At 49.1% G+C, this 144,179-nt stretch overlaps 1 protein-coding gene across 1 annotated transcript; it reads left to right on the top strand.

Annotated features, from left to right (window-relative positions):
• Positions 1-52,064: 52,064 nt before the first annotated feature.
• LOC119462024 (uncharacterized) lies at positions 52,065-53,338 on the top strand. Its single transcript, XM_037723383.2, has one exon. The coding sequence runs from the start codon at positions 52,369-52,371 to the stop codon at positions 53,224-53,226; it is 858 nt and encodes a 285-aa protein (XP_037579311.1). The 5' UTR covers positions 52,065-52,368; the 3' UTR covers positions 53,227-53,338.
• The last annotated feature ends 90,841 nt before the right edge of the window (positions 53,339-144,179 follow it).

Below are 144,179 nucleotides of genomic sequence, written 5' to 3'. Positions count from 1 at the left end.
ATAAGCAAAATGCGTTTAGAGTGTTGGTGAAAAAAAATCAAGGAATATATTGATACAACCGGATCAATTACAAGCATATGTAGCGGTACAACGTACCTAGAGAAGTTTTGAGGAAGAGAAAAAAAAAAGATTAGAGAGTAATAGAAAAAATGCTAGAACTAAAAGCATGTATAGCACACCTGGTTACCTCAAGCAGGCTAGGTGACCGCCCCGTTTTAAAGCGGATGCCAATAAATCATCATCACGAATATGTGTGTGCTCGAGGCAAATACAACGAGAAAGCGTTTCAACCTAAATGTGTGAGGCTATTTCAAATTGATCGCGCCCAATAAGAGGTTATCATCGCAGTGTCTGGCTTGGTCTTCTCGCTGTGATTGGTTCGCCGTGCTCATTGTAACTCTCGGTCCACATAAACGGGGCACTTGCCACAACTCCGCGGTCTCTTCTTTTCCCGTCATGCTTCGAGCGCGGCCTTTCCGTCTGCCGGCATCGATTTCAACTTTGGCCCCGTGGCATCGCGAGGTCGTTTGTGCTTGCACGGGTACATGCGATTCGTACACAACGGGCTCCCCCTAATGACGCATCCCGATTGAAATGGTCGCTCTTTGAAATGGTGGCCCCCTTCGCGCTCTTGATGTCTCTCCGCCGCATTATGCGGCTGCTCTTAAACGCACATGCACTTGCAAAGTGTGTCTTGCATCGCCTTTCGCTGGCCTGAAATCTCCACAATTAGTGCTGCTATCAAGTGCCTATAGCAGCATGCCCATTCGAGCAGTCTTATAGCCGACGAAAGCTGCCAAGAAGCCCACCTACGCAGTTATAAAGCCTGCATTCTTTTATGACTCGGCGTTCTTATAGCATGATCGTAACAATTTCTATTCTGCGAAGCCATATTTATTGCTCTTATCGTACGCCCTTTGGAAAAAACTTTAGCAAACTCAACTCTAGTTGACATCTAAGCAGGCTTGGCTTGGCAGAGAATAGTTTTACGAATCATATAAGAGCGAACGGCTACTGCTCTTGCGACGCATTTTCCTTCGGCGTACAAACTAGTTGACGAAATCCGAGTTTCGACGGCAACCCGTCTGGCCGGGAAAGTACATATTTAAAAAACGCGGATTGATGCAGCGACCAAGAAAGAACTGAAATTTAATGACGTTTTGACTCCCCCTCACGTCACGCGTGCAGCTGGAATCCCTGCACATTCAGAACATGACGTACACGCTTAACAGAAATGACGGCCGAAATTGCATACTCGCTGCTTGCGTCACGTACTGAAGCGTACTTAAATGCTCTGTGTCTCTGGCATTAGTTTCTACGGTGAACAGAGCTCACGTAGGGGAAGTTTACATTTCAGCTCTTCCTGGGTCGGTGCATCAATCCGCCTTTTTTCCGGAAGTATCTATTTAGTTCGGGCAAGACTCATGCGCAAGGACAATCCAACTACAGTTTCTTTCTTTTTGCTAGTTATTTGTTATTGACTCCTTCACAACAGAGGCTTCATACCAGATACACGACAAAAATTGGTATCACTCGGAGAAGAATACAGTCCTCACCTTAAAAACTAGTAAACTAACGCAGTATATAACAATGCAGCTTTCTAGAATGAACTCAAGTGATGTTGTTTTTCCCGCAACCTCTGCAATGTTTCTTCTTGCAGGCAAAAAAAAAAAAGAATACTCCTGACTTGCACGGCCAGCAGTATCGCAGCCTAAATTCCAGTGAACTTGTTGATTTCGAGCGTTCCAATAATGATTAAATTTAGGTACCTGTAGTGAAATTACACGCTTTTAAACATTGTCCATGCAAATGAGCGATTGTAAGAGGTGTGACGAGGTTTATTGCACCGGTCAAGCGGCAGCCAGAAACACGGCGGCAGCAACGATAGACAGGTGATGGCGACGGTACTTTCCAGTGCCATTCCTTGCAATGGCCCCCCGGCTGAAAAAGGAACAATCCTGGTGACCTACGGCGACGACGAAACTATGGGTTCATAATAAATTAATAAGGCAATTTGACGTCCTCGGCCACGGTTGGAGGCCTCAGTGGCTCGACGATGCAGTTGACGGGCGAAGTTTGGGCAATGAGATGATAAGGACCATCAAATTTCAGAAGTAATTTGGATGAGAGGCTCGTAGGTGGGGCCCAGAACCATAAAAGTGATTCAGGCGGGAACGGGTCGGCCATCGTCACGTCGAAGCTTTTGGCGGGATTGGTCTGCAGTAGTGAGCGAGCGGGCATTCCTCGGCATGCTTAGCGGCGTTGGAAACAGGAGTGCACTCTGAAGCAGCTGGGCTGGTATTTTGCAGCGATGCCTTTCCGGTGCTAATGCCTTTTCGCGCTTATCGCGCTTTGTAAGTGGTCAGACCTAAAGTCCCTATATAAGAAAAGTACCGCCATCTACTCTTTCCTCCGCCGCCTCCTCTCCTAAAGCGCTTGCTTTTTTCTTTACTTTTTGCTTGCGAAAGCCAAGTCGACGGTGGCGCACCTAGAAAGTCCACGTTGAAGCTTTCATGCCGAGCGCGCGCCGCCGCCGCCGCCGGCGACTGCGGCTGCGCAGAGGACTTTCAACATGGCTCTGAGGCGGAAAAAAAGAAAATATAAAGAAGTGAAAAGCGCGCGCTATCATCGTCCAATCGGAGATACAGGAGAGAGAGAAGCGGCGTTTATCAAAGGATGGCGGTACTTTTCTTATATAGGGACTTTAGTCAGACAGGCTCGCGTATCGACTAAGAATAAGTCATAAGGCATCGCTAGAATATAGAATAAGTCATAGAATAAGTCATAAGGCATCGCTACAAAATACCGGCCCTGGAGGATATTGTCACGTAGTAGTGACGGTGAAGAAAACAGTCGCAATACTGTGAATGCCGAAATGAAGCTGTGCCCACAAAAGTAAGTTGCACTCAAAGCACAATGATAGCGGCGAACACAGTCGCCGATCGTCGAAATCTGATCAGCGGCGAAACGCGTCGGCTTTTATACATAAGTCATCGAAGGTCCCAAAGTAATCCCTGGAGCCCGCGTGTCTTCCAGAAAGTACTAGACAATTCGCGTCGCTCATACAATCAGATTACTTAAGTGTCGGTGACAACAGACAACGGATAAAAGCATTGATAACGTTCCAGAAACTTCCGATACATACAGGCGCGTCCTGCGCCGAGCGATAACGTTTAACAGTTGTTAGCCGGCGAAAAGCGGTCACCGGTGAAAGTTAAACAAGTACACGTGTCAATATGGAAAAACTGTGTCGATGGTACCGGAAGGTTCACAGCCGAACAGAAGGGAAAACAGAGTCCTGTTGTGGCTTGTTTGAGGGCCGTGTAGGCGTATGTTACGAACGGCAGAACAAGGTCCCACTCGGAATGATTCGAGGCGGCATACATGGACAACATGTCACCGAGAGTGCGGTTGAACCGTACCACTGGCATCGGCGCGGACCTCTGTAGGTGCGGGCGGGTCAAAGTGGGCCAAGACAGTTGGATTGGTGTGAATCGTGATAAGGCGTGAAAACGTGGCAACATGAGGGGAATCCCACGTAAAAAGCACGTCTTTCTTCAGATGTTCAGTAAGCGGTCGAGCGATCGCTGCGAAATCTTTCACGAACCGTCTGAAATGAGAACAGAGCCCCACAAAAGTCCGGACGTCTTTAACAGACTGAGGTACAGGAAAAGCCGTTACTGCTCGAACCTTGTCCGGGTCGGGTTGTACGCCGGAAGCATCGACGCGATGGCCTAGCATTGTAATCTGTCGGCGCCCGAAGTGGCACTTCAATGAGTTTAATTGGAGCCCAGCCTTGCGGAATACGTCAAGAAACGCCACGTGCCATCTTTCATTATGACGAGCACGACCGGCGACGCCCAAGGACTCAACGAGGGCTCAACAATGCCTTTGGCGAGCATCTTGTTTACTTCCTGCTGAATAACTTGCCGCTCTGCCGTGAACACGCGATACGGTCGGCGGTGAATGGGACGAGCATCACCAGTGTTTATCTGATGCTTAACAAGCGACGTCTGACCCAGTGGCCGATTGTCAGTGACAAATATGTCGCGGTAGGAAAGCGAAAGGCGATACAGGGCGGCTGCTTGAGCAAGTGTGAGCTCAGGAGCAACCATGGGACGTAATGCGCCGTCGAGGTTCATGACATCCAGTGGGTAATCTGGAGGATCTGGAGACAGGTCGGCTGCAAAAGCAGTGACGTGGTCGTCTGTCACTGACCGGAGCGTGGCCACCGCTATGCCTTCAGGTAACGCTTGCTTCGTCAAGCCAAAGTTTATAACGGGGAGGCACATCTGTTTAGCGGCAAGGGTTACGACGGAGTGTGGCACAGAGATGTCGCGCTCCAGGAGGACATCAAGAATAGGTGCTACGACATAGTCGCCATCAGGCACGGTTGCCGTTGAGGCCTGTTCAACGAAGGTTAAGGCTTTTGGAGGTCAGCTAACAAATGCTGTAGTGCAGAGGGTGTTCGGTTGTTCGGGGCGAATGTCTGAAAGAAGAGGAAGCTCGAGGCACAGCGTACCGGCGGAACAGTCGATAAGGGCAGAATGCGTCGTCAGAAAGTCGAGCCTTCACTGCTGGCGGCACGTGAAGAGTGAGGCGGCGTTCTCGCCAGGCAGCTGGGCGCAAACTCGGGCCCGTAGCCCGACAGCTCGACCGCTGCTTACAGACGCTGGAGCTTGCCGGTCTCAAGTAGCAGTCTGCGACCGAGTGGAGTGGCGATGCCCAGGAAGGCAGACGGCTTGGCGACACGGGCAGACGGCGGCGGCGTTCTGGCCGGGCAGCTAGTGAAGGAACTCGGGCCCGTAGCCCGACAGCTCTCGTTCTGCCCACGGGCGCAGACGCTCGCCGGCCTCGGGCAGCAGTTCCCGAACGGATGGAGTAGCGAGGCGCAGGAATGGGTTGGCAGGAGGCCCCGGCCGGGTGAAGGCCTGGTGGCTCGGGTCCGGAACCCGACGGCCGTCTTCAACCCCCGATCCGGTGGCCGACCTTCTCCTGGGGCTCCTTCTGGAACTCTCCCTCCGTCTACCAGCGTGCCTCGTTTTTGGGGCGAAGCTCCTTAGGGTGTGGGTCGTTCCCTCCTCTGTAGTAGTAGTAATAGTAGTAGTATGTAGCCACCTCTAGTTTATGAATTGCTCAATAGATGGCGTTGTGTGTCCGTAGCCACCTGTAGTTTTATGAAGTGTTCACTAGATGGCGTTCCGCTTCCACTTCCGGTTCCACTTCCGGTTCCGGTTCCACTTTGCGCGCGTTCGGTGCGAACGCGGGCAAAACGCCGACGGCGTCGACAACAGTTCTGCGCGTTGCTGGTGCTGCTGCATGTCCAAGTTTATACAGCTGATAAAACTACCTTGAGTCGACCCCATGGCTGCTTCACATACTACTCAGGGTTCCCCTACGGGAAGATGGTGTAATTTTCTCTCTCGTTCCCGACGCGCGCTCTCTTTATCTCTCGTCCGTAGCTGTGGTTTACCCGAATGATCCACAGGTGCTTCGCCCACTCATCATCATTCACTTCGTGGATATGCTGTGTTTTTTTTTCCCTCTGGTTCGTGTGTTACTTTTGGATTGGTTATCTTCGGGCTCCGTGGGCATCGGTCATTGGCCCCTGTGACTGCCGTGGTCCTTTCCAATTGGATGGCGCTTGGTTTGTTTGTTTTTCTTGTGCCGCGGCGCCTCGTGCTTGACGCTCTTTGTCGTCGTCGTCTTGCGCTCACCATGTCCACGTTAACACGCGCACAATTCCCTAAACTTTGTCTTGGCGCACTACCACACACCACAGGCCCAAGCTGCCCGAGTTAAGTCAGAGTGCAGTGCCGTCGACGTTGCGGTACAGACGACGAATCACTTCGCTAGCGCAAAACAAGCTGCACGCAACTGCGAAAACGAAGCAATCGACGCTCTCGATTTGGGAGGGGCAAGGTGCACGGGTGAATGGCCGCGCCGGCACTCCTGCCTTTCGGTTATGTGCACGAAATACTAAAAAAAGTTGCAGTTTCGCCCAAAAGGTGAAGTACGAATTGCGATAGCGAACTACTAGACAGCTATACGAAGTAAGGATAGTAGATTTATCGGCCGTATAAACTTGTAAACATAGGCTTAGTGACCAAAGTAACAAGCATGCTGTCGCGCGCGCACAAGCAAACATGAAGACATCTCATTCGATGACCGCGGAAGCTCGCTGACGAAATGCCGGAGCGAGGAAGCGCGGTCGCAGCAGCGAGCGAATTGACCTCCGTGCTGCCTCTCGCATCAACGCGAACTAAGCCGTGCAAGCACAGCGCATGGCGGACTCTGTCGCCGTCGCAGATGGCTTTCAAAAAAATTGGAGGACGCTTAAGCTTGACCTTTAAGAGTGGAATGCCATAGCGTTATCGGGCCCCGTTCGGATCGCATTCTTGTTTCAGTAGGCTTCACCGCAACACAGAACGCGGGAAAGCCAGCTTACAAAGACCAAGCTTACACCGATCCCCTTAAAGTCGGCTTCACTTTTCAACAGAATTGCATTGCTGGTAAGACGTTTTTCCAGGGGCAATATAAGTCATCTTATATTAAAATGTGAAGGCTATAGCACCTTTTTATTATTTTATTAATTGTTTGCTATTGCCCCGACGCGCGCGCGTGTCCAAAACGCATTAGGCAGGCGAAGTCCCAATTGGACCTGCCGATAATGCGAGCGCCATCTGGATTTCATTTTCGCAAGTAAATTACCCGAGCGCGTCGTGTTGATATGGTATAAATGCTGGAAAATGGGTTTGTGTTTGAGTTTCCTAGTAACAGAATTATGTTTTCTCGTACATTCAAATTACAATCCGACGCCACCATGTCTGTAGGTTGTGGTTAAGTCGTACTTTACCAATTTTCTGACGGATTTCACTGTGAGAAATTCAATTTTTGTCCACCCAGACCCTGCACTACGTGGAGTGCCTGTGCGGTCGGGGTGGTTCGGGATGATTTTCTCCATCCCTAACACCTTGCGCCACGCGGAGGGCCTGCGCGGTCGGGGTGGTTGGGGATTATTTTTACCGCCACTGACGCCGACATCCACGCCGACACCGCCGCCGGATTTTCCGTGACACGGGGCCCTTAACGCTATCGCGTTAATAGAGCGGCTCACACGGCTGCGCCTTACGCAACAGCCGCAGGAGTAGAAAGCCCCCCTCCCTCCCTTCTCCCCGGAGCCTTGCACGCGATGGAAGACTGCGTGCTTCCTCCCACTTTCCCCCCTTGCGCATGCGAGATTGAACCGCCATCGTCGGCTCACCCTCGCAAACTTTCACTACATACAGCATACGGGCGTGGCGATGATGCTATCGCCCTTGGACTTTCTACGGAACCTCACGGCGACGGTGACGGCAGAAATGCGCCTGGAGTGTCCATATATTTGCTATATCGCAATAAATGTAAAGGCAGGACGGAGCTTAGCATTGAACGGTTGTGCGGCGGCAGCTTCCTGCGTTTTAATGACTACGTACTACCACCGCGGGGAAGAGGCGCCTGCTGTCATCCGAAAAATGCGTTGCCGACACCACCTGTCTCGCTGAGAGCCGAGTGTCCGGCGTAACGAGGCTTCGTCCTATCGCAAGCCGGGCAGGTCTCCTCCACCTTCGATGTCGACGCATTTCGTGCGTTGCTCTCGGACCCTCGGGAAATACACAGAGTCTTCCGTAGACGAAGTTCCCGGATATTTACATAGCCTTCTGCTGTTCATGCAAAACCGCCGTTCATGACACGTAACTACAGCGGTTTTGACTGCAGCACTGTTAACGGCGAGAGCGGTGGACCTACAATCAGTGTTGCCAAACATAGGGCTTTTAGCTACATATAGGGTTTGTTCATTATTTTCACTGATGGGTAAGGTGCAAGAGGCACGGGATAATTTTTTCTCCTGCTGTAGGGTTCTTCAACGTTTTATTTTTATTCAGTTTATTCTATTGGCAACGTGCCTACTCTGAGCTCAACTCTTCCTAGGATAACACGGCAAAATATTTTTAAAAAACACCAGCCAGAACGCTGCTTTTGCGACACCACGCACCCGAGCACATAAGGGTTGAACACTCCCGCGCTTAACCGTGCGTGGCTTAGCCGTGTCCGAGGAAAAGGCGATCCTGGGGTTTGAGCCGATGCCGGGTGTTTGGACCTTTACGGTCCCTCGGCGGAGTCAGCACGCCCCTTTGTCCTCCACTTCACGTAGACGGCACCTCCGGACTGACCCACCCAGGGGAAATCGGTAGTTGCCTTTTCCTGTCTGTCTCTCCCTCCAACCTTCGTCTTTCTCTCTCACTTTAAATCTCTCCTGTCTTCTCTTGACTTCGTTTTACTTCCAATCTTCCAGGCAGCAAGGGTTAACATGGTGTAGTTTATCCAACCTTGGGTCTATTATATTAGGATATAGTAGCTATGTAAAGTTGGCGTCTTCATTGCCATCGGGTTTCGTAACGTCCCCTTGTTGGGCACGGTGGTGGGCGGCTGGCATAGTTATCGAAATTATAGTTACCTCCCGACTTTCTGATCGCCCTCAGAAACGAGGGCGCACAGAAGATGTCCCCCCCCCCCCCCCCCATTCCATGTTATCCATTCTGTGCCTCATAATCAGAACTGGGTTTGGCACGTAAAATCCCAGAAAGAACATGTTATCCATTCTGATAAACCGGAAAAGACAGTGAGAATGATTTCACCTTTCCTCGTTTCGAAAAGTCTGAGCGAAGATCCTGGAGCAGGCTACATAGCGTCTAAAATGGCTAGTGGTGACCTCCTTTTGTAATTCCGCGATGCGAAACAGCATGAAAATCTTCGTAACTTAGTGTCCTTCGGGGAAATCCCAGTGACAATATCCCCGCACCGAACTGTGAACACCTGCCGTGGTGTTGTCTCCGACGATGATCTGATGGAACTGACAGAAGCTGGACTGTTGGAAGGCTGGAGCGAGCAAAACATGATCACTATTAAACGAGTCATGCTAAGAGGGCACGGTAAGGAAATCAAAACCAAGCATCTAGTACTTGCTTTTGGCTCAAGCATCCTGCCCGAGACAATCAAGGCAGGCTATGTAAAGCTACGGGTCAGACCCTATGTTCCAAATCCTGTTCGTTGCTTCAAATACCCGCGTTTCGGCCACAATTCCCAGAACTGCCGAGGCCGACAGACATGTGCTAAATGTAGTTCCGGTAACCATGCCTCTGAAACGTGCGAAAACGCTCCACACTGCGTGAACTGTGACGGCGAGCATGCCGCATACTCGCGGTCATGCCCGTCTTGGAAGAAGGAAAAAATCACAGCATATCCACGGGGTGAATGATGATGAGTGGGGCGAAGCTCCGGGGGATCATTCGGGTAAACCACAGCTACGGACGAGAGATAAAGAGAGCGCGCGTCGGGAACGAACGCCCTTGTGCAATGCAGCGCCCCTAGCTACAGACGAGAAAGATAGCGCGCGTCGGGAACGAACGCCCTTGTAAAACCCCTGGATCTTTACGCCCTGTGCACCGCAGCGCCCCTAGCTACGGACAAGAAAGAAAGAGAGCGCGCGTCGGGAACGAGAGAAAGAGAACGCGCGTCGGGAACGAACGCCTTTGTGCACCGCAGCGCACCTAGCTACGGACGAGAGAAAAACGCCGGAAGCGTTCTCCGGAAGCCGGAAGCTGGCTTCCGGAACCGGAAGCGGAAACGGAAGCAGAACCGGAAGTGGAAACGGAAGCGGAAGTATATACATATACATATATATGTATATATGCGTATACATCATACATAGCGGTCTCCATGCCAACCAGAGCTACGGACTTCTAGTGAACACTTCGTAAAACTACATGCGGCGTCCCTTTCACGTACGGACACACAACGCCATCTATTGAGCAATTCATAAACTAGAGGTGGCTACATACTACTACTACTACTACTACTACTACTACTACTACTACTACTACTACTACTACTACTACTACTACTACAGAGGAGGGAACGACCCACACCCTAAGGAGCTTCGCCCCTAAAAGAAGTCAGAGTTGCCGAAGTGGCGCGTCAGGGGGCAGCGCCACAACAGCGTCCGGCGGCTGTCCGGCACAGTGAGCCGGTGGTGACGCCACCCGTCCCCTCGGCGACTGCGGCTAGCGCTGCTACCCCCCCCCCCCCCCCCCAGATGAAGGGGCCATCACCCTCCGGGCTGGTGGCCTCAAGGGTCTCGTCTCTGGAGACGTGACCTTCACGTCAAACTGCGCTCGCAAGAGCGCATGTCCAGCGCCTCGCAAGAGCTGATGGACATCACCAGCCAGACGGCGCTGCCAGCGCCTAAGGAGCGGCGAGAATCTCGCGATAGCTCCAAAAAGGAAAAAGCCCGCATCACAGGGCCCGACAAGACTCTGTAAGTTAAGTTAGTCTTTTTACACGAGACACACAGCACAAAGATCGTCTGTAACATGGAGACACAGATACAACAGTGGAACGTCAGAGGACTACTTCGCAACCTCAACGAAATCACGGAACTCATACATAAATTTATACCGAAGATGCTGTGTGTCCAAGAAACACACTTAAAGCCTACACAGTCGAACTTTCTCAAGCAATATGACATTTTCTGAAAAGATTGTGACAACGCTTCTGCCTCGTCCGGAGGTGTAGCCATAGCTGTAAATAAGTCTGTTGCTTGCCAACAGTTTGCCCTTCAGACGCCCCTCGAGGCTGTATCTGTGCGAGCAATTTTAGTTAACGAGCTTATAATGATTTGCTTCATTTACATACCGCCCAACTATCACCTCAGTAAAGCGGAATTTTACACCCCCATCGACCAGCTCCCAGAACCATACATGATCACTGGTGATTTTAAGGCTCATCACACTCTTTGGGGAGACTCGCGATACGACGCGAGAGGTCGACTCATTGAAAACTTCCTTGTCAACTCCGGTGCGTGCTTCTTCAATAAGAAGGAACCAGCATATTACAATATTCATCATAGTTCATATTCATCAATGGACCTGTCGATTGGTTCTACCTCGCTGTTCCCTGATTTAGAATGGCGTGTAATTAAAATCCATTCGGAAGTGATCACTTCCCAGTAACCTTAAACTTAGTAACCCAACATGACTCCCCTCCACATGTCCCTCGCTGGAAACTGGTTTCAGCTGACTGGGAATACTTTAGGGAATCCACCTACATATCAGGAGATTCTATAAATAATTTTAGTATAGATCATGCCATATCATATTTTACTGCTTTAAATCATTGACGCCGCTGAGAAGTTAATTCCTCAAACAAGTGACACTTCTTTCAAAAGAAGCATCCCCTGGTAGAATGACAATTGCAGACAGGCACGAATAAGACAAAATAAAGCTTGCGGCAAACTACGTGAATGTCCTACGGCTGAAAATCTAACAGAATTTAAACACGTCAAGTCCCAGGGAAGAAGGACGCGACGACAGGCTAAGAGGGCAAGCTGTGAGAGGTTTCTCTCAGGCATAAATTCGTGTACTCAAGGTATGGAATGGGCTAAGAAGGCCAAAGGGAAAAGAAATCCATCCAGACCAAGCTGACGCTCTTGGCGACCACTTCGAGCGCGTACCTAGTTCTAATCATTATTCCGAGGCATTCCTAAAGCACAAACAAATAGCAGAACGCAAGGCCAACGACCGCAAATGCAGACAGAACGAATCCTGTAACCTGCCTTTTAACATTGCCGAGTTGAAAGCCTCCTTAACTGCATGTCAGAACTCTGCACCTGGACCTGACAGGATCATGTACGCCATGATTAAACACATCCACACTGATACTCAAATAACGCTATTCACACTTTTCAATGCTATATGGGCTGCCAGGTACCTTCCTACCAGTGGCGTAGCCAGAAATTTTGTTCGGGGGGGGGGGGGGGGGGGGGGCTCAGCTTGCAGCGCGGCCTCCTCCTTATAGAATTTGTCGAGGGATCAAATGCATGAATAATAACTGCATTGCCAATTTCATTGTATATTAGATGCTGCAAACGAATTATTGAACGCTATGCACTGTCCATTAAAATATGTATGTTTTCATAACAGAATATATCCGTATGTCCCAAAAATTGTGGCAGAAATAACTGATATCAATGCTTCCGTTTTTTTTTGTCTAATTAATAAGTAAAGAAAACATCACATGAACTTTAGAACTATTGACTCTTTTCGCGGAGCAGTTTGTTTTAGAGAAACGAGATGGCGCTCACGGCGGCGCGCCATACCTCTCCTCAGCGACCGCGCACGATTACGAAACCATTACCGATTCTACCTTGCTTCTGTGCGATCAGCTGTCAGAAATGCAACTGAGTTTTCGCTAACACACTGTGCTCCAATCATGCTAGATTGAATCATGTGGATTGAAGACGTGTGCAGTAGGTGGCTGCAAAAATAGTGACTGACATGTTAAGGAATAGAATGAATCTGTGTGGCCAAGTTCGCGGACCGCTGCTGAAACTGTCCGAACGTGTTACCGGCACTTCGTGATGTGCGGCTTTCCTCGAGGATACAGAAATTTGCTCATCCGCCAGCCTTATATCGCTAACCTTCAAAGAAAAGGCTTCATCCCCAGAACGTAGGCAACAGTGAGTACCACTCGTTAAACAATGACAAAGGGAGTAGCGCCGCTTCCTGCCATAGTAAGTTTCGCGCACGTTATCTATACGCATCTGTCCAAATGGCAGGAAAACTTACGACCACTCTATCGCCGACGTATCAAGAATAAGTGAATGGACGCACACTTGAATATATGCGCACTGTATACACACAATAAATGACGGACTACACCCATGGCGCACCAATGGTCGAAGCTGAATGTTTCGTGACGGTCCACAAGAGTAAGCAAGTTACTAGCTGTAATATATATTTGCTACAAGGTATTACAATGTACAAAACAGCTACGTTTCAAGCCTTGTGCGCAGCAAGAACAAATCTATCGGATTCGGAACTGAGCACACCCGCGAGCGATTAGGCAGAAAATAATCAGATAGTGGCCACACCGAGGAACTTCACTGAGTCAGAAACTGACAAGCCACTGCTTCAAAATATTTGCCGAATAAAGAACAAAGAGCAAAACACACTAATCCTGACTGAATTCGTAATCGCAAAGCTTGGAATGCATATTTAGCCCCGCTTTTAGAAGAAGCACCATATAAACTGCCTGCGCCGTTTGGACATAGCTCAATCAGCTCCGAAAGCGCTTTTGCATGTTCTCTGAAGCTGTGATCAAAGCTTCGTGTCGTCCACCTAGTCACCGTCTACGATATCTCCGAAAACAGAGGTTTTCTAAGCCGCACCGGCGTCATACACTTCCATTGTAAACAAGGAGGCAACGAGGCAGTTGAGGCAAGCAATGAACGCGTCACCACGTGATCAAATATGGCAGCGCCCACGGGATTGCCGCGAAAAGGGTCAATATCAGTTCGAAACCAGCAAAGCAGTGCATGAAGCTTATATGAAAAACGTAAAGGCCATGAAATGAATAAGTTGAGGACAAATATTTTGATGAATCTTTGTCACTCAAGAACCTTGTTTACATTTTTCTACATATGCAACGGCCAGGAAGAAACCTCAATGACGCTATCCCTCGTTGCAATCGATTGCGCAGGAGCAGCTGTAATTCGTCGTGTATTGTAATTACACCGAGATAATCCTCGCAGCAGTGAGCACAAATAAAAAGTGGGAGTTCTGCAAAGCCTATATTAGAAATACGAAGATAGAATGGAATATACAAATGCGAAGATACAACTCGCTAAAGGGCAAAAAAAAAAGAGTCGCTAGAAACAAAGCTCACTGCTTGTATACACAAAACCTCGCAATAAGATATTTAAAAATACGTATGAGTCTCCAATAAATCTACGTATTTAAGCAAACATCAGTGTATATAATGCGTCAAATACGACAAATAAACATGTTGCTCAGTACCGATAATAAACTTTGCGCACAGAAAGACAGATGATCCTGGCAAGAACATAACTATGATCGCAGAAATCGTGATATGTACTTGGGCCATGAAGCGGTCGCGACAGTGCCATGTGGGTAGAATAATACAGGAATAATGAATAAATCAGTACGAAAATGTGTAATTTAACTGCCTGCACAACGCCAACAATTATTCTCCACCCAAAATTAAAGGAGGGTATTCCTTCGTTTCAAAAAAGAAATAAAAGCAGGTAGCTGAAAAGGAAAGAAAAGGACAAACGAAGGCCACAGATGATGCGGTAAGTTGAACTACCCAATATCCGAGTGTTTTTGGCGAACGCCGCGTGGGCCGGGCTTTCAATGAGCAAGGTCGGTTAAAATTGTTTATTGGTATCCTCGTAATTTTTGTATTCGCGTGATAATTGTGATCATGATGCTAACTGCTAAAATAAACGGCGAAAATTTCTGCGGTTTTAAAAGCTAATGAGCGGTCATACGTTTTCATAATTAATAACTTATGGACCTCAAGGAACAGTGCTTTTTACTTGCATTGCTGCAAGTAAAATTTGTATTTTGCTGCTTCGCTATCTAAACGACAAACTTCTCTCGGCGAGAAAGTTGAGCGAAGTGGTCAATGACTTCGGACACGTTGATACCGACGTCTCTGTGGGTGTATAGAAGTGCCATGCGTTCCACAGACATTGTAGAGCGCAAGTAGTTTTCTAGTAAACTCTTGTTAAAAAAAATATTCTCTCTGCGCTGGCAGTGGTAACTGGAAGGGTGACTAGAAGCTGCAGCAGTATTTACACATTTACATAGAACCTGCTGTCGCAGTGAAAGGTGGGCATCTATTCCGGTGCTAAAACCTAAAACACTCCCTTGATGTCGTTGGCATACTTGTTTAGGTACCTTGCAGAAACAGTAGGCTGTTCGATTCCAGCGATGTCCGTCGTTTCGTCAGGAAGTATGGAGAAGCAGCCTGCTTTTGAATCTAGGCTTTCTTTGATAATGTCATCACAAATTTCTATAATTTGGTTTTGTGCGTCTGGGCTTAAATACGAGGCAGTACTGGGGCAACTTTCCAAATGGTTCTTCAGATATGTATCTCCACAATCAGCTCGCATGCGAAGAAGCATTCTGAAAATGCCTGTATTTTCAGCAGGGGCATTGCTTAAATCCATAGGGCCCCTTACCCTGTAGCCACGGAGAGCCAGACCTTGTCGCCCGCAAGAAGAAAAAATCCTCATTAATAGGCCGTTCACTTTCTTCTGTTTTCTCATATTTTACTTTGCCTGCCCTGGTCCAGCTGATCAATCACATTGGGCACGCTTCCTGAAAATGTTTGGAGAAAATTATTAGCTGCTAGCTGACAGTCACGGTGATATTTAGTATTTTCGTGTGTGTGGGAGATTGCGAGCACGCGCTTCCATTTCTGGAACGGCTTGGACACGAGCGTTCCAGTGCGCGCATGTTGGCCCAAGTTTATAAGAACATTAACCCCATAAAGTTCTAGAAATGAGGTGGCTACAACATCTTTATTGAAAATCATGGTGGGGTCTCAGGGTGGCCCCTGTTGGGGGCGACTCCCTCGGCCCAAGTGACGATTTTCAGTTGTTCCCTGAATCGGCGGCAGTCCTAAGTAAGATCTCCCAGGTAAGTTTGGAGGGGGCTGGCAAGAGCGTATTTGAAAATCTTTTAAAGCATGCCTTTGGAAATGTCAGCGCACCTTTCGCGTCAGAAGTTTATGAGAACTTTATACCCATGAAGTTTCGTAATTGAAATCCATGCGCTCCGTATATTCCGCGGCCGCTGCGAGATGCCGCAACGCGCCCGCTCGCTATCGAAAAGCCGTTGAAAGTTTGTGCTCGGATGGGGCTCCTCGCGTTACGTGACTCCAGGTGCAAGGGCGTTGTCATGAAATCCAGCCCGAGTTTGCAATGTTCGTGCTGAAATGTTTTTTTCGAGCATGAAGAGGACATTGTAGACAAAATCCAGAATGATTGCCGGCGTCGGTGGTAGTTTTGGTCGGCGGTGCATGCCAGCACGAAAAAATTTCGGGGGGAGGGGCTGAAGCCCCATCAGCCCCCCCCCCCGGCTACGCGCCTGCTTCCTACTGCATGGAAAGCATTCCCTTTGTCGTTCCGATTCTGAAACAAAGTAAAGACCCCACATTAGTAACAAGTTACCGCCCAATAGTCCTCACAAGTTGTATTTGCAAACTTTTTGAAAAAAAATGATAAACCGTCGCCTTTTACACTTCTTTGAGACAAAGAAAATTCTTGATCCATATTAGTTCGGCTTCAGAGAAGGACGGTCTACAACCGATCATCTCGTGCGCATTGAAGCAAACGTTCGTGATGCCTTCATACATTAACAATATTTCTTATCCGTGTTTCTCGATATGGAAAAGGCGTACGATACAACTTGGCGTTACGGAATCTTGTGAGACTTGTCGGGAATGGGCCTCCGTGGAAATATGCTAAACATAATAGAAAGCTATTTGTCTAATCGTACCTTCCGCGGGAAAATCGGCAATGCATTGTTGCGTCAATTTATACAGGAAACTGGTGGAGGTGTGCTAAGCTGCTTATAGCAAAAATGAACACACTTCGTGCTTCATTACCACCAGACATTTCTTATTCCGCATACGTAATAGGTTTAAAATCCTGCAACCTTACAGTGTGTGAGAGACAAATACAACATGGCTTGAACAAAGTGTCCTAGTGGGCAGACGAAAACAGATTCAAAGTGAACCCCCACAAAAGTTTTTGTGCGCTTTTCACAAGGAAGAAAGGGCTCATTGCAGATCCCAGTATCGAAATGAATGGGCAACAAATACCTGTAAAGAAAGAGCACAAGTTTATACGCATCATACTTGACTCTAAACTTACTTTCATTCCACATATAAAATATCTCAAGGTGAAATGCCTAAAAACAATGAACTTAATGAAAAAAATTTTATCTCACACATTCTGGGCAGCGACAGGAAGTGTATAATGAATGAATCTTCACAATAACCTTATGCGGTAACGATTGGACTATGGTGCTGTGGTATATCACTCTGGCTGCCCGGATAGCACTAGATACTGTCCACCATCTAGGTGGACAAAGATGCTAGATACTGTCCACCATCTAGGTATCCGCCTGGCCACTGGCGCATTCAGAACAAGCCCTGTCGAAAGTTTATACGTAGAATCAAATGAGTGGTCACTCCATCTGCAGAGAACATACATCAGCTTCACCTATTTTATCAAAGTGCATTCTAATCAGGAACATCCTTGTTCTATAACTGTTAATGATTTAACGTGCGCAACGATTTTTCGTAATGGACCCTCTTTGAGGCGGTCTTTCTCACTGCGTGTGACAGAACTTCGCAAAGAGATGGAGGTCCCACTTATCGAACATCGTCTAATGCTTCCAGCTAAGCTGTCACCGCCTTGGGAGTGGCAGGTGATAGAACGTGAGGTATCCTTTGCAGAGGTAACAAAGCACGCTCCCGAGCTCAAAATCGCAATGCAGTTCCGCGAACTTCAATCGAAGTACACGTGCTCGGATTTCTACACCGATGCGTCAAAGTCACATGCTGGCGTATCTTACGCGGCTATTGGCCCCTCTTTTTCTAAATCTAACGTATTGAACCCCCTAACAATTATCTTCACTGCAGAAGCCTATGCAGTACTGTCTACGATGAGACATATAAAGAAATTAAAACTAGAGAAAGCAATAATATTCACAGACTCGTTAAGTCTTGCAGAAACGTTAACGTCTTTACAAAAGCATAGAAATCCTGTTTTTACTGAGCTTTACTCACTCTTGTGCAACATTTATTTATCTCATAAACATGTATTAATATGCTGGGTTCCTGGCCATAGAGGAATCGAGGGTAATGTTCTTGCCGACGAAATCGCCAAAATCAATAGCATCGCAAGGTATTAATCTTTCCGCTGGTGGCCCTGCTACAGATCTGAAGCTTTTCCTACGAAACAAACTGCGAAGCCAGTACCAACGCTTGCGGGATGCTGAAACGAACCATAAGCTTCACGTGATTAAGCCAAAATTAGGTTTCTGGCCCTCCACTACGAAAACACGAAAAACAGGTGCCCTCTTGTGTCGATTCAGAATAGGACACACATACAGCGACACGCCGATTAACAGGTGCCGTGTCATATAGTTTATGAGGTCACGTGCAAGTTGCCCCAGTTGATGAACGACGCTTCTGAGCGAGTTTGTGACAAGTCGTGTTTTGTGTGAAAGTAGTGCTTTTCTTTTGAGGCACGTTTGGTAAGTTGCATTCATTATTATTCATTTCACTGAAGATACGTTGGAACAACTTTGAGTTTTAGGAACGTTTTGTTAGGCAGAGGGAAGTGTTGGTCTCTTCTGATCGTGGTAGAGGCAGATAAATTTTCGTGTTAATTTGATGTTGGCTTTCAGGAAAACGTGACAGCTGAACGCTCGAGAAAGGATAGGGTCAGTGGTTTTTCTTCGCAGAGATATGTAGACAGTTCGCTTGAGTTTCCGTTAAACTAAGACTTTCTTTTCGGATTTCGCAAGTTTCAAAAAAAAATAACGTTGTATCAGGTTAGATACTGGTTGTTCTGCGCTCTACTTCAGTTGATTTTAGAAATCGCCGGATGGTTGTTCCCGCCCGCATGTAGAGAGTACCGCGCCTTAGAAATGGACTGCGCGGAACGCTTTTAGTAATGGTATACTGGACAGATTTCTTTTCTCTTCGACGTATTATGCAAGGGTATGTCTAAGGCTTTGTGTGTCTCGCACGTGTATTTAAAAGACGGCAGCATTTGAGTTGCAATTAGTGCGTGGAAGTACTTATACATAAGCACGAATCTTCTTGTAGTCTTGAACGCGTAATTTGCGCAAGTATTTTTGTTCTTGTTTCTTTACTGCGTGAGTCGTACGTAAGAGTTTTGACGGCAAAGTGAGAGCGAGTCTGATAGTACATCCGTGAAGTGAACGAGGCTCTCAGTGGCACTATTCCGTGCGTTAATAACGGATAGAGAGTACGAACAGACAGTTCATGGCGTTTGTGCTGCATATGACATTTCAATGACCATTTATGTAGAGTCATCCTGCAGTTAAGCTAGAGGATAATGGTGTGGTATACCTAGACGTGTAATGTTCTGTTCCTGTTTTTTAGTATAGTAAGCTGAAGGTCGGAAGTCCGAATCCTCCTCCAGTCCACTACATTTTTAGACAGAGAGTGGGGCCTGATACCGGCGAAAATTAAATTGCCGAGAGTTAGTCGGGCTATACTAGTCAATGTGCAAACAAATTAGGCAGGCCCACTAAGCTTCAACAAAGTCACTCCCTCACCAGAACAGGAATTGGCCTCCCTGCTGCAGTATTCGGCCGCTACCTCCCGAATGACTCCTAAAATTTACCCATGGCCCTCATCCCCCAGCGGCTGTGGAGCACCTGACCAAGGCGGCGGTCAGACCTGCTACGTGGCAGAGGGTGAAAAGAATATCTGGGTCCGGGCAGGCCGCCAATGGCAACTGAACCTGGCAAAGTTCAACACGCGCACCCTATCGAGTGAGGCTAGCTTAGCAGGGCTATTTGAACAATTACCAGGTATTGCCAGGGATATTATTACCTTAGTGAGGTGAGGCTTATACAGTGCTGACTAACGGCCACGTCTTCTGCTACAGAGGTCTTCCAGATAAGAGAGAATTCGGAGTAGGATTTCTAGTCCATAAGGACATAATGGGCAACATTGATGAATTCCACAGCATTAATGAGAGGGTAGCAGTCGTCGTAATAAAGCTGAATAGGAAGTATAGAATGAAGGTTGTACAAGCCTAAGCCCAAACCTCCAGTCACTATGATGAAGAAATAGAACAGTTTTATGAAGATGTTGAATTAGTAATAAGAAAGGTGCAAACTCAGTATACTGTAGTCATGGATGACTTCAATGCAAAAGTGGGGGAAAAGCAGGCTGGCGAACAAGCAATTGGCAACTACGGCATCGATTCTAGGAACACTAGAGGAGAGATGTTGGTAGAATTCTCGGAAAGGAATAGGCTCCGAATAATGAATACCTTCTTCAGGAAGCGCAGCAACAGCAAGTGGACCTGAAAAAGCCCTAATGGATAGACAAGGAATGAAATAGATTTCATACTCTCTGCCGATCCCAGCATAGCGCAGTATGTAGAAGTGTTAGGTAGGGTAAATTGCAGTGACCATAGGTTAGCGAGATCTAGGATTTCTCTCAATTTGAAGAGAGAAAGAATAAAGTTAGTTATGACGAAACAGGCCAACCTAGACGCAGTAAGGGTAAAAGCAGACCAATTCAGGATGGTGATCAGAAACAAATATGTAGCTTTAGAACAGGAAGATAAAGAGAACATAGAGGTAATGAATGAAAAAGTAACTAGGTTGATCTCAGAAGGAGCAATCGAAGTGGGAGGTAAGGCGCCAAGGCAACCAGTAATTAAGCTCTCGCAAGGAACAAAGGACCTAATAAAGAAACGGCAAAACATGAAAGTGTCAAACTCGAGAGGTCAGATAGAATTCGCTGAACTGTCGAAACTGATCAACCAAGAAGAAAGTAAGGTATATCGGAAATTATAACGTGGAAAAGATTGAGGAAGCAGTAAAATATGGACGCAGCATGAAATCAGTGAGAAGAAAACTGGGCATAGGACAAGGCAAAATGTATGCACTGAAAGATAAGCCGGGTAATATCATCAGCAATGTCGATGACGTAGTAAAAGCAGTGGAAGAATTCTATACTGACCTGTACAGTGACCAGAGCAGCCAAGCTACTTTCATTCGAAGTAGTGATGAACAGGATACAGAGGCCCCTTCTATAACTAGCGATGAAGTTAGAAGGGCTTTGAAAGACATGACCAGGGGAAAAGTTGCTGGTGAAGATGTATTAACAGTCTATTCAATAAAGGATGAAGGAGATATCATACTTGAAAAGCTTGCGGCCCTTTATACGCAATGCCTCACGATTTCAAGTGTGCCAGAAAGCTGGAAGAACGCCAACATTATACTAATCCATAAGAAGGGAGACGTTAAAGAATTGAGGAATTATAGACCCATTAGCTTTCTCTCAGTATGGTATAAAATATTCACCAAGGTAATTTCAAATAGAATCAGGGCAACACTTGACTTCAGCCAACCAAGAGAGCAGGCTGGCTTCAGGAAGGGATATTCTACGATGGATCATATCCATGTTATCAATCAGGTAATAGATAAATCTGCGGAGTACAACCAATCTCTCTATATGGCTTTCATAGATTATGAAAAAGCGTTTGCTTCAGTAGAGATACCAGCAGTCATAGAGCCATTACGTAACCAAGAAGTACAGGATGCATACATGAATATATTGGCAAATATCTACAAGGATTTCACAGCAACCTTGGTTCTCCACATGAAAAGTAGAAAGTTCTCTATCAAGAAAGGGGTCAGGCAAGGAGACACAATCTGCCCAATGCTATTCACCGCATGCTTAGAAGAAGTATTCAAGCTCTTGGCCTGGGAAGGCTTAGGAGTGAGGATCAACGGCGAAAACTCAGCAGCCTTCGGTTTACAGATGACATTGTCATATTCAGCAACAATGGCGACGAACTACAACACATGATTCAGGACCTTAGCCGAGAAAGTGTAAGAGTGGGGTTGAAGATTATTATGCAGAAGACAAAGATAATGTTCCATAGCCTGGAAAGGGAGCAAGAATTCAGGATAGCCAGTCAGCGTCTAGAGTCGGTAAAGGAGTATGTTTATCTAGGTCAATTACTCACAGGGGACCCTAATCATGAGAAAAAAATTTATAGAAGAATAAAATTGGGCTGCAGTGCATACGGCAGGCATTACCAAATCCTGACTGGGAGATTACCACTGTCGTTGAAAAGAAAATTGTACAATAATTGCATTCTACTGGTGCTAACATATAGGGCAGAAACTTGGAGGGTAACAAAGAAGCTCGAGAACAAGTTAAGGACCGCACAAACAGCGATGGAACGAAAAATGTTATGCTTTACGTTAAGACATCAAGAGAGCGGTGTGGATCAGAGAACAAACGGGGATAGCCGATATTCTAGTTGACATTAAGCGGAAAAAGTGGAGCTGGGCAGCCCATGTAATGCGTAGGATGGATAACCGGTGGACCATTAAAGTTACAGAATGGATACCAAGAGAAGGGAAGTGCACTCGAGGACGGTAGAAAACTAGGTGGAGTGGTGAAGTTAGGCAATTCGCAGGCGCAATCGGCTGGCGCAAGACAGGGGTAATTGGAGATCGCAGGCCTTCGTCTTGCAGTGGACATAAATACAGGTGATAATGATGGTACTCACAATTTCCTTTTGACTGGTAACGAGCCTCCAACCTGTGGTAGATTTGGTGAGAGGCTGACCGTCCTCCACGACTTCCTGGAGTGTCGGGAAGCCGAAAGACAGAGGAAGGAATCTCGCGTACCGCGACTATTGTGTCCGTCTTCATCCTGCTAAGCTTCTAGGCAAAGAACCACTTTTTAACACCAAAGCAGTCGTCACTTTCTTGAACGATGTTGTCCTACATGTTATAAACCCAACAAATTCGTTGCGTATCCTCTCTCCAGAGGATGCTGCTGTGATAGTAGTTCAGTACAGCACATGCCTCCAGGCCCCTGTGGTTCAAGGGCTCAGTTTAGGCAGTAGTGCTTCTTGCCAATTATTGCATCTGACCAATTTTGTATATCGTATCATTCTTTGGCAATGCATTCTTCGTGTTCATAGTACACCTCAGTAGTCGTTGCCATAATCGTATTACATGTAGATTTTACGCCCTTTACAGCGACTATTTTAGGCCCCCGTACAGCCACGTCATATCCACCACTCATAATTCATCACTCCAATTCCAACACATTAGCATTTGCCTGGCTCTCTTTAGCCATAATTGGGCCTGGCGCCGCAAAACACTACATTCATCATCATCAGAACGCTGTTTTCACGGTGTTTCGAGGTTTTACTTATTTAATGGCAACAACCTGCTAACTATAGACCTTTTCACAAACCGACGGTTGAGTAGCCCCGGATGGATGAGGCTTTAAATCGAGCGGTGGCACACGCCACCCAGCCATGACTATTAACATATTTTGTACTTTTTGGTGGATGAAATTTCAGGCCTGCCTTGATTTTAGCCACCAATCAGATAACCTCCGTTTGGTTATTTCTACCCGCTTAAAGTCTATTTTGCCTTCACTGTCCCTAAACCCCAATGCTTTGAAAAAATCAGTCCCGTTGCTTTGCACTGTAGGGTTGCCATTGCCCGACACGGGCGACGTCGAGCGTCAGAACATGTTCTGCCGCCATTTTGGACTAGCCTTGCGAGAGCAGGCCGGCCGCACTTCGGTTTTGTGATCTTCGCCGCGCATTATTTCGATTGTTTTCTTCCGCTTCGCTTGTCTTGTGCCGCTTGACTTGTTACATGTTGCACGTGCTCGCTTGAGCGCTCAGTGTAGTGTGCCATGGCAACAGTAAGCCCAGCCAGTGGATGTGGTGTTTCGCCGTCGGTAGCGGCGGCAGCCGCGTCTGCTTCGTCGGGACCTGGCGTGCTAATCAGCGGTATATTTAATTGTTATTGCTGGGAACATGTGACCGTATCGTCGATTGAATCTGATCACCATTACGTTTCGCCGTTGAGGGTTGTCTCATTTAGCGAAAGCAGGCGCGTTCGTAGCTATCGGAGCAATGCTTAGACCCAGGCGCCGGCGGCCCGACGACGCGTGTCAGTGGTTGGTAGAGATGCGGGGTAGAGATCCTCCATACGCTTCCAACGCAACTGAACAGCTCAATCATGCAAAATTTGTTGGATCTGGTGCAAGGCAGGGTGCTTGTAACCAAATGTCAAAGCATAAGGGTGGCGATCGAGCAGCGCGGTACCTGCAGCGAACCGACGCGCGACAGTGATCACAGATGCCAGCGCAACTGATACAGCCCAAGTGCTAGATTTTTATTTTTAGTATTTGGTATTTATTTATTTATACTTACTGTCAATCCCAATAGGGATTATAACAGGACTTGTTATAAAGATATATTTCTTTACATATTTTTTTACGTTTGTTTACCTGGAATGGCTTTTCTTTCGAATGTCTGAATTTGGAACAAGCTTCGCTCACGGTGAACCTTAACGTAGATCGTGCACGAAGTTTCCATTGAAGATATCGCGTACGGTAAGAATTGTTCGTGTGCGCTATCTCTGAAGCGAAATGAGCCAATAATATTCCTACACGCGTGTGGTATTTGATTGTTTGAACGAGGCGCGCGGGCGCCATCATTCGAGAAAAGAAGAGGAAGAACGAGCTGGGCTCGCGCTGTGAACCTAACCGGTCAGCGCTGCAACCACTGTTGTAAATACAACCTGTAAATAGTTGCCCGTCTTACTGACTCGTTCTTCGCGTAACATCGTGGTGGAGGTGGAACGTTCCCCGTCCTCGCCACGGAGCTCCGAAGCGGCTGCACCGTCGTCTTCTCAGCCATGGCTTCCGATGGAAACACCCCGTCGCCACCTACACCTGCGGCGCCTACCACAACGTACGTTACGGTTCCTAGTCTCCGTGATCCTGGGACATTCTCCGCCCAAAATGGCGTTGACGTCGACGACTGGCTCAGCATGTATGAGCGTGTTAGCCGAAGCCACCACTGGGACCCTACCATCATGCTTGCCAATGTGATATATTATCTGGACGGGAAACCGCTTGTCTGGTTTCGCACCCATGAGGTTGAGCTATCCAGCTGGGACACTTTCAAATAGAGGCTTCGTGACCTCTTTGGCAACCCGTCAGGTCGCCAACAGGCTGTGCGAAAGGAGCTTGCTACCCGTGTCCAGTCGTCGACAGAATCGTATGTCGCCTACATACAGGAAGTGCTCGCGCTTTGCCGGAAAGTTGACGAGCACATGACCGAGGTTGACAAGGTGGGCCATATCCTAAAAGGCATCGCGGACGACGCCTTCAATTTGCTCGTCTATAACGACGTCTCTACTGTCGACGCCATCGTCAAAGAATGCCGCCGCTTCGATGTAGCCAAAAGCCGCCGCGTCGTCCCACAGTTTTCCCGGCTCCCAAACACCCCTGCCACGTCCTCTTGCTTCGCTCTTCCTGCCATACGACCTTTTCAAGAGAACGTCACTCGTATCGTTCGCCGTGAGATTGAAGCGGCGAGTCCGGCCCCCCTTCATCCACGACCCCTCGACGGTACCTTTGACCCAGCGGCCCCTACTATTTCCGTCAAACAAGCAGTTGTGCGGCAGGAAATTGCAAACCTTGGCATCCCTACCGCCTGCTCTGTCTCCCGACCTGATTCGGCATCCATTCCCATGGCCACATCCTTCAACGACCAGTATTTCGCTCCCCGACCACGCAATCCTGCTGAATGGCGTACCCCCGACGACAAACCGATCTGCTTCCGCTGCCACCGAGTTGGTCACGTATCCCGCCACTGCCGCAGCACCTGGAGGCCGCCGTACTGGAGCTCATTCCCTGCTCCTCGCCCATACGCCGACGCTCGCCGTTACTCACCTCGCCGTCCGTACTCTACTTCTGATGCCCCTGACAGCCGCTCCTCCGGGCGATCGCCGTCGCCTCAACGCCGTCGCTCCCCGTCAACCCAACCTCGCCGCTTTTCCTCGCCAAACCGCCGGACGGAAAACTAGGCCATGCAGCTCTTGGAGGTAGTGCTGCATCCCGTCCGTCCTGTACAAATCCTCCGCTGACGCTCCTCACGAACGCGAACCTAATTGACGTAGACGTGGATGGTGTTCCATTCAAGGCATTGGTTGATACTGGAGCCCAAGTGTCCATAATGAGCGCTAATCTTTGTCGTCGCCTCAAAAAAGTTCTTACGCCTGCCATCACTCGGGCCGTACGCGTCGCCAATGGCGCCACTGTTGCCGTCAGTGGTATGTGCACTGCGCGCGTAGGAATTGCTGGCCGCCACGTTCCAGTCCTGTTCACCGTGCTGACCAGTTGCCCTCACGACGTCATCTTCGGGCTCGACTTTCTGACGACGCATTCTGCCCTCATCGACTGTTCCACCGGTACGCTGTGCCTCGAGCTTCCGCTTGTTTCCGACGTTCGCTCCGAACAACCGAACACCCTCTGCACTACAGCGTTTCTTCGGTTACCTCCAAAAGCCCTAACCTTCATCGAATTGGCCTCAACGGCAACCGTGCCTGATGGCGACTATGTCGTTGCACCTATTCGTGACGTCCTCCTGGCGCGCGACGTCTCTGTGCCACACTCCGTCGTTACCCTTGCCGCTAATCGGATGTGTCTCCCCGTCATCAATTTTGGCTTGACGAAGCAAGTGTTACCTGAAGGCATAGCGGTGGCCATGCTCCGGTCAGTGACAGACGACCACATCACTGCTTTTGCAGCCGACGCGTCTCCAGATCCTCCTGATTACCCACAGGATGCCTTGAACCTCGACGGCCCATTACGTCCCATGGTCGCTCCGGACCTCGCCCCTGACCAAGCAGCCGCCCTATATCGCCTTTTGTTGTCCTACTGCGACATATTTGACACTGAAAATCGCCCACTTGGTCAGACGTCCCTTGTTCAGCATCGGATAAACACTGGTGATGCCGTTCCCATTCATCGCCGACCGTATCGTGTGTCCACGGCAGAGCGGCAAGTTATGCAGCAGGAAGTAAACAAGATGCTCGCCAAAGGCATTGTTGAGCCCTCGTCGAGTCCTTGGGCGTCGCCGGTCGTGCTCGTCAAAAAGAAAGATGGCACGTGGCGTTTCTGCGTTGATTACCGCCACCTAAACCGAATCACTAAGAAGGACGTTTACCCTTTACCACGAATTGACGACGCTCTTGATTGTCTTCACGGTGCCAAATACTTTTCGTCCATTGACCTTCGATCTGGTTATTGGCAGATTTCCGTCGATGAGCAAGATCAAGAAAAGACTGCTTTCGTCACTCCAGGTGGCCTCTACAAATTTAAGGTTATGCCGTTCGGTTTATGCAATGCCCCCGCCACGTTCGAACGCATGATGGACTCTCTGCTTCAAGGTTTCAAATGGTCAACTTGCCTTTGTTACCTCGACGACGTCCTTGTGTTTTCTCCTATATTTGAGACGCACCTTGAGCGCGTTGCAGCCATCCTTGACGTCTTCCGCAAGGCTGGGCTCCAATTAAACTCATCGAACTGCCACTTCGGTCGCCGACAGATTACAGTGCTCGGCCATCTCGTCGATGCTTCCGGAGTACAACCCGACCCGGAGAAGGTTCGAGCAGTAACGGCTTTCCCTGTACCTCAGTCTGTCAAAGACGTCCGGAGTTTTGTGGGGCTCTGTTCTTACTTCAGACGGTTCGTGAAAGATTTCGCAGCAATCGCTCAACCACTCACAGAACTTATGAAGAAAGACGTGCCTTGTACGTGGGGTTCCCCTCAGGCTGCCGCAGTTTCACGCCTTATCACGATTCTGACTAATCCACCGATCTTGGCCCACTTTGACCCGTCCGCACCAACAGAGGTCCGAACCGATGCCAGTGGTTATGGGATCGGCGCCGTCTTAGCGCAACGCCAACACGGGCACGACCGCGTTATAGCCTACGCTAGCCGACTCCTGACAACTGCAGAGCGCAACTATTCGATTACCGAGCGCGAATGTCTTGCTCTCGTCTGGGCTGTTTCAAAGTTCCGCCCATATTTATATGGCAAGCCCTTCTCAGTAATCACAGACCATCATGCGCTGTGTTGGCTTTCGTCGCTCAAGGATCCTACTGGCCGGCTTGGTCGTTGGGCTCTCCGACTACAAGAATATCCCTACAAAGTGACGTACAAGTCGGGACGCCAACACCAGGACGCAGATTGCCTCTCTCGCTACCCAGTCCAAGACCCGACCTCTACGTCTGAGCATGACACCGACGCCTGCGTTCTCTCTGTTTTTCCACTGGTCCATGTCGCCGACCAGCAGCGCCGTGAGCCGTCCTTGCGTGTCATCATTGACCGCCTGGAATCTCCACTTGCCGACAGTTCCCTTCGCTTATTCACACTTCAAGATGGCGTACTCTACCGCCACAACGTTCACCCCGACGGCCCAGCATTACTCCTTGTGATCCCTAAACACCTTCGCTCGGCTGTTCTCCACGAACTTCACGACCTCCCCACTGCCGGTCACCTCGGTGTGTCACGTACCTACGACCGGATCCGCCGACGCTTCTTTTGGCCTGGGCTTGCTCGCTCCGTTCGAAGATACGTAGCTGCGTGTGATAAAAGCCAGCGACGCAAGACACCATCGACGCTACCTGCGGGGTACCTACAACCAATCGACATTCCCGCGGAGCCATTCTTTCGGGTTGGTTTAGATTTACTTGGTCCCTTTCCTCTTTCTACCTCTGGGAACAGGTGGATCGCTGTGGCCACAGATTACGCCACGCGCTACGCCATCACCCGAGCGCTCCCTACAAGCTGCGCCACAGATGTTGCCGATTTTCTTTTACGCGACGTGATTTTATTACATGGAGCTCCGCGACAACTTCTCACAGACCGTGGCCGGACATTCCTGTCAAAAGTTATCGCGGACATTCTGCAGTCCTGTGCCACGAGGCACAAGCTATCCACGTCATACCATCCGCAAACTAATGGCCTAACGGAGCGTCTTAATCGCACTCTCACAGACATGCTCGCGAAGTATGTCTCTTCAGACCACACAGACTGGGACCTCACTCTGCCGTTTGTCACCTTTGCCTATGATTCCTCGCGCCACGACACAGCCGGCTATTCCCCATTTTTCCTCCTGTTCGGCCGAGAACCAGCACTGCCCCTCGACACAACTCTCCCTGTTCACGCGGCACCCACCAGTGAATATGCACTTGATGCCGTCGCCCGCGCTGCTCACGCAAGGGAAATTGCCCGTGACCGCCTTCTGAACTCCCAAGAGAGTCAAAGGCGTTTGTACGACCAGCGACACCGAGACGTGCACTTCCCGCCTGGTTCTTTGGTGCTTCTATGGTCTCCGTCGCCTCAGGTCGGTCTGTCAGAAAAACTGCTGTCGCGTTACACAGGCCCCTACCGAGTGCTTCGTGCCGTGACTCCCGTCACATACGAGATCACCCCTGACGCCCCATCTGCTTCCCAGTTCAGCGATATCGTGCACGTTACACGACTGAAGCAGTATCACCCTCCCAGTTATGACATTTAGACGCTCCGGGACTTCGCTTCTGCCGCCGGGGGATTATGCTAGACGCGTGTGGTATTTGATTGTTTGAACGAGGCGCGCGGGCGCCATCACTCGAGAAAAGAAGAGGAAGAACGAGCTGGGCTCGCGCTGTGAACCTAACCGGTCAGCGCTGCAACCGCTGTTGTAAATACAACCTGTAAATAGTTGCCCGTCTTACTGACTCGTTCTTCGCGTAACAATATTGCAGCGTTAGGGCCATCTCTGCTCTTTCTATTGTTTCCCTTACACCGTCTCACTGTGATATGTTCATAATAAAGTAATGTCGAGTCTTAACAATTGTCGAATAAATACATATACATATGAGTGTAAACCACTACTGACCGTGAGTGAAAAGCGCTTAGTGTTCAGCGAAGCGGTCACTGCAAGCACGTAAGTATTTCACTTGACCGACTGTGCGAATAATTAATTTTTTTCGTTACTGTTATTCTTGCAAGCATGATGCTATTGTCCGCGTACCCATGCGAATACCGTTTTTTACGTTCTTGCTTGCGTGGGCTCATTTAGCGCATTACGGTTCCCGAACTCTAGCACTGGCGCTAGGCCGCGCTGATCAGGTTGACACGTTAGTTTTGGCATTCTCTTGCTGCCCAAGCACATAGACAACGCTCAAAGATGGGTGAGCTCGATACAGCACCACACTCTTGAAGTTAATTACCTTTATGGGCAGGGCCGCGCAGGTTGCGTGTGAACGCAGAGACAAGGTATTGGTGGGCACAGGGTCTGCATACATCGTCCATAGGACAGGATTTTTCCAGATTGTTGCGAAGTGTATTTACCGACTAGTTCTCTCGCAGAGTGCTTCAATTTGTCTTATATCGGTGTCACACGGCCACTTTTGATAGCGATAGAGACCGATCTCGGAATGTTCGACCGCGATTGGCTCCCTTCCGCAGATTGAGCAAAGAAGCCAATCGCGACCAAGAAATTCGACCCATATCGGGCTCGATCGCGATCAAAAGTGCGCCGTGTGACCCCCGTATTAGGCACTGAAATGAAGTCGTGTTTGAAAGAATAACAAATGTAGCCTCTGCCACTACATACGAGAAAATATTGCATAGAAGAGCTGACAATTCTCGCAACCTATTGGGAAATGTGCCGAAAAGAGTTTACCAAAATGCGTTATTTTACTGATGTGTGCATTGGTTCATATTAGATTGAAATGCCAAGTCCTCAGGTTATGCAGGAAACCGGCGAAGCGTGCCCATCGGCAGTGGTCTCGCGGAGTGTTGTGTTGTGGACACACTTGTCCCCAAAATCTTTATTTTCCGCTGGTTCTTTGTACACCCATAAACTGCACAGTGCTGGCCTGTAGCCTTTTGATGAGTATATATGCCATTATTCACGAGCGTAAGTCATTCGTGACAAAAATAAACGGAAACATCGAAGGAAAGCTACCACTCCGCAATGCAATTAAGCGCAAGGCAAGCTCACAGTCAAGACCGAACAGGCAACACTGACACATACTCTCCACGCCAGACCGTCGGAAGCGCCCTCGTGAAAACGTCTATACAGCGTGTTCAAAATTAAGCTTTATGGTTTTCTTAAAATTAGGCACTGGGAGGCACGCGAAGACCACCTGTGCAAATAAGTTATGTGGCCAGTGGGGCACAAAGTGAGATGATAACGCTATCAGCAGCCCAGTTAACTAAAATTGAATAATTAACTTTTGTTGACTGCAGTAAGTGGCTAAGTTTGTATTGAAAAGTTAGAGGTAGTCGTGTTTCTACACAGTATGAGTTGGAAGAATTCTCCTAGCGAGGTCTGTGCTCCGAGATATCCGACTCCAAATTTTAATTGTCGTTCGCATGATTACGCATGCAAGAGAGTTAGGATCGGCGCAAAGATCCTCCTCATGTGACGCGGCTGTTGCGTGCGGCGTTTTGTCTGACAACGGGGCGGAGGCATTGGCAAAGATGAAGATTGTCCTCCTTTCCCTATCGGCTGACGAAACAAAAAATCGAAGAACCCGTAACCGCTGTCGTAACACGCGGCCGCGTAGCCTGTAAGGATGGCGGCAGCTGCCATGCCGAGATAATGGCGCGAGCGGAGAAGCCTGAGGGCAGTGAGCGTGCGTAATGGCGACTAGACGAGCGGGCATGGTCCTTGCCTGGGCTACGCAAATAAAATGACTGCTGATTTCCAAGTACTGTAAGTTTTATTGAAATCAAGAGCAACAACTGCACCATCAACAGCAGAAACAGTTTTAGCTATGCTAACAAACATTTCATAGTGCCGCTTTAAGTTTGGTGTGGTGATGCACAAATCTCATGAAAACACTTGACCCATCAAGATGTCAATGCCCTAAAAATGTTCAAAATGCCTCCCTTCCACAGCAACGCAGTTGTGTGTCTCGGGGGTGTGCGGGTGTCATAAGAGATGGGGTCCACGTGGAAGACGCATGTCGACACAGCTGATCTTTAATTATAACCCAAAACCTCAAACTTGAAACAAAACTCGATCACACTAAAACATAGTGAATAAATACTAACACTTGTACAACCTAAAAACTACTTAATAAGCACTAAACATGTTCCTATTTCTGCCTACGTCAGTCTGTGGCGTTTGATCTGCGACGCTACAAAAGAGGTTCTTCTTACTGCGCTCGTCGTCGCACGTATTTCCCAAGTCCGTCGGATCCAAGAAGTCTGGTCGATTCTACAGTCGTCGCTGCCTTGTCGTCGGCCCGTCCATGCGCTTGTCTTAGATGCCGGTGTCTCGAACTTCGTCGGTGACGTGGCGCGGCATTGCCTAGGCCCACCTGGATAGGCCTAACGTCGGGATGCGTCGCAACTTGCCGATGGACTATCGAACGTGCCGGTCTGCCGCAGAAGAGGGATCCTCCCTGGGGTGCCCGGTCCCGCCGTGAGAGGCTGCAGCCAGTCCCAGGAGCCTCGCTCGAACTTCGCCGAGGTCGACGGCCACACCTTGGACGGCCAACGTCACGGACTCGGCCGTACCCCCAAGTCTCCCGTCGCCAGGGCGTAGCTGACGATGCGACCTTCCTGGCCCAGAGCCACGTCGATAATCCCCGGTCAGCGCCGTTCTTCCCTTGATTACAGCTCGGGTCACGCGCCTCGAGGGCTCGTGCCGTTCGGATTGCGCCGTGCTTCTCGTGCTCTTATTCCTTTTCGCGCCGCAGGCGGCCTCTTACATACGATAAACGCAAAGCATAAACCACTCTTGCGTCGAGTCGATAACTCTGCGCAGTACTTCTGGCTGGATGCTCGCACAGGCAGGTATTATCTTGTGCTTCCGTTGTAGGTATCCTTTGTAGGTCAGCCTTCCGCACCGTGTCAACGACACCAAGAAACGGCAAGAGAGAGAGAGAGAGAGAATAAACAGCTTTAATATGTAAATGCAGCTTTGGAACGGCCGCCTCATTCCAGAATGCCTTGAGCTCGGGCCGCGTCCTGGGCCCTCGCAATCAGCCGTTGCTGATCTTCGAGGTCGGAGCTGGCCAAGGCTCTCTCCCAAAGCTCGTTGGTGTGGTAAGGGTTCGGAGGATCGAGTGGTGCCTCTCTGCAGCCCTCTACTATGTGCCTGAGGGACCCGGGCTCGGCGCAGAAGCGGTTTCTGGTTGGGTGGGGGAATGTGTTAACCTGTAGAGTTCGGAGGAATCGCTCCTGCTCTCTAGGTAGTGACTTGTGTGGGGGTGCATATGTTCTGCGGGTTAGCTTGTAGTGTTGTGTGATGTCTTGGTATGAGATAAGAAACGGCAAATCTTGCTCCAAATCTGATGATGTCAGTGGAATCGGAGCACGTGACAGGCAGTCACCGTCGCTGTGCTTTCGTCCAGATCGGTAGACGACAGTTATGTCATACTCCTGTAGGCGGAGACTCCAACGAGCGAGGCGGCCTGATGGATCCCTGAGATTGGCAAGCCAACAAAGTGAATGGTGGTCGCTGACCACTCGAAATGGCCGGCCATGCAGGTAGGGTCGAAACTTACTGATGGCCTAAACTACTGCTAAACACTCCTTTTCAGTGGTCGAGTAGTTAGCCTCTGCTTTTGTGAGACAACGGCTCGCGTAAGCGATTACACGTTCCGTACCGTCTTGCCACTGAACAAGAACGGCTCCGAGACCAATGCTGCTGGCGTCCGTGTGGATTTCAGTTTCAGCATTATCGTCAAAATGCGCGAGCACCGGAGCTTTTTGCAGTCGTTTGCATAATTCTTTGAAAGCCTGTTCTTGTTCTTCCGTCCACAGAAAGGGCACATCGTGGCGTATTAATCTTGTCAAAGGCTCAGCGATTTTGGAGAAACTTTCAACGAAACGACGGTTGTAGGCGCAAATTCCTAAAAACCTCCGAACAGCCTTCTTATCTGTAGGACGAGGAAACTCAGCAACGGCAGCCAACTTCTCAGGGTCTGGCCGAACGCCCTGGGGGCTGACCATGTGTCCCAGAAACTTGAGTTCCTGAAAACCAAAGTAGGCATTTTTCAGGCTTGATGGTGAGGTTTGCCTTGCGGATAGCATCAAGAACGCTCTTAAGCTGAGCCAGGTGTTCATCGAACGTGCTTGAAAACACAACGACGTCGTTCAGGTAGACGAGGCACGTCTGCCACTTCAGTTCAGCGAGTACAGTGTCCATCATTCGCTGGAACGTGGTGGAAGCGGAGCACAGGCCAAATGGGAGGACCTTAAATTCGTATAGCCCGTCAGGTGTCACGAATGCAGTTTTCTCGCGGTCGCGCTCGTCGACTTCGATCTGCCAGTACCCTTACTTAAGATCTAACGAGATAAAGAACTGGGCATGACGTAGACGGTTCAAGGCGTCGTCAATCCGTGGCAGAGGGTAAATATCGCGCTTGGTGACTTTGTTAAGCCGTCTGTAGTCGACACAGAAACGTAGTGTATTGTCCTTCTTTTTTACCAGAACGACGGGGGACGCCCACGGGCTTGTCGAAGGCTGAATCACGTCATCGTCCAGCATTTCCTTAACCTGGCGTTTAATCGCCTTTCTTTCTATTGGCGACACGCGATATGGATGCTGACAAACTGGGCGCGCCGATTCCTCTCTGAAAATACGGTGTTTCGAAACGGAGGTGCACTGAACTTTAGATTCTGTAGAGAAGCAGCTAGAGAATTCGCTCACGAGGCCTAATAGTCGTTGCTTCTGTTGTTCCGACAAACCGCCATTGATGTGAATGCGGCTGCAAAGCGTGGTAGCATCTGTCACGTCCGGTGAAGTCACCTCTAAAGTGCCGACGTCGGAGAAGTCCACAATTTGGTTGAGGAAGGCGACAGCCGTGCCTTGAGGGATGTGCTGAAACTCGTTGCTGAAGTTCGTCAGAAGAACTAGTGACCGTTTGCTCTGCAACTGAACAAGGCCTCGAGCTATGCAGATATACCGTTCGAGCAGCAGCGGAATATTTGCCTCGGCAATGCACGGGTCGCACGTTACAAGGGTTAATACGCTGCTCCTCGGCGGTAACGTGACGTTGTCGTCGACGATGCGCAAGGTGTTGTCATGACTGTCGTACATGTTGCTTGCTATGGCATGCGCCGTCGAAACCGTTACCCGTGACTCTTGCAAATTATTGATGGCTCCATTAGCCTGCAGGAAGTCCATCCCAAGGATCAACTCTCGCGAACAACTCGGCAGGATAATGAAATCTCCGACGTACGTAAAGCCGCGAATATTCACTCGTGCTGTACACCTGCCCACGGGCTTTAAGAGGTGTCCTCCGGCAGTACGGAGCTGCGACCCAGTCCACTGCGTGTACACTTTTTTCAGTTTAGCGGCAAGTTCTCGGCTCATAACAGAGGTGTCCGCGCCAGTGTCTACTAAAGCTGTGACTTCTTCGTCGTCTATGCTGACTGGTATATCCGATGTTACGACGTGCCTTGGATCACCTGAGTGCGTTTGAACGTCGGTCCTGTTGTCGTCGCTGTCGTCGCTTGCGTCGTAATGGAGGATATTCGGTACATTCGGCGTCAGTGGCCTCACCTCCGGAGGTCGCTGAAATCAGTTTTCCCGGTTTGCAGGGCTGGGCGAACGGCGCCTAGGGGCGTCTCGACGGACGGCAGGACTTGGCGACCGGTATCGTGACGGAGCCGGTGACGACGAGCGAGGCTCGTGCCTTGGCTGTTCGAAGAAATTGGGACGACTCGCCAGGAAGCTCTCGATTTCCACCGGATGCTCACCAGGTCGTGGACGCGGCGCATTCGGAGAGAACCCACGGAGACCCACGCGTCGGTAGGGATACGTCCTGTAGATATGGCCGGCTTCGCCGCAATGAAAACAGAGCGGACTGTGGTCAGGAGCGCGCCAGATATCACTCTTTCTTGGCCTGGACTCGTTGATAAAGGGCGTATTACGACGGCTGAACCCGACTTCTGTCTGTTCCGTGGTGCGCACGACGTTTGAGGTATTATACAGCGACGGACGTCGTGCGGCTTCCTCATAAGTCATCCTAACTTGCTCCTGCGGCTTTGGTGCCCCAAAGCATTCAGGAACTTGGATGGCTTGCCTGATTTCGTCTCGCACCATCTCCGCCACAGAAAGTCGCGCGACCGAGGGCTCGACCGCCTGCATTTTTTTTTTTTGTTCTCCTCTTATGACCGCTCTTATTAATTCTCTCAGGTCGCTGACATCGCTTCCCAGTGTCACGTTAGGGACGCCACTCGAAATTGCAGTCACGTTTCGATTGTACTGCCTGGCGCGCTGTTGTAGTGCCCTTTTCCATTGCAGTGGCTTCAGCGAGAAAGGCCGCAAGTGTAGTCGGTGGGTTGTGGATAAGGCCGGCAAAGATTTCCTGCTTTACGCCTCGCATTAGGTGTCGAACTTTTTTGTCTTCGGGCATTGAAGCGTCTGCACGTCTGAAGAGCCGAGCCATATCTTCAATATACGTCGTGACGTCATTAGGGGCTTGAATTCTTGCCTGCATCGCCAACTCCGCTCTCTCCTTTCTGTCGGCGCTGGTGTAGGCGGCAACTAACTGCAGACGAAATTCGTCCCACGATCTCAGTGTCGTCTCGTGGTTTTCGAACCACGTCATTGCGGAATCCCCGAGAGCGAAGTACACATTACGCAGCTTGCGCTCTTGGGACCAATCGTTGAATGCGGCTACCCTTTCGAAGTGGTCAAGCCAGCCTTCGACGTCTTCAAGAGCACCTCCGTGGAACACATTGGGTGTTTGCGGCTGATGCAAAAGGACCTGCATCGGCGCGGCAAGCGCAGCAGTAGACGGTTGGTGCATCGTCCTGATAGGATCAGGTAGCAGATCGTGCTGTGGCTGGAGCCCCTGAAGACGACGGCTGGTACGGACGTGTACCGGGGTGAGCTCTGTCGGACTACGCACTTGCGCTGCGTCTCGGGCGATCGTATCATTTACCCAGCACCTCCACCAGATAGCAATCGAGACCTTGGCAAAACGGTGTTCTCTCAATATAGGCTGACACTCGGAGAGTGCGCGTTTCCGAACACACTTCTCGTGGCAGCGGCTGGCGGCCGCAGGTCTATCTCGCGTCAATGTTGTTACGCGAACGAAGGATTAAGCACTGGAGACTATTTACAAAGGATATTTACAAAAGGAAACTGCAGTGCTGGCCAGTTCAACCGACAGCTCGAGAGCAAGAAATAGTTCGTCTTCGTCGGGGCGCCCGCGCGCATCGTCCACAAGAAACACACAATATGCATGTGTCAATATGATTGACATCCCTGGGCTCTGTTGCATAAACTCTATCTTTAACGTAGCCCCAAAGAAAAAAGTATATCGGAGAAAGGTCAGGGGATCTCGGCGGCCAAAACATCGCTCCTGTACGCCCGATCCACTGTCGTGGAAAACTTGTGTCCAACCAGCTCATCGCCGTGGTGGAGAAATGTGGTGGTTCTCCATCGTGCTGGAACCACACTTGGCGCAGGTCATTCAGGGAAATTGGAGACAAAGTCGTCGACGACAACACCTAATATTTCTTCCGCGTACATCTTTCCGTTCAAGTTGTCCTCAAAAAAAGTAAGGTCCAATGATCCTGTCCCCGAGTATGCCACACCACACATTCACAATCCAGCGAACTTGATGCTTGTGCTGCCGCAGCCAGTAAGTATATTCTTATGACCAATAAAGCGCGTTGTCAATATTCACAGTGCCATTGTGGCAAAACCGAGCTTCATCTGTCCAAATTATTCAGTGTAAGAAGTCCTTTTCTTCATCAATTTTGATCAGACCCCAATTGCAGAAGTCAACCCAAGGTCCTCGTGAAGGTAAGTAACATGTTAGGGATGGAAGTTATGCTCTGACCGCACTGATCGGCAATCTGTCGGATGCTGAGTTCTGGCATCGACGGTACGCACGCGACAACGTCGATTTCAAAGCCTTCATCGACGATTGTGTTCCTGGTCTGTCTCGGACGATAGACTGACACTGTTGCCTGACCTGTTGACTGACCTTGTTGACATGTTTATGAAGGTAGGCCTAGTTGGAAGGGGATGGCGTGGGTGGTGAGCCGCATACAGTCGCATTGCCAATGAAGTGTTGCAATTCATATCAGCCATTCGAAGTACCACGTCTATGTTTTCTTCGGTAGAATACCTCGTCCCGCCCGAAGTATATTAGCACGAAGGGACTCGACGTGGATATTCTTGGTTATCCTTCCGTATGGGACCGCCGCTATTCCAGAAGCACTCTAGTAGATGACAGTGAAGCTAACGCCTTCACAAGATGATGTCCCGGTGCGATCTCAAGTAATAAAAAAATTATCTCCTGTTATCGCGTTTAACATGATCATGCGTAGGGCGTACGGCACACCGCGTTGTCATATCTTGATTTCGCCAGCCGAGAGGGGAAGGGGAACAATTATCATCTTTGCCTATGCCTCCGCCCTGTTGTCAGACTAAACGCCGCGCGCAACAAGGGAGGATTGCGCCGATCCTCACTCTCTTGGATGCGTAATCATGCGAACGACAATTAAAATTTCGAGCCGAATATCTTGGAGCACAGACATGCTAGAAGAATTCTTCCAAATGAAACTGTGCAGGAACACGACTGCCTCTAACTTTTGAAGGTAAACATACACACTTACTGCAGTCAATAAAAAAGTTCATTATTAAATTTAGTTAATTCGGCTGCCGACAGCGATAATCTCACTTTGTGTCCCCCTGGCCACATAACTTATTTGCACAGGTGGTCTTCGCGTGCCTCCCAGTGCCTAATTTTAAGAAAACAATAAAGCTTAATTTTGAACATGTGCCTCTCCTCTCACTAAATTGACACAATAACTGTATTGTAGGTGTGGTTATTTCCATCGCCTTTTTTATTTTTATTTATTTATTTATTTGCTTTCTAGGAGCCCGTTCTACTTAATCACGGCATTTGCTGGGGGATTCTAACTTCCATAACATAACCTAACCAGAGTAACCAGTACTGTCACGAATACCCTTGTCCTAATAATAATTAACCAGCCCAGTTAGCTTCTACTATAGCTTATTTACGTGGTAAAACGAATCTCTCTCTTCTTGCCCTTTACATTAATATTCCATCCGCTAAACAAAACAAAAACATAAAAACTATTCACGAAAAGAAAGCTAACTCTTAAACTATTATTAATAACTTATTAATAAGAATATTAATAACAAGATAAGTTATTAATAATAAATTATGTACTACCAAAAGGAATTCAACGATCGCTCCGTTCGTCCACATTAGGTTTTTATCCAGTTGCCAAATAAAAAACGGCTTTACCGATCAGCTAGGATCGCGCCATCTGGGCGGCTCACAAATCTGCGCATGGCGCTACTCAAGCAGTCTTGTGGGCCGGGACGACAAACGACAGATCTGGTGGGAACGGGGGGAAGAAGAAACACATCGTGCTTTGGTTGTGTGCACGCTTGTCGTGGAATGTTACATTGGCGCAGTCTATGACAGGATATAGAAGTCTCTATTATGTGGATAACGCTGAGTATAGCCGGAGACGCGCACCATCAGTCGTATTTTTCAACGTGTCAAGTGGATGAAGACGTCAAGTATGATTTACCCGAAAGCATCACGACTCCCAAGCTTCGCGAGTTCGTCGCCCAAAAGGCTGGAAAGACGCTGCAGGAAACTGATGTGCAAGCATCAGTGAAGATAAGAATGAAGCACTCCGAACACTTCATGACAGCAAGTAACTTCACCGAGCAAGGCCGACTCTTCCATGGACTGCTAGGAATGCTTCGCCTGCAGCAGCCGAGCGACAGCAGCAACTCATGGAAAATGTTATAACTGTTATTCAAGCCCAACAACGACAAATCAAGCAGATGGTAAAGCCCGACTTCTTTGATGGAGAGAGCTCAAGCCCAGAGACTTAGATCCAGTTCTACGAACAAGCGTGTGAGGAAAACTCCTGGGACGAAGCCTACGATCGCATCAGGAACATTCGTCACTTTCTCAGCGGACTTGCCAAGAAGTGGTATGACATCTATTACGCTGCACATATGACGAATACATGGAAGCAGTGGAGAACGAGCTTTTTGGCAGCTTTTGACGAAAACCCGGTTGAAAGGTGGGACCGAGCCATTTTTTATAAATATCGCTCAGGAAAGCCCCTAAAATATTTTTACGAGAAAACGTGGCTTCTCCACATGGCAAGTGCAGAACTACCGAAGTCCGCAGTAGTGACACTGATTGTTCCCCAAGGAAAGGAAATGGTTATGCGCAAACTAAACACCGACAGAGTAACGAGCGCAAACTTTCAACTTTTCCTTTTCCTTTGCGATTTCCTTTGCAAGTATGAACCAACTCGCCCAACAGAAAGTTTCACTTACCCAAGGAACTTCAGAGGCAGGTGCAAGTAAAGTCGTCTAAAACTATCGAGGAATGTTTCAGAAACATATGCACCGACTTTACACCACAAAATGTGCGTCGGACAGATCAGACTTTCGAAATGGCTCCATGGAGGTCTCGCGAGCTCGAAAATCCTCATGACCGAAGTCGAGTCGTCAACTTAATGTCTACTAACAGCAATGACGCAGAACCAGTAGCCTCTCATTCAAAGGAAGCGTAACCAAAAAAAACTAATAAAAGAGAGTGTCCAGTTCCACCTGACAAAAATCGAGACTGTTTTTCTAACCGCCCTTAGCCTTGTCTGTATTAAACTCAATATCAATGGAGATGTTGATGCGTTGGTTGTTAGTGGTGCATCTGCATCTGTAATAAATGAGGCTCTTTTTGACGAAATAATTAGAGGAAGACCGGTGCAGGTACAGAGCTTTGATGGGACGAGACAAATATATGGTGTATGGGCGAAAGCAAATTTCTCTTATCAAGGCCGGAGGGCTAATATCGACGCCCTTGTCGTGAAGGAATTCGACTATAAATTCTTACTTTCGAGACCAGATATGAAGACACTGAAGTTAAACCTTTATTGGAATGATGAAGTAACTGTGGTCCAATAGACGTGCGCGTCCTTGAACGTCGCGGACCGCCTTGTTAAGTGTGAAACAGACGTTCGTGAAAAATTCCCTGAACTTGTCTGCCTAGGCAACTATCCACCGGCTACAACAAAATTTACTGTTCCCTTTAAGCTGAGACATGTTATGCCGGTCAGAAAAAAGCCTTACAGTATATGTCACGTGAAAAGAAACTTTCGTTGAAAAATGAGATCCAAAATACGTTAGATGCTGGAATAATACGACCATCGGTGTCGACGTTCGCCTCGCCTATAGCTCTGGCTCCGAAAGAAGACGGATCTCTGCGAGTGTGTACTGATTACCGGATCTTGAATAGCCAAACGGACATTTTTCCTTTTCCAATGCCAAGGATCGACGAGATAATTGAATAAACCGGAGGATTCAAAATATTTTTCCATAGAGACCTTTGCAAAGGATTTTGGCAGATTCCTCTCGAAGAGGAATATAAAATGTATACAGCCTTTGTCACTCCATTTGATGTGTACGAATATAATTGCTTGTCTTTTGGATGGAAAAACAGTGCAGCATGGTTCCAAGAGATGGTGTGATGATGTGGATAGTGGCGTGCGGTGGCGAGAAGACCTGCTTCGAATGATGATTGTGTTGTGGCTACAAGAAGAGGATTCGTGATGATGGTAATGGAAGATGACGACACGTGCCACGAACGAAGAAGCGAAGAGAGCACGTAGAGCGTGAGAGCGAGCGGCAGCTTCGAACGCAAGCTCGAAAAACGGCGGCTCCAGGCTCGGGTACCGGCGACCGGGTGTCCAGCTACCGTGCGGACCTGGTCGGAGATCCAGCTCGTGGCTGGGCTTTCCTGCGCGCCAGCGGCCTGCTGTGATAGCGGCCTGGTGCAGTGCTTCCTGCTTGGACCCGGACGCCTGAGCTACCAAACTGCTGAGCGAGCCCGAGGACTGGCGACCGGGCGTCCTGCTACCGTGCGGACCTGGTCGTGGATCCCGCTCGTGGCTCTACTCTCCTGTGTACCAGCGGCCTGCTGTGATAGCGGCCTGGTGCAGTGCTTCCTGTTGGCCACAGGGGCGCCTGAGCTACCTGTCCGCCGACCGAGCCCGACGTTATAGCGGCCGAGGCGTTACTGGCCAGCTACAGCAGTGGCGTGGTGTTCTACCGGCATGTTGTTTTCTTCCTGCTGCCACGTCGCGACAAGGTGCGGCGCGACAGCAGCGACGTAGCCACAACGACGCTCCACCGTCACAACCACCGTCACGGGCACCGCAGCGACGAGGCACACGGGCGAGTGGTGACGCATGAGTGCTAGGCACATGTTTTATATGGAAGGACAACTTCCGAACTATAGCCCACATACATGTGTATGTAAATAGTCTGTATCGTGCTAGCGTGTCAAAGTCTGTGTTTCGTGTAGCAAGCTCCCGTCTGCCGTGTCATTATTAAAGGATCCTGGGCCCAACTGGAAACACCGGCAAGTTTGTCGTTGTTTTCCCCCATCACAGATGGTGAATAATGTTTTCAAGCTATTTCTCGGATTATTCTGTAATTTGTATGTAGACGACATAGTCTACTCCAAGGATGAAACATCACACGCCGAACACTTGGCATCTGCTTTGATGGCATTAAGTGACGCCAAACTTAAAGTGAATTTTAAGAAAAGTGGATTTGTTAAACACAAAATAACATTTCTCGGTCGCATTTTGGACGGATTCACAAAGAGCACGAAAGAGGAGTCGACAGAGGAAGAAGCCAGACACGCAGTCAGAGCTTTTCGTGGCCTCGCGGGAGATTTTAGAAAAAGTATTTTGCAGCACGAGCTAAACCGTTGAACAACCTGCTCCGTAAAAACACAGATTCCACTTATACTGAAGAAGACGTACAGAGATTTGGTATGAGCCATATCATCAGACCCGGTCCTCACAATACCGGACTTCACTGTTGCATTTGAACTTACAACGGATGCATCGAACTACGGAGCAGGTGGTGCACTGTGCCAACGAGCGAAAGAGGAAGACAAGTGGTTGGATCTTTCATAAAATCGGAACAAAACTACAGCACAACTGAAAAGGAGGCATTGACTGTTGTGATAGCGAATAGGTATTTTTGATCGTACCTAGAAGGCACGAAATTCAAAATGTTCACTGACCATCAGGCGCTTACTCATTTGCGGAATGATACTCAACCGAAAGGGCGGGTTGCTCGCTAGATCAGTGAAATTCAGCAGTTTCATTTTGACCTGGCACACAGGAGCGGACAAGATTTGTCAGATGCTGATGCACTTTCTCGACTTCCCATTGTTAGTTACTGTGGGAACGAGGAAAGCGTGAGCCCACTGTGGCAGGCACACAACAGCTGATGTATTTAGACGGAAAGTTTCACGTACCGGATACACTGAAAGCAAAAGTCACGACAGTCCAGAGTCAGGAGGGCATGACGGCTTCTGGCGAACATACTACAACATGAGGAGAATATTTACATGGCCCGTTATAAAGAAATATATTAGCGATTACATTATCTCTTGTCAACAATGTCAACTCAACAAAGCAAGATATAGGCAGAAGACAAACAGCATTATTTTTCCACCTCATTCAAATGTGCCATTTGAAACCGTACATGTAGATTTCGCTGAAGCTAAAAAAAAAGCGAAGGAGTGAAGAAAACGCAATCCTTTTTAGCGTGCATTGATGAATGTGCAAGGATGCTAGCTGCCAAGGCAGGAAAAGAAAATGCTGATGCTGTCATATTTCTCTTGAATAGAGATATGTTTAAAGGATTGAAATGTGTCGTATCCGACAATGGCCCTGCATTCAAGAGTCAGGCATTTGCAAGGTGGGCAAAAGACAGAAACATTACCCTGAAGTTCACAGCACCATACCATCCATCAGCTAATGGACTAGCAGAGCGAGTTATCCGAGATATAAAGCAATATATAATTATGTACCCAGAATTCCCAGGAGGATGGAAGTGTTGCCTACAAGCAGCTTTATCGCACCACAATAGATCTCATACGAGCACTCTGGGATGCGGTATTCAATACGCCGCCATTGAGGAGCCTGCCTGTTTGCCTGAGGACAATATACTTGGCATAACAGAGAAGCTTAACTTTAATGAAACGAAGAAAAGTTGACAACAGCAAAGGAAGCAGAGGCAAGCGATGAACAGAGCATTTGACAAGCGTCATAACACAAAATTATCCCGCAATTGCATTAGGCGATATGGTTCTGGTGTAGAAAGGATATGGCGGTCCTAACACAAAACTTGTGGAGCCGTTTAAAGTGGTAAAATTCGCTACAAAAGAAAGAGTACTGAAGACCATTGGCACGGAAAACGGTGCGATGGACCATTGCCAACGTCATCCCTTATTCGCAGCGGACGGGTGAAACAAAGCCCGGGAGAGTGAGCCGAGATGACAAAGGACAGATCTGGTGGGAACGGGGGGAAGAAGAATAAACAGATCGTGCTTTGGATCTGTGCACGCTTGTCGCGGAATGTCACAAGTAGAGCAACACTGAAAATAACTAAATTCAGCTTTCATTCTTATACACTGTCAAAGAAGCTGAAAAATAAAGTACGCAAATTTTCACATGTTTTTGCCCCGTGCCAGAAAACTACCAGTTCTGGTAAACTTTTTTGATAGCGCCGTTCCTGTCAACACGTGTGCCGAAGTTTTGAATAACACCTTTCAAAATAAATTTTAAGTAGAAAGGCTATTTTATCAATTACACAGAGGTATGAGTGCGTGCTAACAAAACATTTTCAAATGTCTTTAGAAACATCTACCATTCATACGCAAGAAAAAGGGGTTCCTCTTTTAAAATCAGTACTATACACTCCCCGATTACTCATTAAGGACACTTGTTGCAAGATATTAGAAGACCTGATCTTCATTAACTTCCTCGAATCGAACTCATTCTCCACAATGGCTTGAGCGAGTTCCGAGGCACAGCGCGGAACTCGCGGGGGCGCACTTCTACACTGCCAACAACCGCGCTCGTCTCACCCGCACCGTCTCTTATCTCCCCACGGCTCCGACTAGAGTGTACTAGAATATGGTCGAGTGGGACGAGCGGCTGGGGCGGCGCATGCTTTGCAGTGAGGCGCCCGACGTGGAAAAATACTGTGGCGGCGCTGCGATCGAACTGGATTGGGCCGCATCAAGGTCGCGCCGTTGGAAACTGCTGGCGATACTGCTCGGCAGGGTCAATCGCACTACTTCGCGCGCTGGTATTTGCGTTCAGACCTCTCGAATGGTGTTCATAATCGAATATGACACGTATATATGTCTTAAGAACAAATGCCTTTCTTTCTCTTCATTTTATTTTTTAATGCCGCTCGGTGATTGCCCGTACATTGCGGCCGCAGTGTCGGCTTTCATTCTACTATGTTAGTGTACGGTTCCCTTTGGAGAACAAATATTTTTCTCGTTCTTCAAGCAGCATGTATCTCTCGTGTGTATTGTTCCGCATATAGTTTTTTCATCAGTAGGTCTTGCGGAACGCAAACGGAGAAACATATATAACATTCCTGCTTGCCGCTTCAAACAAGTAAAGCATATCTGCCCCATCCGGCACCTTGTACTCAGATTTCGTTCTTCTTTTGGGGTTTTTTACGTGCCAAAACCAGTTCTGATTATAAGGCACGCCGTAGTGCAGGGCTCCGGATTAATTTTGACCACCTGGGGTTCATTAACGTCCACTACAACGCAAGCACACGGGCTTCTTGCATTTCGCCTCCACCGAAATGCGGCCGCCGCGGCCGGGATTCGATTCCGCGACCTCGTCCTCAGCAGCGCAACGCCTTAGCTAACTGAGCCCCCGCGGTGGGTACTCAGATTTACGGGAAGCATCGTTATTGAAAAAAAAAAAACTGCAGCGCAACATTGTATTCAAGTTTCCGCCTTACTCGCGTAACAGAAAGCGGAGTAATGGGTACGGGGTCATTTATCGCGGTCGGTGTCATTCTGGTGTCATTCTGGAAATTCATTTCAAGTGGATGCGTTTTGCAACCTCACCGGCTACAATTCGTAAATTGCAATATGTGTCGTAAAGTAATTAACTAAGAAGTTCATTAATCAATTTTGTTAATAAGTTGAATAGGTGTTTCGATTCTCGTGCTACTAATGTCCGCCTCTTCGAATAACCCAGCTCATCAATGAGAATTGTGCTAACTGCCACAGGAGATTTTAAACCTTAATTTCGAACACCCGGTATAGTGGATATACGGCGTTGCGTTGCTAAACTGGAGCTCGCGGGTTCAGTCCGTTGCGGAATTCGATGGGAACAAATGGAAAACACTCGTGTACTTCTATTTAGGTGCACGTTAAAAAGCCTCAGGTGGGGAAATCTAAACCGGGTGCCTCATACTCATATCGTGGTTTTGCCACGTAAAACCCACAAATTTGTTTGAACTAAAAAAAAAAAGACAGGTGGCTGCGTTCTTCGTGTTTTTGCTAGGAGTGTAAACAAAATAAATTATTCTCGAGTCTGATTTCCGAGAAAAAACATGTTACGCTTATCCTATATTTCATGCATAAATGTAATGCCATTCCCAAATGTCTGTCCGCTCAACTAAGCAGCTTGTATATTATAAACGGCTGCTTTCAGTTATTCGACGCACTATCATAACGACAATAATGAAGCAATTAGAGAAACGGCATACCTCACATACACGTACAGATATGTGTAGATAGATCTGCTGCGTTCGTTCAAGAAGATAAGTGTGGTACCACATGGGGCACCCAGTTTTAATGGGTTGCAAAGATGGTGAGACTGACAAAAAAAAAATTTTTCCTTCCCTTAATCAAGTTAGCAGATTTACTGGCTGCCCCAAAACGGGGCATTTATATTGAATGACAGCTTATTACACTTATTATCAGGGCTTATTAGCAGCTTATTAGCCGGACTATTAACACCCCTGCGTTAATTTTCTCAGGAACTGCGCCTCTGCGCAACAGCCACAACTCTCCGGCAGCACAATCATTCGGAATAACAGTCCGAACTTGCATCGGTCACTCACCTTTGAGACTTCAATGGTGCTGTTATGCATTACATTCGTACGGAAACGACTGTTCGGCGTCGTACAGCATATCAATAACTCTCTCTCACACACAGATTATATATATATATATATATATATATATATATATATATATATAGTTTTAATTGCCTGCTATGAATATTATTTCTGCGAATGAGAGTTTTATGTGCAGTATTCACTAATACGTGTGTTTCGTATGCAAACGTGCACGGTCGGGAGTTCTCACTGTACCATTTGTACCATTCTCAATGTACCCTTTGATTTAATTACGTAGAAATACATCGGTCATTCTTCGCGCCACGCAGCTAATAAACCTGGTTTATTTCACTTTAATATTGTTTTCTTCGATCATTGTTCCTAATCAATATCCACCGACAAGAAGCGCGCGTAAAATGACACGCTATCAATAATAAAATTTTCGTACGTAGCTTCATGTTGCAGAGATGCCAGTTGCTTTTAGAAGACAGTGTTAAAAACAATGGTTCACTTGACTGAAACTACCTTTGGTACCCGCCGTCAAGAATCATGAGCGCACCAAAGGAACTAAAACATAAAAACAAATGTACTACACAGACGTTCTGCGAGAAAAACTGGGCGCCGCCAGCGTCCGCGTAGCGAACGCGCGCTCGCTAGCAGACGACGCGCTTGACAACGACAACAAAACTGAAGACGACGCGTTGTATAATCCATGCCTCAAATATATATGTTTGGCAAGATAGTGTAAACATAAATTTGCAGTTGAAATAAAGCACTATTTTAAGAGCGTACTATGCGCAATCGGCCTCGGCGCCCGCAGCGAAAGTGCGTTGAATATGCCGCGGAGCGCGTCTCCGCCCCAATCCAGTTCGCTCGCAGCGCCCTCGCAAAATTTTTCCACACGCGGCGCCTCAGCGGGAGAGCGCCGTTCGGCCCACTCGACCATTATCTAGTACACTCTAGCTCTGGCCTTTATGCGCCGTACATTCGCCGCTCAGTTTCCGTTGAAGCGATAGACCGCACGTACCTTCGCCGCTGCGGCGTATATATGCGCTTGCTGCCAGCGTTTTGACAGTCGTTGTCTGCAGTCATTCAGTGTGGTCTATTCATGTTTGTTTGTGCGCGCTCACACCATGCTTGTTCATTCAGTTAGTAATAGTCGGGCCACATTTTCCAACGCACGCTACACATGCAATGCTGCCCGGATCGGCAGTGCAGCGCTACAGGTGTGTCCCTTCGCACGCGTTGCCCACGGGAAGCGCTTCTCATCAACACCACCGTTTCACACGCGCCTTCTCGTGGTCATCGAGTCTCTCTTCATGTCGGTCTACTTACGCCGCAGCACACCTGCTTACTTAATCAGCTCATGATTACTACAATTTATATTGCTACCAGAGCCGCTCACCTTACATCGTATGACATTGCTGTGTTGCTATCGCATTCATTGCTTCGCCCTTAGGGCGAAACTGTGACATTTTTTTAGGCAGGAGGAGGATAGTGAGCAAGTTCTGTATGTCTGATGGTAAGGAACATGTGTGATCTTCCTCGGAGGTCGGGCTTAGTCCTAGTTTGTCCAGGATGTGCCGTCCTGTGGTGGTCCGTCCTGTGGAGCCGATTTGGGCTGTGCGGTGTATGTACCCCCATGCGAAGGAAGCGCTCATTTGGCGTGTGCCTTGGGAGGTTAAGCGCTGTCTTATACGCTTGGCGTATAAGGGCATCGACTTTTTCCTTTTCCACCCTGGTGAGATGTAAATATGGGAGCGAGTATACAACTCTGCACATGACAAAGGCCTGCACTAACCTTCTCAGGTCATGCTCTCGCATCCCATTGTGTCTATTGGCTATTCGCCTGACCATGTGCATAGTGTGCTGTACTGTGGTGGTGAGGTTGGGTACGGTCGCCGTGTGTTTGCCGTTATTCTGCATGACCATGCCAAGCACTCGTAGCTTTGTGACCTCTGGAATGGAGCACGTCCCCACGTGGATACGGAGCTGGGTGACTCCTGGCAGGGTGGAGAACAAGAAGTTCCGACTTGGTGGGGGAGCACGCGAGGCCTATTGCCGCAGCCCGCTCCGCCACCACATCGGCCCCTACTTGTAAGGTAGCCTCCATGTCGCCTGTGCTGCCTGTGGTGGTCCACAAGGTAATATCGTCTGCGTACAGGATGTGCGAGAGTTTGGGAATGTTCGCCAGCTGTCTGGCCATGGCAATGAGAGTGAGATTGAAGAGGAGTGGCGAGAGCACTGATCCTTGCGGTGTGCCTCTGCTACCCAGCTGGAGCTTATTTGTTGTCAGTTCTCCCACAGTCAGGACCGCAGTCCTGGCCCGTAGGAAAGCTGTGACATAGGCGTGAATTCTCCCCCCTACGTGTACATCGGATAAGGCCTTCAGCACTGCGGTATGTTCCACATTATCAAAGGCCTCGGGGAGGTCGAGTGCTAGTATGGCTTTTGTGCGTTTCGCTTGCCGGGGGTGCAGGACTTTACAGAGAGCTGAACCATGACGTCTTGCGTGGATAGATGGCCGCGGAAGCCAGTCCTTGTGTGAGAGAAGAGATTATGCATTTGCATATGGTGGTGGAGTCTTTCTAGTATGCCATGTTCGAAGAGCTTACCGAGACATGAGGTTAGTGAAATCAGCCGTAGTTTTTTTATATCTAGCAGCTTGCCTGGCTCGGGAGTAAATGTGATCTTTGCATGAGTCCACTGTGGTGGGAGAGTTCCTGCGGCCCAGTGCGAGTTAAAGAGTTGGGTGATCGCCTGTATCGATCTGTCAAGGTTTCGAAGAGCTTTGTTGGTGATCTTATCCTCCCCTGGGGCCTTATGTAAGGCTCTCCGGACTTCCCAGACAGTGATGTCTGCATCCAGTTCCGGGTTGTCCTGGCCGGCATAAGGAGGTAAGGGGACCCTTGTGCTGTCCGCCAGATTTTGGGTTTGCAGAGAGACCAGCTGTGCTTGGTCTTCCGCTTTGTTGCTTTGAAGCAACTGCGAAATACTCTTGCGCTGTTGGATCTTGTTGGTTTCGGGGTTTAGCAGGCATCGCAGGAATGCCCACGTGTCCTTTAGGCCCAAATTGGCACTCATGCGTTCGCACAGCTGCCCCCACTGCTGGCATGTTAGGTGTGTCGCGTGCTCTTCTATTTCCTCTATTTCCTTGACACGGATAGCGATTCTGGTTTTGAGTTTGCGATTATGCTTATTGGCTAGCCAGCGTTTCTGTAAACTGTTGTGCGCCTTCCACATGTGTAACAGCCTACTGTCTGCGAGTTCTGAGTCTAATGTGGTTGGTACCTGGGATGTGACCTTTGTGGCGCCTCCCAGAAGCTGCTGCACCCACGTTACCAGATTATCGATGGTTTCAGGTGCGGCTGCTCTAATCTTGCGAAACCTGTCCCAGTCAGTAATGGCGACTTGGCGGCGTTGTGTCTTAGAGAGCGTGCGAGTAGGGATACGGGGGCTGATAATAAAGTGGTCAATGCCCAATGAGTTTAGCGTGTTGAGCCATATTGCATTGGGCATGTGCTTAGTGAGAGTAAGGTCCGGGTTTGTGTTATGTTGGACACTGTTGCCTATACTTGTGGGAAAATTGAGATCGTTGAGGAGCGAGAGCCCCTCATTTTGGATGAATGTCCATAGAGTGGTACCTTTCCTGCAGTTCTTTTTGTATCCCCAGCTAGTATGATTTGCGTTGAAGTCGCCTACTATTACTAATGGTTTCCTTCCGCAGATGTCTGAAGTTTTACGTATCGCCGTTAGTAGCGGGGTCGCAGGGCCCTTGGGGGGGGGCGGGGGGAGGCTGTAGATGTTCAGCACAGAAAGACTGGTGTCGTGTCTGTTTCGGGGAAGGAGTTCTACGAGCACTCCATCAATGACCGGAATTCGGTGTACCAACGTGGCTACCCTGATGGAGGTCGCGTGGGCTGTCTCGAAAGGTGTGTAATTAGGGACCTTCGCGGGCCCTTGTGTTTCCTGAAGTGCTATGATTGTGGGTGTTTGATTTGTGGGCAGGGACTGTAGGTAGAGTTGCAGGTTAGCCCTGTAACTCCGGCAGTTCCACTGCCATACCACTGCCCCGTTTAGGTGTGCTGCCATGACGATGACTGTGGAAGGATTCGGCTACAGAGGCCGAGGCTGTAGAATTTGAAGGTAGCAGCCCATTGCGCTAGTTTGTATTTGAGACAGGGTTGCTTCCTGGGTGACCTGCCGTTGCTCGAGCGCCGTCAGTCTATTAGCTGTGTTTGCCATCTGAGCAGCATTGTCTTTCTGCATGACCATGAGGCTTTGATGCATGCTTTGTATAGCGTTTGCCAAGTCCGTCATAGAAATGGATTCGTTTTGCGAATTTGGTGCACTGCCGTCAGTCTGCGCACGGCGCCTCTGGGGGGGATTCCTGGTGGGGGACGTTGCGCTGGGATTGTGGTGGATGGTTAGATGCCTGCGGCGCAGTGGGGCGGTGTCTGACAAAGGGAGCGTTAGCGGGGGCTGGTGGAGCAGTAATTGAATTTGTTCACGTAGTTGGGCGATTTCGGCACTTTGTTTTTCAAGCTGAGCCCTGAGCTCCTTATTCTCCCACTCGAGAGACGGAGACCGCGGCCTCCAGCTCACCTGTTTCGTGGACTGAGTCTCGTCCCCAGGTAGAGGAGGGTAGGAGGTGGAGCGGCTCGGGGTCCGGCCGTGCTCTGTGGTGGATCCGGACCTGGTCCTTTACTGCGTCCTGGAGCGGGAGGCCCTGGCCGTCTTCTGCTGGAGGGCACCCTCGTGCGACTGCGGGAGCTGCGTCGGTGGGTGGAGTCGGAGTTTTCTCGGTCACCAGGGCCACTTTGCCGGTGGCTGCCGGAGCGGTCAAACCGCACTTCTTGGACCCCGTGAAGTGCGCCTCTCCACAGAGGATGTACCTAGCCGTACAGGTGGTTGGCTTCGCGGGCAGCGGTTGCTCTTGGTGTGCGGCCACACGCCCACTCTGTGCCCTGCCCTCCAGCAGTTGTGGCATGCCTCCCCTTGAAAGGGTGGCAGGCATATAGAGTCCCATAGAAGTTCAGCCGCTTCGGGAGCGCTTGCACGTTGATGAAGGTGATTAGGATAGACTTGGTTTTGCCCAAAGGTCTTGCGTCAGTGATTGTGTACTGGGAGCTCTTACTCATGGCTTGCAAGTCTTGGATGATCTCTTCTTCGGTTTGATTGCAGAGCGCATTGTAAATGATGCCACGTACCACGTCGTCAGGGGCGGCCACGTAAGCGAGGAGTGGATATTTCACGGTGCCTACTTGCAAAGAGTCCACAGCCACATACCTCTTCACTCGGACCTCAGCAGGAGTGCTGACCGTGAACGAGTTATTGAATAGGTTCAGGCGCAGTTTGTCCTGCTGCCGGGCAGTTTTACGTATAGTCAATGCGGGCGGCCGCGCACACGAGTGGGAGAAGCACTCCGCCGTTGCACTGTCGTACGCACAGTCCGCCGCTGGGTCGGAATGTGATTTTGAGGTCCATTTTGGGTAGCTTGGGTAGAGGAGCGTGCCTTTTTGACTTGCCGGAAGCCAGTGGAGCCGTCGCGCCGGGGTGGTTCAACTAAACCTTTCGCTTTTGGAATGCAGATCGTCACCTTCGCTACTGTGCATTTCCTGCTGACTGCGATAACCGCTGCTGCTCCGTCAGCTTCGTCGAGGCGCGTGGTCGACTGCCAAGGAAACGAGCCAGGGAACATCCAGGTTTTCCGTGCCAGCGATGCGTCATATCCGGACATCCTACAGAAAAAGTGGCGGCCGTTGGTCCTCAGTCAGGGGTGGCAATCCCCATCGTCATCAACGGCAACGCAGCCACCAGATATAAACTGGACGCGGCCATCGACACAGCTTTGTGGGCTCGGCGACTGCGCATCTGCACAGCTCGCTAAACCTTTCGCTTTTGCAATGCAGGTTAGTCAACCATACGCTCTCTTTTCTAAAAAGTCTAGCAATTATTTCCTGGTGCAGTTGCCGAGCCCGCACTGCTGTGTCGCCATTGCTGTCGAATGTGCCCATATTATCCATGCCTTGCTCATTTTGGCCGGTGATGTTGAAACGAACCCCGGTCCTGACATTCCTGAAAGCCTACTAACCGAATTGCGAAAACTAACCGCTGGTCAGAACCAGCTGATCACTGAAATTCAGGGTCTTAAGTCGCAACTTACTTCTACCGACAAAGCAATTACTGATCTAAGCAAACGAATGAACGACCTTGAGGGTCACTACCAGACGCTTTTGCCCATTCGAAACGAAGTAGATGCAATGCGCACCACGACTGAGCAGGCTATTTTTCGCATTTCAGAGCTCGAAGCACGCATCGACGATGCCGAAAATCGTTCACGGCGGGATAACTTAATTTTTTACGGCATTCCTGAGCCTTCTGGCTCGGAAACCACTGCCGACTGCGAAAGATTGATTGTGGATCTGTGCCGCGATAAGTTGCAACTGATGATTGATCCAAAAGAAATAGAACGTGCACATCCCATCGGTCGTCACTCCCCCAATCACTCTCGCCTCCTCATAGCAAAATTTACATTCCATAAAACCAAAGTAAACATCCTTTCGAATGGCCGAAGGCTTAAGGGCACTGACTACAGTATTAGTGAGGACTTTTCTCGATCAGTTCGAAATTCCCGAAAACATCTCCTTGCGTTCGCAAAAGGTAAAGTCGTTCCGTTTTCTCTGCGCTTTAAGACCTTGTTCATTGGTTCAAGAAGATATACTTTTGATGCCGCCTCGAGTAGTGTTAAAGAGGTGGCATAGCAGCTACATCACCCCAAACAGAAAAATAACATAACACCGACTTGCTGCAGAGATAGCGCTTCGCTTTCTATAATATACACCAACGTGCGCAGTTTCCTCCCAAAGCGTGAATTGGTGTCTAACATAGTCTTATCAACCGGTAATGACATACGATTACTAACTGAGACATGGCTGAGCAGCGCCCTTACTGATAGCGAAGTTCTAGCCGACCTGCCCGGTTTCTGCCTCTATCGGAACGACCGCGCAGGAACCCGTGGTGGTGGTGTACTAGTCGCTGTTCGCTAATTAACGTTACGTCAGATCTTGAGATATTATGGGTGATAATCCATGCCTTTCCAAAAAAAGTGCTAATTGGTATCTGTTACAGACCGCCCAGTGCTACTTCTGATTTCTGTCATCAACTGAACAACGTCATAAGCGAACTGGTAACCGCCCGCCCAAACGCGCAAATCCTGCTCTTCGGTGATTTTAACTTCCCGCAGATAGACTGGCGTACCATACAATCATTCTCGGTATTCGGACACACAGAGGCCAAAAGTTTTGTCGATTTCTGCCTTAACTTTAATCTTTCTCAGCTAGTAACCGAACCAACCCGGATTTCGCAGCAAACTGCTAACGTCCTCGATCGCATACTAACCGACCACCCTGACAGCCTTTCATCCATTTGTTACTCGCCAGAGATCAGTGATCACAAAGTCATCCATGCCACGTTCTCGTTAAATTTGTTAACACGGGATACCTTTAAGAAAACAATATGTCTATACGACAAAGGAAATTACGAAGCAATAACTGAAGCTATGAATACCTTCTTTCCTGTACTTGAATCAACTTTTCACGATCATTCCGTTAACAGCAATTGGACGCGCTTCAAAAACAAACTAAGTGAACTTACAAAGAAATTTATTCCTAAAGTCACCTTTCGTTCTTCTCAGCAAAAACCATGGTTCACAAAAGCCCTAAACCGCATAGAAAAAAAAAAAGCGTCTGTATCGCGCCGCCAAACAGAGTGGGCGCCCATGCGCATGGGATAAATATGATGAAGCCGAACAGAGCTACGTTGACGCACTGCGTCACGCCAAACACTCCTTTTATCACAATGATCTACCAAACCTATTAATCAATAATCCGAGGCAATTTTGGAGAGTCATAAACAATAGCGAAACGCGCACTATTAAGATAACTAACGAATCTAACGAAGTTATTAATGATTCCGATTGCGCCGACGTGTTCAATACCGCCTTTGCTTCTGTGTTCACTAACGAATCTAATGCGCCTCCCGTTTCGTCATCGCTTAGTATAATCTCGTCAATGCCACTCATTGCCTTCAATGTAGACGGTATTTGTGCGGTCATCGATAAAATCAAGTGTTCATCATCTTCCGGCATGGACGAAATTAACTCAAAAATTTTAAAAAACACTGAGCTTATTTCTGCAGCCTATTTGTCTTTGATATTTGTCCAGTCTCTTTCTTCAGGTTTCATTCCAGATGACTGGAAAATCGGGAAGGTCGTTCCAGTCCACAAATCAGGTAACAGAAACTCGCCTCTTAACTACCGCCCCATCTCCCTAACAAGCGTCCCTTGCAAAATCATGGAACATGTCATCTATACTCTCTTATCATGAATTTTCTTGACTTGAATCACTTTTTTCATCCCGCCCAGCACGGATTCCGCAAAGGTTTCTCCTGCGAAACACAGCTGGCCATCTTCCTGCATGATGTTCACACTAACCTTGACAGTAACATACAGACTGACATAATCTTCCTGGATTTCTCTAAGGCCTTCGATAAAGTCCCTCATCAACGTCTAATATTGAAACTAACAAGACTTAATTTGCATCCTGATGTTTTGAATTGGATTATTGAATTTCTTAGTAACCGCTCCCAATCTGTCATTATAAATAATCATCTATCTAACCCTGTGCCAGTAACATCAGGCGCCCCTCAAGGATCGGTTCTTGGCCCTCTATTATTTCTAATATATATTAATGACTTACCTTCACATGTGTCCTGTAATATCCGAATGTTCGCCGATGATTGTGTCATTTATCGCACTGTACGTAACACCTACAATCAAACAGCCCTGCAGAAAGACCTCTCCACTATACTAACATGGTGTGGTGATTGGTTAATGTCACTTAATGTAAACAAGTGTAAAGTTATGTCTTCCACTCGTAGCCGTAATCCCCTAGTATTTCCTTACCAAATCGGAAGCATGCCTCTCGAATTAGTAGAGTCCTATAACTACCTAGGTATCACCGTATGCAATGATCTGTCCTGGCATAAACATATTTCTAACATCATATCATCTGCTAATAAAACACTAGGTTTTTTAAAGCGTAATCTCCGTCAGGCCCCTAAAAACGTAAAACTGCTTGCCTACAAATCCCTTGTTCGACCAAAACTAGAATATGCATCTGCCATCTGGAGCCCGCACCAAGCATATCTTATCAACTCACTTGAATCTGTTCAGAACCGCGCTACTAGGTTCATTCACTCACAATATTCATATGACGTCAGTATTTCTGCACTTAAAACACAATCCGGATTAACACGACTATCTAATCGCCGACGCATCGCTAGTCTTGAGCTCTATCACAAGTTCTGTTTCAGTGTCCTTCATCATGTGCCATACATCATTCCTGTGGCACGCATCTCTCATCGCACCAGTCATCCGCAGCAAGTCGCACGCCCGCGTGCCCGAACCACTCATTTTTCCGCCTCGTTCATTCCTCGAACAGCTAAAGACTGGAACGGCCTTCCTGCTGGCATTGTTAACATCGCTTGCCCGTCTTTGTTCAAACAGCGTGTGATTGATCACTTTGCATATATTTAATGATGTGTACAAAATGTGGAACCTATGTTATACCCACCCCTTATGTAATACCCCCTCCGGGGGTCTTTAAGGACAATAAACTGAACTGAACTGGAAGCACTGCCGGTAGAACCAGCCGGCGGCGCCGGGAGCGGTGTCGACGCCGCGTGTAGGCAGCTTTCCGGGCTTGAAAGGCCCTCTCCCACCTTGGGTCACTTTCGGACTCTTCTGGTGTGATATTTTCTCCTTCGACACAGTAGGCCATCTCCAAGGACGACTCCATGGTGCTGAACGGGGTCGGAACGGACGCCGGTAGGCCAAGACCTAACCGGCTTGTCTCTGCGTGGTGCTCGTTGCGTTAGGCGTAAAGAAGGCCAAGCGCGTCGGCCGCCGCGTCAGTTGCAAAAGCTCTTCTCGGGCACATAATCCAGTTGGAAAGTTCAGAAAAAGGTGAAGACGGGTGCCGGGCACCTTCACTGACCTTTGGGGACCGGTTTCAGACAATTTAAGGTGAAATATCCGCCTTTTCGGTGAAAAATTAACGGAGCCGATCTGCTCTGCTCCACCACTCGGAATCCAGGATGTTGTCTAGGGTATTTCGATGCCCACCTCGCCCACCGCTCGCCTTACACTGGGAAGTCGCGTTTGCTCTCCGCAGTGCGTTCGCTCCCCGTGAAAGCGCGCGTCCCTCGCCCTCGCGCGCTTTCACTCGCACATACAGCATACGGCCAATGAGAGTTTTTTTTTTTTTTTTTCTTGCCGGACGCGACCATCGAAGAGTGAGCCCTTAACAGCTTTGATGTAATAGTGGAGAACATGCATGTTGAAAGCAATGTACTTGAAGAAAACCCCATCTTCCTCTTTTGCATTTTCTGGTCTGCAATCTCACATTTAAGCATCTGCCCACGTAACGCTGCCCGCAGGAAGGAGGTATGCTGTACACAACGCCTTTTGAGCATCTATTGACGAATTTCTTTCTGCGCGTAGTGCTACACTAGTTCAATTTTTTGCTCACATGGTTATTTCTAACGCATAACTGAGATAACTTATGGGGCGCGGAAAACAACGACTGAAACTCCCGCCCTTGCTTCCATGACGTGGGTGCGTGCCTCCTTTATGAGCCCTCTGCAGCCACGCTTCTCTCTCGTGTGTCTTTCTTCTTATTAATGAGCGAAACAATTAACCTAATGTAGTAGGTGCCTCGCCGGAAACAGCGCAGGGGTTGCCTTTTCTAACGATAAACGTTTTTCTCTCTCTCCTTCTGGACACACAGTCACACCCAGCGGCACGCAAGCGAAGTCCCACTACTTTTGCGTGGTCTCCGAGATTGTACCAGTGGCACGTCGTTAATTTTTCGTTCTAATAAGGCTGAGAATTAATCCCTCACTGGCCGTGGGCATCGTGCGCAGCGTGAAGGCGCCGAGCTGCTGCTGTGCTTGTGGAATCCGCCAAGTACCTGGTAAATTTTAAGAAGCTTTTTTTTTATTTTAATGGAATAGTGATGTAACAGACAGACAGACAGACAGACAGACAGACAGACAGACAGACAGACAGACAGACAGGACAGACAGACAGGACAGACAGGAAGACAGACAGACAGACAGACAGACAGACAGACAGACAGACAGACAGACAGACAGACAGACAGACAGACAGACAGACAGACAGACAGACAGACAGACAGACAGACGACGGACGACGACCGACGGACGGAAGACAGACAGACAGACGACAGACAGACAGACAGACAGACAGACAGACAGACAGACAGACAGACAGACAGACAGACAGACAGACAGACAGACAGACAGGACGGACAGGACAGACAGACAGACGACAGACGACAGACAGACGACAGACAGACAGACAGACAGACAGACAGACAGACAGACGACAGACGACAGACAGACAGACAGACAGACAGACAGACAGACAGACAGGACAGACAGGACGGACGGACGGACGGAGGACGGACGGGACGGACGGACGGACGGACGGACGGACGGACGGACGGACGGACGGACGGACGGACGGACGGACGGACGGACGGACGGACGGACGGACGGACGGACGGACGGACGGACGGACGGACGGACGGACGGACGGACGGACGGACGGACGGACGGACGGACGGACGGACGGACGGACGGACGGACGGACGGACGGACGGACGGACGGACGGACGGACGGACGGACGGACGGACGGACGGACGGACGGACGGACGGACGGACGGACGGACGGACGGACGGACGGACGGACGGACGGACGGACGGACGGACGGACGGACGGACGGACGGACGGACGGACGGACGGACGGACGGACGGACGGACGGACGGACGGACGGACGGACGGACGGACGGACGGACGGACGGACGGACGGACGGACGGACGGACGGACGGACGGACGGACGGACGGACGGACGGACGGACGGAGGACGGACGGACGGACGGACGGACGGACGGACGGACGACGGACGGACGGACGGACGGACGGACGGACGGACGGACGGACGGACGGACGGACGGACGGACGGACGGATAGATAGATAGATAGATAGATACCACCCGAGAAGTCCCCGCGTGGCATCCGCGAACGCTGCCAATTGTTCTCTCGTTTATCGCACTGGCACACACTCAGTAACCCAAATTGGCGAGATGTTCATTGAAAAGCTGCATATACCTACTGTATTCATGGTGTAGCTCAATAAAGCGTCGGTGTGAAAGGCGCTCATTGAAAATTGGCCCATGCCCACGGCATTTGTGCCGCAGCCTGCTAATGCATCGAGTGGCTGTCCTTAAGGAACTCTTGTGACGTTCCGCTCCGATTCCGCTCAGCATCGGAGAAATTAAAGGAATGTATTTCGTCATTGTGGAGCAGCACAATTGCAGTGGCATTTACCCAAATCGGCATCAGAGAGGTTCATTGGAGACCCGCACAGAACGAGTGGCACATGCCCAATACTCGGCGTCAAAGAGCAACGGCACCTACCCGCATCTACAGTGGTCGGCTTGAAAGACGTTCGTTCACGTATGTCCACATTGCCGCATCATCAGAGGCTAGAGTACTGCACGGGCCGATTTTTTCAGCCTGGCCCGGGCCCGTTTTTACGTTGGGCTGCCCGCCCGAGCCCGATCAAAACCTTTATGGCGAGACCCGGGCCCGGCCCGGGCCCGGAAATCTACGTTACCCGCCCGGCCCGGCCAGCCACCCCTTTACCTTAGGCCCGAGCCCGGCCCGAACCTGGCCCGAGACCGAAAAATACATGTTTTTCAGAGTTGAGACGCCCAAGAATAACTCGCTGCACGTTACATGTACACCACCAGAAAGCCCGAGCCCGGCCCGGGCCCGGGTCAAAAAGCACACGCCATGCCCGAGCCCGGCCCGAGCCCGTCAAAAAAACTGCTCTACCGGGCCCGGGCTTTCGGGTAAGCCCGAGCCCGTGCAGTGCTCTACTATAGGCTACCTACTGACTACCCAGTGACTCGGGTAGGCGGGAAACATACACATGGATACATAGGCCCCGGGAAGTACCCTAAGAATTAAGAAAGCTACTTCCCGACGCACCTTTACGTTTTCTTCAAGGACAAAAATTCGCCTCCATTGCACTCTGTGAAAGTGGATGTACAGCGAAGCTGGTGCGGACGACGTGACACAAGCGGCGTACGTCACGCGCGCGTGTGCGGAAGTGCAGCATACATCCGCAGTCTTCCAGGCGATCCACCAAGGCCTTGTCGAACTAAATTAATCTTTAATAGCAAATTGCGTCAGAAAATACGTAAAGTACGACACAGGCTGCAAACATGATCGCTTCGGATTGTTATTCGAATATACGAGAATGTTCTGTTGCGCGGGAAGTCAAACACAAACCATTTTTCCAGATGTCGTTCTTTGGGTGATCACGTGACGAAAAACCCCGACCAACTAGAGGATAACAGCTCCACTGTATTATGAGAGTCCTAGGGCCAGTGTAACGTAAGATCAAGCACAGTACTCTAGCTGTCTGCAATGACGTGGTCGATGCCTTGCAATCTGACTTGTAATGGCGGCGAGATGACTTGTAATGCGTGTATACAAGGTTCAACAACGCAACCGAGTCTCGCCGCATAAATGCGTGACAGTTTAGACATAGTGCGACACTCCCTTTTTAAGCATGTGGCAACCGTCTGCGAGAGCAAAAACAAGCGGCACCTCGCAGGTTTTCATGCGAGACCCTCTTGGCTGCGACTTCGAGTTGACGCCGCTGAGACGAATGAAATGAAAGCGTGGACGGGACGCTGGCCGAGTTATTTATAGTCTTTTCCTGGAGAGAGAGGCGCTGACAGATGCGGGCACAGGTGACACGGCCGCCGGGTGTTCGCGCCATTGTGCTCACACGCCTCTTCTGTGTGACTCGCATTTGCTCGCCGTCGACAGTGCGGCCGCAATCAAAGCAGATTCTTGCCTTTTAGCTTAAGAAATCACACCAAATTGAGTTCACGTCGTCATATTGCACACTGTAACGCGCGTTTTTGTCACGCATAAACATTGCTGGAGCAAACGTTCTCTCCACTATCGTTGCACCTTGTTTGTGCTTGAGCAAAATAGTACACACAAATCATCAACTGCAGCATTCCCATTAGTCCTACTCCTTCCAGTGAACGGGCGCATTATTAGATCAGTGTGCTTTCTTTTTTGCGTTTGGGCAGTGCCACTAGATAAGCGGGAAATGTTGTATTTTCTATACTTGAAGGTATGTTTGATATGCATGTTTGAAGAAGATATGAGTATCTCTACCACAGCTCACAACTAGTACTACCATTTCGTACGACCATTGATACCACAGCTAGAATGTTCAAAATAAACAGGAGACAACTTCATTCGTCAGATTGGGGAGCTAGTTCATGGGCTCCTCAGGAAGGCCAGATGGCCGTCAGGCGATGTATGACGGCGACCACTTCGGCTGGCTCCACAGCTCAGAGTTGCACGTCCGGGCTGAAGCTAAGCAGCACTTCCTCCCACGGTGAAGGTGAGGGAGAGGCCAGGAGATCAGGTGGAGGGGGATCCTCTTCGCAGTCCTAGAAGATGTGCCTAGCTCACCGCACAGGTAACAGTACAGACTTAGTCTGTCCGGGTAAATGTAACAGTATATGTAGGGGTTTGTGTCTAACCTGTGCCAGGTCACCTCCTGACACTTGTTTAGTTTACTGTGTGGTGAGGACCTAGTGTGTCGTGTGAGATGGTAGTACTGGGTTATGCCGTGATATGAGTGCAGGACTTCGTTTGAGGTCTCCGGGTATGGGAGGCCCACCGCTCGGCTGACGAATCTTCGAGCAGGTTGGTGGCCCGCTTCGTTCCCTGGATTCCCCGCGTGAGCCTGGACCCATATCAACTTTACTGGGCGTGGTTCTTCACTGTTTTGTAGTGACTGTAGGAGCTTTAGTGTAATGTGTCCCACTATTCCTCGCGCAAAGTTATGGCGGCTTTAGAGTCACTCATACCTATGCAGGTGTCAGTTGAGGCCACGGCCAACGCAATGGCGCCTTCTTCTGCTTTGGTGGGTGTGGTAGCGCTTAGCGAGCTCGAGGTAGTCTGTGCCTTGAGTCCTGGACCTCGAACGGCGCAAACGGCGTAGGTGTGGGGTCGATCAGAGTACTGGGTTGCGTCGACGTAGGGCACGGCGGAGTTGGTCCCGTACGTCTTGTGTAGTGCCTGGGCCCTCGCTCTTCTTCTGCCGTCGTGGTGGCCAGCGAGTGTGTTTTTGGGCAGGGGTTTGATGACGAACATGCGCCTGATGTGTGGTGGGATGGTGGCGGGGTCGCTGTCCATCAGGGACGCTCTGAGGCCGATTCGAGCGAAGATCCAGTGGCCCTTCTTGCTACCTTGTAGACGGTGAACCTGTGATGTGCGATGTGCTTCAATGAGTTCTTCGATGGTTTTGCGAACTCCCAGTTGAAGAAGTTTCTCGGTGGAAGTGTGTCTTGGTAAGCCGAGGGCTACCTTGTATGCGTGTCGTATAATTCAGTCGAGGCGAGCTCGTTCTGTCTTCTGTAAGTGTAGATATGGTAGTGCATAGGTGAGAAGTCTGACGACAAAGGCCTGGACGAGTTGGAGCAGATCCTTCTCCTTCAGGCTTTCAGTGATTTTTCATGTTTATTTTATGCAGCAGACCACGAGACTGCTGCACAAAATAAAAATGAAAAATCACTGGCAGATCTAAGGCACATATGATAAATTCTACGTGAAGTGGTAAGTGCTTTTTGCGAATCACTGGTTGTCTTCGCCAATAACTTTTGCATCATCAGGATTGACTGAAATTTTCTTTTTTGGAGAATTCTAGCGCAAAGATATTTTTTGCGAATATATGCGCTATGCTCTGCTCCAACATTGTCGTATCTTTCTCCGTCGTTGTCTTCTGGCTATGAAGAAATGCCTACTTAGTGTTTATATATATATATATATATAATAGGAGTCAGTGATAATGTTTTTGACTTCAATAATGACCACCAGGAGCGAGCACGCACACCTATCTTCTAGATCTTGAGAGCAACCGAATCAAAATGATATTGAAAGTGCTGTAAATATTCCGGCTCGTGTTCTAACAGACACATTGAGATTAATTGATGTGTTAATAATTAGACTGTGGCTAAGAGTACTGTTGTATATTGGTATGGGTCGTGTGACGCCATCAGAGATGGCGCTATGATCTGTAGCCGGTGATATCGTGTATATAAGTGCACTGTGCAATAAAGATACACAGTCGTCGGTAGCCCACGGCGGCGTCCGAGATTGTTGCTATCGGGCTAGCGACACCACGTTGGCGGCGAGGATGGCCACCGGGATATCGCCACCACCACCGAGACTCCGGGCATGCTAGCGATACCTTGGCACCACTGGTGTTCCAAAACTTCCTGCTCGCGTCCTGCGCCGACCAGTTGCCAGCAACCCGCCGTCGCGCTCTTGCTTCACTACCTGGGACCCGAGGGTCAACGGATTTCCGATGCCCTGCCGGAACCGCCTCCCCGAGAGCGGCCGCTGAGTTCAGGAACCGCCGACACCACGCTGACAGAAAGGGCGAATGACGGGACACAGTCTACCGCGGACGCTACGCTCGCAAGCCTGTACGACGTTGCGGTTGACACAATGGCCACGGCCGCTGGATAAAAAAAGGTTTGAGTAAAAAAAATGGGACCTCCTTTTTGAGATTAGATGATGTGCAAGCACTGGATCTTGGAATCTCAGGGGCAGAGCTACGTTGCCTGCAACGAGCCCGGACCCACAAGGCGCTATCGTGAAGCAGCCCAAAAGTTCGGCATGCCTGCATTGCTGTGGGCGAGGTTTTCTCACCTGTTTACGCTAGGCCTGGGGCTTGTCACAGGTTTTCAACACAGGGTGAAGATGAAACAGTCAGTCTGCCCAGTCGCCCAGAAGTTAAGACGCCTTCCACTCTCGGTACGCCAACCAGTGAGCAACCAACTACAGGCCCTACTCTCCGCCTACATCATAGAAAGGATTGATGCTTCTGAATTGGTTTCTCCCATCGTTGCAGTCCTGAAGAAAGATGGCAGCATACGTCTTTGTGTCGACCTGAGGGAGCCAAACAAAGCCATTGTGGTCGACAACTTCCCGCAGCCTCACACTGAAGAGCTGCTTCATGCCTTAAATGGAGCCCACCACTTCTCAAAACTAGACCTCGCCTCCACATACCACCAAGTTCTGCTGCCCCCAGACAGCAGGCACCTCACAGCGTTTGTAATGCACGAGGGTCTTTTTAGGTTTAAAGGGTTATGTTTTGGACTGGCGTCTACCCCAGCAGCTTTTCAGCAGCTCATGACAAGAATCCTACAAGGCTGCCAATGTGTTCTTTGGTACATAGACGGCATAATCGTCTTCGGGAAGACAGAAAAAGAACATCGGGTGAACCTGGAAGAAGTTCTGCATCGCATAGTGAAAGCAGGAGTGAAGCTGAATGAGAAGTGTGTTTTCAATGAAGCAGAATTGTCTTTCCTCGGACATCGTGTCAGCGCTGAAGGCATATCGCCCTTTCGAGCTAAAGTCAATGCAATCGTCCACCTCGCCAGACCAACAGAAACAAGCGCACTCCGTTCATTCTTGGGCCTCGTCGAGTACTATGCAAAGTTCATCCTGAGGCTGGCTCAGGAAGTGGAGCCCATGCATCGACTGTTGCGCAAAGACGTACCTTCTAAGCGGGACACGGACGCACAAGCAAGTTTTGATAGAGTGAAGGCACTTTTGGCCTCGCACAAAGTGTTGCACATGTTTGACCCAGCTCTCCCGGTTATTGTCGCAAGTGATGCTTCTGCATACGTGCTCGGTGGAGTCTTACAAGTAGACGGTCAGAAAACTCTCACCATTGCATTTGCTTCGCGGACTCTAACCGATAACCGATGCCGGAAGAAGTACTCCGCCAGCGAGCGTGAAGCATTGGCCTGCGTATGAGCGTGCGAGAAGTGGCATGTCTACTTGTGGGGATGACCATGCGTTCTTCAAACTGATAACCAGGCATTAGTAGCAGTGCTCTCTAACAAGGGCACAGGGCGACGCCCTTTTCACATTGCAAGGTGAGTGAACGACTTATCCGCTACGGCTACAACTACACAGTAGTATACCGGAAGGGGTCAGATAACAAGGTTGCAGATCCACTGTCACGCCTCCCAGTTGCTGCCAGGCCGGAATGTACTCCGCCATCTGAAGACAACTCATCTAAACTAAAATTGCGTTCCTAGCCGAGCCGCTGTGCCTCACTAGGGCTCAGTTCGAACAGTCCGCCCGTGACGATGTCCCTGTGCACGGAGAAAGTCGAAGAATACGTTACGTTGTCCTGGCCCCCACACAAGCCCGCCCCGAGCCAGCTGCAGCCTTACTTTATGCTACGCAACGAGTTGTCAGTGGTCGACAACTTACTTCTGCGTGGAGAGCGACTTGTGGTTCCACAGTCCCTTACACAGCGCACGAAGCTCGTCCTGGAATCGTCAGGACGAAAGCGCGACTTCGCGAACGCTTTTGGTGGCCCGGCATGGATCGGCAAACAGAAGTCGCAATCCAAAACTGCAGCGGCTGTCAGATGGCAGACAAGAGTGTGAAGAAGGCTCCAGCTCCACGACAACCAGTTCCACATCCCGGGTGCCCTTGACAAAAAGTCGCCATAGACATCGTTGGCCCTATAGAGAGAGCTCCGCAGGATTGCAAGTTCACCATTACATCGGTTGATTATTTCTCTAAGTGGTCCGAAGTACAATTTTGCGATGGCGTGTCAACAAGAACAGTCAATAACTCCTTGCTCTCCATCTTTGCCCCAGAGGGATACCCTGGCGAGATCGTCAGTGACAATGGGCCCCAATTTTCCTCACGGAAGTTTGTACAGTCTTTAGATCAGCGTGCCATCCGGTTGACACACTTTTCAGTGTATGACCCGCAAGCCAACGGACTTGTTGAAAGATTTCACCGTGTTTTCAAGGACTTCGTACAAGTTGCTTTGTTAGAACATCGTCCCCTTCGACAAGCAGCACTGGAGTATTTGGGTGTCTATCGGTGCACACCTCATGCAACCACGGGAGTCGCACCAGCCTTGCTCCTACATGGATGATTACCCCGAAAATGGCTGCGCATCACAGGGCACTCATCCTCATCATTTTTCACGGACCCGGCTAAAGAAGTTAGCCAGCTTCGCAAGAGGGTCGCGCAAAAGCAAGTGTACAGCAAGATGTACACTGATCCCCGTGCAGTAGACAAGAAGCCAAACATTGTAGTAGAGGACACAGTTCGTGTAAAAAAACAGCAGTCCTCTTTAAGGGAGTCCTTTCGTTCAGTTTTCCTCGGAAGGCGGTAGACCAACGGGGGCCAGCTTCTTTCTACCTCGACGATGGAAGAACATGGAACTCATCCAAGCTAAGCAAGGTTCCTGCACAAGCCGTCCCCAGCCTCAACCAGTATAGGCGGACAGTTTTCATTTTGCCAGGGAGGGGGGGGGGGGGGGGGGCGACCAGCTTTCCGAAACCTCCCCGTGTATATATATATATATATATATATATATATATATATATATATATATATATTGTCGCAAGACGCGAAGAACAGCACACAGGACTACGGTGCAACAACAAACACAAGCTCTATATTCAAGGCCCCAGAATAATTGGCTGCGCCAACTTTATCCTCTTCGGAGAGAGCCATGCTTGCGCTCGTGTCCCTCACTTCGTTGTCTTCTTTAGTCGTGACAGCCTCCCTTCCAAGAAAGCATCGTCCCGATGCTTTATCATGACAACGCCAGGATCTGACACGCGTATGCTGCAGCGAGTTCATTCGGACAAATAAGGCTTCATCCGGACGACGTGCACAATCTCCGATGTATGCCGTCGACGCCTTGAGGAATGTGGCCTATCGGAGACGACTTCGTACTTCACGTCAGAGAGACGTCGGATGACTTTATACGGACCGAAGTACCGCCTCAATAGTTTCTCTGAAAGGCCACGACGGCGAACAGGAGTCCAGATCCAAACTCTCTCTCCAGGCTCGTAGGAGACTTTTCGGTGGCGAAGGTTATAGTAGAGCACTGCACGGGCCGATTTTTTCAGCCCGCGCCCGACCCGCGCCCGTTTTTACGTTGGGCTGCCCGCCCGAGCCCGACCAAAAGTTTTATGGCGAGACCCGGGCCCGGCCCGGGCCTGGAAATAATCTACGTTACCCCCCGGCCCGCCACCCCTGCCCGAGCCCGGCCCGAGACCGAAAAAAACAATACATGTTTTTCAGAGTCGAGACGCGCGAGGATAACTCGATGCACGTTACATGCACACCACCAGAAAGTTCGAGCTCGGCCCGGGCCCGGGTCACAAAGCACATGCCGTGCCCGAGCCCGGTACGAGGCCGTGAAAAAACTGTCCTACCGGTCCGGCCCGGGCTTTCGGGTAAGCCCGAGCCCGTGCAGTGCTCTAGGTTATAGCGCCCTGCATCGTACTCCTGCTGCCGACGAATACGTATGCGTGCAAGTTGTCGGGCTTCTTCAGTGCGCTGAGTAATGTAGTCAGCATCAGTTTCGACGCTATCGCATCCATGTTCATGCGGCAATATTGCGTCGAGCATGATTGTGTCATCGCGACCGTGGAGAAGGCGGAACGGTCTCATCCTCGTTGTCTCTTGCTGAGACGTATTGTATGCAAAGGTGACATACGGCAATAGCTCGTCCCAGTTTTTATGCTCCACATCAACATACATGCAAAGCATATCCGCAAGTGTCTTATTGAGGCGCTCCGTGAGTCCATTCGTTTGCGGATGGTACGCCGTTGCCTGCCGATGAGATGGTCCACTAAGTGTTAAAGCTGTGCCCAATAGCGCGGCTGTGAATGCAGTTTCTCGGTCAGTTATTATTACAGTGGGGGCGCCATGTCTCAGCACAACATTATCTCCCTCTTCTCCCTCTACACATTCTCTATGAACATTCTCTATGAAAAATCGAGCTGCTTCACTGGCCGTTCCCTGCGGTAGAGCTTTAGTTTCAGCGTAGCGCGTGAGATAGTCCGTAGCTACGATAATCCATCGGTGTCCCGTAGCAGAAGTTCGAAATGGGCCTAGCAGATCCATTCCGACTTGTGCAAATGAAGTTCTGGGTACTTCGATAGGATGGAGGAAGCCTGCAGGTTTGACGGCTGGCACTTTCCGCTGCTGGCAATCAAGGCATGTCCGGACGTACTATTCAACGGTCGCCGTCAATCTTGGCCAGTAATACCTTTGTTTCACTCTACAGAGCGTTCGTGTGAAGCCCAAATGGCCGGATGTTGCTTGATCATGGCATGCCTACAGTATTTCATTCCTGAGAGATGGTGGGACGATGAGCAAGTAAGGGCTTCTGTTCGGAGAAAAGTTCACTTTATAGAGGACGTCCTTGCGTAAGCAAAATGATGGAAGTCCTCTTCCAAAACGTTTTAGGCAGAGTAGAAGTGCGACCCTCCATGAAGTTAATAGTGGGCTCCAATTCTGGGTCTGCGCGTTGCTGCTGTGCGAGCGCAGTCGTGTTGACAACTGCAACAAACGCTGTAGCGTCGTCATCTTCTGCACTTGCAGGTTCGAATTGGGGGCGGGAAAGGCAGTCGGCGTCCGTATGCCGCTTTCCCCACTTGTACACAATAGCCATGTCGAATTCTAGAAGTTTAAGGCTCCAGCGCGCCAATCGTCCTGATGGGTCTTTTAAGTTCGTCAGCCATCAGAGTGAGTGGTGGTCACTGACAACATCAAACGAGCGGCCGTACAAATAAGGGCGAAATTTATAAACATGCCGTATAGTATATGCATATATGATCGTTAGGAAATGCATAAGGCAACCAGGAAAAATGTTCATTAGAGCACCAAACAAGTGATATTCTTTGTGTTCCCGGGTAAGCTGTTCTTTTATACAGTCTATGGGCGTGTATTAAAAATAAAGTGAAAGATAAACGACAATTATATGACAAGATGAAGTAATTAACATAACAGAAGGGCAAGGAGAATTTCTAATAAATGAGACGGAAATGTACACATCATTTCATAAGTATGCCATATTACACAAGTCGTATATAATCGGTAGGAAATCCATAAAGCAACCAGGATAAATATGCATTGGTGCACCAAACATGCCAAAAAATGCCTCTTATTCGTGAGGCATGCATGTCAGCCTACCTATGCTTTCATTTATTCCCTTTGAAAGTGATGCGGTACAAAGGGTATGCGAGGGATGACAGCTGTCTGGAGAGTGTTTCTTTTGTTTTTTGTTTGAGATTGCTTCAACTTTTCTATGCCTTTGTAACTTCTTTTGTAACCCCTTTTATGGTACGCTTTAATAATCACAAATCACATGTAAAATCTGTACCGCAGCTCCCCCTCTCAAAACATGTGAACCCACTAGGCCATCCTTTCTAAATATTTAAGGCCACGTTTTAGAAATCAGGATTCCCCACTTACTACGACAGAGAAGCTTGTGAATCTGGCCGGCTTGCTCGCTGGGCCCTTAAGCTACAGGAGTACGACATCCGCGTTCTTTACCGTTCTGGCCGCAAACACACGGACGCTGACGCCCTTTCTCGCTCACCGGTCGCAGCTGACAACGCTTGCCTATCCGCCCTTGAGCCCGCACTTGCATCACAAGCACTGCACAACATGCCGTCGGAGCAGCGCAAGGATCCCTGGATCAGTGCTCTCATCTCCATCCTTTCTGATCCATCCACCTCTTCACCATCTCGCGCTCTTCGCCGCGAGGCTACCCACTTCTGCATTCGCGATGGCCTTCTTTATCGTCGTAATTACCTTTCTGACGGACGCAAGTGGCTTCTTGTGATACCCCGACATCTCCGTGACCTTATCTGCGACGCTTTCCACGCCGACCCACAGTGCACTTGTGTATTAGAAATGATTCACAAGCTTCTCTGTCGTAGTAAGTAGGGAATCCTGATTTCTAAAACGTGGCCTTAAATATTTAGAAAGGATGGCCTAGTAGGTTCACATGTTTTGAGAGGGGGAGCTGCGGTACAGATTTTACATGTGATTTGTGATTATTAAAGCGTACCATAAAAGGGGTTACAAAAGAAGTTACAAAGGCATAGAAAAGTTGAAGCAATCTCAAACAAAAAACAAAAGAAACACTCTCCAGACAGCTGTCATCCCTCGCATACCCTTTGTACCGCATACCTTTGAAATGGGCAGCGTCGTTCCTCCCTTGTGGACACGTCCTGAATGTGCACCTGTTCACGTGTGGGTTACTCACACATTACCTACCAATAAATTTGTTCTACGTCATTGTATGTACGCGCAGGTTTGGAGGCACATTATAGCGCCACTGTATATGCGTCCGAAGTTTTTAGTCACGGTGATGTCTCGCTCTCCCTCCTATTAGGGGCGAAGCACCTTAGGGCCGAGCCTTGTCCCTCCCTCGTCGTCCGTAGCTCTGGTTTGCATGGAGACCGCTAGGGGCGCTGCGGTGCACAAGCGCTATGCGAGTGAAGCCGACGGGAGCGGACGTGTCGAGTTGAGGTGCCATTTCAGCGCAGCAGGAGCAGCGTGCCAAAGAGATAAGTTTTGTTATTTTATATTTCACTTTTTGGTTTCTTTTTTAGGAGGGTTAGCTTAGCCAAGCAATCTTTATAAATTATTTTAATGCTTTTTCACTTTCTTGGTCTTCTCGCTTAGATAAAATTAGGTACAGAATAATTTTTTTTGCCACATCTACGCCTTGTTAGTACGAGATGATGGTTGGTACTAGGGAGAACCGACGCGTGCGTTGTTCTGAGTGCGAGCGTTCCTACGCGCTGGAAGAAACGCGGTTTAAGTCAGCACGCAAAGCGAATGGTGCAGATTTTATCTGTAGGATGTGTGTGCTAGGGTCGCGGCTAGACCGCCTAGAGCAAGACAAGGATAAGTTAGCTAAGCGGGTTGGAAAGCTAGAAAAGGAACTTAAAATCGAGCAGAAGCAGAGGAAGGAGGCAGAAGAAAAGCTAGCTAACGCAGAAATCCAGCTGAGCGCCACCATTCTGCAAAGCAATGATGAACGCATCGGGGCGAGCACTGCGAACGGAGCTGGCTCCGATGCGAGTGCAGAGACAGCCGAACCCGCCACGCCGGGAAGCAGTGGCGGAAACGTCAGTGATAGTCACGAAGGGGATACCACTGACGCGGCCGGCGAAGAAAACAAGGGCAAGGATAAGAAAGGAGAGGAGGGCATTGTGACTTCGGGGGCAGCTTTCGGCGGTGAGGGGAAAGGAAAGCGTCGAGTTGTCTTTGTTGGGGATTCCAACATGCGTAAAGTAGAACCGGCGATAACAGAGAGGGTAGGTGCAGGCGAACGAGTCCAGGTTAGCGCGCTTCCGGGAAAGCCGATTAGAGAGGTAATAGCGAAGGCCAAGGAACGCATGTGGGACACAATGGAGGAGAGACACCTAGTGGTGATAATGGGCGGAGTGATTGACGCACTGCACGGACGAGGAGCAGGGATCACAAAGCAAATAGCCAAAGGGGTCACCGACCTGCGGAATGTTTCAAAGGAAGTACAAATCGCGGTGTGCACGGTGCCAGAGGTTGAAAGGCAGGGTTATGAAATTGAAAGGGCCGTTCTTGCAGTAAACAGGGACATTTGGACTCTAGCTAAAGCAATGAATTTTACGGTCATTGACATCAACCGAGAAGTGCGCCGAGCAGGCCGCGAAGACGCTTTTGTGCGTGACGGGATACATTTTAGTGAAAGTGTAGCAACACCGGTCGGACGTCGATTCGCGGCACGATCTGTCGCTTTTTTAGGCGGGCCCCACGCAATCAGGAAGCAGGATTAAGTATTGAACATAGCGAAACAGCAGTAAAGGGCAGAATTAGGCGACCAGGAGTCAGGAAAAGACGCAGAAAGGATAAGAATAGAGAAGGCAAAATTTGCTACATTAACATGCAGGGTGGTCGCAAGCAGGAAAAATGGCTGGAAATTCAAACGCAATTGAATGATGAAGCGATTAGCGTGTACGCCTTGACAGAAACGCATCTACGAGATTTGGAGCAGCCGCCTGTTATTGACAACTTTGTATGGGAAGGGTGCAACAGAATTACCGGGTCAAGGAAAGGCGGAGGCGTAGGCGTACTAATTAGGCGAGGTCTGAAGTGGCGAAGGGTAAACGAGACATGTAAAGAGCATTTATGGATTAGTGGGACATGGCAAGGTAAAAAGACGTGGCTGGGAGTAGCTTACCTATGGACAGGTAGTGATAGCAGAGAAAAAAATAAGGAATTGATTGATTGCATTAGAAGCGATATTAATGAGTTCAGTAAATCGGGCCAGGTGATATTAGTGGGAGATATGAACGCGCACATGGACGATTTAGACGGATATACTGATTACAACGGCTCTCTAGTGCTGGATCTGTGTGATGAACAGAACCTTATAGTAGTTAACAGGGAGAATAAGTGTCATGGACAGGTAACGTGGCAATGCGGAAACAGGCAGTCATGTATCGACTACGCCTTAGTCTCAGAAATGGTCTACGAACAACTAGACCAAATGATAATAGACGAAAATGGAAAAAATAGCCTGGGAAGCGATCATAGACGTTTGGCATTAAAGTTTGGGCGAGATACCAGCGCAGAACATGAACCAATAGCCTCAGAGTTTTTAAAAATGAATGACGAGCAAATAACAGAGATCGCAAACAACATAGAGAAGAAAATTGAGGCTTTTCCTACAGCAGTCTGGGAATATAAGGAACTGGTGGAGGTTATGCAGCATGAAATAAGGCGGACACGGCAAAACAATTGTTGGATTGGAAAGAGGAAACCACGTAAGGGGTGGAACAAGGAAATTAAACAAGCTATAGAAGAGCGTAAAGAGGCATCTAGGGTTCATCGAGAAGCCAAAAAGTTGGGATTACAAGAAGAAGAGGTGCTCCTTAGATGGAACACATACCGAGAAAAGAAAAGGGTTGCGAGTGAGCTCGTGCAAGAGAAAATTAAATGCGTAAGTGAACGTTGGGTGCATAACATTCACAAAAGAGACAAAGGCGCCCCAAAAAGATTCTGGAACCATATAAAAGCACTCGGAGCTCCAACTATAAACTCGCAAACGGCTTTAAGGGATGAAGACGGTAACATCTATGAAGGCGATGATGCGCTGCGGTACATCACAGACGTTATCAGGCATAACTTCGGCACGAGAAAAAGCGTAGTTCAGACAACAGATCCAGCAACAACAGAGAGGCCTGAGAGATCAAAATTTAGCATAGAAAGATTTTATTGGAAAAAGGCAGCAGAAAATGTCCCTAACAACACGGCAGCTGGATCCGATGAAATCCCAATACAGCTAATCAAAAACCTCGGTCCAAAAAGCAAGGAACTGCTGACTAATGCCATAGAGCAAGTGATTAGAACAAAGAATATTCCCGATGGATGGCGTGAAAGCAAGATGAATCTCATCTACAAAGGCAAAGGAGATAAGGATAACACGAGCTCGTACAGGCCAGTTACAGTAACGTCGGTGGTATATAGAATGGCAATGCAAGCCATAAAATTAGAACTGTCGAAGTGGGTGGAGGAAAACGATGTATTGGGGGAACTACAGAATGGGTTCAGGCCAGGCAGACGCTTAGAAGACAATATGTTTGTACTAACTCAGTGCATAGAGATTTCAGTAGCTCAGAAAAGACCTTTATGGATAGCATTTCTAGATATTAAAGGAGCTTATGACAACGTAGACAGGGAATTGTTGTGGGATATTCTTCAATACGAAGGCATAGATGACGATTTCGTGGAGCTGCTAAAGGAGATATATCGAGACAACCAAGTACGAGTGGTATGGGAAGGCCGAAAAGGAAATGAAATGGTGGGAATTCACCAAGGATTGAAGCAAGGATGCCCTCTGTCACCATTGTTGTTCACGCTTTACGTCAAGGGTATAGAAAGACGACTGGAAAACAGCGAATTAGGTTTCGATTTATCCTACATGCGTAATGGACAAATGGTGCAACAGAAGGTCCCTGGACTGATGTACGCAGACGATATTGTGCTACTAGCGGTCAATAAAAAAGATTTACAGATACTTGCGAATATCTGTGGAAACGCAGCGACAAATCTAGGGCTTAAGTTTAGCACAGAGAAATCAGGGATTATGATCTTTAATGAACACACGAGTAACTTCGTGGTGTCAATTCAACAGCAAGTAATACCCATATTGAAGCAATATAAGTACCTCGGCGTACACATAAACGAAGGAAAGAATTACTCAAGCAACCACCAAGATAATCTGAAAATAAAGGGGAAGCGGAATGCAGCAATAATGAAACACAGAGCACTATGGGGCCACAATAAGTATGAGGTGGTGCGTGGAATCTGGAAAGGAGTAATGGTGCCAGCGCTAACATTTGCAAATGCCATTATATGCTTAAAATCGGATATATTGGCGGGTTTGGAAGTTAACCAAAGATCAGTAGGCCGGTTGGCTTTGGCAGCACACGGTAATACGACAAATGAGGCAGTGCAGGGTGACATGGGTTGGGCCTCTTTTGAAGTCAGAGAAGCACAGAGCAAAATTAGTTTTGAAGAAAGGCTCAGGAACATGGATGAAAATAAATGGCCGGCTAAAGTGCACAAGTATCTCTACATGAAAAGCGTGGACACAGAATGGAGGAAGAGGTCAAGGAAGTTGGCAACCAAGTACAGGATAATCGAAACTGTAAATAGACAACCAGGGGTCATCAGAAAGAAAGTCAGAGAAATAGAGACCGTGAATTGGATGCAAAGAATGGAAACAAAAAGGACAATGGAGATTTACAAGAATGAGAAGAAAGAAATTAGAAGGGAAAATTTGTACGATAACACAAAGGGCAGTGCCTTGCTATTTGAGGCTCGAGCCGGTTGCCTAAGGACGAAAACATATCGGAACAAATATTCGGAACTAGATGAGACATGTGTATGCTGCAGTAAAGATCCAGAGACCACTCAGCACATCCTAATGGAATGCGACGGGATCCACCCAGCGAGAACCGTAGGTAACGTGCAACTCCCAGAAGCGCTTGGGTTTAAAGTGGAAGGAAACATAAACAGATCAGCCGTAGAGATCAGCAAGAGACGATTAGAGTACTGGTGGAAAAAAAGCAGGGAAAACATGGATACGACCTGATCTCTTAAAATCATAGGCAGTGGTACAAGGCAAATTTTTGAAAAATAAAAATAATGAGAGGTATACAAAAATGATGGATAAAGAACATGTATAATATATCTGATTAAATCAACAGGCTAGGTGACTATTTGTCGCCGCCCCGTTTCAAAGGGGATGCCAATAAATCATCATCATCATCAGCAGCTATATAAGCGCTTTATATACTGTACACATGTACAGTATATATATATATATATATATATATATATATATATATATATATATATATATATATATATATTGTGAGACAAGGTTTAGGCAGTCAGACTCTCATTTATTCTCCCGAGCGAGAGCCCCGCTACCAGGCCCCAAAACGGTGATGATGAGAATGTACAGATGAGAATATGAAGCGTATGAATGATGCTCACACTAATTTCCCCGCGCGCGCAAGCGGCCAGCCAGGCCGCGACTTAGCCAGGAGGGAGGCGCCGAACGAATCGTTTGAGACGCGAAACGTGAACGATCTCTGAACCACGATAACGATGGTCGGAAGAAACCTCGATGGGAGTAACGCGATAGTTCACTGGGGATGTTTGTTCATTAATAATGTAGGGGCCAAGAAAGCGCGATTCAAACTTCTCACACAAACCGGGTGTACGAATGGGCGTCCAAAAGAGCACTTCATCTCCAGGACGAAAGGAGACGTCGTGACGAGAGATGTCGTAACGTTGCTTGCGGTCGAGTTGACTGACTTCTGTGTTGAAGCGAGCACGGTCACGACATTCGTCAAGTCGCGAGACGAACTGTTCTGGTATACTGGCCGAGGTGTTAGTTGGGGCAGTTAAGAAAGCGGCGTCGATGGTGAATGTCGGCGAACGGCCGTAAACGAGGTAGAAGGGTGAGTACCCTGTAGTTCGCTGGATGGCAGTGTTGTGAGCAAACGTCACAAAAGGTAAAAGTTTGTCCCAGTTGTCGTGGCTTGGCCCGATATACATTGCTATCATATCTGTTAACGTGCGATGAAATCGCTCTGTTAAGCCATTTGTCTGGGGGTGGTACGCAGATGTCGTCTTATGAACTGTGCCACATGCTCTGAGTACTTCGTCGATCATTGTTGACATGAAAGTCTTGCCGCGATCACTCAACAGTACACGAGGTGCACCATGACGCAGCACAATGGCATCCAGAAAGAGGCCGGCAACGTCTGAGGCTGAACTAGAGCGTAGAGGTGCGGTCTCTGCGTACCGTGTGAGGTGGTCGACAGCTGTCACGATCCATCGATAACCTGCTGGCGTCATGGGTAGAGGTCCGACCAGGTCAATTCCAACGATGGCAAAAGGTGTCTCGGGACATGGGATGGGCTGTAAAAGGCCAGCAGGAGGTGAAGTCGGTCGTTTCCGCCGTTGACACTGGACGCAAGAAGCGACGTACTTGGCCACAAAGGTAGACATGCCCGGACAAAAGAAACGGCTCCTAACGCGGTGGTATGTTTTGTGGAAACCCAGGTGGCCAGTGGATGGGTCGTCTTGAAAGGCTTCAAGGATTTGCGTGCGCATCGAACGTGGAAGAACAGGTACCCAGCGGTGGCCGTCGGTGTTGTAAATGTAGCGGTGCAACACGTCGTTGTCGAGCTTAAATAGTCGCAGTTGTCGACGTAATCGGGCATTCGGTGCAGAAATAGTACCGCAGAGGCGTTGGATGATGCTGCTGCAGTAGGGATCAGAACGTTGACACGAGGCGAACTGAGGTCCGCGATTAGAAGATGGCATGTCAGTAACCACTAGAGGTAATAACGTAAGTGGAGACTTAGTCGCATTATCAAGTGGTGAGCAATGGAGAGACGTGCTCGAAGATAATAGTGGCAGGGGGCAGCGAGACAAAGCGTCGGCATCTTGATGCTTTTTCCCAGACTTGTAGACAACGTCGAAATCGTACTCTTGTAATCGGACCACCCAGCGACCAAGGCGTCCAGACAAGTTTTTCATTGCCGACAACCAGCATAAGGTCGGTTATGACTGTGAAGTGGCGTCCATAAAGATATGGTCGAAACTTTTGTATGGCCCAAACTACAGCGAGGCATTCCTGTTCTGTTATCGAGTAGTTCTTTTCGGCAGCCGTTAATGCGCGACTGGCATAAGCAACGACTCTCTCTCGTGTAGTGATATCACGCTGTAGAAGGACAGCACCGATCCCATGACCACTAGCGTCGGTGTGCAAACAAGTTGGTGCGTTCTCATCGAAGTGACACAGGACGGGGTCGGATGTCAAGGCTTGCTTGAGGGCTTGGAAAGAAAGCTCGCAGTCGTCTGTCCAAGTGATAGCAGTGCCCGACGTCAGCAACTTGTGCAGCGGGGACGCCATAGCAGCAAAATGACTGATGAAGCGGCGGAAGTAGGATGCCAGGCCCAAGAAGCTTCTTAATTGTTTTTGATTTTCGGGGCGAGGGAAGCGAAGCACGGCAGCAACCTTGTCGGGATCTGGTCGAACGCCATCTTTACTGATAAGGTGCCCCAGCACTTTGATGTTCTTTCGGGCAAAATGGCATTTTTGTGTGTTCAGTTGGAGTCCAGCGTTGGAAATGCATGTGAAAACTTCGTAAAAAAGCTCAAGATGGTGACGAAAATTTGTAGAAAAAATAACGATGTCATCTAAATAACACAGACAGGTCTTCCACTTAAAGGCCGCGTAAAACTGTATCGGTCATGCGTTAAAATGTTGCAGGAGCACTACATAAACCGAAGGGCATCACGTTGAATTCGTAAAGCCCATCAGGCGTTGCAATGGCTGTCTTGCTCTTGTCCGCTTCGTCCATGGGTATTTGCCAGTGCACAGATCGGAGGTCTAGACTTGAGAAATATTCAGCGCCCTGGAGGGAGTCAATGGCATCGTCGATTCTTGGCATCGGATATACGTCTTTGCGCGTGATCTTATTAAGTGCTCGATAATCGACGCAAAATCGTACAGACCCGTCTTTCTTTCGGACCAACACAACAGGAGACGACCAAGAACTGGACGATGGCCGAATGATGTCTCGTTTAAGCATGTCGTCAACGTTGTCCGCAATGATTTTCCGTTCTACGGAAGACACGCGATACGGGCGGCGGCGTACAATAAAACTGCCTTCGGTTTCAATGCGATGCACTGCGACAGAAGTGCGCCCCAGAAGTTTGGAGTTAACGTCAAATAAGGCGCTGTGTTTTTGCAGTAGGGCCAAAAGGTCTTCTTTCTGGGCAGCAGTCAAATCGGGATTTATCGCGTCCTTTAGAGCAGTGGCAGCAGCATGATCATCAGTAGTGGTAGACAAAGGTGGTGATTCGGTGTGAAGAGGTACTAGCGAAAGAGGTTCCGTGTCAGTAAAGCAAGTCACAGTGGTGCCCTGGGAGAGCACAACTGGCGAAGAAGTAGGGTTATGAACAGCGACGAACGTTCTACCGTCCTGAAAACGCACCAGGCTAGGAGTAATGCTAAGCCCACCAGAGATGCAGTGACTGCTGGGTGCAAGAAACACATCACCATTAACAATAGTGTCGGAAGTGAGTGTTAGAATACGCTCACTGCCCGGGGGAATGAAATAGTCGGTACACGCTACGAAACGCAGGATGTGCGAATCGACAGCGGACGAAGATTCAGTGTCCGTCATATGAATAGTTCGCTGACGGCAAGAAATAAAAGCTGACGCTGAGGACAGGAAGTCCCATCCCAACCTCATGGCGTAGGTACACGAAGATAGCACGGCAAATTGAATGTGGTGAAGGATACCATCAATGAAAACACGCGCAGTGCAAACACCGGAGGGCTGAACAAGAACTGCATTAGCACAACGAAGGGGAGGGCCATTATATGGTGTCTTCACTTTTCGCAATCGAGAACACAAGTCAGTACTAATAACCGAAAGCGATGCACCTGTGTCAACCAAGGCTTCAGTCCGTATAGCTTCAACAAACACCAAAAGTACATTTGACGGGCGCGTCGGAGGAGTTTCACGTTGTCCAATGGATGCAGCTTTCCCTCCTGAAGCTGCAAAGTTTAGTTTTCCGGGCGGTGATCGGAGGACGAAGTAGCCGGTCGAAGAGGGGAAGAGGAGCGCCGCATCGGTGATGGAGAGCGACGGCGCGGGAAACGCAATGAACCGGCAGCGTTGAATTCCTGTGGAGATGGGGAACGTCGCGGATAATAATCGTAGTAAGAACGCCGCCGTTGTGGGATCGGGCCAGAAAACTCATCCCTCTCAAACCCGTCATAGCCACCCCTTTCATCGTGCTGACGGCGTCGGCAAAACCTTGAAATGTGGCCACGGATGCCGCAATAGTAGCAAACAGGTCGAGGTGGGCTCCATGTGTTGTAAGATTCATGAGGTGGTGGTCGCGCAGTGATGGGATTCAGGGACCCGTGCATTGCAGGCTGCTGCTGTGGTGGCTGCTGCAAGGGTGGCACCAGGGAGGCAACCTGAGCATAAGTTGGCGTAGGTGCCTGCTGTGATGGCTGCCTGGAGGGTGGCACTATAGAGGCAACCTGGGCGTAAGTGGGCGTAGGGATGGGTTGCGGGCTCGGGACTTGTGAACAGGTCACGGCAGCTATCTCTTCCCTCACGATATGGCGGAGGCCGGCACCAGGAGGGGACATATGGACCTCAGGAGGGGTAGACGATCCGTGGGCGTGCAGCTCCTCACGGATGATGGAGCGAATTAGGGCACGTAGTTCGCTGTCGTTGGACGCCTTGAAATCAGAAGTGTAAGGGTGTAAGCGAAGCATATTAAGCTCATCTAGGCGCTGACACGTACTGATGATGTCAGCGATGGTAGTGGGGTTCAGCACGACAAGAGCATTGAATGCCAGAGTCCCAATACCCTTGAGCAGGTGGCGTACACGGTCACTCTCTGGCATCGAGGTGTTCACGCGGCAGCAGAGGGTGGGGACGTCCGGTATGTACGAAGTGTGACTCGCCCGAGCGCTGGACACGCTCAGCAAGCTTCTTCTTGTCAATATCTGAGCGGACAGAAGAGTTCGCGAAAATCTGGCGTAGGTGGTGTTTAAACGTGCTCCAGTTGACGAAATCGAGCTCGTGGTTATAAAACCAAGTTCTTGCGACGCCGGTGAGGTAGAAGGCGACGTGCCGAAGTTTTTCAGATTCGTTCCAGTGGTTAAAGTCACTCACGCGCTCGTATAGCTCCAACCAGTCTTCAACGTCTTCACCGGGAAGTCCAGCAAACACCGGTGGATCCTTCTGAGGGGTAGTGACCGTCCAAGCAGGGGTTCCCGCGGGAGCAGGCAAGGTGGATGTCGCGGTAGTGGCCTGCTGGTCGTGAGACATGGTCGAGCGTAGTTGGTAGAGGCGGCGACCCGAGCGGAGCTCCAGGGTTGTAGCGTAAGTGAAGCTGGAGAGAGACCGGCAGCGAGAGGACGAAGGAACCGGACAGCAGACTCCACCACTTGTGAGACAAGGTTTAGGCAGTCAGACTCTCATTTATTCTCCCGAGCGAGAGCCCCGCTACCAGGCCCCAAAACGGTGATGATGAGAATGTACAGATGAGAATATGAAGCGTATGAATAATGCTCACAATATATATATATATATATATATATATATATATATATATATATTGTTTGCACTACTGTATTGTCGTTCCTTTGTCCCAAGAGCATGTGTGTGACCCTACAAGGTGTATATATATATATATATATATATATATATATATATATATATATATATATATATATATTGTTACGGGGAGGCAAACACAACAGGAAAACGCATTTACAGTATATTTACAAGGCGATCAAGCGTCAATCGTATGGCCGAGAGCGCGCGCCAGATCATCAGCGTCTTCTTCATCGATGCTCCTCTAGATGAATCATACCGTGACATGACCCCCGGCTGCTCAAGCACCGTCACGGTGCTTGCTATGATCTAGGCGAGTGGTAAGGTTTAAGGCGGAATACGTGAGCGACGTCAGTAGGTGATGAAGCGGTTGGCGAGGAAGACTCGAGCGGGCCAATCTCATACGTGACGTCTGTTACACGGCGTAAGACACGGTAGGGTCCGGAGTACCGCGAAAGCAATTTTTCTGAGAGTCCAACACGCCGAATCGGGGTCAATAGAAGCACAAGGGCACCCGCAGTATAGATAACGTCGCGATGACGGGAGTCGTAGCGGTGCTTCTGGTGGTCTTGCGATGTAGCAAGGCGACGGCGAGCAATTTGGCGTGCCTCATCAGCTCGGGAAATGGCATCACGAGCGTACTCAGTTGGCAAATGGACGGCATCGGGGATGATAGTGTCAAAAGGTAACGTTGGGTCGCGGCCAAACAGAAGATAAAAGGGTGAAAAACCAGCAGTATCATGACGGGAGGAATTGTAAGCGAATGTAACGAAGGGCAACGCAACATCCCAGTCTTGATGGTCAGATGAGACATACATAGAAAGCATGTCAGTAAGCGTCCGGTTGAAGCGCTCAGTCAAGCCGTTAGTTTCCGGGTGGTAAGCCGTCGTAAATTTGTGTTTTGTCGCGCAGGAGCGAAGCAGGTCATCGGTAACTGTGGAGAGAAAGTAACGGCCATGGTCAGTGAGGAGTTGACAAGGGGCTCCGTGATGTAAGATGACATCGTGTAGCAGGAAATCAGCGACGTCCGTAGCACAACTGGTAGGCAGAGCGCGTGTAATTGCGTAGCGGGTGGAGTGATCCGTAGCAACGGCAATCCATTTGTTTCCAGAAGTAGAGGTCGGGAAAGAACCGAGGAGGTCAAGGCCAACTCGGAAGAAGGGGTCAGATGGGACGTCAAGGGGCTGAAGGAGGCCAGCAGGAGGCTTAGGTGGTTTCTTTCGGCGTTGGCAGGGTTCACAAGCAGCTACGTGCCGACGAACGGAGCGGTAAAGACCGGGCCAAAAGAAGCGACGCCGAACGCGATCGTAGGTCCGGGAAACTCCAAGGTGACCAGCGGTCGGGGCGTCATGTAGCTGGCCGAGAACGCTCAAGCGCAGATGCGTAGGAACGACGAGCAACAGTTCGCGTCCGTCCGGGTGGACGTTGTAGCGATATAACGTGTCATCTTTAAGCACGAAGAGGCGAAGGGAAGGATCGGGCGCTGCGGAATCCAGCTTCTGAATAAGTTCACTTAAAATGGGATCACGGCGCTGTTCATCACGGATGTGGCTTAAAGCGGAGAGCGAGAGTACACATGCAGGCGTGTCATCGGAGGCTTCAGGCGGATCCACGGGATTGCGGGACAAACTGTCAGCATCCCGGTGCAATCGGCCAGATTTATACGAAACATAGTAAGTGTATTCTTGGAGCCGGAGTGCCCAGCGACCAAGACGCCCAGTGGGATCCTTAAGCGACGAAAGCCAGCAAAGTGCGTGGTTATCGGTAGTCACAGTGAAATGCTGGCCATGTAAATAGGGGCGGAATTTTCCCACCGCCCAAACGAGAGCAAGACACTCCCGTTCTGTAATAGAGTAGTTCTGTTCGGCTAAGGAAAGGAGACGGCTGGCATAGGCGACAACACGGGCATGCCCATTCTGATGCTGGACTAAAACAGCGCCGATTCCGTAGCCGCTGGCATCGGTGCGGAGTTCTGTTGGAGCGGAGCTGTCGAAATGAGCCAGGACAGGTGGTGTAGTGAGCGACGTGATGAGGGTAGAGAAGGCGGCCGCCTGTGCAGCACCCCAAAAAAACGAGACGCCTTTCTTCAGTAAGTTTGTGAGAGGGCGTGCGATTTCCGTGAAATTCTTCACAAAACGACGGAAGTAGGAGCACAGTCCCAGAAAGCTACGAACTTCCTTTGTGCAAGTCGGAACGGGGAACTGCTGCACAGCTCGAACTTTGTCAGGGTCGGGGCGAACACCGGTTGAGTCGACGAGATGACCGAGCATGATAAGTTGCTGACGTCCGAAGTGGCACTTAGATGAATTAAGTTGCAGGCCGGCTTTGCGAAAAACAGAAAGGATAGGAGAAAGTCGGTCGAGATGCGTTTCAAAGTTCGGTGAAAATACAATGACGTCATCAAGATAACACAGGCAAATGTACCATTTAAAACCGTGTAAGAGAGTGTCCATCATGCGTTCGAAGGTGGCCGGGGCGTTGCATAAGCCGAAAGGCATGACTTTAAACTGATAAAGGCCGTCAGGGGTAACAAAAGCGGTCTTCTCACGGTCCATGTCATCAACGGCGATTTGCCAGTACCCTGACCGAAGGTCGATTGAAGAAAAATACTTGGCGCCGTGAAGGCAATCCAGGACGTCGTCTATGCGTGGGAGCGGGTGTCGGTCCTCCTCCTTTCCACCCCTCCCTGGTCAGAGGACGCAGCCCACCGAACAACAGGTGAGCTGGAAGCCGCGATCACCCTCGCTCGCTCGGGAAAACGCAGCGCTCAGAGCACAGCTCCATCAACAAAGCCTCGAGATCGCGGAGCTCAAACAACAGCTTCAAATCATTCTCAAAAAACTTCCCCCACAACAGCATGACTCCTCTGCATGCCCCATCCAAAACGCTAGCACACCTAAACAGACCCCCTACCCTCTCCTTCCACCAACTGCTCGCGCACGGAGTCACCTGCTCACAACCCCCCCCCCCCCCTCCCACGAAGCGTAAGGCACAAGCAGACGCTGACAATCCACCCCTATGGACACCGAGCCGCTGACTGCCTTAACTGCAGCCATAGAAACCATGCAGGCTAGTCTCGCCTCACTGCAAAAGGACAACGTAGTCTGGATTACCAACATCGTCAACCGGTTGACAGCGCTCGAGCAGCGCCAGGGTGCGCAAGAGGCCACCACGGCTCAAATGCAGACCCAGGTTAATGGGCTTCTACCCCCAAAAATGACAGGATCGGCACCAGCCGAACACCCCTCCCCAGCCCAACATGGCTGCACACTGTAACGAGATACATGTGTGGCAGTGGAATTGTAGGAGTTTCCGTGCGAAACGAAACAACTTACAATGTACTCCACCTACAAACCCTTGCGAATCCCAACACTCCCACCATCATCGCCTTACAAGAAACACAAATTAAGACGAAACTCTGTAACTACACCACGCATGAACCGGAAGGAAAGACGCCGCCACGGGTTGCCATACTGGTCCATCGTAACCTAACGACTACGGACCACCCCCTCGTAGCGAACGATATAGACAGCCATCTTGTCTAGCTTCTCCCGAGTACTCGCAAAGGCGGCAGCCTATTCGTTCTCAATATATCGATGAACATTGTTGTCCTCTTGTATAAAGTACATTCAGAACTAAGTATTTTGTTTGTAACACAGAAAGTGATCTGTAAACCTTGTCTTGTGTCCCTTTTAGTGTATATTGAATCAATGTTATCTATTATACGAGAGGTTTTCACGATGCACAAGTGAAATGCATCTTGTCTTTTTTTTATTTAATTGTATGTAAATTTGGATAGTGTCATGCAATGTATGATCTGTTGTGTTTACTACTGAACAAGCGAAACGTTCTCGTTGTTATAGCACGGTGCAAAATGTGTTATGAACTTTTCTTGGTCAACGCAACTTTAATGTCAACTTTTGGTTCAGCACATTTTTTCACATGTTTTGTAAGTGCATCACTCTGAACCGTTTGGGCCGAGGCCTCGTCAGGCATAAACTGCCTTTAGCTTCTGTCCCTGCATCAGGCTGTATGTGCTGTCTGCTGTGAAAACTGAAAAAAAAAAACGCAGGCGGGACCTCTATATACAGCCCGCCCAAAGGACCCGCAGCCCCTCTCCTAACAGCTCTTCGAAATGCGCTTTCCATCAGCAGCAGACACCCACTTATAGTGGTCGGTGACTTCGACGCCAACCACATGAGTTGGGGCTACAAGAAGAACTGCAGAAAGGGCACCGCGCTTTGGACATTCATTCAGAATGAGGGTCTATCCCTCATCAATGATCTAGACCACCCAACTAGAATAGGCAACAGCGCCCAACTTAACACCAGTCCAGACCTCACTTTCACTAAGAACATAGCACACAGTCGCTGGACCAACACATACAACTCCTTCGGGAGCGACCACTACGTCATAAATACAGAAATTCAACTCAGCACACTGGCTCGATCTACTCGGTGCCCGATAGAAATTGTAAACTGAGATAAATTCCGCCATATTAGAATTTCAGCTCCCGACACCATTGACGACCTTGACACATGGACTCAAAGCCTCTCCCAGGACGTGGCATTAGCTACCTCCAGAATCCCAGACACCACTGACACCGACATCGCAGACAGCCGCCTGCTTCACATGTGGGAGGCCCACGCCAGCCTTCAAAAACGATGGTTAGCCAACAAACATAATAGAACACTCAGGCTACGCATCGCAACATTGGCTAAAGAGATTGAAGCCCATGCGGGGCAGCTGGCCCGCCAGCAATGGGGCCAGCTATGCGACGGTAAGAACGACAATCTCGGCCTAAAGGACACATGGACATTTCTCCGCTGTCTACTGGACCCAGGTCACACCAAGACTAACCAGCGGAAAAATGTCAGCCGAATTCTGCAGAAACTCCCCCTACAAGATGAGGTCCTTGTCGAAGCCCTCAAAGAACAATACCTCACTACCACTTCTCGCACACCACTCCCTGAATACCGCGGCAACCCGAACCCCAAATTGGACGTGCACATCTCGCCATGGGAAATACGGGCAGCCATGCACAAGCTCAGAACAACATCAGCTCCAGGAGCAGACAAAATCACTAACAAGATGCTCCGGAACCTGGATGAGCGCTCCATACAGGCCATCACAGACCTCTTCAACGAGTGCTGGCAAAATGGAGTGCTCCCAGTGCAATGGACGCATGCTAAAATCACATTCATCCCTAAACCAGGGAAACCTTTGGATCTCAAAAACCTCCGACCGATCTCTCTAACCTCCTGCTTAGGGAAACTTTTCGAACATGTAGTCCTGGGCCGCTTGCAGGAACACATGCACGAACAAGACCTATTCCCCCACACTATGATTGGATTCCGCAACAATCTGTGCACCCAAGACGTAATGTTACAGCTTTCGGAAGAGGTACTAGACCCCAGGAACGCTAAGCGCACCAGGGCCATATTGGCTCTAGATCTCGCCAAGGCTTTCGACAACGTTCACCATTCGGTCATTATGAACGCTCTCTCAAATCTTAACGTAGGGGAACGCACGCACTTCTACGTAGCGGCCTTCCTCCGCAACCGAACGGCAGAAATTACATTTGGTTCACTCACCTCACCAACCTTCCAACTAGGCAGCAGAGGTACACCTCAGGGCTCAGTCCTCTCTCCATTGCTTTTCAACATTACACTCATACCCATGGCAAAAGCCCTCACAATTATCCCCCACCTCTCCCCTTCATTTTATGCCGATGACATTACACTTTGGACATCCACTGTGGGCGAAATGGAGGAAACCCTCCAGGCGGGGGCGGACATCGTCGCGGCGCACGCCGCGGCGGTGGGCCTCGCCTGCTCACCGACTAAATCAGAACTACTGCTCTTACACCCTCCAAGGTGTCGCACAGGCACGGGTCCTCCGCCCAATATTCGAATAAACATCGACGATCAACAAGTTCCCGAGGTTGATAAAGTGCGTATACTGGGCATCATTATTCAGAACAATGGCAAGAATACTGCCACCATTACTAAGCTCACCAACACAGTCCACCAGACCATGAGACTGATCCGACGAATTGCGAACCGCCACCGAGGGATGCGGGAACACGACCTCCGACGCCTTATACAAGCCTTTGTAATCAGTAGAGTGGTATACTCCCTACCATACCTGTTTCTTTCCAAGGCGGAGGAAGAAAAAATTAATGCACTTATCAGGCAAGCCTATAAAACGGCCCTCAATCTCCCCAGGTATACGTCGAATGCCCGTCTCCTCCTTATGGGGGTTCACAATACCCTAGATGAGCTTATCGAAGCCCATCGTACAGCACAACCTGAACGCCTATCATCCACCACTACGAGGCGGCACATTCTCTCCGCCCTAGGCCTCAACCCTACACGCTCCCTCAGACCCACGCACTCAACCCCGGAAGCAATTCAGTCCCACTTAACAATTCATCCACTCCCCAGGAACGTCCACCCAGTCCACCACCCAGCTCGGCGAGAAGCCAGAGCCACGGCGCTACACAAACACTATCACGCGAATAACAGTGTAGTCTATGTGGACGCCGCAGAATATGCCACTCACCAAGCCTATGCCCTGAGCGTGGTTTCCAACACACTCCACCCACTAGCTTCTGGTTCGACCAAAGCTCCATCCTCCCTAGAGGCGGAGGAAGCCGCAATCGCCTTGGCAATCTCCTCAACCACTGCCACACTAATATTTAGTGATTCAAAAACAGCAATCCGGAATTTTGCACGAGGCAGTATTCACACACTGTTGGGGCTCGCGTTGATGTCCGGTTCCATCCTACCGCGATCCGCCAGTTGTTGGGGCGCCTGCTACTACAACCTCGACCGGCATCACCTCTAGGTAGCGTAGCGCTGCCGGCAGGCCGTAGGCGTCCGGTAGATCATGGCGACCAGGCAGGGCGAGACGATTTTAAGTGTGAAACTTGCACGGTTTATTTCATGTTGAAGGATTGCAAAGAAGAGAATGAATAAAATGTACATGGCGGGGCCGCTTAAATAGGCCCTCTAACAATGAGGCGGGATTTCGCTCAAGTCACGTGACAGGCAAGTCCAGTCGGGGGGGATGCGGCAGCAGCTCCCTCTCGCCTAGGCGACGTTTCCCGGGCTTGTCTCCGCTGGTGGCAACCCTAGCCTCCCGAAGAACGTCATTCGCGGAAGGTGGGCTGCCCCCTCTCCCCTAGGCGACGTTTCCCGGGCTTGCCTCCGCTGGCGGCAACCCGAGGCTCCTGAAGACGTTATTCGTGGAAGGCGGGCCTATTCGCCCCCCTACGCACATGCGCACAAAGGGGTCAGCAACTACGGTGTCCCGATGCTCCGGAAGAACGTTTCGTAGAAGGCGGGCTTACTCGCCTCCCCGCACCTGCACACAACGGGATCAGCCACTACTGCGTCCCGCCCGCGACAACCAAGCACGCTGGGGAGACCTCCTCCGTTAATCCTTTTAAACGGGCAGACGTACGTCAACCGTAACAACACCTGCTTTCAAAATTCTCAATTCTATTCAACCCCCGACCAGATTAATTCAACTCCTCTGGGTACCTGCTCATGCGGGCAACCCTGGGAATGAAGCAGCCCACAACATAGCTCGAGCGCACGTCACCCGAGCAGGGCCAGCTACAGACCCAGGCAGTGCACGCGAACGCATGGTTACTTACAACGAAATTTCTCTCCACTATAGGGAGCAACGGCTGCAGTATCCAACCCCCCACAAATCCCTCTCTAAACTCGAGCAGGTGGCCTGGCGCCAGCTCCAATCCCGTACTTTTCTATCCCCAGCTCACCTTGCCCTTATCCGCCCCGGCCTTTTCTCCCCTGAATGCACCCTCTGCGGTGCACCCAGAGCAGACTTTCACCATATCCTCTACATTTGCTCTGAGCTCCAGCCACCTTCCGAATGGCAACTCACCGACATAGAGCGATGGGAGGACGCGCTGTCCAGCTCGGACCCGGCAGCACAAAAGCAGCTGGTGGGCTGGGCTCTAAGAGTCGCTGAGAGCCATAAGCTCCCGGCCACCCTACGCGATATCGAGCCAACCCATCAATAGGCTGTAAACATAAGGCTCAAGAATTAATAAATGTTTTAACCACCAGCACCACCCACGGCGGAGAACAAACGCGCGTTCTGCGCCGTGCTCCCTTAAGGGCTGCAGAAGTAGGCGTCTCTTTCCTCCTTTACAATCACCAACGCCGCACGCATTTTGTGCGAACGCGGGCAAAACGCCGACGGCGTCGACAACAGTTCTGCGTGTTGCCGGTGCTGCTGCATGTCCAAGTTTATACAGCTGATAAAGCTACCATTACTCCGTATAGCTCTCTACAAATTTGCTATCGCAATTGATGCTTCGCCTTTCAGGTGAAACTGCGACAATTTTTTTTTTTTTTACGGGTACGTTAAACGGATCCAGCAGGTTTTCTTTTTATTTCTTTTTACGGAAGCACGCCTGACGTATCGCGTTGGCTTTGGCATATTTCACGCGAAGATACGTCGGACATTATAAGTACACGCTGAGCTACATGCTCTAGAGCACTGCACGGGCTCGGGCTTACCCGAAAGCGCGGGCCCGGCCCGGCCCGGGGCCGGGCTCGGGCACGACATGTGCTTTTTGACCCGGGCCCGGGCCGGGCTCGGGCCGGGCTCGGACTTTCTGGTGGTGTGCATGTAACGTGCAGCGAGTTATCCTCGCGGGTCTCGACTCTGAAAAACCTGTTGCACCGGCGCAGCTGGAAGCTCCTGTGTACTTCCCTTTTCTTCTTCCGTCGTATTTCGCGCTATTTGAACAGAATGTAAAAGTACAAAAAGACCGAAGTCGCCTCAAACCAAAGGATGCCATTGTATTCCTTACTTAAATCAATGGTAATTAATGATTTCAGCGCAGTGCAAGCGCGTTCGCGACTTGCTAATTCTTCAAAGGCGAATTGGTAAAACGATGACTGGTAAGATAAGATAATTCGTCACGCGGCTGAAATATGGCACTGCGTCCATGCATGACTGCACGCATGTTCTCAACCGGACGCCTAGCAGCAGCGCATTACGCTGCACCATGGAGGGACGAGAAGCTTTCTTTCTCTATTGACTCCATCCATGCGCTGCGCTCACGACCGGTCGTGGCTGCGCTTCGGCTATAGTGTACTGGAATACGGTTGAGTGGGACGAGCGGCTGGGGCGGCGCATGCTTTGCAGTGAGGCGCCCGACGTGAAAAAATACTGTGGCGGCGCTGCTATAGAAGTGGATTGGGCCGCATCAAGGTCGCGCTGTTGGAAACTGCACGCGATACTGCTCGGCCGGGTCATTCGTACTACTTCGCGCGCCGGTATTTGCGCTCAGACCACTCAAATGGTGTTCATAATTGCATATGGCATGTATTTATGCCTTAAGAATAAATTCCTTTCATTATCTTCTTTATTTTATTTTTTTTTCACTGCCACTCTGTGATCTCTTTCGGTCTCGGGCCGGGTTCGGGCCGGTTTCGAGCCGGGCTCGGGCCTAAGGTAAAGGGTTGGCGTGCCGGGCCGGGCGGGTAACGTAGATTATTTCCGGGTCGCCATAAAACTTTTGGTCGGGCTCGGGAGGGCAGCCCAACGTAAAAACGGGCCCGGGCTGAAAAAATCGGCCCGTGCAGTGCTCTAACATGCTCCCCTCGCGGTATTCTTGCGTGGCCGCAGATCGGCGCGTACTGGTGGAACAGCCGCCACACATGTGCTTGCATAGCTTCGATACGCACACAAACAGAAATGCATTCAATTCGGTGCCCCTCTACGTGATACTGTGACAACGTGTACTTCTCAAAAATATACTAATCATACAATTTAGCTCAGCCACCGATCCACCTAATTGGTGGAAATGCGTCCATGCCAGGGGCGTAGCCAGAAATTTTTTTCGGGGGGGGGGGGGGGGGGTTCACCGGCCCGACAGGGGGGGGGTTGGGGGGGGGGCAAGTTTCTGCTTTCCTCTACGTCACGTGATCGATAATAAATATCGGTAGTTTAAGCAAACGCTATACATGTATGTCAAAGACATGGGACCGTGTGATGTGTGGTGCGCGACAAGGTGCGGTGAATTTCAAACAAGAAGCAGACGACAAGGAGAGCGCGCGCCGCGCCGAAAACGACGACGCCGAAGAGCGGCCAGCACGTGAACACGCCCGTCACAAGGAAAACAACAAAATAAAGCCAATCCAATCGCAAAGGAACACGGAGCCTCGAGCAGCCAATGAGAAGTCGACGAATCGACCAAAGCCGCAGAAAAAGGAGCCGCGCTGGCAGTAGGGGAGAGGAGTTCCAGAAGTGGCACCAGGACAAGGTCGGCCACCGGATCGGGAGTTGAAGACGGCCGTCGGGTTCCGGATCCGAGCCACCAGGACTTCACCCGGCCGGGGCCTCCTGCCAACCCATTCCTGGGCGCCGCCACTCCATCCGTTCGAGAACTGCTGCCCGAGGCCGGCAAGCGTCTGCGCCCGTGGGCAGAACGAGAGCTGTCGGGCTACGGGCCCGAGCTCTACGACCAGCTGCCCGGTCAGAACGCCGCCGCCGTCAACCCCTGCTGCCAAGCCGCCTGCCTTTCCGGGAATCGCCACCCTGCCCGATAATCTACTGCTGCTGCCCGAGGCCGGCAAGCGTCTGCGCCCGTGGGCAGAACGAGAGCTGTCGGGCTACGGGCCCGAGCTCTACGACCAGCTGCCCGGTCAGAACGCCGCCGCCGTCAACCCCTGCTGCCAAGCCGCCTGCCTTCCCGGGAATCGCCACCCTGCCCGATAATCTACTGCTGCTGCCCGAGGCCGGTGAGCGTCTGCGTCCGTGGGCAGAACGAGAGCTGTCGGGCTACGGGCCCGAGCTCTACGACCAGCTGCCCGGTCAGAACGCCGCCGCCGTCAACCCCTGCTGCCAAGCCGCCTGCCTTCCCGGGAATCGCCACCCTGCCCGATAATCTACTGCTGCTGCCCGAGGCCGGCAAGCGTCTGCGCCCGTGGGCAGAACGAGAGCTGTCGGGCTACGGGCCCGAGCTCTACGACCAGCTGCCCGGTCAGAACGCCGCCGCCGTCAACCCCTGCTGCCAAGCCGCCTGCCTTCCCGGGAATCGCCACCCTGCCCGATAATCTACTGCTGCTGCCCGAGGCCGGTGAGCGTCTGCGTCCGTGGGCAGAACCTGAGCTGTCGGGCTACGTACCCGAGTGCCACGATCAGCTGCCCGACCAGAACGCCACCACCGTCGGCTCGTGCTGCCGAGCCGCCTGTCTTCTCCCTCCGAGCCAGAGCTGCCACGCTCTGGCAGCCTGTACGACGCTCCGACACAACGTCTTTTGGTGAGACCAACACCGCTTATCTCGTCGTCTCGTCTCCGCTTCGCCGCGTCGAGACTGTATATAGTGCATACGCACACCCGCAGCCTGCCCGAACTTGCCTCATAACATTAGCGTTCCAGCTACGTGTTTTCATGTTATCTTTGTGTGTTTGTTTTTATGGGTTAATTTTCGTTTCTAGTTTCATTAAAAGTTTGTGTTTATCAACAAACGGCTTTGTCCCCGATTGGGTCTTTGTCCCCGATTGGGCTTTGCCCTTAATGGGGTTGTCCCCCAATTCAAGAACAGTCTGCAGTCAAGCTGCATCACAAATTGACCGCCCCCCCCCCCCCCTTCACGTGTGTGTGTGCTTGTGAAGACATTATGTAAAAAGTAAAGTAAGCTCAGTAAATACAGTAAGGACGACAGCTACAGTGGGCGTTTGGAACAACGGTCGCTCATCGCGCCATTGAATGGACCAGTCTTCGAAAACGCATCATTGAGACGACCCGTGCGATCGGAGAAGACATCATTAATTGGTAATTTCCGTTAAGCATAGATGGCATCGTCCTCGTCGGGGCGAAGTGCATTTCACAAGTCAAGCACGGCTATACGCGTGAAAATGCATGTGTGACCAGGCTATACCTACTCCCATAGCAATAGCTTGTTCGCTGCGTCTTTGCGCTGGAAAACTTAAATACGCGCAAAAACGCGTAAGGCTTTTTTTTTTTTCGAAGCTTTCGTTGCCCTGCTCCCTCATACGAGAGGGTTGCATCTCCTGCGGCAAAAGCATTGGCCACTGTGTCTTCCGCTGTGTGCGAGCGTGCAGCCGTCATTTGCCTTTACGTCAACATATTCAGAATTGTACAGAATATTTCACCGCACAGCATAAATATGGCATGTGTACGCATATTAAGTAGTGCGTGCAACTCATTTCTGCTTCACTTACGCCGGTGCAAACAGGAAGCGGCCTTGTACCTCACAGAATCTCGACTGATTGGTGTACTATTGATGCAGTAATGAACTCCATTCTTGTTCAGTGCATAGTGCACATAATCAATTTCTCAGGACGCTTGAACTCCGAGGAGAACTGTCAGCGCCTGCAACAAGAGTTTACTTACGCTGTACTGCGCACAGCAGTAATTCATGCATGCTTGTCGGCTGTCTGTTTCGTGCATTCTGTTGCGAGTCGGTGGAATTTCACTGCTGTCATCAACCCATTCGTGTGTACATTGCTGGTTTGGGATTCCACAACAAACCAGCAACTACCAGCCTTCCGTAATAGCTGGTTTGTGATTCAACAACACAACAGTAATTACCAGCCTTCCGTAGGGGCGCAATCGCAAACAAGAGACGTTTCTCGCGCAGACTAAGCCTACGTTCACACTTGGGAAGCGGCAAGCGGGCGGAAAGGCCAAAGCGGCCGGAAAATTTTTTCCGTGCCTGTCCAAGTTGTTCACATTTGTTTTGCTACCGCCGCGGCCGCCGCTGCCGTTTTCGTCCAGATCCATCTAGTCTGCGTACGTTTGTCGGCGTGGTGGCGCTCATTATCGCATTATTTCGAGCGGTATGTTCATTCATTGACCCACGTACCGTCATCAAATATGATCATTTTACGCAACTTCGCGTGTCATCTGCGGCCTTCGGTAAATTCCTCGTTGGCGTTCCGTAATTCTCCTCACACGAGCGCGGTAGCGCTGAGTCACAGGTTGGTGCCTAGGCGTGATAATATTTCTTTAATAGCTTTTATTTACAAGTTGTAATAACATTTCATGATTTCGTATTGTCGGCGCCTCCAGGACACCAAAGGGGCAACGGGAACACCACAGCTAAAACCCTGGCTGGCCCTTGTTTTGGGGCTCGCCAAAGCCTGCGCGTCCTACGTGAGACCTACGCTCTCAATCTATCGTCGCGACGAGAAAAGCACCCCGCGACTTCTGCAACATACCGTACACGTGCGAGGAGAATTATGGAGCGCCAACGAGGAATGTGCCTAACTATTGTCTGCCATGGAAGTGGAAGAAGAAATGGCTTTTATACTTCTACCTACTTGTTTTCTAGAAATTGACAATGAATAAACGGAAGACGCGGACACCTCGGAAACGGCGGTGGTGGGTTCGCCTGGCTTTGCAAAAGCGCGAGAAGTTGGGTCACGCCAAGGCTTCGTTGCCGCACCTCCGGTCGCGCGACGTTGAATACTATCGCGAGTATTGCTGACAATTCGTTTTAGTGCCACTCTTGTCGTAGAGCAAGGGCTGGTTCTTGATCGCGTCGATCAGCATTACAGCCTACACTTTTGGTGCCATGTTCAATTTTACGACCGGTTGTTTACATGCTAGTGTAGCTTCCAGTGAAGCAGAACGACTTTCCGCCGCTGTGGGAATCCTCGTTACAGTGTACACTGGAGTAAACTGTATCTAGTACACTGTATCATCGTGTCCCATAACCGCCGCACGGGCAGCGAACGTCGCGTCAAGCACATGCGTGCCAGGGAGAGTTGGGAGAGGGGAAACTTTCCTTCCGCGGGCGGCGCGCGGGAATCGCAAGCGCTATCAGCGCCACCGGGTGGGTCACGTGAGATCCCGCTGATATCGCCCGGGGCTCTTTGGTCCCCAGCAAGCGGCGATGGCGGAAGTCTCCGCCGCCGCTCCCGTATTCCCGCACGTGGTTAGTCAACCGCGTTCTTGCCGCGGCAAACGCCGCCCCCCCCCCCCCCCCCCCCCCCCCCGTATTCCCCAGTGGGTAAGTCGGAAGCCCTTCTTTACCTAGTGTATTATTCTCTTCGAGGGAACCCTCAGCGATGTCAACTATAGCTAGCTGGCCTGCTCGAAGTGTGAGTTGCAGTCGTAATGAATGCTTTCCGAGTGTACACGTGGTTGTCGTCTATTGTTTCCTCGAGCTTGTACCGGACCGCGGTTGATGCGCAGGCATGCGCCAACCGCGGGGCTCGGTGTGTCGAGGCACAGGGCCGTTGGCATCCCCCACATATCCCGACATTTTGGCGTTCCCAACGTGGGGCAAGCTCTTGGAAAACGGGACGACGATCGGTTCGGATGCGCGGAAGCCTGAAGGCTTTGTCCGGACCAGCGTTAGGCCTCAGCCGAAGGCGTGATTGCTAGCTGGATCTGTGTGTGCTTTCTTGAGGACGAGTTAACGCTGCGCCAGTGTCGCCGAACTCGTGTAGACGCTGAGATTTGCAGCAAGTTTTCTTTTAAGAGTACGCCCGAAGCGAGTGAGTGCAGCAGCCGGCGCGGTGGTCGATTTTCCCCTGTACATATGTAAATAGCCTCTTTCTGTATCTTTGGCTCTGGGAGCGGGGCGCCGGAAACGCTGGCTAGGACGTCAGCGGGGCGCAGTCCCAGGAGTCTGCTCGGAAGCTGCGGGTTGAGCAGCGAGCGGGGACCACTTAGCTAGGCCTGCATCTCCTCGCGGCGGCTCATTGGAACCCTTTATGGGTCTTTTGTGGCATTGGTATCCGTCATGGACGCGATTAGGCCTAAGGCTCTGCGGAGCTGCCTGTCGCATGTTCGAAGACGACCATGCCGTTACATTTAGCGGGTGCAACCGGATTCGCTAGTTCTACTATACTCGCCCGAGCGGAGAAACCTCGTTCGAAATAGAAAGCTTATATTGTTCAGATGAACTCAATATTTTGCGGGCGGAATAACCGAAATCTCGGGGGACCAGAGAGCGCTTTGTTCATACGAGCATCGCCCACGTTCGCGCTGTATCGGACCGGAAAAATTCGGTCGAAGCGAATAACTTCATTCAAACGAACTGGAATGTCTTTTTTTTTTTTTTTTTTCTCGTTGCCGCATAAAGCTATGCGGTAGACGGGTGGTTCAGCATCGTGTCAGACGGCCGACGCTGCGGCGGCCTCTACTGCCTTAATTCTAAGTGTTTGTGGAGTGCATTTGAGCGACTTTGCAGAACGAGTGAAGCCGCCTGGACTTGTTATTGCTGCCATCGTCCACGTCCCTGCCTGCTGTCTCGGCCTCAAATTGCAGCGGAGGCTCCTCCCTGTTCGCGTCCCGATGCAGTAACACATGGCAGCCACAATGAGGGAGGCCCATCATCATACACTCCCATGAGGATGAGTCGGTGCGAGGTTCATCGTGCCGGCGCGCTCGCCGCTTCGAGAAAGTCCTGACCCGCTGTTCCCGGGTGGACATTGCGGCGCGCACCTTGAGGGCAAGCCATCTTCAGCCCCCGTCATCGTCAAACACTGTGACGGCTGCCACATGGCGGCCGCCACACAGGACTGTGCTGCCTATCAACGTGGATTCGGACATTTCCTGCCGGAGTTTACCATCGCATCTGCCCGGATACTTTGTCGATGCCTTCGTCCCAGCGATTTCTCCGCCGTAGGGCAACATTTAAGGGTGGAGGCATGTGGGAATCCTCGTTACAGTGTACACTGTAGTACACTGTATCTAGTACACTGTATCCTCGTGTCCCATAACCGCCGCACGGGCAGCGAACGTCAAGCGCATGCGTGCCAGGGAGAGTTGGGAGAGGGGAAACTTTCCTTCCGCGGGCGGCGCGCGGGAATCGCAAGCGCTATCAGCGCCACCGGGTGGGTCACGTGAGATCGCCCGGGGCTCTTTGGTCCCCAGCAAGCGGCGATGGCGGAAGTCTCCGCCGCCGCTCCCGTATTCCCGCACGTGGTTAGTCAACCGCGTTCTTGCCGCGGCAAACGCCGCCCCCCCCCCCCCCCCCCCCGTATTCCCCAGTGGGTAAGTCGGAAGCCCTTCTTTACCTAGTGTATTATTCTCTTCGAGGGAACCCTCAGCGATGTCAACTATAGCTAGCTGGCCTGCTCGAAGTGTTAGTTGCAGTCGTAATAAATGCTTTCCGAGTGTACACGTGGTTGTCGTCTATTGTTTCCTCGAGCTTGTACCGGACCGCGGTTGATGCGCAGGCATGCGCCAACCGCGGGGCTCGGTGTGTCGAGGCACAGGGCCGTTGGCATCCCCCACATATCCCGACACCGCGTTTCCGCTTCGCCATGGCGAAAAAATCGGCCCGAGACCAATTTGGCTCGCAGCCTGTTTTTCTGCCTGTTTTGCCACCTAGGTGGGCGGATTTTTGCAAGATTTTGCCGCTTCCGACAGCTTCGAGACCAAGTGTGAACGTAGCCTAAGATCCTGCGCGCGCGCGGCCTAACCGGCACCTGAAAGGAAGCGGCGGAAATGTATACCGGAGATTTTGACCACCTGGGGTTTTAACGTGCACCTAAATCTAAGTAAAAGGGCCTCGAGCGTTCTCGCCATCACCTAAAATGCGGCTGCCGCCTTTGTTGCTTCATTTGTTGCGCATTTGTTGCTTCAGAATGCGGCCGTCACATTCTCGCCCAAAACTTCACAGAGTGTCAAAGCCTTAACAAACACTGTGACAGTGTTTTCCATAGTCAGACATGATTCTCTGTAAATTACCAACCCAAACGGAAGCGCCCAGGAATGAAATTGTGATAGTAGCACCGGTTTCATGAATTATATGTCAGCGCGAAGCGACGAGACAAAAGGGTGAGTAAGTGGGGGGGGGGGGGGGGGGGGGGGTTGAACCCCCCCTGGTTACGCCCCTGGTCCATGCTGCAGTATTTCGCAACGAGAATGTTGTCGATGCTGAAACTGCAACTCGGAAATTAACAGAAACGTCAACTAACCGAGACTGTGAAGCGCAACCCTTCTGCGAATCTGCTGAGCGCTCTTGAAAGTCTTCGCGAATAGGCGCGAGTGAATCTTGTAGTACCGTTTGCATTGTCGCTTAGAAGCAGTTCCGTTTTGATGCTCCTTCGAGAGACTGCTGTGAGCATACCACTATGCGACCCACTAAGAAAAAGCTTGGAAAATGATAGTGCCAGTTACGGCGTCGTATGGGACGTTGTGTTTCTGCATATGTTTAGAAGCCTATTCGGCCCATGTCCATACGCTATTATTTGGTGTTTCGTCTATTCATGGTAGTGAATGCTGTACAGGTGGCGTTCCGCGCACTTCGATGGCAATCAGTGCCAGTGCGGCTGAGGGCTCGGTTTTCATGCCTTAGGTGTTTGGACGGGGTTGTTTGTGTTCAATACTTTACAGGTGAAAGGTTAGAGCAGAAGATACGTAAATCCACAGAAATTGGCCTTCATAAACGCCGAAATCGACAAAAATTATGTGGCAGCAACCTAAGTAGTTTGTAGTCAGTGGGTTAATATTAAACTCCAAAAACGATCGCAAGCCTCCTGTTTTGTTAGCGCTGCGGTAAAATTTGCGATTGCTACGACGATTGCTTGGGTTGGATACCAGTTCAATAATCTTTCTAGCTCCTTTTTTTTTTTTTTGTCTCCGGAAGTTTGCCTGAAATGGCGAAAACATATCTGGATACTTACATCTGAAAAGGTAAGATGACAGCAAGCAACGTGTCCTCACTACTGCCGGACAACCACGTCCTTCACACCGTCGGGTAACGCGTTTCAGTAAGTTTGCTGCGCTGTTTTTACATGCACTAGAGAGCAGATGTAAACACAACGAAGTATAAACGTACTTTTTACACAACACAACTAAAGCTGCGGAAGAAACGTAGTATAAAAACAGCGCAATAAACGTACCTGTACGCAAGACCCGGTGGTGCAATAAATGCGTATGTCGAGCGGCAGTAAGGACGCGCTGCATGTTGTTATTTGCCATTGTCAAATCAAACAGGCAAACATGTTTTTGCCGCGTGAAAGAAATAAAAAGCGCAGATGGCGAATCGAACCTAGAAGGCAACGTGGCAATCAGTGACGCTACCGCAAAGCCACTGCTAAAGCTTAGACAGCTGCTTCAGCATGAAGTTGAAATAATAACAACTGCCTGGTAATCGTTCACGCTTCTGCCACTAACTTTTTTTTTCATTTCGAAGCTCTGAAAGCAGATTTTTGTGCTCTTTGCATACATTGTGCTCTGAAAGTTTACGTATAGAACCGCTTGCCCTATTTGTTAGAATAGCGAGCCCTGAGCCGCGCTGATTGCCCGTCGAAGTTAGCTACGACACGTATAGGTTCTCCTTTCTTGTTTACGGAGCATCCCACGTAAAACATTTAATGACGGGAAGCTGTGTACATTAGGCAGCTCTGCACGTACTGTACTCTTAAGCTGTAGTGTGAAGCCGCGCGGAATGCGGCAGTGAGAGAGCTTTCTCCTCGTGGATCATCATCTGTATATATTAAGAAGACGAACTGCATTGTTCGCGCGTACGTCGCATGTAGCTTTAGGCATTTCGTTATAATTAACAAACCCCATTGTAACCTCTTACCAGGTGTTGTGAGTGCTCATATCGCGAAATCCGGCGACAAGTTGAAAGTGTTTTTTTTTTTCTAAATCAGCTCATTATAATCAAAATCGGAAGCGCTCTCCCGGTCGTTAAAGGCAGCTCAATTGTCGCCATTCTTCCTTTCACGCTCGCGTTGCGAAACTGAACCTCTTTCTGATATTTCTCCTGTGCAAACGTATGCCTCGATTCTCTGTGATACCTGCAGTTGGCGCTTGTCGCATCAGCTGGCAGCTTCGGCCATATAAGCGAAACGGACACACATCGTGCATTAATGCTGTCCCAGCGCACTCCGGAAGTACGTGATCAACGGGACCTCCATGTAGAGCGTTCCAATGAGAGTTTCGATCAGTCAAAGATTTCATCGCATTTTCTTCGCAGTAACATTTTTGAGCGCTGCACTAGCATCGCTGTAAAATGAATGTCGCTTCGAATGCCGAATAATGTACGGAGTGCCGGTCGAGGGAGGCGTTACAGCTCCGGATTAATTTCGGTTACGTGGCGCGCGTCAGTGTTCGTACAGCGAAATGCCGGCGGCACAGGGGCTACGCCATTCCCGAGACTCGTGCCGCTTTGGCCGCCGCTGCTGCTCACGCGCAGCCGCCTGGCAGATGGCGTGCGCGGTGGGGCGCTATTACGCGCCTAATGAAGAAGCGCCGTGCCATAACGATGCAGGGCGCGCCTTGTCGCCGACTGCTCGCTCGTCGCCAATTGAGGCGATAAGTGCGCAAGGAAATGGTTCCGGCGCGCTTGGCATACATCCTGCCGGCCTGGCAGTTGGTGTGCGGAAGAGGTCGCGCACAGCAGGCCATTCGCAGAACCTGTCTCGCAAAAGATAATGACATGTTTCGACACTCTCTAAAGGTATTCCCTCAGAGAATCTTCTCAGTAAAGAAAAAAAAATTGCCCATGACCAACCCCGGGTTCCCAGTGAATAACGCTTATCGCTTTAAAAACCTTAGGTAATATCAAAATCGTAGACTAGTATTTAATATTGATGTCCACTTTTACAGATATCTGAACACTACAGATCACCTAAATGCCACTCACGTTAAAGTTTGTTATGCGTACTTATGTCGTGGTCAAATTTTGTTATAATCTAAGAGCTTACATGATCCAGAGATTAAGGAGATGGAACGGCAGTTAGACGGTCGCCTTTCTTAAGAGCCGCGACGACGTGTACCGTACGGCAGTCGTTTTTAACAAAATAATCGTTGAATGAAAGTTGAGAAGCCTAGTAGGATGTGTCCTACTGGTTCAGCACACCGTTGAAAAGGGGCGTTGGGTGCATCATCTGGGCCAGCGGACGATTTATATTTCAGGTTGTGTATTAGAGCTTGCCAGGATTGACTGCTGGGCTGTAGTTGGTTCATTATCACAGAGAAGAAAAAAACTAACAGTTGTTAGTCAGGGCAGTGCGTGTGTGGTTCTTCCCTAGAGTGCCGTCTTGAAGCGCTGTTTCTTTTGTGTGATAAAGAGAGAGATATGTAGAGAGAGAGACAGAAGCAAGGGGAAAGGCCGGGAGGTTAACCAGAGGGGAAGATCCGGTTTGCTACCCTCGCTGAGGAGAGGGGAGGTAAAGTGACAGGAAAGTAGAGAGAGAGAAAGAAGGGAGCACAAATACATTAGCACAGTTGGTCACCGCGTGCCATCACAGCACAGCACAGTAGCACTTGTAGGACTATAATCATCAGTTCAGGCTTCAGCCGCTTGTCGAAGTCGCTTGTTGAAGTCAAGGTTGTTCTCGGCTGACGAGACGAAGTGCAGCGCGAACCGCTGCAAGTTCCGCAGTCATCGATGTCGTTGGGTGGCACGTCCTAAAACTAATGATGGTGGCTCTTCCTGGGAAAACCCCGGCCCCAGAGAAACAATGGAGAGTTGATCTATAAGTATAAATGTGTGCGTGGTCGGCGCACGTCTCGTGCAAAAGAAGCAAAGTTCGTTGTTTAAGAGCAGCTGATGACAGTTCAAATTCTTTTCTGATTCCTGGTACGGTGAGTTGCACTGCAGGTAGAGTGCACACCCTGGAGGAATCGATGGCTTAGTTGCGGGGGTGAAGCCTTATGAAAGGCGGGTGTAATAATCCGAAATCGTAACACAAGATGATGTCTGTGGCCTTTTTGAAGGTAGTGTTGCAAGATGATGGGAAGCAGCGATCAAAATATCAATGTACGCAGGCGACATATGTGCGTGGACTTCAGGTGTGACACGTCCTGAGATATGTGCAAGACTTAAAGAATGTCGCTAGAATTCATTGATTCTGAAAGACCTACAAAATGGGCTGTGTTTTCAGACTCAAAACCGGCATTACAGTGCATGCAGTCAGTTCTCCGACGCGGTTGTCATGAACAGTTGACATACGAAACCGTGAAACTTCAACATCACGTCCAACAAAAAGGCCACGAGGTTGTATTTCAATGGGTACCTGGTCATTGTGGAATCAGTGGCAATGATTCCGCAGATAACGCTGCTCGCACATCACACCAAAAAGAGCTCAGCATTCCAATTCCACTTTCGAGGACAGACGCCGCAAGGCAGCTTCGACACCTGGCACGCAGTCTCTCACTGACCGAGTGGAACTCGCCAAACTTACGACTTGCACGACTGCATCAATTAAATCCCTCACTGCAACTCCCACCTCCATTCGGACTTCCTCGACGTGAAGCTTCGCTTCTCTGTCGCCTTTGGTTAGGACTTGCCTGCACAAAGGCATACTCTGCATTAATTGGAGTGACCGACAGTACAGCATGCGAGGTCTGCGGCACCGACGGAACTATTGACCACCTGCTGTGCCACTGTCCACGATATGCCCAAGAAAGACAAGAACTTGTTAACGCGGTAAAAAAACTGGACAATCGGACGCTTTCCGTGCAGGTGCTGCTGGAACACCGCCCCCATCGCTCGTCGGCCCATAAAGCGGTGAAGGAACTTTTGTGCTTCTTGAGGACGACGGGCTTGTGTCAACGTCTGTGACTATTGGCGCACGCGTCAGCGAACTAACCGCTCATTTCCCTTCTTTCCTTCCCTCCTCTCTCTCCCTGTCATCTTTGTGTTCCCTCTTCCCATTCCCCCGGTGTAGGGTAGCCAACCGGACGTTATTCTGTTTAACCTCCCTGCCTTCTGCCTTTCTCTTGCTTCTTAAAAAATGTCAGTTTCGCCCGAAAAGCGAAGTATCGATTGCGATAGCAAATTAGTAGACAGCTATACGAATTAAGGATAGTAGTTATATCGGCCGTATAAAGGCGTAAATATTCGCTTACTAACTAAATAAACAAGCACGGTGTTACGCGCGCACAGGTAAACATGAACACATCTCACTCGATGATCGCGGAAACTCGTCAAAACGCTGGATTGAGAAAGCGCGCAAGCGGCAGCGAGCAAATCGAGTTTCGAGCTGCTCTCGCTTACAAGCGAACGAAACGTCGAAAGCACAGCGCATACGAAGCTACCGGCACTCGGCGCATGCACTTTGTCCGCCGCTTTCAAGATATGGCAGAACGCACCCCCCTCCCCCCCCTCCCCCGTCTTCATCGCCTCCTCCCCGTGCCTCGCTCGCGACCGAAGACCGCGCGGTCAATTACTACGGAGTAAGATGAACCAACTAGCCCAGCAACAAGTCTTGATACGTTACATTTCTTCTATAGTGGGCCCTTCTTTTGCCGTTCCCTCTTCTCTGACGCTCTTTCCTGTCCTGCTCCTTTTTTTTTCCGTCCTTGGTTGTGTCTAAACACTACGGAGTAAGATGAACCAACTAGCCAAGCAACAAGTCTTGATACGTTACATTTCTTCTATAGTGGGCCCTTCTTTTGCCGTTCCCTCTTCTCTGACGCTCTTTCCTGTCCTGATCCTTTTTTCCCATCCTTGGTTGCGTCTAAACACTACGGAATAAGATCAACCAACTAGCCCAGCAACAAGTCCTGATACGTTACATTTCTTCTATAGTGGGCCCTTCTTTTGCCGTTCCCTCTTCTCTGACGCTCTTTCCTGTCCTGATCCTTTTTTCCCATCCTTGGTTGCGTCTAAACACTACGGAATAAGATCAACCAACTAGCCCAGCAACAAGTCCTGATACGTTACATTTCTTCTATAGTGGGCCCTTCTTTTGCCGTTCCCTCTTCTCTGACGCTCTTTCCTGTCCTGATCCTTTTTTCCCATCCTTGGTTGCGTCTAAACACTACGGAATAAGATCAACCAACTAGCCCAGCAACAAGTCCTGATACGTTACATTTCTTCTATAGTGGGCCCTTCTTTTGCCGTTCCCTCTTCTCTGACGCTTTTTCCTGTCCTGATCCTTTTTTTTTCGTCCTTGGTTGCGTCTAAACACTACGGAATAAGATGAACCAACTAGCCCAGCAACAAGTCCTGATACGTTACATTTCTTCTATAGTGGGCCCTTCTTTTGCCGTTCCTTCTTCTCTGACGCTCTTTCCTGTCCTGATCCTTTTTTTCCATCCTTGGTTGCGTCTAAACACTACGGAATAAGATGAACCAACTAGCCTAGCAACAAGTCCTGATACGTTACATTTCTTCTATAGTGGGCCCTTCTTTTGCCGTTCCCTCTTCTCTGACGCTTTTTCCTGTCCTGATCCTTTTTTTTCGTCCTTGGTTGCGTCTAAACACTACGGAATAAGATGAACCAACTAGCCCAGCAACAAGTCCTGATACGTTACATTTCTTCTATAGTGGGCCCTTCTTTTGCCGTTCCCTCTTCTCTGACGCTTTTTCCTGTCCTGATCCTTTTTTTTTTTTTTTTCGTCCTTGGCTGCGTCTAAACACTACGGAATAAGAGCAAAGTGAAAAGAACGAAGATACACAAGATCGCTACTTGTGAAAAAAAAATGAATTATGGGGTTTTACGTTTCTGATTACAAGGCACGCCGCAGTGGGGGACTCCGCAATAATTTAGACCCCCTGGGGTTCTTTAACGTGCACCTAAATCTAAGTACACCGGTGTTTTCGCATTTGCCCCCATCGAAAAGCGGCCGCCGTGGCCGGGACGCTACTTGTGACCTTTGTCTTTCGCGCTACAGTTAAATATTTTCAGCTTTTAGCACATGGCCTAATTTTAGTTTTGAGACAAAATGCTTGTTTACAAAATTATTATTTTGTAATGGTTCTCTGAGGCAGGAATTCAAACAGGGGAGACGTGGACAGGAAGGCTAGTAGTTATAAACAGTGCTCTAACAAGGAATGTTTTCATCAGGGCGGCCCTCGCGAAGACGAAGTGCCCTTGCCGAAACAATAGCTTAAGCTACATTCCTTGTTCGCTCTCTATTCACCACGATAGAAAATTGCCTTTACACATAAAAGTTCTGTAACGTGGAACAGAAGAAAAAGTGAAATAACAGAAAAAATATAAACAGAAAACGGAACTTTCTCTGTGACTCAAAATGGACAAATGTTTTTACACATATATTTCCTTTAAAATAAAACTGAAACTTATACTTAAATAACATAAAATTATAAAACAGGAAACAGAACGTGTTCTGTAATACAAAACAGATGACTGTATTTAAAGACAAAATTTCTTTTATAGTAAAACAGAAAAAAAACTTGCTAAATAACAAGAAAATCCAAAATAATAACAGAGCTTTACAGAAATTTTATGGCGAGGCAGCTGCCAGAAAAATTGTGTATTTCCATAAAATATTTTTTACAATGTACTTGATACTGAAAAGTGGCGGTCAAGACATTGTCCTCAAAAGTCAGTTGTAATGCCCTGCACTCGACCTTCGACTTTCGTGGTACCTATTTTGTCCGCAAGCATTCCCCTTCTCAGAACCATGCACCAACTCATCTAGCAAGCTTCCCCCCATTAAATAATAAAGCTGGGCTCCTCCCTCGTCTCTCGAATTTGACACTTGTGTGATTGGTGTTCTAAGGATAGTCGTATGTATCGTATTAAATGCCTGTCGTTACAAACAAGCCAATTTTGCCGAACGACATTAGTGCGCGCCTCTGCTGCGTTGATTCGCACCTGACCTGACAGGGAGTCACACTGCACGCCTCCCAGTTTCTACTCGTCCTGCTGAGCGAAATACCAAAGCTCCACGCGCCGATCCATACACGCTCGGAAAACTTCGAGCGAGCTCTGGGCGCCACTCATCTGGAAAGACTCTCCGGGGCTGCGTTTCCCAGAGCAGCCGGTCGGCTGTCGGTTCTATTCCGAGAACGCGCCACTTGCGGTCGTCTTTCGTGTTCCCCGCTGCTCGAGCATCCGCACCCCGGACGGCCACCCACTGCGTACGACGCCTGGCGATGCGTCTGGTGCTGCAGAGAGTGGTAAATATAGGTGCTATGGAGCTGCGAAAGAAGTCATGCGAATTCGTGGTTGCGAGGCGCCGGCTACTCTTCATCTGACCGGAAGAGCCTTCTTTCATATTCCTTACTTCACACTTGAAGCCTTGTTCAGTACTCAAGAACTTGCACAATGATGGCTGACGAGCTGCCTCTTATGAACAGCTTCATGCACATTTGCAGATTGTTCCGATTTTGATTATTTACAACATTGATTCAGTAGAGATACCAGCAGTCATAGAGGCATTACGCAACCAAGGATTACAGGATGCATACGGGAATATATTGGAAAACATCTACAGGGATTGCACAGCAACCTTGGTTCTCCCCAAGAAAAGTAGAAAGTTATCTATCAAGAAAGGGGGTCAGGCAAGGAGACACAATCTCTCCAATGCTATTTATTCACTGCATGCTTAGAAGAAGTATTAAAACTCTTAGAGTGGGAAGTCTTAAGAGTGAGAATCAACGGCGAATATCTCAGCAACCTTCGGTTTGCAGATCACACTGTCCTATTCAGCAACAATCGGGATGAATTACAGCAAATGATAAAGGACCTTAACCGAGAAAGTGTAAGAGTGGGGTTGAAGATTAATATGCTGAAGACAAAGATAATGTTCAATAGCCTGGCAAGCGAACAAGAATTCAGGATCGCCAGTCAGCCTCTAGAATCTGTAAAGGAGTACGTTTATCTAGGTCATTTACTCACAGGGGACCCTGATCATGAGAAAGAAATTCATAGATGATTAAAATTGGGCTGGAGTGCATACGGCAGGCATTACCGAATCCTGACTTGGAGATTACCACTGTCGTTGAAAAGAAAAGTGTACAATGATTGCATTCTACCGGTGCTAACATATGGGGCAGGAACTTGGAGGTTAACAAAGAAGCTCGAGAACAAGTTAAGGACCGCACAAAGAGCGATGGAACGAAAAAATGTCACAGTTTCGCCCTAAGGGCGAAGCAATGAATGCGATAGCAACACAGCAATGTCATACGAAGTAAGGTGAGCGGCTTTGGTAGCAATATGAACTGTAGTAAACATGAGCAGATTAAGTAAGCAGGTGTGCTGCGGCGTATGTAGACCGACATGAAGAGAGACTCGATGACCACGAGAAGACGCGTGTGAAACGGTGGTGTTGATGAGAAGCGCTTCCCGTGGGCAGCGCGTGCGAAGGGACACACCTGTAGCGCTGCACTGCCGATCCGGGCAGCATTGCATGTGTAGCGTGCGTTGGAAAATGTCGCCCGACTAGTACTAACTGAAGGAACAAGCGTGGTGTGAGCGCGCACAAACAAACACGAATAGATCACACTGAATGACTGCAGACAACGACTGTCAAAACGCTGGCAGCAAGCATACGCCGCAGCGGCGAAGGTACGTGCGGTCTATCGCTTCAACGGAAACTGAGCGGCGAATGCACGGCGCATAAAGGTCAGAGCCGTGTGGAGATAAGAGACGGTGCGGACGAGCGACGAGCGCGGTTGTTGGCAGAGTAGAAGTGCGCCCCCCCCCTCCCCCCTCCCTCCGGCGCTGGCTTCCTGCTTCCTTGCTTGCGCGTGGGAGATGAGTGAGTTCGCTCTCCGTGATAGCGCGCGTCCCTGCACGCTTCCGCTCGGGCATACGGCGCGCGGCGAAGATTTTATCTATACGGAACCTCACGGCGACGGCGACAACGACGGCGACGCCGACGGCAGAAATCCGGTTAAAGTGTCCATATAATTGCTATCGCAATAAAATGTTAGGCCTAACGCTAAGAGACAGGAAGAGAGCGGTGTGGATCAGAGAACAAACGGAGACAGCCGATATTCTAGTTGACATTAAGCGGAAAAAGTGGAGCTGGGCAGGCCATGTAATGCGTAGGATGAATAACCGGCGGACAATTAGAGTTACAGAATGGATACCAAGAGAAGGGAAGCGCAGTCGAGGACGGCAGAAAACTAGGTGGATTGATGAAGTTAAGAAATTCGGAGGCGCAAGTTGAAATCGGTTAGCGCAAGACAGGGGTAATTGGAGGTCGCAGGGAGAGGCCTTCGTCCTGCACTGGACATAAATATAGGCTGATGATGATAATGATGATGATGATGATACTGACAACATAAACACTGTATTTGGCGTCATGATTCGGTTGACTACAGTTGAATGTAGGCTTTTTGATATGAAATTATAGCAGACTAGAAACGCGGCTTGATATATGTCCTGCAGTAGTTGCGCTTCAAGATCGGAGCTAGGCGACATGTCGCGTGATTAATCATCATACCGTATTGGTGGAGCAGCGCACTGACAAGGACAAAGTGGAGAGACACAAGAATACACGACACTCGCTGAATTTTACTGAATTTTACATTACTGAATGTCGCGTGCGATTGAGCTTTCTATGTGTATGTGTGTGGTGGGGGGGGGGGGGTGAAATACTAGGGCACGGTTAGTCAGAGACGCGACATCGGGAGTATATGACGGCCCCTCGATATCCCATGTGAAAGACCGCCAGCATTCGGTTAACTATAAATTGGCTCCCAACGGCCGTCGTTATGGGCTGAACCAGCCTTATAAAAAGCGTGAGCACCCCCCCCCCCCCCCCCCCTCTAGGCGAAGAAATCGTCAAACCCGTGTAGGCGCTTCTGGGCGCAACTGGCGTGTTGCGGTGGTGCACCTCACGAGCCCCGTCCAAGGAACAGTGCCAGTCGTAATGGTCGCAGGCAGAGGAAAGCCGGCCGAAAACAGCTATCGCGAATGCACATCATTCAGGTCAGGACTGCTGCCAGAGGCCTTCGTACTTGTCCCCTAGCTTGGCGCCAGTCACCGCCCATTTCTCGTGGTCCGGCCAGACAAGGCAAGCACCCAACGATATAGCATCATCTATTGAAACCGTGAAACTCAAGTAGAACAACGGGAAGCCGGATCGCATGATCTCCACTATAGGCTAGCTGCAAGAGGAGCCAGAGGTGGCGTCACTTCGGTGGTACTCACAGCTGCGGGTTCTACTACCAAGGAAGACACCCTTGGTGGCTTGGAGGTCAAGATAGTCTCTGTTAGGATATCCGTGGCAAGGGAAGCTTGGACGCCTATCCCAGGGGTCCCAGACGAAGGGGCCGAAGCGCTGTCTCGGTGAGAGGTGCGACGCAACCGATGTCAAGGCGCTGGTGATATCCTGGAGCATTTTCGATAGCATGCCGATGGCGAGGACAGTATCGCTTGCGCCCAATGGGGTCGCCGAACAGTTCCCGTAGCTTTTCTTTGAAAATGTCCCAACTGGTTAACTCATCTTCATGCGTTTGGTGCCACACGCGGGGGGTGCCACCGAGGTAAAAGATGGCGTTGGCGAGCATAATCGTTGGGTCCCACCTGTTATTAGCACTGGCGTATTCATATAGCTTGATCCATTCGTCAACGTCCTGTCCCTCCAGGCCAGAGAAAACACCGGGGTCGCGATGTTGGGCAACCGTGACGATTGGAGCAGGTGGACGAGCCGAAGCCGTTGCAGATGCGGTCTCGTCACCGGGAGGCATGGTGACAAGCTCGATGTACCGACCACTTCGGAGTTCCGTGGCGAGGACGGGGATCGCAATCCTCCACCAGAATGTTACGTGTGGAAAGACACACACGAAAGAAGCTATTTACAATATATTTACACTGGAACCAAAACCGCCAGGCCGACACCTTGCTCGAGCCAAAAGCCCAGACACACTTCATCGTCTTTCTCGCGGCGGCTCGTCTCTTTAGCATCTCTACATGGTATCGTAATAATATAGCCTGGAGCCCTGGACGTCGTCCCCGGACACTGCGGTTCGTACTTGCGCCGGTGGTAGCATAGCAGACTGCATGCCCGAAGAAGAGTGGACGGCGTTTTTTGGTAGGAGGAACCCGGAATGCCGAGAACCCACGAAGACGTACTTAAAGGGATACGGACACAAAAGTTGGCGGGTGGTTTTTTGCGTCGGAACAAAAGTTTAACTGTTTAAAATGACGAATACAACAAGCTGCTTTGAAAAAAAAAAACGAGCAACATCTTTTTTTTTTTTTGCGATTTTCTGTTGCACCTTACCTCCAAGCGGCCGCCGGCAGAAGCTGAAATTTGTCGTCATAACATCCACCCGCGCGCGCGCGGCCAAGATCGGCCACAGCCGTCGCAGTGTTTCCGGGCGTGTCGGTCCCTTGCAGCATTTGTTTAACCCCTTTCGACGATTTTCGTACGTGGTCTGTCTGAAACATTATCCCCGTCGGCGCTCCACGCAGGTGGTGCGTCTTACATGAGCCTTTCCGCGGTCGTCGCTTGGTATTAACGCGTTTTTCGCGGCGGAAGGAAATGCCCAGACATTGCTGTTATAACAGCATCGTCGGTCGTGACACGTCGTCGCACACGTTTCCCACAGACGAGAAGGTGCGTAAACTTTGGATACCTGCCTGTCAGCCATCACGCCCAGCATGGAGACCTCTAAAGAATGACGTCATTTGCCCGGACCACTTCGTCAACGAATAAAAAGGCAGCGCCTAAAGCCTCACGCTGTGCCATCGGCCTTCTCACGAAAACGCAAGGCAGAAATGATCAACGGCGCGTTTGAAAATAGGAGGCGAAAAGATGTTGGTACTGTTTTCGTTCACTTGCAGCCTTCTTGAGCAGTGTGAGGGCGAGGCTGGGGCGATATGCCCCAGGCTGGGCACGAAGGGAGTAATGTCTTTGAAAATGTTGGCAAAGCATAGTAAAACAATGTAAACAAGGCTAGCGCGCGCGAGCGCGACTCGCGAGATCAGTCCTACATGGCAGCGGGGCAGACACACACATAGCTCTGCTTATATATGGTGATTATGAAGAAGGAAAGAGACGCTTAATTCTGCAACCCATCAGGGAGCACGGTGCAGGCTCTGGGCTCTTGAAAAAGCAAGTTTACAGAGGAAATGACAAATAATTATTGCACAAGTGTCTGGTGCAAAGTGAAATCTTCGCGCTACGGTTCGCGAAAACCTGACCGGCACTTCTACGGCCGCCTGCTCACCTTCGTCGCTTCACGCGGAAGGCTCGTAACCGTAAGCGGTAATATTTCTTGCCAAGTTGGAATGGTCCTCGTCTTAGGACGTGTTCTCATCGCTGGTAGACGCACCAGAACTCGAATCCATGCTCGCAATGGCGGCATCGGCGCGCTTCGAATGACCGCGGCCGGCCGGCTGGCTATCCGACGAGGGTGTCGTGACGTCACGCCTTCCAACTCCCGTGGGTCGGGCGGCGAGGCGCGCACTCGGAAAAACACCAAAAATAAAGCCATCGGCACAGAAATGAGCTAAGTGACTACTTCGCGGTGTAATCACACACTGAGGATTCATTTCCAGCATTTTCGCAAATTTTTCAGATTTTGTGTCCGTTTCCCTTTAAGGCTGGAACGCCTCCAGGCCGGTTCTTCGTAGACTGCACTATTGTAAACCCCACACTGTTTAAAAAGCAGAGATCTTCAGAACAGAGTGACAACATTCGAGACCCTCGTTATGTAACGAACGAGAAGAAAGGGAACGGAGGGGCCCGATTTTCATTAATCGTATCATAAGACACCAAGGACAGCATAGCGGAAATTACTTGCACTTACTAAGTGAATTAAAGAAATGATAAACTAATGGAAATGAAAGTGGATGAAAAAATCACCAGCCCTTGCCCTGTCGAGAAAATGGGGGTAAGCGAAGCTTGACGTGTATCTGACCTTCGTGGTGATTTTCTTTCTCTCTCTCTCTCTCTTTCTTCCTTTCTCTCTCATTATTTCTCTCTTTCTTCCATTCTCCCTCTTTCTTTCCCTGACCTTCGTGGTGACTTTCTTTTTCTCTCTCTCTTTCTTTCTCTCTCTTTATTTGACTTGGACAAAATGACTTGGACAAAATGGAATAGACAGTTACGTCTAAGCTTACGTCAACATCGTCTGACGGCTTACAATGACTGATCCCAAAGATGTAGTATGCCCTTTTGAACGCGGTTATCTATAGGTTTTCTACACTGTAATGCGCAATCCTCAGTAAACAAACATGACATCTTAACAGCGCTTCTTTCTTCATTCAACGTAGATTTTCATGTAATCATGATAACAGAAACTTGGTACGTTTCTGATATGGACGTGTTACATTTACCTGGTTTAACACGTTCTTTTTAAATAGAAAGCACCGTCGAGGTGGGGGCATAGCGCAACTTGTATCCACTAAACTGTCATGTTCAATAATTAGTGACTTTTCCAGCATTACCGATGATTATGAAATACTAGCCGTGCAATGCGGAAAACATCTTTTTGCAGCTATCTACCGATGGAAATATTGGGAGGTTTCTTGGTTTCCTAGAAAAACTGCTCGACTTTTCCTCTTCTAACAGGCTAGACTTGGTAATAGGCGGCGACTGTAATATCAATATTCTACAACCCACAACTGACCTCGTTTGACTGCATGAACGTCACAACAGAACCCACGCGCATTAGTTGCGTAACGCCTTTGGACTTGTTTATAACCAATCACACAGGCAGCAACACTTGCCGCAGATGTGAGTGATCACTTGCCCATATTTATGTTTTGCAAACAAAATGAATTACAAAGAATCGGAACAGATAATCCGGGTACATTTATCATTCAAGATATTAACACAAGAACACTGGATATGTTTCGTCATGAAATAGAAAACATAGATTGGACACCTGTATTACAATGCACAGATGCTGACGAGGCGTATGTAGTGTTTATGGAAATGTTTAGAGACGCATATGACAACTCGTTTAGACCTAGAACGATAAATAAGCCTAAGAAAATCAGGAAGCCATGGCTTACACTTGAATGCATGGACTTAACACACAAAAAAGAATGCAATGTATTCAAAGTTTAATCATACACAGGATCCTACTGACCTGGCCTCATTTAAAAAATTTAGAAATTATGTAACAAAATGTTTGCGCACTAAAAAAAAATTGTATTACGAAAACTTGTTTTTCCAATGTGCCGGTCGAGGGGAAGCTTTATGGCGCGAACTTAACAAGCTCTTGAATCGTAGTAATAGGTTCAATGTACTACAGCTTACATCCGATAATAGGCTTATGAAGGGCCGGGAGCTAGCTGACCGATTTAATACTTACTTTACTAATTTAGGGTCAGGCGTCCACAACAATGCAGCTATGAGTTTTTTAAATGAACCTAACATTCACTCCGCATTTTTTTCTCCGACTACACCCGAGGAAATTTATTCCATATTCCCAAGCCTAAAGAAAGCTCGAGATTTTGACGGTCTTCAAATACGGCCAATAAAGTATGTACTTGACCTTCTTGTCTATGTGCTTAACCACATATATAACATTTCTCTTTCTACGGGCATTTTTCCTGAAAAAAATGCAGCACGCGAAAGTAACAGTTTTATACAAGAACGGAGAAAAAAACGATTTTTCAAATTATCGACCCGTTTCTGTTCTGCCCGTTTTTTCCAAGGGTTTGGAAAAAGTCATTGGTAAGAGAATCACCTCGTTCTGCGAAAAACACTCTCTTATATCAGCGCAACAGTTCGGCTTCCGCCAGTGCATGTCCACAGAACTCGCTTTGCTAACGCAGAAAGAAATAATATTACAGGGTTTGAAGAAAAGAAATTAACGCTAGGTATCTTTGTCGACTTCTCCAAGGCTTTCGATAGAATAAATCATCGAACCTTATTTTCTAAATTAGAATATTATGGGTTTCGTGGCCTACCTCTTTCTCTTCTACAATCATACTTAAAGCATAGGAAACAGGCAGTAGAAATCATAAATCAGCTTTCCTCTTTAGAAGATATTGCTGCAGGGGTCCCCCAGAGGAGCATATTAGGGCCGATCTTATTTAACCTATATATAAATGATATTGTAAAAATTAGTAACGATGCGCAGTTCGTTATTTTTGCCGATGACTCAAGCATGTTCGTCCGGGCACACGATGTTCAGGAGCTCTCTCGCTTAGCAAACTCAACACTTCAAAAAATGCACACCTGGAGTATAGCAAATTCACTTGAAATTATTACCCAAAAGAATCAGTTTTATTCACACCTTATCAAAAAAGAGTTAACCATTCACTTGATCTGTACCTATAGGGAGTGAAAAAATATCTGTTGTAAGTGAGGTTAAAACACTAGGAGTTATCTTCACCGAACACTTAAGCTGGGATGCTCATGTACAGCATGTATGTGTAAATCTATCACGAGCGTGCGGTGTGCTTTCTAGGATTCGTCATATTCTGACGGACAAGATTAAATTATTGCTTTATAACGCTCTCTTTGCAACTCACATTAACTACTGTACTCTTATATAGGGAACTACTTCATGTAGGAACATTCAGAAAATATGTACTCTACAGAAAAGGGTACTGCGTTATATAGGGAATGTAGTACACGATGCGCATACAAAGGATCTGTTTTTAAAATATGGCATACTTCCTTTTCAACTATTGTATGACTTCACTCTACTATTAAAATACAAGAAGAGTCTTAAGCAAAACGAAACCACCTTTCTTGCATTATGCGCCTTAACAAAATCATCCGACATATCGTATACACTCAGAAATAGAAGCACTTGGCTGACTCCCTTTTCAAGAACATGTCATGGAAGGAACAGGTTAAAATCGCGCATAGCTACCCTTTTAGGTGACCTGGAAAATGACAATATCGACATAAATAACTTAACCCGCAAAAAAATGGAAAACTTTTCTACTAAATCGCTGGTGCTCTTAAATACAAATAGACTGTTCATTGATTTTGTATGATTAGACTATTACACTAATTTGAAATATTTATGCTGTGCTTTTTTAATTTTTTGTCTTTTTTAGGTTTCCATGTAGACACTCATTGTTATTGCTTCTGTAATGAGGTTTCTAATTATTTTACGTCATTTGCTTTGCGTTTTGTGAAGGCTGCTGTTCTGTAGGCTACTGTTCATTTTATATTATACAGTGGCATACTATAACAGAGCAGTGGCTGCAGATTTTTGAGTATTTTACATGATGTGCTTTGTGTTTTCTTTTCTTCTTTTTTACGTGACTTTTGAGATCTGTAAATGTTTTTTTTTTTTCACTCAAATGTATTTTTCTGTCTCTTGTTTCTGCCAAGTAATGGGGCAAGCAGCCAGTCAAGCTGCAGCTTAGCAGCTTTTTGTGCTTGTCCTAGCCTGTTCTTGTACAAAAGAAATGCTGAAATAAATTTGACTTTGAGAGCATCCGACTTGAGCAGTTGTTTCCCAGGAACGTTCTGAAGTTTGTAGCCTCCGAGGTACAGAGCCCAGCGTTGAGTTCGCGCAGCCGCCATGGTCGGTGTCTGGCGGTCAGGTCTCAGCAGGCCCACGAGTGGTTGAAGATCCGTGACCAACGTAAATGCACGACCTAGAAGATAGTCCCGGACTTTTGTTACACCGAAGATCAGTGCCAACGATTCACGTTCTAACTGGGAGTAGTTCCGCTCTGCTTGGGTGAGTGTCCTCGAGCGAAAATCCATAGGGCTGTCTACGTTGTTGATACAGTGAAACAGAACTACCCCGAGCGACGATGTATCGTACTCTAGTTTGAGTTCCTTTGCGAGGTCAAAATGCACGAGAATTTGGGCATTTTCAGACTTTCTTTTGCTTCATCGAATTCTTGCGGTGCTTTCCACCGCGCGTTCTTTTCCAATAGCTGATACAGTGGTGCTAGGTGCGTTGACATGTTTGGCAAAAGTTTCGCGTAGAACGTCAACATTCCGATAAATGAGCGCAGTTCTGCAACATCCCGTGAATAAGGTGTGCGCATAATATCTTCCGCGTTCCTTGTTTTTGAATGGAGGCCCTCGCTGTCAATGCGATGTCCTAGATAAATGACTGCCGATTGTAGAAATTTGCATTTGTCATATCGTAACTTAACTCCATGCTCCCAAAAATGCTCTAAGACAGTTTTCCATCGCCCTTCGTTATCGCCTTCCTTCTCGGACACGATTACATCATCAAGGTAGGCTTGAAAACCGGGTCAATATTGACACTGATAATGGTGTCAATATTTCTATAGAAATTCGACGATGCCGACGATATTCCGAATGGAAGCCGATTATAGCAAAATAAGCCTTTATGCGTATTGATTACGCAAAGTGTGCGCGCGGCTTCGTCTAGAGGCACCTGGCTATAAGCGTCTCGCAAGTCAAGGTTACTGAAGCATTCACCGCCGCTTAAAGCTGCGAACATATCCTCGATTACGGGAATCAGATACTGTTCGACTGCGGAAACAAGGTCCAGTGTAACTTTAAAGTCGCCATAAATGCGTACAGAGCCATCTTTCTTTAGCACCGGCACTATGGGCGTTGCCCAATCCGAGTGACTGACTGGCGTTAAGACGCCTAGGGAAACGAGTCGGTCCAGCTCTAAAGATACCTTATCGCGTGGAGCATAAGAAAGGGATCTCTCCACACAAAACGTCGGTATTGCTCTATCTTTGAGGTACAGGCTTGCTGGAGGACCCTTCATTAGGCCGAGATCTATGGTGAAGATGTCCTGGTGGTCAGTGAAAATGGCCTTAACCTTGCAGGGGACCATTTCGCTTGTTCTTGTGGCTCCGCAGGCCGAAGTCACATGTAGCACCGGAGCGCCAGCTTTGTCCAGTAGCGTCAGCAGGTCCCTTCCGCATAAGCTTGGCTCTTCGCAGGCGATCACTGTGAGGGGACAGTCCACGAGCACGCCTTTGAAGCCCACACGTAGTGTCAGGTCGCCCAACACCGGCAACCGCCCTGCGTAGCAAGACAACTTGACGCGTGACGGCTTCAGGGTAGGCCAATGGTTCCGATGCTTCATGTACAGCTCCCGAGAAATGACACACACTGGTGACCTAGTGTCGGCTTCCATGGCGACTTCCACCCCACCCCATATAAAGGAGTGGCGGATTGGTGGCTCGAGAAAATTTTTCCGCTCCGACACCAATTTCCAAAGGTTGACTTCGTCAGTGCTATCGTCCATTGGGGTGGTTTCCGTTATAGCCAGTGTATTAGCGTGCATTGCTCTGACAGTTAACCTACCGCGGTTAGGGCTGCTTTGACATATCTTAGCAATGTGTTCCCGACGTCCACAGCGATAGCAACGCGCATTTGCCCATCCGAAATCGACATCGTGTTTTGAGCTGCCACACCTTCCACATTCCACATGTTCTTCGGCATTTCTGTTTTCTCCTGGCGGTCTTTTTTGAGCCGCCTGCAATTTAAATTGAGCTTTTGGCTCGGAGGACATTTTCGTAGCGTCGTTCTCGGCAGTTTCAGCTGAAATTTTCAGTGCTTTGGCCTCAGCTAGCGCGAGGTCGGCCTTTGCCAGGAGTTGCTTCTGTAGAGCCGTTGACCGAACACCGGACACAATACGATCCTGAGCATCCGATCCAGGGCGTTGCCAAAATGGCAGTCATCGGCTAAGCGGCACATTTCCACCAGAAACTTCGTGACAGGTTCCCCTTCCATCTGGCAGCGGTTAAAGCACTTGAAGCTCTCCGTTATTTCATGTCGCTTCGGATCACGCCACTCATTTAGCACCTCGACAACTTGCTCGAAGCTCAATGCGTTTGGGGCTCGCGGTGCGACCTTCCCATGCAGCGTGCACGGTTTGCGTGCTCAATGCCGCCACGAGCAGTGCTCTCTTTTTGGCCGAATCGGCGATTCCGTCAAAGTCGGCATCTGCCTTAATGAGATTCCGCTCATCTGTTTCTTCGTTGAATGCAGGGAGCATATGATGAGCCATGCTTGTAGTCGGCGAGGCTGCGGCTCTTCTTTCACCGAGCGGCTGGTATCCCACCCTCGTCGCCACTGTAGCATAGCCACGGCACGCGGGCCGGAGCAGTTACGAGGCACGGACAGCTCGAACATACAAAGTGTTTATTCGGGCGTTCGATTGCTTTTATCCCCGTAGTGGGAAAGGAAGTGGGAGCGGGGAGAAGGAAAGGAAGCGTACTGCGCATGCGCAGAACTCGGGTATGACGCAGATACAACACTTTCAGTAAAAGAAAGTGATGAATAAGTAATGTTATGTTACCTTGTTCCTGCTAAGTGTCAGCACAATCATCTGATGTTCATGCATATCTACTCTCCGCTTTAGCAGTATAACTAAAGTATTTGTAAAATGCACTCTATGATGATTGCATTTGCTTCTCTAGTATTTGACGTAATAGTTCAGTGGAAACCCGCTAGGTGGAGAGAATTAATATCCAAAATGAGACATCCGCGCAATCGTTGCAACTGCTACAAAGGAAACCTTCCTCGAAGGAAAAGCGTCGCAGTTGAAGAAAAATTCGTCCTGTTCCGGGACTCGAACCCGGTACCACCGCCTTTCCGGGATAGCCGCTCTGCCATCTGAGCTAACCAGGCGGCTAGCGGATGGCAGGACGCCAGTCGAATTTATCAACTCGAAGCAAAAGCAAGTGTCTGACGGAATAGTTGAGCGGAAACCCGCTATGTGGAGAGAAGTAATTAAAATGGAAAATGAGACATCCACCCAATCGTAGCAATTACTACGAAGGAAACCCACTCTGGTTACTTGAAAAAAAAAAAGTTTGTAAAATCGTTTTGCAACTAATAAAACATTTGTGCCAAGTAAATTTTCGGCCGCATTTTAAGCTGCCGAAAAAAGCAGACTTAACGTTCGATGCAAAAAAAAAAAAAAATGCTAGTTTGGCGTTACGGAAATACGGTTTCTTTGGTGACCTCATTGGACGTGCTAGCATCTCGCCAGAGCCAAAGCGTAGAGAAAGAAATTCAACAAGAACGGACACTTCCATAGAGCCCAGCGGCCGAATTGACTCACCAAGCGCCTGATGTGAAAACCTGAACCACACTTCAGGCTTCGGTTTTGGGGCGCGCGTTTAGAACGCTAGCTGGTACGTGTCACTCCGGCTGCGCTCATCGGCATGGCATTTTTTTTTTGCCTTCTACTGCTCAATTACGCTCAGGCTTTGTGCGGAATCGTTTCATTAGTTAGTAAAAATGATTGCTAAGGATATTTAAAAGCCTTCATCTAATCTGTGCAACATGTAATTAATCTGTGCAACGTGCAAGACGCCTTGTGAAATGAGGAAATGTTTATTTTGCTCTAAAAATGCCTTTTCCTGGCATTTTGTGCGTTAATCCAATGTTGTGGCACCAGGTAGGCAGCAGTAGTTACCGTACGAAGCTCCACCGGACATCAGCTGAAAGAAGTAAATCACAAGCATGTGTCATTTTGGTATTTAAACCTTATAGGAATACTGCGTGTAGAGGCGAAACGTGCGAAAGTTGTGAATGGGCGGCATTACAAACGAAATTTGCTTTTACATACATGGCGTAGAAAATACCCGATGCATCCCAAACATTACCGTAAAATATCAAGAAAAATCTCATTTCCAAGCATTCCCCCATTCCTGGGTATTATTTCCTGGACTTGAAGAGCCCAAATAGACGGGCGACTGCGCGTTTTCCACACAACTTGGCCTCAGCCGACGTGATGGTACGCTACGTACACAGAGGTGGCCACAACACAGGCTCTCAGCCAGACCATGCTAGACGCTCGAAGAATGCCTTCTAATTGCACTCAAGACAAATGCAAGGGTGCAAAGCCTGTTTTCGGTCGTTCGGAAGACGGAATTTTTGAGTTCCTAAGCTCCTCGGCGTTAGCTCTGCCGGAGCAAGCAGCACACTGCCGTGTTATCACTCTTGGCAATCGCTCGGCGCGTTTTCGACAAGCGTGAGTACCGAAAGAAAACTTGAGACGCATGCCTTGTACTCCTGATTACGCAATGCCTCTATGACTGCTGGTGTCTCTATTGAATTAAATGCTTTTTCATAATCTATGAAAGCCATATAGAGAGGTTGATTGTACTCCGCCGATTTCTCTATCACCTGATTTATGACATGGATATGATCCATCGTAGAATATCCCTTCCTGAAGACAGCCTGTTCTCTTGGTTGGTTCAAGTCAAGTGGTGCCCTGATTCTATTTGAAATTACCTTGGCGAATATTTTATACAATACTGAGAGCAAGCTAATGGGTCTATAATTCTTCAATCCTTTAACGTCTCCCTTCTTATGGATGAGTATAATGCTGGCGTTTTTCCAGCTTTCTGCTACACTTCAAGTCGTGATGCATTGCGTATAAAGGGCCGCAAGCTTTTCAAGTATGATATCGCCCCCATCCTTGATTAAATTGACTGTTATTCCATCTTCTCCGGCAGTTTTTCCCCTGGTCATGTCTTTCAAGGCCCCGCTAGTTATAGAAGGAGCCTCTGAATCCTGTTCATCACTACTTGGAATGAAAGTAGCTTGGCTGCTCTGGGTAATGAACAGGTCAGTATAGAATTCTCCCGCTGCTTTTACTATGTCATCGAAATTGCGGATGATATTACCCTGCTTATATTTCAGTGCATACATTTTGCCTTGTCCTATGCCAAGTTTTCTTCTCACCGATTTCATGCTGCGTCCATATTTTACTGCTTTCTCAATCTTTTCCACGTTATAATTTCGGATATCCCTTACTTTCTCCTTGTAGATCAGTTTCGGCAGTTCAGCGAATTCTATCTGATCTCTTGAGTTTGAAACTTTCATGTTTTGCCATTTCTTTATTAGGTCCTTTGTTACTTGGGAGAGCTTACCTACTGGTTGCCTTGGTGCCTTACCTCCCACTTACCTCCCAGGCCAAGCGCGTCGGCGGCCGCGTCAGTTGCAAAAGCTCTTCTCGGGCACATAATCCAGTTGGAAAGTTCAGAAAAAGGTGAAGACGGGTGCCGGGCACAATTCACTGACCTTTGGGGACCGGTTTCAGACAATTTAAGGTGAAATATCCGCCTTTTCGGTGAAAAATTAACGGAGCCGATCTGCTCTGCTCCACCACTCGGAATCCAGGATGTTGTCTAGGGTATTTCGATGCCCACCTCGCCCACCGCTCGCCTTACACTGGGAAGTCGCGTTTGCTCTCCGCAGTGCGTTCGCTCCCCGTGAAAGCGCGCGTCCCTCGCCCTCGCGCGCTTTCACTCGCACATACAGCATACGGCCAATGAGAGTTTTTTTTTTTTTTTCTTGCCGGACGCGACCATCGAAGAGTGAGCCCTTAACAGCTTTGATGTAATAGTGGAGAACATGCATGTTGAAAGCAATGTACTTGAAGAAAACCCCATCTTCCTCTTTTGCATTTTCTGGTCTGCAATCTCACATTTAAGCATCTGCCCACGTAACGCTGCCCGCAGGAAGGAGGTATGCTGTACACAACGCCTTTTGAGCATCTATTGACGAATTTCTTTCTGCGCGTAGTGCTACACTAGTTCAATTTTTTGCTCACATGGTTATTTCTAACGCATAACTGAGATAACTTATGGGGCGCGGAAAACAACGACTGAAACTCCCGCCCTTGCTTCCATGACGTGGGTGCGTGCCTCCTTTATGAGCCCTCTGCAGCCACGCTTCTCTCTCGTGTGTCTTTCTTCTTATTAATGAGCGAAACAATTAACCTAATGTAGTAGGTGCCTCGCCGGAAACAGCGCAGGGGTTGCCTTTTCTAACGATAAACGTTTTTCTCTCTCTCCTTCTGGACACACAGTCACACCCAGCGGCACGCAAGCGAAGTCCCACTACTTTTGCGTGGTCTCCGAGATTGTACCAGTGGCACGTCGTTAATTTTTCGTTCTAATAAGGCTGAGAATTAATCCCTCACTGGCCGTGGGCATCGTGCGCAGCGTGAAGGCGCCGAGCTGCTGCTGTGCTTGTGGAATCCGCCAAGTACCTGGTAAATTTTAAGAAGCTTTTTTTTTATTTTAATGGAATAGTGATGTAACAGACAGACAGACGGACGGACGGACGGACAGACAGACGGACAGGCAGGCAGGCAGGCAGGCAGGCAGGCAGGCAGGCAGACAGACAGACAGACAGACAGACAGACAGACAGACAGACAGACAGACAGACAGACAGACAGACAGACAGACAGACAGACAGACAGACAGACAGACAGACAGACGGACGGACGGACGGACGGACGGACGGACGGACAGACAGACAGACAGACAGACAGACAGACAGACAGACAGACAGACAGACAGACAGACAGACGGACGGACGGACGGACGGACGGACGGACGGACGGACGGACGGACGGACGGACGGACGGACGGACGGACGGACGGACGGACGGACGGACGGACGGACGGACGGACGGACGGACGGACAGACGGACGGACGGACGGACGGACGGACGGACGGACGGACGGACGGACGGACGGACGGACGGACGACGGACGGACGGACGGACGGACGGACGGACGGACGGACGGACGGACGGACGGACGGACGGACGGACGGACGGACGGACGGACGGACGGACGGACGGACGGACGGACGGACGGACGGACGGACGGACGGACGGACGGACGGACGGACGGACGGACGGACGGACGGACGGACGGACGGACGGACGGACGGACAGACGGACAGACAGACAGACAGACAGACAGACAGACAGACAGACAGACAGACAGACAGACAGACAGACAGACAGACAGACAGACAGACAGACAGACAGACAGACAGACAGACAGACAGACAGACAGACAGACAGACAGACAGACAGACAGACAGACAGACAGACAGACAGACAAAAAACTTTATTGACAAGGTCCTGTGAAACCCTGCCCTAGGGCAGAGCTGCGGGCCGCTCCAACGTGGGAACGAAGAGGCCGAGCTTAACCGCCGCATCGTGGGCTCTCTGGACAGCCGAAGTTTGCCGTGAAAGTTCTGAGCTCTGGATGGCAGAGCTCCATTCTTCCGTGGTGCGATTGGGTCCCTGTAACGAGAGGCATCGCCAGAGCATATGTTCTAGATTACTAACCGCCCCACGGTCGGGGCAAATAGAGCTAAAAACTTCTGCAGTGATCGGTTAGGTTAGGTTAAGCTAGGTTAGTTTTCCTTGTTTCTGCATCAGGGCTTTTCCAAAGAGAGAGAGAATAAACTTTAATCAAAAGAGCACACGAGCGTAGGTAGCTCCTCCACTCTGCAGTGGGTCGTCCCCTCAGTCCAGAAGTCCAGCGGCCTTAGCTGCCCTTCACGCTCGGTTGACCAGGTTGAGCCGGTCCGTCGAGTCAGAGCTGGACAGCGCTGCCTCGCACTGCCGTGTGGTGGCGTGTGTTATGCGTGTGAGCTATGGTGTGTTTGCGCAAGCCCATACCATGTGGTAAAGCGTTGCACATTGATCGCAGTGTGGACATTTATAGGAATACAGCGCAGGGTGTATGGCGTGGTAAAGACTCAAATGTGGATATGTGTTTGTTTGGAGTTTTTGCCATATTACGGCTTCCTCTCGCGTCAGAGCATTATGCGGTGGGGGTAGTGATCTTCGTGAAAGGCGATAGTGTTGTAGGATGTGCGTGTAGGTTAATGGCATGGGCTCTGGTTGGAATTGCTCGGCGCGGTCATCTCACGGCTCGCGGTGTGCATGCGCTCGGGCGTAGGCGTGTGCCTGCTGATTGCCGCGTAAGGACTCATGCCCCGGAGTCCCCACGATTTGTATGTATGGTGGCAGCTGGTGCGCTCCATTCAGAATGCGATGTGCGGCCCTGGAATGCCGTCTGAGAGTCCGTCAGAACTTAGGGCTTTTCCAGGTCCACTTCCTGTTGCTGCGCTTCTTGAAAAATGTATTTATTATTCGGAGTCTATTCCTTTCCGTAAATTCTACCAACATCTCTCCTCTAGCATTCCTAGAGCCGATGCCGTAGTTGCCAACTGCTTGTTCACCAGCCTGCTTTTCCCCCACTTTTGCATTGAAGTCGCCCATGACTACAGAATACTGAGTTTGTACCTTTCTCATTGCTAATTCAACATCTTCATAAAACTGTTCTATTTCTGCATCATCGTGACTGGAGGTTGGGGCGTAGGCTTGTACTACCTTCATTATATACCTCCTATTTAGCTTTATAACGACTGCTACCCTCTCATTAATGCTGTAGAATTCATCAATGTTGCCCGCAATGTCCTTATGGACTAGAAATCCTACTACGAATTCTCTCTTATCTGGACGACCTCTGTAGCATACCTGGCATATACAAGCTCAACTCAGGCATAGCCAAGACCGAACCTAGATGCTACCAAGTTCAACCTAGATACAGCCAAGTTGAACCTCGACATAGCCAAGTTCAACCTAGCTACTACCGGGAGACGCAATCGATCGGCCAGCTTCGTTGTGTCTCGTGCAAGCTTTGCCTCCCCATAACGATGACAGAAGTGAAATTGCACTCTGGAATGATTAGCGGCCTCGCAGCCAGCTGTGGAAGAAGACGACGATGAACGCGGGAGCAGTGGCACGAGCGCGTGCCGAGCACGAGTACGAGCGCTAACCGAGGGGCGCCAACGAGCCAGCAGCGGAGGAAGACGCTCGAGCCAATGCTGATGATGATAATTTCGTTAACGCGCACTTTTTACGTCTGCCTTAAAATCTTCGCAGTTATTCAGTGGAGGCAAGACTTTAAGTACCTTAGGTGTACCCCTCTCTCAATATCGCAACAGTAATCCACACTGGTCAGCCGAAGTTGCAGAAGTACAACGTAAGGTTAACAACTGGCAGGGTGCGGCAGTTGTCCATATTTAGCCGAGCTGAAGCTTGCAATCTGTTTCTAGCAGCTCGACTTATGTATGTCCTGCAAGTATTACACTGCTCGCGACTAAGGTTGCAAGCTTCCATCGTGTGTTTGCTACCTATGTATGGAGCTCACGTGTTGAGGCCATGCGAGGTGATAACCTTTTTCTTCCTCTTGAGAGTGGTCGTCTTGGCCTAGTTCACCTTTTTGTTAGGAAACTTGTCTCCCGGTTATTCTTCTTTTGTGATGTAAACAGTCCTTTTCTAAGAGAGATGTTACAACTTCGATTAATGAATTACCTTCCAGAAATAGTTGTGTCGTCATCTGTCAGAGATGCACCACCTGCTCCTTGGGGCTTCTTGAAAGAGGTCGCTTTCTTAAAGCTCGCTTTAGCTTGGATTATATTTTCACTGCATCCCGTAAAGAAATTTCTGCTGTGACCCGCCGGGGTGGCTCAGTCAGCTAAGGCGTTGCGCTGCTGAGCACGAGGTCGCGGGATCGAATCCCGGCCCCGGCGGCCGCATTTCGATGGAGGCGAAATGCAAAAACGCCCGTGTGCTTGCTTGCGTTGTAGTGCACGTTAAAGAACCCCAGGTGGTCAAAATTAATCCGGAGCCCTCCACTACGGCGTGCCTCATAATCAGAACTGGTTTTGGCACGTAAAACCCCAGAAAGAAGAAAGAAGAAGAAATTTCTGCTGCACTGATAGACACATTGTTTCCTGTTCCCCATTATCGTGCGCCTTATTTGGAATGTTGCTACTTAGATGTACTTAAGCGTGTCCGTCGAATGATCATTCCTCCAGGGATCAAAACCTTTTTCTTTACCTTGCATTCGGCAACCCTTCCTGTCAAAACCTGGTTAGAAAAAAGGGTCTGTTTCGTGCCGTGTTCTACAAGGTTCCGTTTGTGTCTACATGGTGAAACGATTGATCACTGTTTTGTCGATTGTTGGGATGCCGTGTTCTTCTGGGACATTCTCCAAAGAACACTTAAAAAAGATTTAGACATCACACCATACACAATTTGTTTCTTACCTTTTAGATATCCCTGTGACCCACCATATGACATGTTCATAATACTTGGTCTCATAGTCTTTGGCGCAGTAGAATGTGTGACAGGCACGCTGAACCACCGCGAAGCACTCGGTCGTTTTTTCGGGAATCTGCTGCCTACGTTCGTAGTGTGTGCGCTGGTCAAGAAACAGCGCCGGACTAGATGCCTTTATTGGACGCGTGCACATGCTTGCCTGACTTTTGAATATGTACACCCGGCGACAAAATAAGCCGGGACATGAAGTCTGAGAAAAAGCTGAATATCTTCGTAGCCTGTAGCAGTAGCAAGTAAAACTGTATACGACAATATTGTTAGCATATTCTAGTCGAAGCCGAAAATGCAAATACCAGGCTACATTGTGAGGCTGCGGATATATTCAGCTTTTTCTCAGACTTCATGTCCCGGCTTATTTTGTCGCCGGGTGTACCTGTAGCGCCCTGTTTTTTGTGTTGCTGAAAATTCTGCCCCCCTGTAATAAAAAAAAAAGGTGCGGCCTGCCGCGTGCATCGAAACGGTGTGATCCGCCGCGGTGCTAACGCGTCGGTAAGTCTTGTCTGGGATCGGCATAAAAAATGCGTCAGGAATGCGCTTCGAACGCCGTCGCCTGTGGAAGCCGACGCGTTACATCACCGATGGCTAGCGCCGTTCGGCACAGCAAGCGGCCGAGAATACGACTACGGCTGCCACGTTCGCTCCCATTGCAGCCCACCTGGCGCGAGAAGCCGCACATTTTTTTATTGCGATAGCAATTATATGGACATGAACATATATGAATAGCAATTATATGGACATATATATATCGTTGGGGTGTTGCTACGCTGCGCTCCGCAACACCCCAACGACCGTCGCTTCGCGTCGGCGCCCAGCACCGCGGCTTCCGCCACGGCACCGCGGCACAAACGCGAGCAGTATCCGCTTGTTTACAACACCACAGTTCACCGAGATCAAAAGCCGTCATGCCAAACCACCACTACTGCAAGGATTTCCGTCATTAGAACAAAAGCTACAATATCAAAGCGCGGCCGGCGTGGGCGAGACACCACCAGACATTCAACGCGCCCTAAACGATTCGCTCCCTACGCACGTAGGAGTTGCGCTCGGCAAGGTAAGGTCGCTGCGCCCGGTCCTGGAGATAAGAGAGCCACGCTCAGTAACTAGCAGCCGACGCGCGGCCCCGCAGACCAGTGCCTCAAAAGTCCCTAAGCGATTATGTCCCTAGGCACATAGGAGCTCCACGATTGCCATGACAACACGTGTTAAGCGGAAGCTGTACCTACTATTAATTGTAAAGACGCGCCCCGGTCGCCTGCTGTCTCCCCACCCTTCTTTGTTTTTGCTTCCGTTGCCGTCGGCGACTCGGACGCATATTCGAAAACGCGCTTCTCTAACTTGTGATGCGTATTGACGCTGGCGCGATGCTTGTGTTGACTGCAAGCTTTCGCATACCAGCTTGCGCGCCACCTCACTTGACATGCGTGAGTGGTGACGAGCAGTGCGGCCCAGTGTTCCGTATTTGATGCAAAGGCACAACAACGTGCTCGAGCGGTGCACTGCTCCAATACCAACAGGTCTGGAGGGTTCTCTTCCCTATTAACCAAATCTTAGTTTCCTCCATATTCACGACCGCTCCAGACGCGTGACAAAACTGCGTAGTGAATATAAGGTCTTCTTGAACGCTACCTATGTCAGCATAAAAATACGCTAAGTCGTCATTTTATCATTAACACATTTAAGCTTAATCAATATTAAAACATGACAAGCCGTTAATTAAACATGCTGACCATGCAAATACTATAGGTACCGGGAGAACTGCCCCTATGGGAATTAGTAGGGTGGTTGTACTGCACGAGATATGTCACCAAGCTACTATCCCTCAGCCTTGGGAACGTGTTTTGCGTATTTTTGCAGTTATTAACGCTTCTGGTGACATCAGCTTTGTGGTGCGTTCATCGATAACTCGATAAAACTATCCAGATGTGTTTCCTACGTTGAGGAATTACAGGAATGGAATTGAACTGCCCGGACATTCCCGGAGTGGGAATGGGCTAAGTTTTTTTTTTCCTTCCGCCGCGGCCCGCTGCGCGCTGAGTCGCGTACCTCAGGACGTTCATTAAAGTTTTACTCCACCCATCCATTCCGCCGAATTGAAAGGAATGGGATTGTAATGGCATGGGGGCGCCCATTCCGCAACACTGCTTCGCAGGATAGCCAGGTCGGGAGAGGGGCAAGTGTATTGACCCTTTTCGCGGAGCAGTTTGTTTTAGAGAAACGAGATGGCGCTCACGGCGGCGCGCCATTAAAACCCCTTGATCTTGAAAGTAGCGACACTCTTCTCCGCGCGCGCTTTCCTCCTCAATTCTCCTCGGATTTCTCCCCTTCACGGGCCAGCGCGGTGCGCACGGCACGCTCAACCCTCCTTTGGCTCGCTGCAGCTGCATTAGCATCAATGCGCGCGCGTGTTTATTCGGCCCTTTGAAGCGTTGTATGGGAATTTAACCTTTGTGAAACTGTCATGACGAAAGTACGCTTCCGATAGAACGTCGTGACATTTTTTTTTTTTTTTTTTTGAGGACGCTTCGATATATACAAGCGGAAGCGCTCCGAAAAAATTAGTACCAAGTAGTGGCTGAGCGGTTTACCTCTGTCACCACTTGGGCTGTCTGTAACGCGAAGGTGTATTGAGCGCATATAATATAAGCAGCATAGAATATACACGAGAATTTGTTTCATAATCGTGGCTCTTAGAAAGCTGAAAGAACGTAAACAACAAGAAATGTTCGTTTATTTAAAGTGAATTCGCCGACAGTAGTGGGCCTAAAGCCTTCCACTGTGCAAAATACATGCTCTGTTTGCGAAAGAGCCAACATAGAACTTAACGCATGCGCCTGTATTCCATCGCGATAAAACGACGAGAAATTCAAAAAAAAAAAAAAGAAAAGAAAAACGTTTGCTCACGCGGAAACTTCTAAGACTATGACACTTGATAATTAACTTACAGAATTCAACATGTAATGCTTCTCAGAATTCCGGGAGATTATGAAAAGCGCGTGGCTTGTACTTTATGAGCATCCGCGAATAATACACACCCGATACGTAACTTCGCTTCTGTGTGTATGGCTATTTACTTCACGGCTGCTGCCAAGATATTATTAAGCGGTTGTTATTTGATTTTTTTACTTTCGCTTAACCAACTTACGTTCATAAGCCTATATGCAGGAAAGAGAATAATTCAACAAAATAATTCTTATTCTCACTTTTACCACGATGAAAATCGCTACCAGTGTTTTATAACTGATGGCACTGAACTACAGAATGATCTAGGCGGCGACGAAGATTGCGGACCAGGCCGGTAGGAGGTTCGAAAAACAGTGCCACGTTAACTACGGCATATATGGCAAATAAACTGTAATATTCTCCGTATTTCAGCGCTGTATTTCTTAATTAATCCCTGTTCAACATTATGGTCTCATTTCTAACAGCGGTATTTCGCCTTCCATTGTGTTTGATTATGTAGTTACGGTACGCGGACGAATGCTATAATTACTAAGTATAATATCATTGAAGAGTGCCCTACGTTTTTTTTTTTCGTTTTTTTTTTTTGCATTTCTTGCGAATTCGCGTCTCTTTGCCGGGAGGTTTCTTTCCTTTGGTGCCGGCCGATCTGAGAACAAATAAGGAACTGTGTCAGGCTTCAACTTTTTCTTTCCATAGGCTTGCAATACTTTCGGCTAAAATAGATCGTAAAATGGAGCTGAAACATGACAGTGATCTCTGAGTATAGGCATGGTAAGAAGCAAATTTCTTTCATTTGAATTTGTTTGCACTCTAGGAAAGGAAGACGGCACAAGCATGCACACTTTTATTATACATGTAACTAAAAGGAAACGCCACTTATCTATTTATATATTGGGGTTCATGCCTTCACAAGTGACGTAAACAAAATAAACAAATATGCTCGCCGCATTGAAACTTTGTAAGGAAACAAGCAGCCCGCAATAAAAGCAAAAGAGTTCCTTGGCTTCACAAGTATCAGGGGCAAGGATCACAGACACACAAGCACACACACGCACGCACGCACACACACGCATGCATGCATGCATGCATGGATGCATGCACGCACATACACGCTCGCGCACACACATACACACAATTACAAAATAGGAGTTACAGGCATTAACTTATAACTTACATACATTTGAAAACTAAAGCGCCCGCAAAAGCACAAAAAAAGCATTGTCACGGCACGAAGAGTCAACAAATAGTTCAGCGGCTTACTATATGCAGAGGTATAGGTGCTCTGTATTGAACTGAACAAAGAGTCCGGCTGTGCACATAGCAATAAAATCTCCATGCAACTCCACATACAAATATAAGGAAAGCTGTAAGATTCATCTCGCAAAGAACGACGTGCTTAGAAGGGGCGAAATCCCGATGTTATGGAGCCACTGCTCCGGCGCACGACATTCCGTTCTCCTCAGGGAAAAGAAAATAAGGCTGGCCTTTTCTCTGACCTGCTGCTGCATTGAAACGCGCAGCAGCAAGGCATTTACACGCAGAACGAAGCTCAGGTTCCTACGGAAAGACGGAAAACCCTAGGAAACACACGTTCGGAGCGGCAGGGCGACCACCGCTCGGAAGGCGCATGGCGGGCGCGAGGAACTAAAAGCGCGCGAAAGCAAGTTTCGCGCCGTTTTCGTGACGTCAGAGTCACATGACGGGGTATAGTATTGCGCGCCGCAGCCATTAAGCGTGGCGGATGCGCTGGCTCCGCGAAAGAGGGGGAGAAGAAGAGGAGGTTGACGGCTCCGGCGAGGGTGTTGCGGCGTAGATCAAAGAGGGCCGCTACGTTCCAACATCACGGGGCTTTACGCGCCATACGTCTCCTGAGACCTCAGCAACCGCGCTAGAGAACGAACACGAAACCATGACCGCTTCTACCCTGCTTCTGTGCGATCAGCTGTCGGAAGTGCAACTTTGTTTTCGCTAACACACTGTGCTCCAATCATGCTAGATTGAATCTTGCGGATTGAAGACGTGGGCAGTAGTTGGCGGCAAAAATGGTGACTGACAGGTTAAGGAATAGAATGAATCTGTGTGGCCAAGTTCGCGGACCGCTGCTGCAACTGTCCGAACGTGTTACCGGCGCTTCCAGATGTACGGCTTTCCTCGAGGATACAGAAATTTGCTCATCCGCCAGCCTTGTACCGCTAACCTTCAAAGAAAGGGCTTCATCCCCAGAACGTCGGCAAGAGTGAGTACCACTCGTTAAACAATGACAAAGGGCCGCTTCCCGTCGTAGTAAGATCTGAAGGCGCGAGAACGACGACGTCGTTTTCGCGCCTTCACTTCAGATCATGTTTAACCAACACGCCCAGCATTCCATCCGAACTGTCGTAGTAGGTTTCGCGCACGTTATCTATACACATCTGTCCCAAATGGCACGAAAACTTACGCCCACTCTATAGCCGATGTATCAAGAACAAGTGAATGGGCGCACACTTGAATATATGCGCACTGTATACGCACAATAAATGACGGACTACACCGATGGCGCACGAATGGTCGAAGCTGAATGTTTCGTGACGGTCCACAAGAGTAAGCGAGTTACTAGCTGTAAAAAGTTGTCGCAGTTTCACCTGAAAGGCGAAGCATCAATTGCGATAGCAAACTTGTAGAGAGCTATACGGAGTAATGATAGTAGCTTCATCAGCTGTATAAACTTGGACATGCAGCCGCACCGGCAGCACGCAGAACGGTTGTCGACGCCGTCGGCGTTTTGCCCGCGTTCGCACAAAATGCGTGCGGCGTTCGTGACTGTTGCCGGAGCCACTGATATAAATAGGCACTTGGTGCCGCAGCTAAATGTCGCCTCCCTTCCCTCCCCCTCCCCCCCCCCCCCCCCACGGCCTTTCGCGCGTCGGAAGAAGGCGCGTTTGCTCTACATATATGGTGATTGTAAAGGAGGAAAGAGACGCCTACTTCTGCAGCCCTTAAGGGAGTACGGCGCAGAACGCGCGTTTGTTCTCCGCCGTGGGTTCACTCCCCGTGAAAGCGCGCGTCCCTCGCGCCCTTTCACTCGCACATACAGCGTTCGGCGGCGCGCGGCGACGATTTTATCTCCATTGACGTCATACGGAACCTCACGGCGACGGCGACGACGACGGCGACGGCGACTGCAGAAATCTGCTTTGGAGTGTCCATATAATTGCTATCGCAATAATACTTATTTCCTGCAAGGTATTACAATGTAAAACACAGCTACGTTTCAAGCCTTGTGCGCAGCAAGAACAAATCCATCGGAACTGAGCACACCCGCGAGCGATTAGGCAGAAAATAATCAGATAGTGGCCGCACCGAGGAGCTTCACTGAGTCAGAAACTGACAAGCCAGTGCTTCAAGATATTTGCCGAATAAAGAACACAGAGCAAAACACACTAATCCTGACTGAACTCATAATCGGAAAGCTTGGAATACACATTTAGCCCCGCTTTTAGAACAAACACCATATACGGTGCTTGCGCCGTTTGGACATAGCTTAATGAGCGTAGAAAGCGCTTGTGCATGTTCTCTGTAGCTGTTATCAAAGCTTCGTGTCGTCCACCTAGTCACTGTGTACGATATCTCCCAAAACAGAGGTTTTCTAAGCCGCGCCGGCGTCATACACTTCCATTGTAAACAAAGAGGCAACAGAGGCAGTTGAGGCAAGCAGTCCCTTACGAAAATGAATTAGAGTTCCTTTAGAACTCCTAATGAGTTCCTATGAAGTCAAAAGAGACTCTATAGGAACTCGCGCTCTATAGAGTCGTCTGCATAGAATCTCTATACGAAGTCTAAAGCAACCTGTCTGTAGAAACATGTCATTTCACACACAATAAAAGTGCAATAGAGGGTGTATTGACGTCATATGTACTGAATTCTATAAAGTATTTTTCATAGAACGTCTTTAGAACTTATAACGTGACCTCTCTATAGAATGGCTCTCCATTCGCTTTCTATAAACGTTCTATAAAGGGTGTTTTGATATTTTATGTACTAAATTCGATAGAAGAACGTTTATAGAACGTTTTTAGCACTTCTAATGCGGCCTTTCTATAGACTGGCTCTCCATTAGCCCTCTACAAACGTTCTATAGAGGGTGTATTCATATATTATGTACTAAATTCTATATAAGAACGTTTATAGAACGTTTTTAGCACTTCTAATGTGACCTGTCTACAGACAGGCTCTCCATACGCCCTCTATAAACGTTCTATAGAGTGTGTGTCGACATCATATGTACTAAATTCTACAGAAGAACACTTTTAGAACGTTTTTAACACTTCTAATGCGGACAGTCTATAAACTGGCTCTCCATTCGTCCTCTATAAACGTTCTATAGAGTTGGTATTTACATCATATGTACTAAATTCTATAGAATAATGTTATGGAATGTTTGTAGCACTTCTGTTATGGCTGCCTATAGACTGGCCCTCCATTCCCACTCTATAAGCGTTCTATAGTGTGTATATTCACATATGCACTGAATTCTATAGAGGAACATTTATAGGACGCTTAAAGAAGCTACCGTGCGGTCTGTCTATAGAATGGCTCTATATTTGCACTCTATAAACGTTTCAATTGAAGGTGTTGAATACTGTTGAATAATATCTCAAAGTGTCTTTTTAACTCGAAAAGACAACAGTGCACCCATGCAAAATTTTGTACTTGCAACAAATGATATGAAAAAAAATGATATACGCTAGTTCAGAGCAAATTGCACAATTGCATTTGAATTTACCCGCCGCGGTGGCTCAGTCAGCTAAGGCGTTGCGCTGCTGAGCACGAGATCGCGGGATCGAATCCCGGCGTGCAGCGGCCGCATTTCGATTCAGGCGGAAATGCAAAAACGCCCGTGTGCTTGCGTTCTAGTGCACGTTAAGGAACCCCAGGTGGTCAAAATTAATCAGGAGCCCTCCACTACGGCGTGTCTCATAATCAGAACTGGTTTTGGCACGTAAAACCCCAGAAAGAAGAAGCATTTGCCTTTGACGTGGTGGGAGACCCTCAGCAGAGAACATACTGAGATATTGACACATAATAGTAAGATTCACGTACTGTGACACGTTTAGATATTTTGCTTTTTAGCTCGATGTACAGAGCTGTTGCTAAGCTCTTGTAAAATTACCAATCGCGCCAATTTCCGAGGAATAAAAAGCCTCATTATTTCAAACCCATTTCATAGGTTTTTACTATCAAGCAAGAGCATCTTTACAATCACTGAAGAAGGCGAACGAAATTAAAAGCGAAATTACACAAAGTAACATCAAGAAAGCGCGTTCTGGTTTCTATCGCCGATGCAGGTAAATCACAAAGATTACCAAGGAACACTAAACAAAACTGCGCGTAAGCAGCCGCGTCTATCTGCTGGAACGCAGTGACTGCAGCACTTGGCAGCAAACACATAGAAAGCCGCTGCACATTTTAGCCTACGTCACTAAAATGCGACGCATGCACGCTGCAGACACCTGCGGTTTTTTTCGAGGAATCTTCGTAGGTTGCACGATACACTAGAGAAGGCACGAACGACATGAGTGCAATCCGTGCACGCTAAACACACCGACACGAAAGCAAGATACGGGCGACATGGGTATAATCCTGCGCCACACGAGCACAATCAGGAACCATCATATATTTGTCGCTTTGCGACGGACAACTACAAAGCCCACGGAAACATCGCACACAGCCATGTGTACCTCCGAGGTTGCGTCAAAAATTTCTGGGCTACATTTAATGTTGAAGACAGCAGAAAGCTACTTAAAACGAAGTTACGGCGCAGGTAGCGCAGCTAACGGCTGCGGGAAATGTCATTTAGTCCCTTTAAGGCAGGTGATCGGAGTTCAAATCGTTCAAATCACGCCCCAGCGACGGATTCCTCAGGATCGCATAACCAGATCTCGAAGGCCATGCTGTTGCTGGCGGCTTGCGGCATAGGCGATTCGAAAACAAGAATTAGTTATGGAATCTCTTCCTGCGGTAAACTGTAGCGCACAATATAGACTGGTCGATGGTTCTTTTTGTCTCGCAACATATATACGTAATTGAGCACAAAATGGAACAAAAACGTGCTGTAGTGGTTATTATTGCTGGCATTACGGAGGCCACAACAGCCTCACAAGTATATAGACGGCGCTGGCGGCGCCGGTCCCACGCGACCAGTAAAAAAATGTCACAGTTTCGCCCTAAGGGCGAAGCAATGAATGCGATAGCAACACAGCAATGTCATACGAAGTAAGGTGAGCGGCTTTGGTAGCAATATGAATTGTAGTAAACATGAGCTGATTAAGTAAGCAGGTGTGATGCGGCGTAAGTAGACCGACATGAAGAGAGACTCGATGACCACGAGAAGGCGCGTGTGAAACGGTGGTGTTGATGAGAAGCGCTGCCCGTGGGCAGCGCGTGCGAAGGAACACATAGATCTGTAGCTCTGCACTGCCGATCCGGGCAGCATTGCATGTGTAGCGTGCGTTGGAAAATGTGCCCCGACTATTACTAACTGAATGAACAAGCGTGGTGTGAGCGCGCACAAACAAACGTGAATAGATCACACTGAATGACTGCAGACAACGACTGTCAAACCGCTGGCAGCAAGCGCATATATACGCCGCAGCGGCGAAGGTACGTGCGGTCTATCGCTACAACGGAAACTGAGCGGCGAATGCACGGCGCATAAAGGTCAGAGCCGTGTGGAGATAAGAGACGGTGCGGTCGAACGAACGACGAGCGCGGTTGTTGGCAGCGTAGAAGTGCGCCCCCCCCCCCCCCCCGCTCCCTCCGGCGCTGGCTTCCCGCTTCCTTGCTTGCGCGTGGGAGATTGAGTGCGTTCGCTCTCCGTGATAGCGCGCGTCCCCGCACGCTTCCGCCCGGGCATACGGCGCGCGGCGAAGATTTTATCTATAAGGAACCTCACGGCGACGGCGACGCCGACGGCAGAAATCCGGTTGAAGTGTCCATATAATTGCTATCGCAATAATAAGTCGTGTTGCTCCGTCTTGAATGTGCCGGTCGGTAGTGCAAGCTGCTTCGATGTGTTTGTTTGATCGTGCATAGGCGGAAAGTTTTCATTTTTCCGGGTAGGGGTGCTGAGGCCCGACCAGCTTTCCAAAACCTACCCATATATATATATATATATATATATATATATATATATATATATATATATATATATATATATATATAAATTTCCTCTGCTAACAAATGTCTATTTCTAGCTTTATGGCGAAAGCAATTATATCGACATTTCAGGCAAATTGTCGCGGTTGTCGCCGCCGTGATGCTCCGCATTAAATCCAAAAGCCATATAAGTGAGCGACTCATACACTGTGGGTGCGGGAAAAAGCACGTAACAATAGTCGAAAAGGATGGCGGCTTGATGGGCATTATTATTGCGATAGCAATTATATGGACACTCAAAAGCAGATTTCTGCCGTCGGCGTCGCCGTCGCCGTCGGCGTCGCCGTCGCCGTGAGGTTCCGTATGACGTCAATGGAGATGAAATCGTCGCCGTGCGCCGAACGCTGTATGTGCGAGTGAAAGGGCGCGAGGGACGCGCGCTTTCAAGGGGAGTGAACGCACGGCGGAGAACAAACGCGCGTTCTGCGCCGTGCTCGCTTAAGGGCTGCAGAAGTAAGCGTCTCTTTCCTCCTTTACAATCACCATATATGTAGAGCAAACGCGCCTTCTTGCGACGCGCGAGAGGCCGAGGGGGAGGGGCAGGGGGGGGAGGGGGAGGGAAGGGAGGCGACGTTTAGCTGCGGCACCAAGTGCCTATTTATATCAGAGGCTCCGGCAACAGTCACCAACGCCGCACGCATTTTGAGCGAACGCGGGCAAAACGCCGAAGGCGTCGACAATAGTTCTGCGTGTTGCCGGTGCTGCTGCATGTCCAAGTTTATACAGCTGATAAAGCTAATATCATTACTCCGTATAGCTCTCTACAAATTTGCTATCGCAATTGATGCTTCGCCTTTAGGTGAAACTGCGACAACTTTTTTCCTACGCGCTCAATATTCGGGTTAGTTGTAGGTCAGGTAATCAAACGCGAATGGGAAGGAGAGCACGCGTCTTCTCCTCTAGCCCACCCGTAGCTGTGAATGACTGTGCGCGGCTGATGCTTATCGGGCCCGCGTGTGCCGTATCTAATTGTTGGTAATCATTGATGGGTGAAATGATAAAGGGCGTCTTCTACTTCGCTATCACTAATACTGCTTCGCCTTCCCGGCCAAACTGCACTCTTTTTTTGAGCGCCTGTGTCCAGCGGCAGCAGGCGCAATATGAGCGTCTGGACCCGTTCACCTATACACGACCGACGTAGAGTTTCAGCGTCATTTTTGCCTTTCCAAAACGTCAGTGCGCTGGCTGTGTGACGAGTTAAGTGAAGGCCCTCGTCTTCGCCTATGCTTTCCGAGCACAGACTGGTGTGACTATGCTGCGGAGCAAAAGTTCATGCGATCGCTTCGGCTCTCTCCGGCGTCAAGCGCTGTTCGTCCACCGCGCCCCAGACCCAGGCCAGGTCCGGTGGCGTCATCGGAGTACTGGGGCACCTGCGAGCACCTGGGGTTCAACCCGGACCAACCAACCTGCGAAGGCGAAGTGGTCACATTATATAGGAAGACTCAGAATGGACGCCGAGCTGCCTCCCGGTGAAACAGGTGCCGAAAGCAGTTTTCGCAGTTACACAGTACCGCTGCACGGCACGGGCAGAGAGGTGAAGGAAGTTACTTCGCCAACACGGACCGCCTCGGCCGTCCGAACGACCACCTCTCCAGGTGGCAAATTATTTGGCTCACGTACTACGTGAGCAAAACCATAGACATATGGCTGTTGAAGGAGATGACTGGCGACTTGTTTCCTCTATCGGAACACGCCATCGCCGACTGTAGGAACTACACCCGTGAGGTCGCGATGGACGAGCTGCTGGCGCGACCTCCACTCAGTGGCCCCGGGAAGATAGTGCAAATTGACGAGTGCCTTATTCGCGGCGAGCAAAAGCACAATGGAGGCTGCCTAATGACGGGCGACAACGTTCCGCCGAGCCGCCAAAATTACGGCGGTGTTAAAGATGGTGGCCCATGGTACTTCGGCATGTTCTGCGCGCCCAAAGGGGTGCTGCGACTTTTCAAGGTCTACCGACGAGGCGCCTTTATTGCAGCCAATGTTCAACCGGGGGCCATTAATATAGACGAATTGGCCGCATACAACTGTATCCCAAATTTAGTGGATGCTAATGGGGCTATGCATCAATCTGTATTAGGAGACAGTCAACCACAGCGTGAACTTTGTGGACCCCATTACGGGCGTTCACACGCAAAGAATAGAAAGTTATTGTAAAAAAAAAAAGTGAAGCGCCACCTCGTTAGTGGTGGGTACAGGGCAACTGCACCGATGCTGGAGTCCCACATGAGATGGATGTGGTGGCACTCAACGGCCACGTGCGCTGCAAAGACCCTTTCTTGCGTTTGTTAGAAGCCACGGATCACTCGGGCTACCCAGTATAAAAATTCTTTCATTCCTGCGGTTGTTAGAAGCCATCGCTCGGCGCTATCCAGTATGTAAGTGCATCATCAAGTAAAAGAAAATAAAGCGTATTTTTCTGACCCTTGTATGAGTGCTTTCCGGCATTCCTCAGTACTTACACGGTAAGCGCGCGGCAAACCACTTCTGCGCTAGCCGACGCTCACTTCGTCTTGGCGCGAGCAACAAGCGATCTGTTTAAAGGCTAGTGTGAAAACCAGGCGCACACCAATCTGTGCTCGGAAATGCTAGCGCAAGCACGTAGCGAGCCGCGCCAATCCAATCCAGAGGGAGAAAAAAGAGGGCGAGCGTCCCCTCGTGCTATAACACGAAACGTATTAAACTACGAATTAGTCTAATACACATTCAGTGTACACTTTGTAATCTTTAAAATGCTTATAACCCACGTTAATGTGACTAATAATATTGTACTGAATGCATTTATTTCATAACTTGCTTGTGCCTGTAATGCACTCGGTGGTACGACAAACAAGTGAAAGAAGGCACGACCATGCACCGACCGTATGATCACGTGAGCCCCCAGTTTGTCGACCGCCCATATGGCAACGCCCAAGGGTTGATAGCCACCCAGAGGGAATCTAGATAAACCAATGAAACTGGAAGCGTGCCGACGGACAAACTTCGTCCTGTTACCATTAGTTTTTTCATCTTGAGGCGTCGCCAGAGCTCGTGAAGATCCCGAGTTTCGCCAAACTCGGCGCATCCTGCATAGCACCCCTGTTCCCAGAACATCTGTGTCTGGCAAATACACATTTGATTAGCTTGAATTTGCTGAAGATAAATATGAGTATTTGAGTATAAATATGAGTAAAAGTATTTGCTCTGCTTAGTTACTTCAGTAATAAATAGGCAGACTGATTTCGATCCCTTGTGATCTAGAAAGAATATATTTTTTTTTCGTGCATTATTATTGTGAGCTCGCTCACACATGTCTTCTTATTTATGTGGTATGCCTCACTGATTTCTCTTGTTAATTTTTCAGTGTGGGTAAAAAGAGATGAACACTCTTAATCCTACATTATGCCCTGTTGTGACAAATGCGTGGCCGAGTTGGGCAAACATACTGGTCTGTTGAGTGAAATATGGTCATCTCTTAGGCACATGTTTAAGCACCGGCCAGTTCGCCCTATGTAAGTTTGACCACATGTGAAAGGAATACAGTACACTCGCTGTGACACATACTGGACAAATTTGGTGGTATTTCTCACCGGGGCAAGCCTCCCTTGGCTGCTTGCCTTTCTCAATTCGCTTGCAGACTGCCATGCAAATCCTGCCTGCTTTATTTTTCGCTATAAATACATTTGCATAGCAGTCTACAAGTGAACTAAGAAATGCACCCTGGCCAGGGAGACTTGCTTTATTAACGATACCATTAAATTTGTCTTGTGTCTGTGAGTGATAGTGTTGTCTATTTCTGTGATCATATGCATATTTGGTCAACTGTACATGGGGCAGACTGGCCGGTGCCTCAACATGCGCCTAGGAGAGCACCATAATTTACTCAACGGGCCATTATGTTTGTCCCACTTGACCATGCATTGACGGTACTGGGGCCGTGCACCGGATTTAGATTGTTCATCTGTTTTGTTCATCTACGGCAACCACTTCACCAAAGAAATTGTGTGCGAAATACCACATAAAAGAATGGGCCACAATATCTTTACTAAATTCTCCACAACCTCCAGTAATAACAAATTCGTTGCGACTTGTTTCAGGCACCTGCTTGCTTGTCATATCTTTTGCCTGACCTACAGAGCTTTAATGCAACGAATGTTCGAATTGCCGTAATTCCTCAGCATAATTTTTCTTTTCTGTTTTTCACATGCTATGTTGCAAGAAGCGCCCTTTTTAATTAAAATTGAATTTTTAAAATGTTTTTTATTTACAAATAGAAATTCTCTACATTGTCATTGAACACAGGATAGACATCAATGTACACCCGTGAGCAAAATTATATGGACCAGGGGTTGAGCGTTAAAGCCGATTTTTTCCTCAGCTGTGAAAGCAATTTGAAATTGAGGACGGCAGTCCAAACTTGGTATTGCAAACTTTTCAGTATACTCATCAATTCAAGTTTGTGCTTGTTAATTACAAAGAAATTCAGTTATCTTGGCAACCCTGTGGTCCATATACTTTTGCTCACGGGCGTATATACACTGATTGTATATTGGAAATTGGTGATTGTTTCGATAACTAAAAAAGCCACCACCATATTTATCCACCATTTTTCCTTTAAAAAACATAGAAAAGTCTGATTGGTCTCCATGCAACAGATAGTTAAATGCATTGTTATCATGATTGCTCAAAATCTCAAGCCTCCGTTGGCGCGTCTTCCGTCGGCTGCGTTATCGGTGCACAGGGCGATTGTGGCTTTCGCTGCTGGAGTCACACGGTGCAAGATCGCGCGGCACGTAATCCACGGTGCAAGGCAGCGCGGCGCGTTCAGTCGGGTGCGCCTCCGCTTCTCCCCCTAATCGCCGCATTTTTCTTGCCGTAGGAGCGCTTCCGTATTCCGAAGGCGTGCTTCGTCCAAAGCTTATTCGCCAACGAGCGACGATTCATCACTAACCTGGGAGTTCTCAGTAATCCGAATTCTGTGTGTCAAGTGAAGACGCCGGCGTGGTTTACGAAGCAGACAACTGCGGTTGCCATCTTGCCCCTGCCACAGCAGCAACCAAAGGAGAGACGCCTTTCAGCACGGCAGCCAATCGGAGGCCCGCTTTTATCAGAGGGCCCGTGTGACTACCTATCGCAGACCCGCGCTTCTTTGGTGTTTGTGCGTTTGTTACAAGTTGGCGACGACGGACGAATTGAGAAGCGGAACGACGAAACTTTGAGCTTTCGAATGATACCAAGATGGCGGCGCTCCGTGGCGGGAAATACGAGCTATGGCTCCGCGAACTGCGGTGATCTTGCGCGATTTAAAGCTGTTTTCTCGCCCTGCTCACTGACGAATTAAACTTTTTCGGGCACTTTCAGTGCGTTTTCAGCCAAACCAATTTGATGCAGCGTAGATTAGGCGTTGCAGATACCCAAACGCGTGGTTTTCAAAAATCTATTTTTCTCGCGATTTTCGCGATCTGATCTCCGCGTCCCCCCTTAATTTAGCTAGATTTAATTGTGTTTCGATGATACGAATTTCGGCTAATACGAATATTTTTCGTGACCCTGTGAGATTCGTATCATCGAGATTCCACTGTAATTCTTTGTCGACTTAGGATATATAGGCCATACCTACGACCCACTCTTACTTGCTGTCTGGTGCTGAACCTCCCATCTGCGCTAAATGTGGAGAGACGCTGACCGTCCTGGTAGAGTGCCGCGAAGCAGAAGGTGAAAGAAAAAAAGCACTTTCCTCTAGCTTACAAACAGAACGTTCCTCTTCATCCAGCAATGTTCCTTCATGTGGACTCATTTTTCAGCAGCAAATCACTTTTAAACTATTTCCGTGATGTTCATTCTCTACAAGCTCTACGCCCAGTACATTCGTTGCATGACCTGGCAACAGAGGCTGCGATACGAGCATTTGTATGGCACGTGCCTCCAGAGCCTTGCACACAAGGTTCTTAATGAGGCAGCATTGTCACTGGCACTTCCCAATTTTAGAAAATCATCCTTTCAAAACATGTTTTACGTCTCACAGGACACTTTAAAGCCATTGCCACAATTTTGATACATTTATGTTTTGCGCACTGTACAGCGACTCTGCTTTTAGGCCCATATACAGACGTGTTCAATCCTTTCCACGTCACTGTTCAATGAAATATTCATAATCACTTGCATGGCGCTCTTTGGCCAGATTTGGCCCTTGCGCCAATAAACATCACATATCATCATGTTGTGGTGCATGTTATTAGCCCGAGAAATTCGTAGCCTTCTCTCTATCTAGAGGGTATTGCTGCGGGTGTACTGTTTTATAGAGCACGTCCCTCCGGGCCCTTGTGCCCAAGGGTCTGAGTGAGTGCCAATGGAAGCGACGCATCTTTTCATTTCATTCTAGCCTATATTTTATGGTCATCACTCGTTACTAGCATTTTGTTAATACTTGTATGCACCTTACACTGAATATTTTAGGCTTCTATACAGCCTCGATACATTTCACACTTTTTATTCACGACGTCATCGACTTTTCCATACCATTTCTTGGCGCTCTTTGGCCATCCCTGGCCCTTGCGCCAAAAAAAGAAAAACCCTATACATCATCATCAATAATATTCACAGACTTCCTAAGTGTTGTAAAAGCTTTACTGTCTTTAAAAAAGCACAAGAATCCTGTCTTTATTCAGCTTTATTCATTATTGTGCACTATTTATTCATCTAATAAACATGTGATAGTATCCTGGGTACCTGGGTATAGGGAAATAGAGGGTAATATGCTTGCCGACGAAATGGCTACATCAGTTGCATCGGAAGTTGTTAATTCTACCACAACTGTCCCTGCTGAAGATGTTAAACCTTTCGTACGCTAGAAACTAAAAAAACCATTGGCAACGTTTGTGGGAGGCTGAAACGAATAATAAGCTCTACGTAATACAACCACACTTAGACATGTGTACCTCCACAACGAAAACACGGCACATCGATGTCCTATTCTGTCAACTCAGAATAGGGCACACGTATGGTAGCCACAATTATCTGTAGACTGGAGCCTCCAACCTGTGGCAGATGTGGCTCACCGTCCTTCATGTTTTGCTTGAATGCCAGGAAGCAGAACTTGTACGTAGAAAGTATTTCGCTTCAGCTTACAGAGAGCATATTCCTCGCCATCCGGCAATGATCCTTGGACCAAAGCCGTTTTTCGATAGCAAATCAGTTGTCAACTTTTTAAATGATTTTGCTCTATTGATAGGCACGAGACATTCGTAGCGCATTCTTTTTCAAGAGGCTGCTGCTGCTGCGATAGGATCGCTTTGTAACGCCCATGCTTCCATGGCCTTGCGTTTCAAGGGCCTTGGAAATGCAGTAGTGCTACAAACGACATATTGTAGTTCATTTTATCCCCCCTTGTCAATGTATTTCTTGTTTTAGAGTACATTCATTGGTCACTTCCATAATTTTATTACATATGCTTTTTGCGGACTTTACAGCCACTGTTTCTTAGGCCCTTCTACAGCCATGTCACAACCAACTACATAATTCATTACTTCATTGTTAACTCATTAACTGTGGTCTTGCGCTCTTTGGCTATACTTGGCCCTTGCACCACAAAACACCAATTTCATTCATTCAACTTCGATGAGGCTTCCCTTCAGCTCCGCTGGTCATTGGTGTTTGCGATAGCAAAGCCACGCCTAATTTTTAAAATTTTTTTTTCACAGCGGAGCTGTTAAGGGCGAGTGCCCCCAGGATCGTGTCCGCGTGTAGAAAACACTATCATCCTCAGCATTGGCTCGAGCGTCGTCTTCCGCAGCTGGCTCGTTGGCGCCCCTCGGTTTGCGTTCGTGCCGTTGGATGCCGTGCCGAGCACAAGCGCGTGCTTAAATAATATGAGGTAATTTTAAAGTGGTTCACAACAATATCATCAAAAATAAGATCTCACATACTGGTTAATAGATCTGCATAATATACTTAAAAATTACCTTGAGCAAGGACTGAGGCTTTTTCAAGGTAGCTTTCAAGCCACTGCTCCCGCGTTCGTCGTCTGCTTCCACAGCTGTCTGCGTTGCCGCTAATCATTCCAGCGTAGAATTTCACTTTTCTGTCGTCGTAATGGGGAGGCCGCGTTTACGGGGCTATGAGCCATTGTTAACGCGACAGCGTTTAGGGCCCCTTGTCGCGGAAAATTCGGCGTCGGCAACCGGCGTGTGATCGCGGGTGGCGGAGAAAATCATCCAACCACATCGACCGCGCAGGCCCTCCACGTTGTGCAAGGCTTTGGTGAACAAAAATTGAATTTCTCACAGTGAAATCTGTCAGATAATGGTAAAGTACGACTTTACCATTCGGCTTCGGATTGTTTACCAATCGGCGTCGGATTGTAATTTGAATGTACGAGAAAACCTAATTCTGCTACGAAGAAGCTCAAACATTTCTACCAGACCTGCGCGCGTCGGGGCAATAGCAAACAATAAAATAATTTAAAAAAGGCGCTAGGGCCTGCACAGTTCAATATAAGACCACTTATATTGCCCCTGGAAAAACGTATTTCCAGCAATGCATTTCAGTTTAAAAGTGAAACCAACTTTAAGGGATCGGTGTAAGCTTGGTGCTTGTAAGCTGGCTTTCCCACGTTCAGTGTTGCAGTGAATGAAGCCTACTTGCCGTATGCGAATGATGCGATGCGAACGAGTCCCAATAAGGCAATCGCGTTCTACTCTTAAAGGCAAAGCTTAAACGCCCTCCAAGTTTTTAAGGGGGTATGCAATTCAATGTCTTACGTAACGGACAGATTTAATTTTAAAGCGATTTTATGGAAATCCATCAAGAATGAACGCGCTCGGGAAAGGGCTCATCGTCGACGTGTAGATTCTAGCGTGAGGGCTTCCGAAGCCCATGCGAAACGTCAGTGAAGAGCCACCGACCCCGAGTTGCGGGAACGCGATGTTGAAGCCAAACGTCAGAGTCGTCTTGCACCCCAGGAACCCGACAACGGTGGTGCAAGCCTGCCGACAATGCTAGTGCCAACTTTCCCGGTGCGACGGCCAGGTTTCAATGCGAGTTTTTCAACCTGAACGTTCATGATAGACGTGTTCGGTTGGCTGATGCCCAGCGACGATAAGCCTATTCTCATCGTGGGGGTAACGTTCACTACACCAGACCCATCATAGTCACAGCTTCGCTGGCTTCCATCTTCACAGTAGTAGAAGGGCTGCAATTTTTACAGCGAAAACTGTATATGGCTAGGTGAAGCGAAAAAACCGTTCGCCACATGTTTCTATAAACGTCTCCATTGGCTGCACCGTCAGTTACGTCG

Source organism: Dermacentor silvarum, chromosome 8 (genome assembly GCF_013339745.2).
Source record: "Dermacentor silvarum isolate Dsil-2018 chromosome 8, BIME_Dsil_1.4, whole genome shotgun sequence".
Lineage (NCBI taxonomy): Eukaryota > Metazoa > Arthropoda > Arachnida > Ixodida > Ixodidae > Dermacentor > Dermacentor silvarum.
The sequence above is the reverse complement of the archived record's forward strand: the minus strand, read 5'-3'. Positions and strand labels throughout refer to the sequence as shown.

Bases quoted from the DNA above. Each gene is read 5' to 3' on its own strand.
- LOC119462024 (XM_037723383.2), top strand. From the start codon at position 52,369: ATGCAGGTTAGTCAACCATACGCTCTCTTTTCTAAAAAGTCTAGCAAT.